Source organism: Folsomia candida, unplaced genomic scaffold, assembly GCF_002217175.1.
Source record: "Folsomia candida strain VU population unplaced genomic scaffold, ASM221717v1 Fcan01_Sc013, whole genome shotgun sequence".
Classification (NCBI taxonomy): domain Eukaryota; kingdom Metazoa; phylum Arthropoda; class Collembola; order Entomobryomorpha; family Isotomidae; genus Folsomia; species Folsomia candida.
In genome coordinates this window covers 2127742-2233053 of record NW_019091205.1, presented here as the reverse complement: position 1 = coordinate 2233053, position 105312 = coordinate 2127742, and the positions used below count along the sequence as shown (strand labels likewise).

The 105312-nt window shown below is 36.1% G+C and overlaps 5 protein-coding genes and 2 long non-coding RNA genes across 9 annotated transcripts; 5 read left to right on the top strand and 2 right to left on the bottom strand.

The window, feature by feature from the left end:
• Window positions 1–30931: 30931 nt before the first annotated feature.
• Window positions 30932–35382, top strand: LOC118437382. The gene is made up of 4 exons (XM_035856345.1): window positions 30932–31063; window positions 31161–31232; window positions 31749–32171; window positions 34038–35382. The coding sequence occupies exons 2-4, from the start codon at window positions 31173–31175 to the stop codon at window positions 35118–35120; spliced, it is 1566 nt and encodes a 521-aa protein (XP_035712238.1). The 5' UTR covers window positions 30932–31063; window positions 31161–31172; the 3' UTR covers window positions 35121–35382.
• A 657-nt stretch (window positions 35383–36039) lies between these two features.
• Window positions 36040–37645, top strand: LOC118437383. The gene is made up of 3 exons (XR_004836070.1): window positions 36040–36148; window positions 36246–36313; window positions 37332–37645. It is a non-coding gene; the product is annotated as an uncharacterized LOC118437383 (long non-coding RNA).
• A 2505-nt stretch (window positions 37646–40150) lies between these two features.
• On the top strand, window positions 40151–46102 carry LOC118437460. 3 transcript variants are annotated; one of them, XM_035856475.1, is made up of 4 exons: window positions 40151–40489; window positions 40576–40628; window positions 42229–42642; window positions 44622–46102. In XM_035856475.1, exons 2-4 carry the CDS (start codon window positions 40581–40583, stop codon window positions 45711–45713), a joined length of 1554 nt encoding a protein of 517 aa, XP_035712368.1. In that variant the 5' UTR covers window positions 40151–40489; window positions 40576–40580; the 3' UTR covers window positions 45714–46102. The 3 variants fall into 3 exon arrangements, with proteins under 3 accessions (XP_035712368.1, XP_035712367.1, XP_035712369.1); XM_035856474.1 differs by having other exon boundaries at window positions 40573–40628; XM_035856476.1 differs by lacking the exon at window positions 44622–46102 and adding an exon at window positions 42734–43251 and having other exon boundaries at window positions 40573–40628.
• Window positions 46103–54925: 8823 nt separating this feature from the next.
• On the bottom strand, window positions 54926–58014 carry LOC118437306. The gene is made up of 4 exons (XM_035856244.1): window positions 57903–58014; window positions 57520–57588; window positions 56837–57438; window positions 54926–56361 (listed from the first exon to the last, which is right to left on the bottom strand). The coding sequence occupies exons 2-4, from the start codon at window positions 57574–57576 to the stop codon at window positions 55725–55727; spliced, it is 1296 nt and encodes a 431-aa protein (XP_035712137.1). The 5' UTR covers window positions 57577–57588; window positions 57903–58014; the 3' UTR covers window positions 54926–55724.
• A 534-nt stretch (window positions 58015–58548) lies between these two features.
• LOC110855690 (cartilage matrix protein) lies at window positions 58549–60216 on the bottom strand. Its single transcript, XM_022104102.2, has 5 exons — window positions 60066–60216; window positions 59894–59985; window positions 59681–59813; window positions 59404–59612; window positions 58549–59235 (listed from the first exon to the last, which is right to left on the bottom strand). The coding sequence occupies exons 1-5, from the start codon at window positions 60157–60159 to the stop codon at window positions 58663–58665; spliced, it is 1101 nt and encodes a 366-aa protein (XP_021959794.1). The 5' UTR covers window positions 60160–60216; the 3' UTR covers window positions 58549–58662.
• A 21349-nt stretch (window positions 60217–81565) lies between these two features.
• On the top strand, window positions 81566–83223 carry LOC118437493. Its single transcript, XM_035856524.1, has 7 exons — window positions 81566–81616; window positions 81739–81832; window positions 81936–82027; window positions 82133–82498; window positions 82593–82671; window positions 82757–82863; window positions 82954–83223. The coding sequence occupies exons 1-7, from the start codon at window positions 81566–81568 to the stop codon at window positions 82984–82986; spliced, it is 822 nt and encodes a 273-aa protein (XP_035712417.1). The 3' UTR covers window positions 82987–83223.
• A 1442-nt stretch (window positions 83224–84665) lies between these two features.
• On the top strand, window positions 84666–87104 carry LOC118437365. Its single transcript, XR_004836051.1, has 2 exons — window positions 84666–84808; window positions 84893–87104. It is a non-coding gene; the product is annotated as an uncharacterized LOC118437365 (long non-coding RNA).
• Window positions 87105–105312: the final 18208 nt, after the last annotated feature.

Genomic DNA, 105312 nt, shown 5'->3' with positions numbered 1-105312 from the left:
TTATTTTCCACGTATGGACGGTAATTACCAGACTGACGTACAACCCCGGTGAGCAAAACGTTGAAATCTGCAAGAAAGAATGACGCAAATTTTTAGACAGTGCACTTAAATAATTCGAATTAAAAGATTTGCATTTTCTCACCGTAAATACGTACACTCTTCTCGACCTGTTCGAACACTAGGGAACCTCTTATCTTCTCTCCAGCCGAGAATATCAATGACGGTCGCTCGAAATCGATGGATTTTAAAGGGTTAAACATGGCTTATGTTACGAGTACCTATTGGCTAACTATTTTGATGTGAAATTAGCAAAAGTGTTAGTTTATGACTGCCAGCTGCTACTTACTTACATAGATTTCACCGTGAATGAGAATGTGTGGAAGTATTAGTATGATGCAGGTCGGGTCGTGTTAAAACGGGTAAGTTGCATGCGGGTCGATAAATATTCCGGGTAGGGGATTTACTTGTAAATAAGTACATGTACATGTACACTCTTAGGCAATTGGTATTGAATCATTTCAAATTATTATCGTACGGAGTCCATATATGACTCTACCGGCATCGGTAATATCGATCGTTACGGCGCAGTAATGTTGTGGTAATGAAATCGCTACCACTTAGAATTAAACTATAACCAATCCGGTAAGAAATTATTACCAAATCAATACCAGTACGCAGTACATATGTGACTCCACATGAGTCACATATCTAAAGAAACATGCATGAATATTCCAATAATTCCTACATACTTATGTGCATAAGTAAATATATCCGAACGAAAAGATGACAGAATTCTCAAGAATGAATGGGCATAGCACTTGGACAATTTTTTACGTTAGAAATTTAAATTTTTGTCTTTCCTGTGGTACGAGAATAAAATTTGAGCTTTATCCTATAACCTTCCTTGTTGATTAGTACATATGAAATAAACATGAAGTTGCTCTGCAAATTGAAATGTTTACACGTGTAAATGTTTAACTGAGAAATATTTATTGCTCGAGGAAACAAAATAGTCTAATGTCATGTACAATTTATATACGCAAATATTTAGCACAGTTGGGTAATTACAAATTTTTACTAGTTAGAGTGATAACACATAGTTCTAAATAACTTGTATAAAGTGTGAATACGTACTTAAATAGTATGAATCCATAGTTTTAGGTACACACGACGATATTAGCCTCTATTACAATGAATACTCTATACCAATATGTCTAGGAAATCAAATGATGATAGACTAAAGTACGCTTTTAATTTTCCCTACTGACAGGAATTTGCCAAGACAAGATTAAATTACCTGGAGTAGGTGACGCGAAATGAAAGAACTTTTCGTAAAATGACAGAAAACGGGTTTAATCCAATATACAAAAATCGATTCGAAAGATCTCTTCTTATATTCCACGAAATTAGAATTTCATAATACATTGATACACTTACTTATTTACATGCAAATGATGTAAATATTGTGTGATCATAAAAAAATAACACAGGGCTTAACCATAGAGACATTAATGTGCATCTTATGTATTATATATTCGTATGTACATAGTGGGGTCATAAGTTCTCGTGAATGCATTTCCGGTAATAAATCCCAAAGTATTAGAGCTGTCTGTTCGAAATTTTTATGGATTAACAAGGTATTAATATTGTTTAGAAATCATAACTTATTTGTCAAGATTTCGTCCACGGGCAATTAGACAAGACATAACTCGTGACGGCCACAGGTTGATCGTGGTACGCGCCAATTTTCGTGCAAAAAGTATTTCAGACTTTTCACCGTTGGCAAAAAATTTAATAGAAAAAAAGGCCAGATATTTGTTGTACAGAAGTCTGACATCCGTTTAAGTATGCGGAAGTCAATACGAAGTCATCACCGTGGTGTGAATGGGAGCAAGTTGGCTGGAGAAATGAAATCTCTGTTTTTTACCGCAAAGGGTACAAGTTGAAGCCAAGAATTATTTTCAGAGTGTCCTAAAGCCAAACGTTAATAACCTGAACCCTGGACCCTCCGAAAATCGACATTGGACCTTTCAACAAGACCCTGTTCCTGCGCAAGGTGCAAAATTGTCCAAAACTGGCTTCAGACGAATTTTCATGACTTTTTTTCATCCGTAGAACGGTGCTCAGTATCTGCAGACCTTAATCCCCTAAATTATGACTGGTGGTGAAAATTATAGGTACAAGTATGCTCTAAATTTCACCCAAGTGTGGAAGGGCTGAGGTCGCACTTACTGAAGATCTGGCGCTTTTCCCTGGAAATCCGTGCGTGCCGCGATCGAGCAGTTTTCGCCACGACTTATGTCTTGTGTACAAGCCCATGGAGGAAATTGTGAAAACGAAGTTATGATTTCTAAACAAGATTAATACCTTGTTCATCCACAAAAATTTCTATCAGATAGCTCTAATACTTTGGGCTTTATCACCGGAAATGCATTCACGGGAACTTATGGTCGGACTATGTATACTAAAGTATATGTAGGCATCCAATAAGAACAATCTCCATACTGTTACATATCGTATGGACTTTGATTATCATTTACTGATAAATGGGGCTTTTCTTTTACACCCCGCCTGCAATGCTTGCAGCTACGTCATGGTCCTATGCAGACATCACATGTTGTGTTTTCATCCGACCATTTTTGGGTCTTATAATGATTCCAAAATTATTTGCATATATTATCGTGAATTTTAGTGTGCAAATTCTTGGTCCTTGTTAAAAAGTGCGTTCTACCGTAATGGATGCTACATAATGATCTGTCTGCAGGGCCATCACGTGACTGCAAGCATTGCAGGCGGGGTGTAAAAGAAAAGCCCCATTTATCAGTAAATTAAGGTTGATTACGGAATTGACGGTTTAATCAAATTTCGAAAACAATTAGTAAAATTAAGGTTATTCAGATTTCGAGTTCGAATAGTTACATGGCTCGTAAGTGGATATACAGATGAACGTACATACAGTGTATACAGATGGACGTCGGAATTAATCCATTCAAGAGAAATCAACTCCATGTTAAATAATAATATGCAAACGTAGTACGACTGGAAATTAAAAAAACTCAGATTTTGTGAAATCACATATGTACAAGGGAAAACTTGTCGACGTATATTAAGCAGTATACCTGCAGTATCGATAACCAATTGCAAATAATGTATTACCTATATTGCATGGACATAAGGACGAAGGACTTTATTTCCACAATGGCAGATATTGGAGCAGAAGTCGTCATTATTTACGTAATTATACATATAGGTATACCATCTTTCTGGCTTAATAAATTAAATACAGTGCCAATATAAATATGAGACGTATCTTGTTGCCGGTTATTTTAGAAAATCCTAAAATTATCCGTACCTCAATAACGATAACGGACGATGCAGATATTCATACTTCGGCGTACGACTTGTCTTTACATAAATACCTAAACGACAAATTTGTCGTTTTACGTAAAGTGCGTTACCTTTCTCTTAAGTTACCATAACTCGACGTAAATTTGCCAATGAATTTCTCTGCATAGAAATATTATTTCCCTCTTCGAATAATTCGCGTGGCCAGGCCACGGTGGCCTATATGAAATTCTCAATGACCGGATCAATAAAAATCCACCAAAACCAAATTGTGTACTATCCTATCGAATGTAATATTATGTTTTGCTTATCAAAACGATTAAAATAAGTCTTGCTCCATCGGCTCGAAAACACAACACCACGTTCTGCCTGTCAATCAAGAAGGACATTCTGTAACTCAATTTCTACCATTGTTTTGCTAGATCCGGACGTGCTACCAGGTATGGGCCGTAGTAGGTTATGCCTTAAGGGCTGAGGAATTGACCACTGGTGTTATAAAATCCTTGAGTCTTATGGCCTATTAATATAACATGGAGCAGCATATTTATGGGGAATAGTGAATTGTATACAGTTCAATTCAATATACTAAAACCCTTACAACTTCAATCGTTTCAAGGGTATAGTTCATCGTGAAATGCATAAGTAATCTATGCAATGTTATAATTTTTTTATACTGATTGTTTTAGGAATCAGCGACAACATATACATATGGGTAGTTAAACGTTGTGATTCTTTAGTACCATAAAAATAACAACGGCTAGCTAAAGTCCACCAAATAAGGACTGCATTGTGGGAACAACGGTCCAGATCCGCCAATTACGTATGCACGCATAAATTTAAATTGTGACTCATTAATACCTTAAGGTATCGAACCTGCACTAATTGTAAATAAGTCGAGAGATATCATATGTACTATAGAGTAAAATATTTCAGACAGACGACTCGAAATGCTTTAATTGCGACAGTTCAGATCGGATTCGGCCTGAGTTTTCGGGCGATTTCATCCTCTCATACGCAAAGTACACCTCTCATAACAAATCAATCATCATGTTTTTTTATAGACGAGAAATTCAGCAATTCTTGACGACCTATATACTTTATTTCGACATTTTATACAAAAGCAGAAACCTCCTTGAACCTTTGTTTACGACAATTCCTTGTTTGCAATGCTATTCAGAAGAAAGGCCCAAACGTATAATGGACATGTAATTTTACTTTATCCATGCAGAGGAATTTTTTAATCTCGTAATGATTGTTGCAAGATTAATCGTGATGATAATTCTCTTCCTAAAATAATTCAGTTCAGTATTTACTTCACCACTTGATTACGAATTAATTGCACAAGTAATAGTAAGTCTAATTTCAAGAATAAATATCTGCAATCATGCCGCCAATGCAATGTATGTATGGAGATGCAGAAAGAGCGACATATTTACTGGACTATTTTTACCCTCCACTTTAAAAAACACCTGAACAACTAAAAAAAATTGCAGAAAAAACAGTCCACTTCCACAATAGAGTGCAGCATAAATACGTATAATTATAAATTTTAATTATAAGTTCTATAAATAAATGTGCTTCTCCATACCCTTGGTATTTTATTAATTTGATAATTTCAGCTCGTGATCCTTCTACATACATAAATACCTCTATGACTTTAATACTTTTACAATACTACCAAACTGTCACAGGGAATCCACTGGCTATTGGCATAGCTGTTATTCTCCTGCATTGGACTGATGTATTACAAGTTTATACCATAGATACTACATTCGGTTAAAATTTGTCACAAGTACAAATTGTGACAAAACTATAAGCGGCCTGCGTGAAACCTAAACGCAAATATCATCCATTGCCCTTAGCAGCAGTTATCCAGCAGAGGAATGGAAAAGGATTTCCACATTCACAAACACGCTACCTCTCTGCATCACACTATATCTTCTAAAAAATAGCTACCTATATGAATAACCTAGTACCCTATCTGTCGCATACTGCCCGGTCGGTCTCGTACTGCTCTACCTACGAGACCTACCTCTTTCAAAGGTCCCCGTCCGCCTCAAATCATACCGGATGTCTCAAATTATCTAATTCCTCCTAGATTCCAACTCACATTATCCCGTACTACCCGCTCGTTCTTGCTCCCTATTAATTGCAACCAATGGATTTCTTGCTTGCATAGTTTTTATCGTTATTCCGTCACGAAAGCGAATGGACACCGAATACCACCGGATACCACTGCACACTAGCATACAATCTATCTAAAATTACATTTCGAGTAATGGAAAAGGATGTAATCGAGTAATGCTAAAGTTTTTCATTACTCGAATTGAATTAGCACAATTTCTTGCAAATTGTACCACCAAAATGTCTGTGTTACTTGTACATTTTTGCCTACCATATCCTATTAGAAATACATCAAGCAGCATTCTATTTCAATAACATCAATTGTAAGATTAATAAGTCCCAATATAAGTAGGTATCATTATGAATACAAGAAAGTTGTTACGTCCAAACATTTATTTTCACTTTTACTAATGAATGGTAAATCCTTGACATTATTTAGGTTTAATTTCTGTTAATAATCTATAATTAATAATTTAATCTATAAGACTGACAAGGGAAGGTCCTCGACTGCTTATCGTGTCCAGGGTACCCACTATGTTTTTTGTCGGAATGTCAAGAATTTCCACCCCGGATGTCTTTCAAATTCTTCAACTGCCCGTTTTTTATATTCCATTGAAACTTCAGATGGTAGTATATAATTTCCTTCTTGGTCAGTATATGGTTGGAACGTATCGTCCTCACTTGGTCCGTCGCCTAAATATATTTTGACACACTATTAAAACACTTTATATATACAAAATAAAGCAAGACACCTTACCATTTTCATTTTCATCGATGAATATAAATTCGTGAGTTATGTCGTGTAATTTTTCAAGCAGTAATTGTGCCAATTCTTCCTCTTCAATATTAGGTGGTGTTTCGTCATATGAATATGTATTTTTAATAATTTTAACGAGAGCATTGGCAACTGATAAAAAATTAATGCTGTCCATTTTACAAGAAATAAAATTATAGTAGTGAACGAATGAGGAAGTAAAAAAAGTGAGTGAGAGAAAATATGGCGAGAGTGAGTGAGAGGTCATTTCTGGAGAAGCGGTGGGACGGGAGTCAGCGCGACTCGCATAGGAGGGGCCGTCACATTTTTCGTCACTTCGTGACGTAATAGCACGTCAACGCTTGAGTATTGGAAAAAGTTCCAAAAGAAACGTGTCTTGTGATTTGTAGACTGATTTTTTGGTATATGTCTCGTTCAAATCCCAGTTTTACATGAAAAAAACCTGCATTGTTAGTATAAATACGCAAATTTACATACAAGTAGAAAATGGAATATTCCCATGTAAGTAACATCCCTTATGAAAAGCCCTTTAAAAGATTCACATAAATGTATGTAGTGATGGTACATAAATACACCTATGCATGCATTTTACATCAGTTACGGTGGAACGTGTGGGGACATTTAGGGAAATAAATATATTTGGAGTGGGTTTGTACATATGGGTTTACTTTAATATAACCAACTGATGGGGATATTTTCTGTTTCCACACTTCCGCCGCTACTGTTTCGTACGTATGTATGTTTAGGTAGAGTCACACGTACACATAAATGCATTTTTAGTCTCCAAGAACAGGTGCAATGGTTGGAAAATAATGCAGATTCTTCACAGGGATTATGAAAATGAGCAAGTGGGGGAGGAAATCTGCTTTGTATATATTTATGTATGTACAAGGCTGGGCATTAGCACACGGATGTAAAAGGATGGGAGTGCAGGATGAGAAGAAATTGTTTCATCTGTATATTAATTATATACTGTATACACACATATTATTTATTTAATATGTGTGTATAAACAGGGTTTCGTTTTCCCGTCAAAAACGATTGTTTACCACGGCAGGTGGGAAAAAGTGGTCAAAACCGGAAGAAACGGATTTTACCGTCCAAAATGGGAAAATATGGCTGTCCATGTATTTAGTTATAGGGAAAGCTAACTTCTTTAATAATCAATATTTCCGGAATTGGACTTCATATTCGTGATCTCCACGAATTTCTGAAAATTTTGATATGTAATACGGGCACTTTTGATGAGTTTTAATTTGATTATTAATATTCTAATATTTTTCCAATTTTCCCATATGAATACATGTTAATTTTAGAGATTGTTCGAATTGAACCGTATTACCAACTAATTTTCTCAGAATTTGATGGAGAATGCGAATATGAAGTCAAATTTTGAAAATCTTAAGTTTTAAAGAAGTTGTTTCGGATTGCCCCAAAACCAGAGTTTTCCCCATTTCTTCCATTTTTCCCATTTCCCACCCATTTTGGGTGGGTGGTAAAAATGCCTTTTTCCCGCTGCCCTCATCAATTTGTTTTTTACCAATCGAAACCCTGTGTATAAATATATGTAAATGAGCCGTGCGGCAAGTACATACACATGTGCATACATATGTGTCCATACTAATTTGAACTCTGCGATACACAATTTTACTGGTATGATTTGTACGAATAAATTAAAATCTGAACATCGCATCGATTACGACTCAATTATTTGGCTCCTTGCTTGACCCCTTGTGAATACGAATTGATATACCCATGTGTACATAATTACTTTTAGTATAATTCTCAAATTTGATATGGAAAACAGGATGATATTATTAACGCATAGCTTCCCTTTGCACAGAAGTTAGACATAAATTATGTAATTCCAACATTTTAGATTTGCATGCAGTCACATATCATTGTTAAAATCTGGAAAGGAGTAATATTGACGTAAATTATTAAATACATTCATTAGAATCTAATTAACAATTAGGCATTCTTTTTTCGGTACATAAATTTGCTACATATATTTGCCAATTACTGTCGCATATGAATTGAGTTAAGGTGAGTTTTTTAACTGATCGCCTCACCTCAAATATGATTGAGGTAAGCTGAACCATAAATGATTTGGTTCATTTAAGAGAGTGTCGGAAAATTAAGTTTTTATACTCCGCCCCCCAAAAGCTTAAACATAAAAGTGTGTTGGATAAATAAATATCATAAATAAATTTCCTACCAAAGTTATGAAAATAATGCTGATTTTATTGTTATGAATATGCCGAATGAGTTCTTTTTTCTGTGACAATAACAACCTGGAGGACCGTGCGTAAAGCAAGTGTTCCATTTGAGCTAGGCTAAAGAATAAGGTGTGCATCTGTACAAGTACATATGTATGTATATACATATATTTGCATATATCTTTGTATATATGTTTTCATGCCAAGGTTAAGTAATACTTTGGATCATATGTAAATATTTATATGTAGCTCAAAATTTACAAAATTGGTAAAATACTGCATGCAAGGTCTCCCTTCTCATTTTTATGTTTTCCGCTTCCTTGTTATGGTTTTCATTGTTTATTAAACAACTTCCAAGCAAAATTGAATCCAGGTCAAATTAGTCACTCCACGACACCTTCGACATATTGTGAATAATTTATAATTCCTTCATTATTCGAAATTTGCTAGGAAGAAAATTTCATATTTTGAGTAATAAAGACAGATGGGATATTTATGTAACACCGTTTAACTATCGAAATAAGGGTTTGTAAGAAAAGAAGAGATGTAACTTGTTAATCTTCCCGTATTCTGTTCATATGTGTATATTGAGGGGGACGTGGCCATGGCAAAGTGTAACCGAAAAGAGGACAATGCAGTAACGTGGCAAAGGAAATGTGCGTAAGTTGATCATTTAAGAATACATATTACATGCACGTCTGATTTATTTGTTAGAAATCGGTAGTCAGGCAGGTACTGATTTATCGGTACATATTTAGAATGGGATAGATAAAATATTACGCTACAATAAAAATTACTGGAAAACGATAACAAAATAAACTATTCTTCCAAATTTTATTTTCCCAGTTTTAATGGTAAACATGTCATCGAAGTTTTAGTTATCCAGTTTTTAATTCCAACAAATGTCCCTCGAGATTTTTCTGTTTTTTTTCTAAAGAATTTCTAATTTTCTTTTGTCCTTACAAGTTTGTGTGAGCTATTCCGCGACAAAAATATATAGAAAAATATGACTTCACTAAAGACGAATTAAAATTAAATGTGTTTTCTAAAACCTGAAAAATCCTCATGTTTATCTAACGCTCCATATTTAACGGCTACGGATTAGTCAATCGTTTAAATAGCTAATTTTTGTTCCAGTTGCCGCTGGTGATTGATGGGAGACAAATGACACTTTCCAATTTCGAATTATTAATCTAATGATCTCCATAATGCGGGAATTTAATACATAATTGAGGTAAGAAAAACAAATGAATATATATTTCTAATCGCTACAACATGATCAAATTTTGATGTGGATTAAAGTAGATGCCACTTTGTGGGAAAATTTCCATGGGTACGATAAGTATGTACAACGGTTTATTCCTGCCGGAAATTTTGGATCTCCACATGCCTAAAAATAGAAGTACATAAGTATGCAAAATGGAATCGTATACTGCTTTGTTTTCGTTCTCGATCATTAATTGGCGGAAAATAAATTTAGGTAATTCAGGAAATTCAAAATCTTGGAATTTGACGCCCATCATGCAAGAGACAACATTTCCATCATTGCGTAGAGATGTTGATCGCAGTTGAGCTTCAGTTAAGATGCTAGAATTTAATTAAAAGTTTCAATTTTGCACATGTATGTATTTATACCACAAGTAGTTAGTCATATTTACTTATTTACGTCATACATATCTATGCTTCTAATTGAGTCAGATATTAAGAAGGGCAGCTTGCTACAGATACATAGAATGTCATTTTCAAAAATCTATTATTCTGTCAGTGACAAGTTTTCCTTCCAGCTTCAAGGAGTAATTGCTCTGATCATAATTTTGGTTACTTATATTATAATTACATAAACTAATTACATGATTTCTTACATTGAGCCACATATTAAATTATAATATAACATCCCACGCTAACACTGGGCAGTGTTGCCTCTGTCGATCAAAGTTTAGGAAACTTGGTAAACCACCGTGGTGAGGTAAAAAAGTAGTCGGTATATATTAATCATTTATATGTATAAGAAACAAATGTCAGCTATTGCTCTGGTAATGTGATGGTGCTGAACAGAATGTGAAACGAATTTCCGAATGACATGGGAATACTACCTAAAAAACATTTAAAAGACAATTTATACTGAAATGTTCACCATGGAAAGATATATTTGGTTGGTGCCGAGACCAGTGATACCGGCAGAGTGATTATGTAAAACGTATAAAGTTAGAGAAATTGTAATGTTTGAAGGCATTCTACGCATCCCGTTTATCACGACACAGTATGAGGTAGATATTTTTGCATCGGATAAGTCATGATAGATTTGTATTAATCAGGCATCTATATATGTGGATATTTGCAGAATTTGTACACATAAATTAAGGAATTTTGATTTATTGTACATCGATGTACACAAAGTTGGTCTGCCTCTGCGTCTCTAGATTTCCTGGAAATTTTAGTTTCTAATTTTTCACAAATTTACTTCCTATTCATTTTCTTATACAATGCGGAATTTGTATTTTTCCGCACTGATTCAAATAACATACAAAGATACTTGTTAAAAATTAAATAACATTGAACTTCTATCCATCAAGGATATGTGTTAATAAGCGAGAGAAATAGGCGTTATCGGCAGAGTTGCAAGATAAGCACTGCAATTGACCGTAGCCAGTGGCGGAATGGTATGTGGGGTATGTGAGCAACTTGTAGGCTAGCATGGATAAATACTTCACACAAGATGTTAACAATTCAATAAAATACTTTCCCTGGTAAAATTGTGACAATGTGCGATTTTTGCGAAGCTAGAATATTAAACACATTCCCGCACATTTGACGTGGAAAATGGACATTCGAAAGTAACTACATTTTTTCCTTTTGCAATCCTTCCACTTTGAAAACTATATAACGTTTTCTAAGCGTTTAATTATCTTTCTGACTGCTGAGATTCGTCCGGTCAACTTTAAAGTAATCATCTTTTAGCGATTGACCGCTTGCGTAGTTTTAATGCAGTTTTAAAGCTGGTTAATTGTTTCTTTTCAATATTTCTCGGTGTGGAAGTGCTGAAACAGTAGAAATTAGCTAGTCATTTAGAAAAAATGCGTAGTAAATATGTTCATAAACGTCGTGACATTTGCTTATCGGCCAGGTTTCTCAAAATGCTCTTGTTGGTAAGTATTTGTGCATGGATTAGTTGTAGATAAACACGAAAATAAAATTAAAATTAAGACCTTCAATAGATAAGTGTAAATTCGTAGCATAAATCCATCCCAAAAATATATGGTAAATATTTTTGTTTAAAAAACCTTAAAGTGCAAATACATTCACGGTTTCTGGAAAAATCTAGTATCGGAGATTGATGCGAACTTGTGAGAATTGCGTTGCTTCGTAGAAATTGACGCGGACGATGTCCAGCGGTCTTGTCAAGTCCTGGACACTACATAATTCGTCTTATTAATTCGTATGCAGGTTAAAAATATGTTACATCTTTTGTCGAGTCTGTCCTGTACATTTACCAACTAATGCAGCCAATGAGGTGAGTTTTGACACAAATCGTGTCACCTTAAATTTTACTGAGCTGGCTCGTATAAAGGAGTATCAGTGAAAAGAAGGTTTTTTCCAGATACATACGCTCCTTATCGGTAAAACAAAGATTTGTTGGCTAAATTAAAAAAAATTATCATGCTTTTGTTGCCAAAGTTCTGCATATCTGTAAATGTTGGAACAATTTTGCAAAATAATTAACGTGCGGAGTAAAATAGAAAAACATGTTTTTTTCCACTTTAGCAAAGCATGGAGTTGAGATTAAACTACGAATCGTAGCCTACGATGCCAGAAAAGTCAAACTTTCAATTTTATATTTACATATAGTTTTTCTTGGGTTTAGCCCTCTAATGGTTGGTAGTATTGTCTTGTGAAATTTGTGAATTTAGATTTACCGGTGCCAGGAATTTTGATCCCACAACTCACGTATGGCATATTTTTTTAATAGGGGCTATTATACACATCTAGATACATATAAAGGACTAAAAACAATTATCATTCATGTAATGTGATAATGTTGAATTAATCTAAAGTAAATTTTACATTGGAAGGTACAAAGTAATTTTCCCTTCTGAAATTTTAATTTTAATGAGTATGCCTCACGATATACGACAATGGGTAGTTTTGTTCCATTCACTTGAGCAGGAAAACCGAAGTGTGTTGTATGCTCTAACAACCGATTCAAAATCTTAACATGTGTCACTCGTAGTCCATTCTTGCAGTCTGGAGCATGGACATCTTCGACCTTCGTAAAACTTTTCGTTGAACGGGATCATGATTGATCATTGTTGATGGTTGCATAGACTAGTTCGATTATTGTGGAGCGAAATTCACTCAATGGTCGGGCGCAGGCTTTTAAATATATTTATCTAAAAACCGGGAAAAAATTGTTTGGACTTCCATGACGCAATCGCCTGTCAGGGTATCCACAAATCTCTAATCGTATCATAAGTACATCGGAGAAATCAGTAATCGTTCTGCCTTGATTGGAATTCTGTTAAACAGTCCAAACGCTGGTGCTAAATTTAACATCATCGTCTGCATCTGACGCATGTCTTTGGTTAGAAAAACTATTGTTTACATTGTCAAATGTAAAAGTAATGCATAAAATTTGTTTGGTCCAATAAATTGGGTGTTTTATCCTAATGGTACGATGGATACCCCAGTTTGTGTTTTTTGACATACGGTAACCACCGCCTATTTCAAATTGAGCTTGATACGCATTGTCCCTTCTAGCCATAGTAAATTTTTATCCATATTCGGAATTTCTGGTAGACTAAGTGGTGAACCTTGTCGTAACTAATAACTTGTAAAGTTATTAACTATTAAGTTATTATTAAAGTTAGTACACGAGGGGTTTGCAAGTACCGCGAATTTGTGATCTACAATTATGTGTCGAATAGTGGGGTTTAAAATGAGTCATTAATACATCCTTCACTTCTTTCAATTCCGGTTTCTATCTATACTTTACTTATGTCCATTTCGGATTATGTCTTTTGTAAACAGATAATCGTCCAAACTGGTGGATACCTGACACCTGATGCAAATTATTTTATTATCCCAGCAGTAAATCAAACTCAAATGCTTTCTCAGCTTAGAAAGCGACAATAAGTACAAATCTAGTAAGTTAGCCTGCAATTTCTTGTACGTATTTGCGGCTATTTATTAACATGGCAATTTGGCACTTGGGATTTATTCCTTCGGTGCAAGCTCATCGGTCGTGCTTTATTATTATGTAACAATGTAGACTTAAAATATCGGATTAAGCAAACCTGTAGGTTACAATTCTGAAATTATGTTCATAGCGGTGGCACCAGGTTTTTGATGATGAATTGGACAACAGCTAAGTATCTACATGCAAACAACTGAATGATGTGGTAATGAATTCTGCATTTTTTACCACAATTTTGCAACCGGGTGCACATTTTGGCGAAATGTTGGTTTCCCAAGAGTTTTAATAAGCACCACACGATTGAGGCTACGTAAAAAAAGAATTAGACGACATTAAATATATAGAATATTAAGAACGAAGGTCATTTATCACTTGTGTAATGTCATAATGCGGAACCAAGTGTAAACAAGTTTCGTACTGTAATATAAGTAGTATTTTTTACTAATAAAATCTTCCCATATGTATTGCAACGTTATGGTTGATATTGAACACAAATATTTATCATACTCACAATTTTACTTGTCACAGGAATTGTAATCTTAAGACCTGTTTGAAAGCCTCATAATCCTATTTAATCTAAAGGTTATAATGACTGTGCAAACAATCACTCCTAGCAGGATAGGCAAGTCGATAATTTGCAGACAAAATCCACACAATTCGTCTTTTACCATGAAAGACTATAAATTAAAGCCCGGAATCATTACCATCGGTTGTATGTACCTCACATCATTTTAAAAGGAATGTGGCATTAAATATGGATAAAGGACTTATTACGAAAAATTTCGCGCTGTAAAAAAGGTAGCACTCTTATCCAATAGGGTCTTCATCATCAGAGACGACAACAGGTAGTTTTCTTCCATCCGATATGTCTGGAGTGAAGCACACCATAACGTGATGCATGGTTAAATCTGAAAGAAATTGTTTAATGTATTCGTCGTTGTCCATTATCCAAGGTTAGGTACATTTATTGAAACGTCCCGCAATTTTTTCGTCGAACGGTATCACGCAGAGAGTGGTAATGGTGGATGGTTTTGCGGCCTCTTTCGCATATCTCGAAAATCGCGATCGGTTTTCGAATTTTTTTATTCGCAAAAATTACGGTTTTCAATTCTTGAGAAATTTTATGTATTTTCTTATATAGTGCGGAATTTGTATTTTTCCGCACTTATTCAAGTGACGTATTCAAAGATATTTGTTTAAGAGTAAACTAACAGAAAACTGTGATCCGCAAAGGATACGTGCAAATATATGTAGGGAGATTACGGATTTTGATCGCGGTTGAAGGATAAGCAATGCTAATCATCGTGGCCAGTAGTGAAACGATATGTGGGGTCACATCGTCAACTGGATAGCATAGATGATGATACTTGACACAAGATGTCAAAGATCCAAATAATACTTTCCCTGGTAGGGTCGTGACAATGTACCTACACTGTAAAACTGAAAGGTAAAATACTATTTAGCGAACTACCGATTTTTACGATACGATATTCGCTGGTACATTTGGAGTGAAAAATGACCGTTACATGGAAATAATTAATCCTTCGCCCTTTACAATCCGTCCAATTTCAAAATAATATAACACTTTATTTTCGTTTATTTACCTGGCTCTCTGACCGCTGAGACTTGCCCGGTCGACTTTCAAGAAATTTTAGTATTTAGTAGTTTTAAACCTGGTTCTGTGGTTTTTTTCTCAATAGTTCTTGGTGTGGTAATACTGAAACAATAGAAACTACTTAGCTGGTCATTTAAAAAAAAAATTTAATGTCAGTCTGGTTCAAGTGCCGGGGGATTGGAACTTAGTACCTGGGAAACGTCACCCAAAAGTTCCGATCCCCTGGACATTTTAGTTATGCAAGTTACAGGGAAACGGAACCCACTTGTCGCAGGATTTAGCGGGCTTCGATTCCCCGGTACCCTCTTACGCAAAAGTTACGATTCCCCGGAACCCAACATTTTTCTTAAATTTTTCATAAATTGGATATATTTCCAAGAAAAAATTTTATTGTCTCAAATTAACCTCCCACCAATGAAGAACATTGGATAAAAAAATTAGAGTTTTTTATAGTGGCGAAGTTTCCTAAAATCGCAAATATCTGACAAATTTGAGGAGCGGCAAGTCCAAAAAAGTACGGGGAATCGTCACCCAACACTATAAAAAATTCTAATTTTTTTATCCAATGTTCTTCATTGGTGGGAGGTTAATTTGAGACAATAAAATTTTTTCTTGGAAATATATCCAATTTATGAAAAATTTAAGAAAAATGTTGGGTTCCGGGGAATCGTAACTTTTGCGTAAGAGGGTACCGGGGAATCGAAGCCCGCTAAATCCTGCGACAAGTGGGTTCCGTTTCCCTGTAACTTGCATAACTAAAATGTCCAGGGGATCGGAACTTTTGGGTGACGTTTCCCAGGTACTAAGTTCCAATCCCCCGGCACTTGAACCAGACTGAATGTAAATATTTTTGTCTTAAACGAACACTAAATTGCAAACACATTCACGGTTTCTGTGAAAATCTAGTGTACACTAGTACCACAGATTGTCGCGAAATTGCGAGATTTGCGTTGCTTTGTGGAAATGGATGTGGTCGATGTATGTCCATACTTCAGTCTAGTCTGGTTCAGTGCACTGATTCGTCTTAATAATTCGTATTAAGGTTATACATGTGTTACATTTTTTTATGATTTTGTTCTTCCTATTTACCAATTAAGTAGTGTTGCCAATAAAGTTTGTTTTGACACCACTCGACTTGCCAGAAATTTTGTAGAGCTAGCAAAGTTCCAGTGAAAAGAAACTTTTTGTATATATTCTCCTTAATTGTAAAATGTAAAAACCTGTTGATATAGTTTTACAATTTATGGTGTTCTAACCAAAGGCCTGCAGAAATGTTGCACCAATTTTGCAGAAGAATTAACATGCGAGGTAAAGCACACCAGGATGTTTACATAGGTATGTGCATATACTTTAATACTTTATGTTCTTTTGCATATTATATTAAACTAAATTTATCTGTTAGTCATGCAAACGTAGCCAGTGGTTAGCAATATTGCCTTGTGAAACTTGTGGATATAACTTTACTGACCCCTGGAATTCTGATACACAACTCACGCATGGAGTGAGTTTTTTTAATAGGCGCTATTATGCATATGTATTAATACATATAAGCAGCTATCACTCATGTAATATGATAATGTTGCACTGAAGTTAAGGTCAATTTTGAATTGGAGGGTAATTTTCACTTGTGACATTTTAACGAGGGCACTACCAAAGACGACAATGGGTAGTTGTGTTCCATTCACTTGATCAAGAAAATCGAAATGTATTGCATGCACGCCTTAAGAACGGATCTTAGTATGCATTACTCGAAGTTAATTTTTGCAGAGCTGGGAGTATGATAACCTTCGTAAACCTTATCTTCGAACGGTATCATGATTGATCATTATTGATGGTTGCGAAGACTCGTTCAACGACGATATTCATCTAAGGTTATGGCGCAGGATTTTAAATATGTCTAAAAAACGGAACAACATTATTAGAAGTTGCGTTCCGAAGTTGCCTCTCATGGTATCCACGTCTCTACTGGTCATCAACCACATATCTTGGGTAAAGCTTTTATTGGACGAATCAGCAATTGTTCTACCTTGATCGGTATATTGCTAAAAAGTCCAAACGCTGGTGCCATATCTGCGTCGACTTGAGTAGTTGGCTCTTAACACTGTCTTGTACAGGTTGTCGAGTGTAAATTAGACCCCATAAAATTTGCTTGGTCCAATAGGTTCGGTGTTTTATCCGAATGGTTTGATAGGTTCCCGAGGTTTTTTAGTTCATGCAGTAACTAGCACATATCTAACATTGTACTTCTTACATACATTGTTCTCGTTGGCTATAATTAATTTTTTACTAATACAGCATCGGAATTTCTGATGGACTAAATGGCTGGCCTTCTAATATTTAATAACAGGTAAACTTATTACTCATGAGGGTTTTGCAAGCACAAAGAGTTCTTGGCTTCCAACTTGGCATAGAATTGTTGGGTTTACATGCGTCGGTAATGCAATTAAATCTACTTCACCTCTTTCAGATCCGCTTTCTAACTATTTTCTAACTGTACATTTCTGACTTGAAACTTCAAGCTCAAGCATCAAGCTCGATTGATAAATAGTATTTACATATATTTTAAATCTGTGCGTATTCAAGTAATTTGTAACTAAAGTTGGAAATAAAATAGTCCATTTGTCTCCCGATAGTGGTATAAAATATTAATCACTTGTTTAGATTTATAAATTAATGCATAAATGTTACACTTATTGCTAAAATTTTGTTATTACATATGGATTGCCTTATGTTCCATACAAATATCAATACTATTCATGTATGTACAGAATGAAGGATGGAAACAATAAAATGCAAATCTGCAATACGTTAACATGTATACATTGCAAAAAATTTATATTGACAAGTTGAGTAAGATTTTGATGCACAATTCAGTTGTCTGACAACAAATCCATGATTTTTCATGAAGAATTTTATGATAGAAAAATTATGATTGCAAATACAAAGACATTGCATTTGCATGCTAAATAAACCTTTGACGCAAAATATCATCTGTACGTACATACATATGTACTTAGTCCGACAACCAATCGATAATTTTTAACTAAACCATATTCAAAATTAACTGGATCCAGCCGGCTGTCCTTCATAACTGGTTGACTGCATAATATGTTCCAACTCATAAGATTTATTCGTTCGTTACCACACGCTTCCTAACTCAGGTCATGTCAAGTTAAACTACGCATAAATTTTATACGAAGACATACATATGTACATATTTCACCTGGAGGATATAAATATGTACATACATCTTTATGTAAATACAAGGACCATGTTTAGTTAGTAACGAGCGTTTCCCCAAAACAACTTACAACGGATGCCTCCCAACGTATGCTCACACATTTGGAGCAAATGGCAATGTCAATCGATTACAAATTTGATCAGTATGAAATTTGCAAATGACACTATCTGCCAATGCGCAGGTTTGCCGGAGATATGTAAATCCGCAGAGGAAAAACTCGCAGTAAATTTAGCGCAGTAAAGTGTAAATTATGTCAATGTTAGTGCGGGTTTTGCCCAACTGTTATGCAAATGTATAAGTTAAATTTGAGTGTTAGCAGATACTTAGTTTCATTTGCAAATTTCATACTCATTAAGTTTTTTGATCGATTCACACTAGTTTCGTCCCAATATAAGTTGGGGGACTTCCATTGTTGGTTAAATATCATAGTATTAACAACCACAACCATTGTGGTTATTATACTTCTACTCCCACAGTTTTAGGTCACTGCGAGACATAAAGAGGTCACGCGGATCACCCCCACCAACAACTCACTTTTCCTCACTAAATTTTCAGAACTTTGCCACTGAAACAAGCACTATTTGAGAGAAACAAAACCCTAAACATGGGATATATACATAAGTAAACACTACTGTGCGGAAATGATGTTTTCGAATTTTCGATAGCATCCTCTCCTTTGAATAAATAAATCTTATTACGCGTCATCTGCCTAGTCCACCTCAGGCTACCCTTGGTGACTCTTGAGCTACGTAATTATTTCTCAGAAATGTATACTACTCAATTTTTTCCTCTCTTTAAGCGCCACTTGTTCCTGTGTCGCTATATGAAAACATTCCCGTATGACTTCAATGCAAATACGGGGCGTCTGTTCAAAGTGACAGATCCAAAGCTCGGAAAGCGCCATAAGCGGTTGTGCATTATAATCTTTTTGTACATGACAACCATTCTTCTGAGCTTGACATTAGGAAACACTAGTGTGCCCATGAAGATGATTGGATTTGTCTTCATCCTGACGTATTGCGTACCTGCACCTAGCCAATGGAACTATAAACTGGAAATAACTTCGATTCAAGTGCTTAATTCATTCATGGACTTTGAAACAAAGGTTTTAAAAGGTATCATTTGCTTTGCCTCAATTATTATTTCGTGTAATGTACGTCGTTGTGCAAAATTAGCACTTGACTTTTGTTAAGATCATGTTAAAGATTCATAGTTGCTGTAAAATTTTTGGACGATTTATAAATAGCAATTATACATGCTTTCGATACACCAAGGCCGCATTTAATTACATGTCAAATTTCACGTAAGGCCAATTGATTAGTCATGCAGGAATAGAATTAACTATTTCTTTAGCCAAAAAACAGCCGGAAATCTTGAGCGCTCGAATTTTTCGATCGTCGGCTGAATAAATCGGTTAGTGAATCTTGATTGTTCTATCTATTTTGAACCTTTTATCAAGGGAAGGGAACTATTTAAATACATATTTAAACACTGCTGGGTCCACTTTTACGCATATTATGTTAATTCCACTACACATATCGCGTCCGCACGAATAGTCTACTTACAATTAGTGTAACGACTTCATAACTTGAAAAGAATTTTTCCTTATTTCTAGACCTTCGAAAGATGGGAATGTCCCTTACGGCAAGAGCAATGGTGTTTTTCATGCAAGTGGCTCAATTCAGTATGATTGCTGTTCCTGTGTCAGGTTTCGCCCTCACTGTTGTACAACCGTGCACTCCGCCCTTCCTCCTATCCATTTTTCAAAACTGTGAAAAAATAAGCTGGTTCGGACCTGCGGCCGTTCTTCCCCTGTTCGAACTGGGGATCGGCTTGCAATTATTTGTTACTGGAACTGTGTGGATTTATTTCGGTCTATTTGTCAGTGTCGTCACATTGCAAAACTACTTCCGAGCTCTTGACAGGTAGGACTTACAAGAGAAAATACTCACAATTTTCGGATTCCTTATATAGCGGGTATTTGACAAACGTAATGCTTAGCGTTGGGTTCCCGTTTTTATCCGACATTATCCTATGTATCCTAGGATAGGATGACGGATATCCGACACTTGCTATTACATGCATCCTATTCGAGGCTTGGATAGAATAAACATGTTATAACAATTGTCGGATGATGTCGGATTATCCGATCGGATCGGATAGGATAGGATCGGCAACTAGGGCGTCCGAAACCGGTTTTTCCGATTTTGTAAAACCGGTTTTCGATTTACCCGAAAACCGGTTTTATAATTTTCCCAAAAAACGATTTTGTAAAAACCGATTTTATCACACTCGAAAACCCTAAGCGTTCCCTTGGACGCAAAATTACAAAGCGGTAATCTTTAGTAAAAAAAAGTGATACTTTCCGGGTATTGCAAAAGTCTCGTTATCAATTCGTGTATGCAATTATCTAATCTTGTTTTGCCAAGCCCTGAAATTTTATGAACGAATTGGTTACATATTTCGAAGCGAATGTTCCCCAAAGAATTTGTTTTTCTCACTTCAGAGCACCGTAATGTTGTTTTAAAGTTCCCGTTTGGCTAATGGCTAACGGCACATATTTCAATAGGGTTACTCCATGAGTTATGGTAATGGACCTGATGTCAAAAATCGATTTTTTTGAAATCCTTCAAGTATGTGATAGAAGATCTTAAAATATGCAGAAAAATCATTTTCCCCGAATTTTTGAGGTTTCAATGTGGCTGCTAGGAGGGGGTGTGGCTTCCGTTGAGATACCACCTTTTCGCAGCCGCTATTGCACGCAGGGACTCCAAATTTCACATCAAGCTGCCATGGGCCAATACAATTGCGGGTCTTTTTCTCTTTTTTGGAAATTAGTGACGTTTTTAGGTCAAGATTCACAACACGTCAAATTTCTCTGAAAAGCCAAAGTCTCAAATCACCCCATAACTAGGGTATTGTTGGAAAGGTCTCGGCAAGAGGATTAAGAATATATATACTTTGTAGGGTGTACGACCACTCCCCAGTCTTCCTGAGGCTGACAAATATTTTTGAGTTTGTCCCATCTCTTTCTATGTTAGCGCGCCAATCTGCTGCTGTGTTAAAATCTGGAAGCAATGCAAATTCTCATTCTACTGCTTCTGGAAGGTCAGGGGGCAGCTATATGCCGGACAAAGTATATATATTCTGAATCCTCTTGCCTAGACCTATCTAACGATGCCCCATTTATGGGGTAATGTGAGACGATTTACGAAAAAATTCGACATAACGCACATTTTGACCTAAAAACGGTCACCATGACCAAATTTCCAAAAAAGAGAAACAGACCCGCAATTGTATTGGCCAATGGTAGCTTGGTGTGAAATTTGGAGTCCCTGCGTGCAATAGCGGCTGCGAAAAGGTGGTATCTCAACGGAAGCCACACCCCCTCCTAGCAGCCACATTGAAACCTCAAAAATTCGGGGGAAATGATTTTTCTGCATAGTTTAAGGTCCTCCATCACATACTTGAAGGATTTCGAAAAAATCGATTTTCAACATCAGGTCCATTACCATAACTCGTGGAGTAACCCAATACTGGTATTAATTCAAACGGTACATATATATTTCAATGCTATTAAAATTTCAGTCAAATCCTCGCCTCTGTAACTTCTGAGGAAATAAAGTCGGTTGTTCAAAAATACAGAGCAATACAGATCTTGGAGAAGTATCTAAACGAGTGGCTCAAACAAGCTATTGTACCTTCCGTGATCATATTAGTTCCCACACTCCAAATTGTGTCTCAGTACGTTTGCATTGAGATGCACAATGAGATCGCCATGCCAGGCTTTCTTATCGTGCCCCTGCTTGTCGGTGACGCCATAGTGGTCAACCTGGTCGTCTTCACCTTGGCATCATACGTATGGACTTCTTCTACAAGGGTAATCATAAACATCAAGAGAAGTCTGCGGGAGGAGTTGAGACGATCTGCAATCAAGAAAGATCTGAGAGCTTGTTCAATTCTGAAGATCAAATTTGGATCAAATTTCATCGACCGGGGTACTCCTTTGGTAATCCAAAACTTTTGTTTGAGCCAAACTATGCAACTTCTACTGATCAAGTCTGCCGCACGCTAAATACTACATACATACTTGCTCAGAGGAAACAGTCTAAAGAATAATAACGCAAAGTAGTAATTCCTAGTTAGGATGAGAAAGCCGACTTCCGATTTACTTTAATTTTGTAGCTGGTTGTTTTAAATTCAATGGAATGTAAGCCCACAAACTATTCAGGTGGTAAATTCAGAGGAATGACGACCTTGGTGATCCATCCAACCCATTTAATTTTTCCTAGTCAAGTCTGAAACCCGCCGAGCATTTCGTGAATTTATGAAGTGGATGCTTAACCTCTTTATGACTACTAATTTTTAAATAAAATTTCCCTTCGGTTCGATATTGATTTCATAATTATACCTGATAGCAACCAATTAAAATTTTCCACCAATTTCCAATATTCGAGTTTTTGACGAAAAACACGAAAAATCTACTTTTTAACATTGGTCGGTATAGGGAAAATTCCAAAATTTTGAGAGAAAAATGTCGAAAAAATCCACTTTTCACCATCGAGTTTTCCACAAAATACCGAAGAAATATTCGTTTTTTGAAAAAACTTTGGTGTCAAGGAAATTTTTGCAGTACACACATTTGTGTATTTCGTCGTCAACGGAAAAATAAATACTACACAAATGTGTGTACTTCGTTGTTAAGAGGTATGTAAACTACAATTTTCAACGGGAATGTGTTAATTAACGGATATATTTGGGAAGGTTTTATGTGCCCTCATTGTACACTCAAAACAAAAATTTGTCGAATCAACACCGCCGGTGTCAATATATGACTTAACCGCCTTGGTTACAATGTTGAATCCGAGTCATGATGATTTTGATACCGGCAGTTATAATGTTATGACTGGACGGAAAAATTCATTACCACTCGGAATCACAATTGTAACCAAGGCGGTTAAGTCATATATTGACACCGTTTTGTTTTGAGTGTATGTATGAATCGGTATATATGTTGGTATTTATATCTTTTTATTGTATTTCCTCAAGCCTCGTTTTTCACCTCAATTACATATAAATTTATTTGTGTGCACAGATGAAAAGATATTAGCTATATTTGGTATTGAAATAAATTAATTCCGCATGAGTTGGACATTGTTAATTTCAATTAATTTGGGCCTTGAAGAATGAAAAAGGAACTGATTCTAAGGCTTACAATTTTTTATTGGTACGCTTATTTCTTCGTGCAAATTCTAAGGAAATAAATTCTTAAACAACTCTTCAATAATATTTGCAGAGCTATACTGACAGGATGTTTTGGTATCAACTCGTCACGTCGTACATACATTGTAATAGGCTTAAGGTAAACACATAGATAATTAATAATTAATGACACTTTAGTTATTTATCTTCCAAGACATTACATTGTAGACATTCAATGTTAAGGAGAAATACGTACATATGTACGATCAGGATTTACACTCTAAATTTTGCCTACACTAGATATGTATTTTATGGGAGGATGGTCACAATGACATGTTGATGTAAGTTTGCACAAATACAATGTACTTACCTAATAATTAACCATGTTCTTGGGTATTATATTTCCTTATTTCAATTTCGATAAAACCATAACGGATTCCACAATATAATTTAAGAAGCCGCTAAAATTTTTAACAAACAGCTGTGTACTCATTTAAAGTATATGTGGTAATTAATAAAATTAAAAGAAACAATATTATTTTCTTGCATTGTTTTTATGAATCCAAGCCGACTTATGAGAGTGCTGAGCTTATACGCAGTCAGTAGCTTAAGATAGCACTCCTATGACGACAATGTGATCTCGAATCTTAAGATTAAGATCATATCGACGTAAAAGTTTTACCTTTAGCTTTGAACTGATCTCATTTACATAAAAACGCTGTCAGACATATTAGATACCTACCAAGCCTTCAAGTTCCGCTAATCAAAAGTACATATACAGTACTCAGGGTAGTCTACATCCGTGAAAACGTTTTTGACCTTTAATATCTTTGGCGCTAGTAGAAATTTTGAATTGAAATTTTTACAATTTGTTCACCTTATAGTCAGCATTATGGGTGCAAAATTTCAATTCTCTAGTGTAAAAAGCAGACCTTCAACTAACCCCACAGTAAAACAATGATGTTTTTTTTTTGTTTCAGACATAAATTACCCGGTTAGAAGACATGGAGCAGTTGCTGATAGGCTAGAAATGCCAGGAAATAGCAAATTGTGTGAGCCCAAGTCTGTAGTACACAATGCAGTTCAAATTTTGATAAAAAAATAGCTGGGTAGAGTTTCAGAGTAAAAGTTATAACAGCCCCCAATTTGTCAAAATTTCGCTAATTTTTCCCAAGTATCTCCATTGCACGAAATTAAACATTTGTAGTCCAAAATCTGTTTGCATTACCATCAGTAATGTCTCCTCTAATTGCTAAAATAATAAACATGAAAAAATTTCATCTATTGTGATTTATAAAATTCCATTTAACAAAAACAAACTTTATTCGCGCTTTTTTCGTACAAATCCACCTGGGATGAAATGAATTTTAAAAAAAATTGGGAAATTTTGAGTTAAAGCCACATAGATGCCAAAAATTTTCATACCACCCACATAAAATTCCATAAACAATTAACAATTCTAGAAGGTTTTAAAAATATTCTGAAACGTAAAATTTATGGAGTTTTGGGCAGTTTTAGAACAGCAATTTTTTTCGTATGCAAATATCTCTGGCGCCATTTGGACTAGCGAATTGAAATTTTGCACCCATAATGCTGACTATAAGGTGAACAAATTGTAAAAATTTCAATTCAAAAATTTCTACTAGCGCCAAAGATATTAAAGGTCAAAAACGTTTTCACGGATGTGGACTACCCTCAGTAATCTAACCAATATTCTATGACGTCAACAGTAAATTCATCGTGTAGCACACAATGTTCCAAACAATTGCACTCATCCAAGACTTGGTTGCCGTCCCAAAGGATCCAATCCTAATTCCCACCGGGGTCAATGGAACGACCATCCTTTTTCCCCATTTTGAGAAGCATTTACCCCTCAAAAATTTCAAAAATTCCTCATGTACTTCTGCGGCTTGTGGTAAAAGGGTCACCACAATTACAAACCCGACCAAACTGGTCAAAGGAAGTAATACATAGAGGGCGAAGGGTACTTTCCCTGGATCCCGGATTGTCAACTAATTCGCCAAAATGATAATACTCATACCAAAGAAAACTATCGGTGGTACGGCAAAGTAACAAAAATTTCGGTTACAGGTACTATTCCAAAGTTGCAATTCCTTATACACATTGATAACCCGGATTTTAGAAGTGTCCCATTTCTCGAGGACCTTCCTGCACCTCGCCATTATTTGAGTGGATGCTGACAAAAATAACAACGCAACGGTGCACAGGGCACACAGAGATTTTACAACTTCTCCAGCGACAAGGGTTAAAATACCGACTCGTAACGCGATTATTAAGGTGTGACTGAAATGTGATCTGGTGAAAGGGTTGACTTTGCTGAGGACGCGGAGGGTGTCGATGTCCAGCCAGACGACTATGGGAATTAGAAAGGGTGGGATGATTGGCGATATCTTTATGAAAGATAGAAGTCCGACCTCCAAGTATTTATTGGTTGGGGGTTGATGTCGGATTTTGCCCAGGTCTGTGGAATAAATGGAGATATTTCATTATTTAAGATAGTTTGAAATTGGTGCCTACGAAACCCAGGTTAAAAATAGTCATGATCCTAATCGGTATGTATATGAAAAGCTTCTAAAGCGGTACTCAGAAGTAATACATACCTATGTATTTACATATGTAACTTGTAGTAATAGCTCCATATTAAAATTTCGCCATATATGTATGTAGGAAGAAAATTTTTACGGACCGGCACAATTTTAATACCTGGTGGTAGCAAAATTAACACCGAGAAATAAATACCTACGAGACAATACCAGATTTCTAACTATACAAAGTAGCGTTTAAGAGATACTTGGAAAACGAAATCGAACTGAAAACATTCAAAACTCAAGCCATCAATATTACCTGCTATCCTTTGCTGAAATAAATTAATGGGATTGATCGTCGGACAGATTGGTTCTGCTCGAAAAGCGATCACGAAACTGATCGGGATAAAGATGGGAAAGAGACAGATGATGTAAAACATGCTGAACATCCGTCGAGCGTCCATACTACTTGATGAAAATAAGAGTTGGTGCGTGAGCAGGAGAAAAGTGACGAAGGCATACGCCATAAATAAAACACAGCAAAACTTCAGAATTCCACGTTTTAGGAAAGATTTCTGGACAAAATGTGCTTTTCTTACAGCCGGACAAAAACAAAAAGGGAGCACGGACACGCGACGAAATACGGAGACGAACTGGCCTAAAATTTCCCACAATGTGGGAGAAACTAGATCATGCCCGTTGGTAGATGGGAAGGATTTATGCAGACTGAAGAAGTTCTTAATTCCGGCAGAATAATGAAAATGGATGAAATGAAGTTTCATAATTTTGCTAAATATGTATGTAAGGATTTTATAGAATGTCGAAGCGAGACAAAAGAGGAAGGGTTATTTAAAGACTGGTGGTTTCCTGCCTACACATGTGGTAATTGAGTGTTTGTGGGTCTACAGCCTTGTAAGTCCTTACACGTGCATACATATCGTCGCACTAATTCTAAATAGACGCAAGTGCAGTCGATGTTTTATTTTAAAAAGACGTAAGTGCACTCGATGTTTAATTTTAAAACCACGTAAGTGCACTTTTGAAATTATTAAGAGTAATTACTTGTTCAAAATTGTCCTGTCAATTTAAATTTGACTTTATTGGCCTTGGTAGGTTAGTAATAAAAGAAAATTCAAAATTATCAAAATTCAAAATCTGGCAAATAACAGCTTTACATAATATGTAAAGCTGTTATTAACGGATGTGAAGAATTTTGCAAACCAGTTAAATGGACATACTAGTACTCCAACCTTGAAATAACTAAAACTCGCCAAATTTAGTGAACTATAGATTATGCATATGTGTGTCTGTGTGTATGTATTTATGCATACATTTGTAGCTAGATATACATATTCCGTTTGTGCAGTTTTTTGTGGAAAAATGGCAAAGAACTTTAAGGAACTTGCTTGCTATGAAACCAAAACATATAATTCGGCAAATTCACGCTATAAATAAATAAACATAGAGTGGGTCCTATAGGAACCCGGTCACTAGGGAGTTTAATGGCAGAGTCGTCAAAAACAGGTTTAGAAATCCGAAATTCGTTCAGAATATGCTAAATATATCTAACCACGCACCCCCAAAATTTCAGAAGTTTTCAATGAAACATAAATTTCCTACACCACTTTAAAGCGACGAACTCTCGAATCGAGTGACAATGACTCGAGAAGACTTAACTGCATTTCAACGGAGAAGGGCGTGGTCGTGCAAAAATTAAGACTTACAGAAAAAAGTATGGGGAATCCGAAAATGTCGACCTCAAATACACACCGTTAGTAAAAACCATCACAATGACCTCTTGAAAGTTAAAAACGATTAAATTTATTTTTGGAAAGTGTCGCTCCACGTCCGTGCCCGATGCTGCCAAGAAGTCAATGCTTAATACAAACTACGTGTATCATATTAAGGCCCATAAATTGTGGGTCAAAACGTATGCAAAAAAATCTGCACCAAAATATACGGAAGGTCAAGAAAAAATGGTAAACGCAAGACTTCCCAAGCTCTACAGCAAAATTTCGCCAAAAAGTTGGACATTGGCCACGATGCCTACGTCGTTAATAACGTGACAGAAATTCCAGGAAGGTAATTTTTCATGGCAAATACATATCTGAAGTGAAAACAGACGAGAAATTAAAATGTTTTTAAAAATTTCTCAAGAAATTCTCGATTTTTCGGGCATTAGGCCAAATTGGGCATGTTTGTGACCCTTAAGTTCACATGGACTGTGTGGAAACACATGTTTGTTTCTAGCAATGTATAATAGACCGTCTGATTCCTTTCATAATGAGGTATCATAAAATACAAAATGTAATTTTTTGGACCGACCGTGGACCATTCCACTATGCAAAAACTATCATGGAAGAAATCGAAAAAAAATCAGTTTGATGTTGAAAAATGATAACATCACATTCAACCCTTATCTTCGCGCAATAAAATAATAAAATAATGTGGGCCATATGTACGAAGACATACTCCCAGCTTTGTGAAACAGTCGATACTTTAAGAAAATTTTGATTCAAGTAGGAGATAATTAGCATTGAAGTTGCAAAGTCTTCCGAAAATGCAGTAATGGCGGGCGTAAAGAAGAACCTTCAATACGAGATTGACGATGGACTTAGGTCTTAATCGTTCCGGAAATTGGACGCTAGATATATTTATAATATTCTACAAAAATTTGAGATCTTAAAAATCATTTTTGACCATTTTCTGGGCATAATTCCTAGTGATCGGGTTCCCATCGGACCCGCTCTAATTATCTGGTTATTCGAAATGCTAGGCCATTTTTGAAATCAGCATCATCTCTTGACATGAATATGTTTATTTATTGATTACGATTTTGCATTTTCCAACATATTTTTCTACTCCATTAAATTTCTACTCTGATAAGTGCGAATAGTATGTAAATATTTACACACGTTATGTATGTACGTATGTGTATCAGAAACTCGAATTTTACGATTGGACTTTATTTAAATTGGCTCTAAATTAAACGAGTAAATCAGATATATGCATATGTAGATTGTCAGTAGGCAGTATTAGTATAAACTTTCTATTCATGTGTCTGTATCTGTGGCGGAAATTAATAATGCCCCCCGTACAATTTTGATTAAATTATCGAGATACCGAATTCGATTTAAGGTTTTGTGCAATATTAAAGAAATAATAATGAGTTTGTGATACGATCATGCAGCAAATGGAAATGGAGCCTGGGAGAAACCGTGCACGCTAAATTAACGTTGTAGAAAATGTGCCCAAAAATAAGTAAAAAAAAGAGGGTAATACAACAATTGAGTCAAATTTATCCAACCGTTGCGTAAAAAATGTATCAAAATTATGTTTCATCCTTTTCTTTGGTCAAGCTTGAGTAAATTTCTCACAACTTTTATTTAGTGTGTTTGTATAAATATGTAAAATGTGCAAATCTATATAGGCACATTATTCTCTAATTTTACTGAATGCCAAAGTCGATATTAAATAAAGAACTTGAGATAAGGAGGTAATTAAGCCGTCCGACGCATACATGTATGAATGCATTTATTTAAACGCTGCTTCAATACTTTATTAACCATTAATTAAATTAACCCATTTTGGTTATTTACATAGTTTGTCTTACTTAACATTCCCTGGTTTCCCACCATCGTATCATGTCCGTCTGATTCCAGCGAACCAAATCCGAATCAATTCCTTCATGATTATTCAATTCACCATACACAAATAAACGTTTTCTTGGTTTCACTCTGACTTATGAACATCTATGATGGTATTTAATAGGTACTTTATCCCGTATAAATACTTAAATATCTACATATCTCATTGAACTAGTCGCGTGAGATCATAGGCCTGGCGGATTTTTCAGTACTGGGTTGCAACAACTTTGTTAAAAATGAAATAATAGGAAGTCATTGGAGAATTCTGAGAAGTAGTTGCTAAACATTACCGTTCTTAAATTTACACGCACTTTTGAAAATAATTTTAACAATTTCAAAATTAAATGCATCCTTAAGTAAACTGTACTAAACTTTCTCTTAAACTATAACTTACATATCACACATTGCATAAATATAGCATAATTTTGATAAGTTTTTATTGTTTATATGTATGTACATACATACATATGCATCTTTCATACGAATATGTATGTGTCTGCCTAGCATGGATTTAAAAAATATATAGCTTCAAGGAATGAGTACTCAAGTTATGTATATCAAAGTGTCATCACGTTCATAATGCCTTAAACATCGTCCGTTATAATCGTGCACTTTTTTTAATATTGTCACCACTTGAAAAATAAAAGCACTCAAATTTCCATATTAGGTTAACTATACTAAATAAACCCATAGTCACGTTTGCTTGAGGAAGGGTAAAGTTTACTATGGGTTTAGGTTAGTTGACTTAATTCAGAATTCAGAGTGCATTTACTTCTCTAAAGGGTGACATTACATATTAATAGAATCAGAATATGAAGGGTTGAGTGACCCCTGCCTTCGTAAATCTACCGCAACCTTTTTGCATTGTCCTTCAAACAGCATTGTTCACGTGTAGTTTGACAAATAGTATGAATTCTTATTTACAAATTTACTCAAATGCAATCTACCTATTTAACCTTTTTTAAATATGTTAAAGGGCTCTTTTGTTTGAATCCTTAAAATTTTATCAACCCTTTCACACTTTCCTAAAAAACAGACAAGGAGATGCACATGTATTAACGGCGTCAGTGCCAGTTCATCGCAAAACGTTTGCAAGAAATTGCTTGTATCGACGATGGGAATCTGGCAGCAGTAAGAAATACACTACACAAAAAAAACGTATGGAAATAACCGAAAACTATTTAAAAATGCCTACATGCAATGCATATTTTAGGTGAAAATTGATTATTTTTCTACTATTTTTATATTTATGTAGCCAGCAGCAATTATGGAGCTGGGGAACATTCAACACACTAAAACTCCTCACCTGGCGATATCCCTACCCGAGGTTTGTTAAAAAAATTAAATCAATCAAATAACTTTGCTTGAATTGAATTCAAGCAAAGTTATTTGATTGATTTAATTTTTTAATTAAATTAAATTTAAATTTAATTGAATTCAATGAATTCATCCTTTGACTGGTATTAACCAAGTCATCTTCTGGTAGAAATCTTGTACATATGGCCGGGCAGGTATTGATTTCTCGGTATTAATGTTGCTACCACTTGGTATTAAAATTGTATACCGCTCCGTAAATTGACTATGTGTGTGGCAAAACTATGTATGTATATTACTTTTTTTATCCCACTTTGGTAGTGTCATATATCAACACGCCTTGGTATTATTTTAGTACTGAATGGAAACATTTTCCACTAAAAATGGCATTTATTTCCGCACATAACTTACTCGGTTGTAATAAAAGTTTTTAATCTCGAACACCCTGATTTATGCTGACAAATTTTCCCCTACATACAAATCAACCAGATATTCAAATTTATTACATGCTCTCAAATTATTTGTTTAGATTATCAGAAATATTACCGCCTTTCTGCCCATTTCTGACCTGCGCATATGCACTCTACTCAACGCGGGATGGGAGCGTGAAGCCAGACATCATATTCGGGTGCGTTGCAAATTTCGGGGAACTATCCGTTATACCAATTCGTATCAAAGGTATGAACGAGCAATGTCCATTCGATCTGATTTTCTGGAAACTACGCAATTGGATTGGGAATACGATCAAGTTTCGGACGAGTTTCTGCCCCGATTTCGAAGCCTTGCTGAAATAAGTACCGGCAAAGTGAGACACTTAATCGTCAGCTTTTTTCTGAATGGTGGAACACAACCCAAGCAATTTTTTGAAATTATCAAAATGTTTGGAAATCGTTTGACATCTCTGCAACTAAGGTTCTTCACCGCTTACATTCGTTTCTCTACCGAACCACAGGTAATATTTGGCACACACCAATTAAGTAAGTTTTACTAATTCTCGGATTTACTTATTAGTGCTGAGAAATATTTGCTGAAGGGACCGTTTAATGTTATGCTACAGATTTTTCCTTAAAAAATTAGGGTAGAAAATAACGTTTCATTTCAAATGTCAGTTTTACACGAAAAATTTTTTACACGAAATAATTTTCATTTCATTTTAATTTGTACACTAACAAGGGAACCTTAAGTACTGTCACCTCACGATTTCCTTCGGAATAGCCTTAATCGACAGATAATTTAGTGAAACTAAAACTTTGTCATAGAACATGCGGTGCAAAATCGAGTTTTCGCGAAATATTTCGCGAGAACTGCACCAAAACCTGCCATTTGCCCAATGCTTTTAACATAGCCACCAGCCTTTCGAATGATGAAATGAACTTTATAGAATCCCAATAAATTCTATTTGTACCCGTCCGCGTAATTTCAGCCGGATCACGAATATGCAAAAAATGATGCAAAGATTCGCAATTTTTTTGCAAATTGCGAAAATATAAAAATATCCGCAAATTTGAATTTCTTTGTTTTTTTAAATTCAAAAAATTGATCAGTTTAACTGATATAAAATATACTTTTATCATTGCAAAAAATTTGCACAAATTTTCAAAAAATCGAACTTCGCAATTTTTCATGAAGATAAGTTAAATAATCTATTTTTACTTGGTTTTCGTAATTATTTGTGGTATTTATTTTAGCAAGTTGCAAAAACTTAGTGTGTGCAATTTTTTAGTTCAATATGTAGAATTTTTTGCAATGTTAGCATGTTTTAATTGTTCAACAAATTAGCTTTTCCTTTATTCGATCATACCTGCATATATGACAATTCTTAAGTTTCTATAAAAAGCGAAATTTAAAAATTGTAAACTTCATTTTTTTTGCAAATTTTTGTAATTTTTTTTCAATAAGAAAAGTATATTTTATATCAGTTAAACTGATTAAACTGATTTGTTGAATTTAAAAAAGACGAAGAGATTCAAATTTGCGGATATTTTCATATTTTCGCAATTTGCAAAAGATTTGCGAATCTTTGCATCATTTTTTGCATATTCGTGATCCGGCTGAAATTACGCGGACGGGTACAAATATAATTTATTGAGGTTCTATAAAGTTCATTTCATCATTCGAAAGGCTGGTGGCTATGTTAAAAGCATTGGGCAAATGGCAGGTTTTGGTGCAGTTCTCGCGAAATATTTCGCGAAAACGCGATTTTGCACCGCATGTTCTATGACAAAGTTTTAGTTTCACTAAATTATCTGTCGATTAAGGCTATTCCGAAGGAAATCGAGAGGTGACAGTACTTAAGGCTCCCTTGTAAGATTACGTATGTATATATGTATTAGCTGTCACCGAGCGATCACATATTGAGGGTATTCATTTCGAGTTCGCATCGTTAGCAACGTTCGCAAAGAAATAAAGTTCGCAAGTTCGCAAAACAATTTGGCTTGAAAATTTATTTGCGAACTTGCGCATCTCCAAGGCTAGTATTTAGTTCGCAAAATATTTTTCACAAATTTCGCAATGGGAAAAGTCCATAAATCTCCATTAGTTACCAAAGTTTTGCAATTCAAATTTTTGAATTTTTTTGTTTGGTAAATTTCAGATGCAAAATTTCGGTAACTAATGGAAATTAACGTATTTTTCCCATTGCAAAATTCGAGACATTTGAATAAAATTTTACGAACTTTTTCATTTGCGAAGTGTCTTCACTTCGTTGCTTCGCAAAATTTCGAAAAAGTTATATTGCGATGCGAACATGCGAACTCGTAATGAATACCCTCATTGTAACCATCCCGTGATGATTTTTTTCTGTTTTTACCAATTCTAGAATGCAAATATGCTCCCCACTGGGAACCTATCCGCTTTCCTGGCAGACTTCAACCCCGGCGAAGATTTGATATTCCCCTCAATCACAAAACTCTGCTTGGACACGCAAAACATTGCAGACAGCTCTGACATGTATCATGCTCTTGTGGTTAAAATCTCAGGCCTATTCCCTAATGTGACCTGCCTCCAGTACATATCTCCTCGGCGGGAAGGATTTGAATTTGTGTTTCGTCCAGAGGCCCCACCATTTCCGAAACTGAAATCCCTATCCGTCAGAAATCCATGCAAACATCCCGAGGCCGGAAACTTTCTTACTATAATAAAACCTTTAAAGTCCTTCCTTCGTCAAATCAGCCGCCTTGGGTTTTGCATTGACAACTACGCGCCATCTTTTGGGACAAGCCTGCTCCAAATTTTGGCACCCTTTCTGCATCATTTAAACATCGAGATTATGGATAGGGGGGCAGATGAAGGAAACAGCACGGTTCTCCATATCCCAATCATGCCAAGGTTACAGGTGCTCAAAATCTGCCGGCACGCAAACGAATGCACCACTGCGCAGAATAGGTGCGAAGTGCGGGTAAAATTTGAAACGGAAGATCCCGCCGATAAGGTCAAGCTAAACTATGCGAAACAGTTCCCAGTTTTGGCAGTACTTTCAGTTAAATATCCGAATCGTGGGAAAAGAGAGGAGGAGCAGGCTACGTATTTTGAATCGACGGTAGCGTTTTTGTATGATTCTTTCACCCCGGGGGGAAATGGGGTAAGGTGCGAAACGCTGCGTGAATTAAATGTCCCGCTCCCACCGATGGAAATGTTCAGGTTGAGAGGGGTAAAAGCGGATAAAGTGTGTAGTTTCAAAAGCTGTAGATGTTATGGTTGGCAGAGTTCAACGAATTTTTTGGACCGGATTTCTGCAACTTTTCCAAACCTGCGGTACCATGTGTTTGATCAGCTGAGGAGTAAGGTGGTAAAGGGGTGGGTTCAGGTGGGGTTGAATTTGGGCGTGTTGCAGAAATCGGGTAATGGAGAGGGCGAAATTCGAATGGATTTAGGGCGGGGAATCGAAAAGATTGTGGAATGAATTTTGAGATTGGTTATTGACTAGTTTTTTATTGGTTGATTTAATTAATTTTGATTTTAACAGGCCTTTTGAGTTACATATGTATATTTATTTTATGGAGAAATTATGCATAAAGATGTGTCTAAGTAACGATTTTAACCATTTTGATGACTCATGGAAATTTTAGAAATACATATTCCCCAATATTAAAAAAGGTATTTCAAGGTAAACATGTACTTAAGTATGTATGTTATTTATGTATAATTTGGCAACAAAAGCAATAATGCGGGTGTAATGAGTGGAATAAAATAATTTTAACAAATAATGCAGAACTTGGTTCAGTCATATTTATTTATTTGAAAAATTACGCAAAGAAAATATGCAGTTCGGAAATTATCACATTTGAATATTAACTCGCAGCGAAAGAGTTTGTGCTTCACATAGCTCCACAGCATGTCCACACTATTTATCCGTAAATGCTGTGTGGCACTGTGAAGAATAAACTCTTTCGCTGTGAGTGAGAGTACATTCTTAAAAAACAATGTCATCCTTTTGCAAGGAAAACCCAGTCTTTCTATATTTATTTAGTAAATTATATAAAATCCAGAGAAACGCTGACTTGATAAAGGGTAAAGTTTGAATTTTACATAGTTTCCTTAATGCAGAATTCAGAGTGCATTTACTTTTCTAAAGGGTGACATTATTTATAGAATATGAAGGGTTGAATGACCCCTACCTTGGTAAATCTACCACAACCTTTTTGCCCTGTCCTTTAATTTAAAAGTCGTTTTTACATTGTCGTTTAACAAGTAGTACGAATTCTCATTAATAATGTACTCAATTGGAATCTATTGAACCTTTTTACGTAAAAAGGGTTCTTTTGTTGGAATCCTTAAAATTTTCTCAACCCTTTCACACTTTCGTAAAAACCAGTCGAGGAGATGCACATGTATTAACGGGCTTCAGTGCCAGTTAATCGCAAAACGTCTGAAAGAAATTGCGTGTATCGACGACGGGAACCTGGCAGCAGTAGGAAACATACAAAAAAAGTATGGAAATCGCCGACAACTATTTAATAACGTCGAATTCAATCCATATTTTAGGTGAAAATTGATTATTTTTTCTACTATTTTTGTGTTTATGCAGCGATTATGGAGCTGGGGATCATTCAACACCCTATTAAAACTCCTCACCTGGCGATATCCCTACCAAAGGTTTGTTAAGTAAAATCAACTCAATAACGATATTTCTATTCTCTTTTAGGCTGGTATTACATATATGTACAAGTCATCTAGTATGGTCAGTCAGGTATTGATTTCTCAATATCAAAGTTGCTACAGCTTCATATTAAAGTTATAAATTTGCTGCCTAGATAGGTATGTAAATATGTTGTAAAACTTTATTGCCAAGTTATCGCAACTCGGTATTATTTACTTACCAATACCACTTTGGTAGAGTGATACATACATACCATAAAACCTCTATTTATAGCTGGGGCTAAAATTCAAAACTGAGGGTCACGGACCCGGCTATAATTAGAGACCCGGCTAAATTTTGTTCCGTCCAAAATTTTAAATGTTACTAAATCACGCATAATTCATGTTCCCTCAATTTGAGTTTTCTAATTTAGCAAGATATGCCATCAGTAACCCAGTAACTTTAAATCTACATCTTTGAACGAGGTTTAGCAGTTTTTTTTTTAATTTTCTCTCATGATTACATCCATTAATAACTTGAAATTAATAGGTCAAAATTAGTAGGTCAAATTATTCGTTGATTAGCATAATGTGCAACATTTTTCTTGAATGAGCTATGAACGTGGAAACAGCGGACAAGAAGGCCATAATTAGAGACCCGGCTATAATTGGAGACCCGGCTAAAATTTTAAAATCTTGGTCTCTAGACCCGGCTATATTTGGAGACCGGCTATAATTAGAATAGGGCTATAAATAGAGGTTTTACGGTATATACGTGAATTCCATAGTTGTACTGGATTTCTCTTGTAGTGTAGCGATTTGTCGCAGAATTATCTAAGAAATTTGAATTCTCTACCACAGTGGAAACATTTCGCATAAAAAAGTATATTACATTATTACATACATATGTTCGCACATAGATAAATAAATATTTCGTGCCAGGTTGTTATGCTAAAAAGTTACATGTAGCGAATATGTACTAATCTGTCGCACGACTCGCTGATCACACATTTTCCTTACTAAATTAATTCTGCAGACTATCGCCAAAATTACCGCTTTTCTGCCAATTTCTGACCTGCGCACGTGCACTCAAATCAATGTGGAATGGGAACGTGAAGCAAGACAACATATCCGGGCACGTTGCATATTTCACTTATAGTTATCTGTGGAAGAAATTCTTATGAAAGGTATGAGCAAGTAATGTCCGTCCGATCAAGTTATTTGGAGTCCACACAATTGTATTGGGAATACGATAAAGTACTATCGAACGAGTTTCTACCCCGATTTAGACGTCTTGCTCAAACAAGTACCGGCAACGTGAGACATTTAAGCGTCAATTTTTTTCTAAATGATGGAACACAATCCAAGGAATTTTTGGAAATTATCAAAATATTTGGAACTCGTTTGACATCTCTGAAACTAAGGTTCTTACCAGGTTACAGTCGTCTCTTTCACCAATCGCAGGTAACATTTATCACACTACGATTAAGTTTTACTAATTTGTTCATTTATTACTGGATTTACATATTTGGTGGATTTATTTTTCAATTGTAGTCCAAGGGTGTAACATTGATTCCATGTACAAATGTTATTTGGTCACTTGAACAATTTGTTTGCCGGTAGAAGCAAGTTGTTTCATGTACAAAGTCATTTTTTAAAACCAATTATGGTATTATTAAGTAATTATATTGGTACCAATTAAGGTACCAATACCATTAAAACCAAACCAAATTTTTACAGTGACGAAAATTATTTCAACACGACATAATTTTCAGTTTTATTTCATTTTCATTTTCATTTTTACACGAAAATTAAAATTAATTATATATCTGTCAACAGACGATATATTGCACGTTGCAATTCTAGAGAACAAGATTGCTCCCCACAGGGAATCGATCCGATTTTCTGGCAGACTTCACCCCCGCCGAAGACTTGATATTCCCCTCAATCACAAACCTCTGCTTGGACACGGAAAAAATTACAGACAGCTCTGACACGTATTATGCCCTTGTGGTTAAAATCTCTGGCCTATTCCCTAACGTGACCAGCCTCCAGTACATATCTCCTTATCGGGAAGGATTTGAATTCTTGTTTTGTTCGGAGGCCCCACCATTTCCGAAGCTGACATCACTATCCGTCAGAAAGTCATACCTGCATCTGGACGCGGGTGGCGGTCTCACTTTAATGACGAAACAACCATTAGAGTCCTTCCTTCGCCAAATCAGCCGCCTTGAGTTTTGCATTTACAACTACGTGCCATCTTTTGGGACAAGCCTGCTCAACATTTTGGCCCCCTTTTTGCAACATTTGAACATCAAGATTACAGATTGGGGGTCATATGATCAAGCACCCCGCACGGTTCTCCATATCCCAATCATGCCAAGGTTACAGGTGCTCAAAATCTGCCGGCACGCAAACGAATGCACCACTGCTAAGAAAAGGTGTGAAGTGCGGGTAAAATTCGAAACTGAGGATCCCGCCAATAAAGTCATGCTAAACTATGCGAAACAGTTCCCAGTTTTGGCAGTACTTTCGGTTAAATACCCGAACCGTGAGGAGACAGAGGAAGAGCGGGCTATGCATTTTGAATCTACGGTAAAATTTTTGTATGATTCTTTTACCCCGGGGGGAGATGGGGTAAGGTGTGAAACGTTGCGTGACTTGGATGTCCCGCTGCCCCCGATGGAAATGTTTAGGTTGAGAGGGTTGCATTTGGAAAGTATTTGCAGTAAAAGTATCTGTAAATGTTATGGGTGGCAGAGTTCGACCAATTTTTTGGACCGGATTTCTGAAACGTTTCCAAATTTGCGGTATCATGTGTTTGATGAAATTAGGAGTAAGGTGGTAAAGGGGTGGATTCAGGTGGGGTTGGATTTGGGCTTGTTGCAGAAATCGGGTAATGTTGAAGGTGAAATTAGGCTAGATTTTGGGAGATAAATCGAAAAAATAGTGCTATAGAGTTTGCGATTGTTTGTTTATTGTTTTTTTTATTTATTCATATTAGTTGAAAATAGTTCTTAATTTGTTCATGCTATTGGCTGAAAATCCCAATGAGTTATGTACATATAAACAATAACTAGTAAAATACTGTACATACATCTCTGCGAATACAATCTATACTACAATGAATAAAGATGTATCTGATAATTAGTAGAATACAATACTGTTAATTAAAATTGTTTAATTTTTAATGGTGATCAATAGTTTTATAATTTGGCCGGCGACTTAATATACACAGCAAAGTATACTTGTATTTGAAAAATAGCAGAATTAAATTAGTTAACTTAATTAAATTAATTAATTTATCACGTTCGAAGTTAAATTGTTCAAAGTTAGTTTGTCAGTGTAAAGTTTGTAACTGTCTACAGATATTTAGCTAGGCATTAATATTTACTTTTGTGGGTTCGTAAATTTTAGTAGTAACTAAATTCTAAACTTCACACGTTACGAGTACATCAAGTTCTAATCTAAAGGTAATTTGTTCAGTAGCATTACACGTTAATCCAGCGAAATTGATAATTATATTAAATATATGGAAACCTTTAATTTATGAAGTTACACAAATCAACATTAAATGTAAAATTTATGTATCTGGCTGCACTCCTAAAAATTATGTTAGCCTTTCTGGCAGAAAATAAATATATTCTGCCATCAATACGTTCAATTTTGATGACTTACATATCTTCAATGTTTGCATACATTATGTATGCAAACTCTACATATGTATGTATGATACATATGTATAGTATGTATTAAGGATTAGTATATATATTTCACTTAATTTAGAATTCAGGTTGAACTTAAATAATTTTCAAAAGGGTAATTTTTAATAGTGGACATACATATTAACATGAAATGAGATGAATCGACCCCTGCCTTGCTAAATATACCTCAGCCTTTAAGGATTATCCGTTAAACGACAAGGGTTCAGTATCGCTCAATACATATTTACATACATTTAATAAGAAATCCAATTGCTATCCTGCACTCCAATAGAATGAATTCAACCTTTTTTGAAAAGGTCCTTTGTTTGAAGCCCGGAATTTCTTCAACCCTTTCACACTGTGAGTGAAAAGCAGGCCAATAAATACTTGTACTTCAGTAGTAGTACATCTACGTCCAACGTTCTAGCAACTAATTGCAAGTTTTGACGGAGGAAATCTAGCTTAGAAAGCATATTTACACGTACTGAAGGTATGGCAATTAACGACAAATATTTTAAAGCGTCGCCAAAATTGTGCTTTAAATTAAAATTGATTACTATTGTTTTAATGTAGCAGCAATTATGGCAGTGGACGACAATCCTCCTCAACTGGTTACATCTCTACCCGAGGTTTGTTAACTAAATAACCTGATTTTAATTAGCCTCAGATTTTTATAAATAGTATCACCATGCACTTGTACATCGCTGCAAATTTAATATAAACAGCTATACAGGTATTGATTTCTCGGTATTAAAGTTGACACAACTTGGAACTAAAATTATATGTACGGCTTAGTAAAAATTTGTTACTGGTATGATAAAACTTTCATGTGGCGTTATTTTAATACATACCAGATTTCTAAGAGTGTAGCGATTTGTCACTGTATGAAGAGATTAGCGTCGTATTAAATTCAAATTTGCAACATCGAGATGGAAACATAGGGCTCTCGCCATGGGAAGTTGATCACTAGGAATTTGAAGTACAAATAGTCAAAAAACGATTTCAAAAATCTCAAATTTGTGTAGAATATTATAAATATATCTGACTACCCAGATCCGCGAACAAAGAAAAGTTAAGTATATTATCCATGTCCTATTAACACTATCAGAATTTTCAAAAAACGATTCAATCGTTTTTAACTTTTGAGGTGTCGATACGATGGATTCTTCAAATAGTGGTTATTTAAAGTTCACATTTTCGGATTCTCCATACGTTTTTATGTATGTTTCAATTTTTTCACGGCCACAACCTTCTCCGATAAAATATGGTCAGGCCTTCTTCGAGTCTTTCTCGCTCAGATTTTGGTACTTACAAAAAGTTTGTTTCTCAACTTCTTGGATTTGAAATCGTGTACGAAATTTATTTTCCAATGAAAACTTATGAAATTTTTGTGGCATGGGGTTAGATATATTTGGCATATTCCAAGACAATTTCAGAATTCGAAACCTATTTTTCGACTGCTCCGCTACGAAACTACCAAGTGATCAACATCCCATGGCGAAAGCCCTAAGTATTCCCCGAAAAACTGGTATTTATTTTTGCACAGAACTGTTTTACTAGAAGGTTATAAATAGTGTCGCACACCCCGATTTATATACCTACTAGTGTAGAAGCCCGTCAATCGACGTGAAAAATAGGCCCCTCGATAAGCCCGTTACCCCAACATTAGTGAAGTTAGCCTCTCCTGTTGTCTCTGCAGGGTGGAGAGAGAAAAGGAGAGGCTAACTCCTCAACTAACAATGGAGGTCTCCCAACGTATGCGCACAGATTTGGACCAAACTGGCGTCAATCTATCACAAATATAATTAGGATGAAATTTGCAAATGGAACTATCTGCCAATGCGCAGGTTTGGCGGAGATATTTGCATAAAAGGGGGGAGAAAACGCAGCCCCAAGGCTGGCAAATTTTTAATTTTCCAAATTTGCTAGGCATTTTTCCTGCTTCGGATGCAAATATCTCCGCCAAACCTGCGCATTGGCAGATAGTTCCATTTGCAAATTTCATCCTAATTATATTTGTGATAGATTGACGCCAGTTTGGTCCAAATCTGTGCGCATACGTTGGGAGACCTCCATTGTAAGCCACCGACCCAGCCAGCCAGCCAGCAGCGATACGCTCGCCTGCTTTATATAAATAGCTTAGATATACGTATACTGACAAATCTGTCCTTTCCCACTGACTGGCCGTTCATATTTAAATACCTACATCCTCGCAAATTGTTTGCTCAGATTATCGGAAAAATTACCTCCTTTCTTCCCATCTCTGACTTGCTCACGTGCACTAAAGTCAATGCGGGATGGGAGCGGGAAGCAAGAAATCATATCCGGGCGCGTTCCGTGTTTAGTGGGCGTTTTTTAGGCTACTATGAAAGCTATGGAGAAGTAATGTCCGTCCGAACGAGCTACTACGAGACGATGCGAATAAATTGGGAATACAACCAGGAACTGGACGACTTTCTCCCCAGGTTCAAAAATCTTGCTGAGCAATGTACCGGCAAAGTGAGACATTTAACTCTGAGCGTTTTCCTGGATGGTGGAAAACGGCCGATGGAATTTTTTAGAATTATCAAGCTCTTCGGAAATCATTTGACGTCTCTACAGTTTACCTTCTTCACCAAGTTGGATGTGTTCTATGATCGGCAGGTACGGTTTCTCATACAGCAAATAAATTTTACTAATTTGAGGATTTATTAAAGTACTGAGGTAGCGGTTAATGTGGCACAATTTACTTCAGAAATGCTTAAAACAGCTGTGGAGTAAGAATTATTCGATTCAACAACGAGAACCACCACTAACTTTGGAACCAAGTATTTTAAAATGTTGTTATGGTCAGTGTGTGATGATGAAAGCAAATTTTTTGGCGGAGTAATTACCCTGGGGGGCCTTATGGACTTGTAACATTTGTACGGTATCCGGTTCTTGCGTGGACAATTCAAACGTGTACAGGAGTAAGACTGGACAGGCGAAAACATGGACGTAAATTTAGCGTACAATAAAAAGTGTACAACCTAAATGTGTACAAGGGCAAAACCTCGAACTTTTTGACACATATTATATTATTTATCATAAATAGGTACATAATTATTCATTTTTCAATCGCGAGATTTACATTGGGTATGCGTTTGAGTTACTAAAATCGAAATAAAAATGTACAGAATAGCGAAATTAATAATAATTTTAGAAATTTTTTTTCGAAGTTCAAATTTGATTTTTGATTTATTTATTTCAATGAGACACCCCAATGCTGGGTTATTACGCCTCAAGGTAAAAAATTTGTCATTACAATAGATTTAAGAAAATAAATAATACAATTTATCAAAGTGCATCATGATCGTCTAAAATATCAAATAATTCCACCATTCTCTCGGTACATTGTTCATGAACAAGCTCACATTTAACTAGTCGTTTAAATTCAATTATACTTAGATTTCTTAACTTTTCAGTGATTCGTACCGGTAAATTCAGTACCGTTTTTGACGCCCTATATTGAAATGACTTTCTCATTAATCCATTACATATAATGTTAGGCTCAGAATACGTTACAGTTCTTGTTGCCCTTACTATTCTTTTCTCTTGACAAATATAGTCCCGGAAAATTTTAGCTTTTGACATTATATTACCTTAATAAACTCATTTCATGGTATGAAACATTATGATAAACTTTTAGCTTATCATAAAGATCTATTAAGGGGAAATTTTCATAAGTCGGCAAAATTAACAAATACATTAATTATTGTACTTCATACAGTGTGCATTATATAATTGACACATTTTGTAGAAACCTTAAATAAATAAATGCAGATTTGATTTGATTTGTAAAACCTGAAATTTCTGGAAGACATCAAAAGGGTGGAGGTATTTGGGTAAGGAATGCAAAAAAAATATTTTGTATTTCTATCCATCCGTTCCTGAAAAATTCGCTTTCCTATGTACAAATGTTATAAGTCCATAAGGCCTCCTAGGTTAACTACTCCGCCAAAAAATTTGCTTTCATCATCACACACTGACCATAGAAACATTTTAAAATATGTATTTGATTCCAAATTCTAAAGTTAGTTGTGGATCTCGTTGTTGAATCGAATAATTCTTACTGTGTCGAAAATTTAGCTCTTTCAGTTTTTGCACAAGATACAGGATTATGTACGCGTTTAAAGTTAGGCAATATTTTACACGAGCACCAATAATCAAGCAGCACCGCTGCATGATTATTTGTGCTAAAAACTTATATTATGGAGTGTCCGCATATTGTAAGTGTCAAGCTAGTGTCGACCTTCAAAAAATGATTGGACGAATCAAATGTAATGAAACTTTTGTGCAATACTAAAAATGAGTATACCAAAGGTTTTTAGTCCTTCAATGATCCAAATATACATTCCCTACCTTTTGAGCAAACATTTTGTCGAGCTCCTCTCATGCTTTTTAAGTACATATCCAAAATTAATTTCTAACTGGTTGAACAAATAGGACGAAACTTGACACTTCCAATATGCGAACACTTTTTACTGCAAGCAGTAATATAAGTTTGTTTAATTTGCTGTCTGCAAATATGGTCAACAAGCAATCCAATAATGTTAGAACCATCCCGTGATAATATATCTCGTGTCTCTTTTTACCCACTTTAGAATACATACGATACTGAGGATGCATCCGCTTTTCTGGCAGACTTCAACCCCGGCAAAGATTTGATTTTCCCCTTCATCACAAAACTCTCCTTGTACACATTTAATATTGCAAACACTGCGATACATCCCATAATTTTGGCTAAAATTGCACCCCTATTCCCCGCCGTGACCCACATCGGGTTTTCATTCCCGCGGTTGGAAGTATTTGAATTTTTGTTTCGTACAAACCCCACGCTATTTCCTAAGTTGACATCTTTAGCCGACAAAAATCCATACAAATGTCCCGACGTGGTGGATGATCGAGCATTTATGACGAATCAGCTATCATGGTACTTTTCTCCGCAAATCAGCCGCCTTGAGTTTGACATGTCCAACCATGAGCCAACTTGTGGGACAAGTTTGATGAAAATTTTTGCACCTTTGTTGCAACGTTTGCACATCGAAATTTCCAATCAGCGGATTGGGCAGCAAGAAAACAGCACTGTTCTCTACGTGCCAATCATGCCAAGGCTGCAGGTTTTCAAAATCAGACGATACGCATTTGGGTGCTCTACTGAATTCAACAGGTGCGAGGTTGGGGTAAAATTCGAAACTGAGGATCCCGCCAATAACGTTATGCTAAACTATGCGAAACAGTTCCCAGTTTTGGCAGTACTTTCGGTTAAATACCTGAATCGTAAGGACGAGGACACAGAGGTAGAGCGGGCTATGCATTTTGAATCTACGGTAAAATTTTTGTATGATTCTTTTACCCCTGGGGGAGATGGGGTAAGGTGCGAAACGCTGCGTGACTTGGATGTCCCGCTGCCCCCGATGGAAATGTTCAGGTTGAGAGGTGTAAAAGCTGAGAATATTTGCCAAAATAGGATCTGTAAGTGTTATGGGTGGCAGAGTTCGACCAAATTTTTGGACCGGATTTCTGGAACTTTTCCAAATTTGCGGTATCATGTGTTTGATGAAATTAGGAGTAAGGTGGTAAAGGGGTGGATTCAGGTGGGGTTGGATTTGGGCGTGTTGAAGAAACCGGGTAATGGAGAGGGTGAAATTCGGCTAAATATTGGGGGAGTGAGAAAGTGGTTGAATGAGTTTTGAGATGGATTCTTTGTAACTGTTGCTTATTTCAATCAATCAATCAATTTATTAAATGACACATGGCCTGTGGCCCTCATCATACATAGAAACTGTTGCTTATTTAGTGGTTGATATCCTTAATTCGTATTTGAAATGGACGAAAATCTTTTGAATTATGTATGTATATAATATGTAAGTTTGTGCTAAAATCCTGCGTATTTTTATGCACATGTTAGTATGCATAAGTAACAATTTAACAAAAATTTTAAGAATATTAGAATTGGCCAATATTAAAAAAAACAGTTATTGAACTTAATTGCGAACACATGTTATCGATAAATGACCATGAGTACTAAAACAATTATTTGGGAGTAATGGGTACAATTAAATAATTTTAATAAATAATGAAGTTTGATCATACATAATTGTTTAAAAAATTGTGTAAATAAATTATCTATGTATATAAATACGTACATGTGTACATACTTTCAGAAATTATATTAAGTAAACTGAACTATGTTCAGAGTAACGATGACTTGATAAAATATAAAGTTTGCTGTGGATTTATAGCTTACTTAATGTACTTAGAGGGGACTTTCGTAAACTTCGTAACGACAATTTGTGGTCTTTCGGGTACTCAGCCACCCCCATTAGTGTGTCACATAGGCACGATATCACTTACCTCGCCTTATATTACGAAGTTTACGAACGTCCCAAGAATTGAAAATCCATTTGGTTTTCATAAGTGTACATATCATTATTTTTAAGAGTGTACATTTACTAAAATGAGAGTTTTAAGGATTATGTAGATAACTCGTAGGTACTTTTCCTAAGTCACCGCAACCTTAATACATTGTCGTTGCCTCACAAATACTTAACCATCCAACCCCATTTTTACCAATCCTGCATTCCATGGAATTTAACCTTTTTGAAAAGGATCGCATGTATGTTTGAACCTTGGAAGTTTTCAAACCCTTTCAACCCTTTCACACTTTGGGAAAAGACGGACGATGACACTGTGTTAGCCTCATTTTCATTTCATTTTCAAACGTGGAATTAAATGCACACGGTGGAAATTTGACATACGAACAAGGTAGGTATGGAGAAATATTTTATAATGTAGCAACAATTTAAGGTAGAGATTGAATATTCTAACGATGTATTTATTGACGTCTTTAGAAACAATGATGGACAGCATTCCTCCTCACCTGGTCACATCACTTCCTGAGGTTTGATATGTCAAATTTAGTCAAATTATCTCTACACTCTTAGAAATTCATTGTTCAAATAATACTAAGTCGTATTAATATCTGACTCTACCAAAGTGGTACTAATAAGTAATATCGTGTAGTAATACATATCTTGAAATTAGAGTTTCGTCATATCGGAAACAAATTCTTACGGACCGGTATAATTTTAATATTTAATGAGCGGGAGCAAGGTTGAAACGGAGAAATAAATACCTGTCTGATTATACCAGATTTCTAAGAGTGTGCTCGCCAATAGAGTTGAGTCGTGTTAGACACTTGAAAATTTGATCCGAAAGACGTAAAATTTATTTCTAAACCCGTTCCGCCCGAAACCGATAGTGTTACGGGCGAGTCGGGTTTTTGTCGGGTTGACCCGTCACCCGACTCACATCTAAATACCCGCTGATCATATTAATTTACGCAAATTATTTCTGCAGATTATCCGAAATGTTACCGCCTTCCTACCAATTTCTGACCTGCTCACGTACACTCAAGTCAACTCGGGATGGGAGCAGGAAGCGAGAAATCATATCCGGGCCAGATCCGTATTTCACGGACTATTTAACACTTCTTACGAAAAATATGAACAAGCAATGTCCATCCGCTCAAACTATCACGAAAGCGCAATATTAAAATGGAACTACTATCAAGGACTGGCCGACTTTCTCCCCAGATTTAAAAATCTAGCTGAAAAGAGTAGGTGCAAAGTGAGACATTTAACTGTCAGCTTTTTCGTGGGTGGAGGAACACAATCGGTGGAATTGTTGGGACTCATTAAACTATTCGGAAATCGATTGACATCTTTGGAACTTACCTTCTTCACGGATTATAAGCCTTGTCCCTACGAAGTTCAGGTAACTATGTATAATTCTTGTATTTATACATATATTTTTTACCGTGGGCACGCAAACCCTATTCACCCAAGATTATTAAGTAGCTTCAGCTACTTTATGTGAAGACTTTGTCTGTCTGTCTGTCTGTTTGTCTGTCTGTCACCAGGATATCAGGAGAACGGATCGAGATAATCGAAATCGGTTTTCGCCATCATACATAGGACCCCAGGGGGAGGATCCTATCAACTTTTGGGGGCAACCGGACCACACCCCCTTTGGCGACAGGGGGTGTGGTCGGGGCAAAATGAGATTTTTAGTGCAATTTAATCTATAGGTGAAATATCGAGATTGCCGCTGGATTAGGGGTGGGGCAAAGCAATAATTTTATATATATACCAATCATGTCAAGGTTACAAGTTTTCAAAATTAGCCGGTCGGTACAGCTGACTGAGTGCGTGCTGGGGCTAAAATTTGAAACCGAGGATCCCGCCAATAAGGTCAAGCTAAACTATGCCAAACAGTTCCCAGTCTTGGTGGCACTTTCGGTTAAATATACAAATCGCGGGGAAGGTAAGGAAGAGCGGGTGGGGTATTTCAAATCTACGGTACAGTTTTTGTATGATTCTTTTACCCCTGGAGGAAATATGGGGATATGTGAAACGCTGCGTGACTTAGATGTCCCGCTCCCACCGATGGAAATGTTCCGGTTGGTATGGTCACATTGGGACGTTTTAAGTTGGGAGTCGTATTCAGGTCAGTATAAATGCTACGGGTGGCAGTATTCCATGAAATATTTGGACCGGATTACCGCAACATTTCCGAATTTGCGGTACCATGTCTTTTATCAGATTAGGAGTTGGGTAGCAAAGCGGTGGGTTCAGGTAGGGTTGGATTTGGGCTTTTTGCCCAAGCAGAGTAATGAAGAAAATGAGATAAATAAAGCTTGATTTAGGGTGGGGAATTTAGGAAATTATTTAGATTTCAAATATTTATGAAGTTGAAATTTTGTAGTATACTACAAAATTTATATATAAATTTCTAATTTTTAGATTATTTTTTTATCAGTTTTTTTTTTACATATTTATTCACGCGTTTATTAGCCAACATTTTTGAATTTGAATTAATTGATCGACAAATTGCATTGTGTATTTATGCAGATATAATTTATTCACAACGATTTTACCCGTTTTTTAAAGAATTAGGAAAATTAAAAAACAACCATATTTTGATCGAGTTTCCAAGAAACTGTGTTAATGGTTAATTTATGACTAGTTTAACAAAGCAGGTATTTGGATAATAATTCGTAGAATAAAATAATTTTGGGTGTGTAATTATTTTAGTGCAAAAACATTGTTATAATAAATTAGAAATTCGTTAGAAATTCTGTAAGCAGTAATTAGTTAGTCAAAAAATTTTCAGGTTTGACTTGTATCTAATATGTAATTGTACTATCATATGTACATACAAATAACTTCACATTTAAACAAATAAAATTTATAAGAAAATGTATGTATTATTGAATTTATATTGAAACAGATTGCTAATCTGTTTACATGTGTATGGTTATTTTCGTAGAAGCATTTGAGCTCACATATTACAGCTAGAATATGAAACCAGTTTACGAAGCGATTGATCCTTTGAAGCTTAATATTTTATCAAGTCCAGCATAAACTTGTTCTCCGCTTTAGGAAAATAAGCACATTTCGAATTCTATACGTTTATACTTTGTGACTCATCCTTTCCTAAAAGCATATCGAAATCCTTCTTCAAAACCAGGAAATCATATTTTTACTAAACTCGAACTGACTTCCTTTACAGAAGAGGTTATAAAAAAATTCAAATTTCAGATTTGTCAAGTGAATAAAAACGTGATGGTTTTTAAGACTTGTGACGTTACCAGCGATGAGTCGTCGAGTCCTACATACATACATACACACATAGATTTAATAAACATCAAAGGCTAAATCCAGAGTCACTTGAGGTTTACAAAAGTTAAGTTTACACTGGATTTAGTATAATCTACTTAATATAGAATTCTGAGGTCATTTATTTTCTTGTCCGAAGGTTTAAATTATTTTTACTTAGGACTTTATGATGAAATGAGAATATGATGGATTAGACGATCCCAGCCTTGTTTACTCTAAAGCAACATTGATGCCTTGTCCCTTACATCACATGGTTTCATTATAAGTTAATAATAAGTAAGGTCGTTGGCTCCGTATTTATCAATCTTGGACTCAAACAAAATCTAATCTGTTTAACAAGGTTATTCTACTTGAACCCTGGAAATTTTCCAAGCCTTTCTCACTTGTGTAAAGATAAGGCGATGAAATACTTTTAACTTCAGTAGCAGTTCATTACCCAAAGTCCAAACAACTAATTATTTTACGCCTGAAATCTGACTGAGGAAAGATAAGCAGACTTACATAAGGTAAGTATATGCATAAATATGTAAGAAATTATCTAGGGTGCCTAAAATCAGAAGATTTTTAAAACTGGTTTTCGATTAGTCTGATTTTGGAAAAAATTGAGATACATACGTATCGGTTTTAGATTCTGTGCAAAACCGGTTTTTGTGAAAATTAGAAGTTTCCAAATTCGTAGTAAGAATAAATTTAATACGAAATTAAGATTGAGTATACACTTGGTAAAAACTGATTATTTTTGTTACAACGTATTATTTACGTAATATTTATGTAACGTAATATCTATGTACTTTTTTGTAGCAACCATGGAACTTGGGAGCATTCAACACCCCAAAACCCCTCACCTGGCCACATCTCTTCCAGAGGTTTGCTAATCTTAAGTTCCTAAGTAAAGTTGTGAAGGGGTGGATTCAAGTGGGGTTGAATTTGAGCGTTTTGCTGAAATCGGGAATAGGAGAGGGTGAAATTCGGGTAGATTTAGGGCGGAGAATAGAGAAAGTGGTTGAATGAGTTTTGAGATGGTTTCTTATGCAACTGTTGCTTATTTATTAGTTGATATCCTCAATTCGTATTTGAAACGAATGAAAATATTTTGAATTATGTACATACATATAATTATTTTGTGCTAAAATTATACATATTTTTATGTATAAGTAACATGCATAATTATGCATAATTAACGATTTTAACATCTTTTTTAATCTATCCAAATTTTAAAAATATTACAATCTGCCAATATTAAAAAAACAATTATTGTATTTCATTTGCGAACATATTTGATAACTTAGTAACAAAGATACTGATTTCGGAACAATGAGTACAATAAAATAATTTTAATAAATAATGAAGTAATTTGATCATCCATGTTTATTTGAAAAATTGCATAAATTAATAAACTATACGAGTAGTTTCTGAAATTATCGCATTTGAATTTTAATTCTGTACACTTTTAAAAACTGTCTCAAGCTGACACTGCGTCAACCTTTTGGAATATAAACGCACTCTGAATTCTATATTAAGCACACTAAAATCAGAGTAACATTGACTTAATAAAATGTAACGTTTGCTCTGGATTTTGTTTACTTAATGTAGTGAGGACTTTCGTAAACATCGTAACCAATTTTTGGCCTTTTGGCCAAACCCATCCTCCCCTTTAACAAGTGCGCGGTGTCATTCAGCCTTGACCACTCACCCACCTCTCTTTGCATTACGAAGTTTACGAACGTCCCTAGAATTGAGAATCCATTTACTTTTCATCAGTGTATCATTATTTGTAAGGGTGTATATACATACATATACTAAATTGAAAGTTTGAAGGATTTTGCAGACAACTCGTACCTACTCTTAATAAACGTAACCCTAACGTACCCCACGTAGTGGTTCTGTAAGATTTCGACTCACAGTAGCACTTTTTTCAAGCTACACCGGGATTATCTAAGGAAATTTTTATATCAAAAAATCAAGCCACAAATTAGGAATTGTTTTAGCGCTTATCATTGGGTTTCGGTTAGTGGAAGAAAAAGGGAGGGAAAATTTGCTAAACAATTGAACTTTCTGCCAATATTTTTTTCAGAGGGGCCATTCAACAGAATGCTAAGCACCATTTTATTCCTAATTTTTGGCTCGATTTTTTTTATAGAACTCGTTAAACAATCCCGGTATTGCTTGAAAAAAGGTTCCATTGTGAGTCGAAATCGTACAGCACCACTATGTCGCTGTCACACAAGAATGCTAAAGAAGGCCTATTTTTACCAATCCTTCATTCCCATAAAGTTAAACTTCGTTGGATATGTAGGTTCATTTGTATATTTGAACCCAGGAATTTTCCAAACCCTTTCAACCCTTTCACACTTAAGAAAAAGACGTACGAGGAAATAGTGCTAGCCTCAGTTACAGTTCTTCTTCAGATGTCTAATCAAATGCACACAGAGGAAATTTGGCATACGCAAACTGAAGGTAGGGAAATCAGTGATGAATATTTTACATATAAACCACAATTATGTAAATTACCACAATTTAAGGTGAATAAAGATTATTCTATTGATGTATTTTTTTTACGTCTGTAGCAACAATTATGGACAGCATTCCTGCTCACCTGGCCACATCGCTTCCTGAGGTTTGATAAGTAAAATTTAATCGAATTACCGCTACACTCTTAGAAATTCCTTATTATAATATTACCAACCCGTATTAAAATCTGACTCTACCAAAGTGGTATTAATAAGTAATACCGTGTATTAATATCTGTATCTCGAGGAGAGAGTCTCGACTTTAGAGTTTAGCCATATCGGTAGCATAATCTTACGGGTCAGTATAATTCTAGTACTGGGCGGGAGCAACGTTAAAAAAGAAATAAATTCCTGCCCAACACTCTTAGCAAAGTGGTGAAGTCATATATACACTCCGTGATGGTATTGATTTGGTGATAATTTCTCCCCGGGTTGGTAATAGTTTGATTCCAAGTGGTTAGTTTTCATCACCACAACGGTGTTTTATTCTTCACTATGCGGGGTTGCCCGTTATCACAGCTCCGGTTAAGTCATATATGCACTCCGTTTGGTGATGATTCAATACCATTTTTGCTAAGAGTTAACTCATACCAGAGATTTCTATGAGTGTACTCGCTAAGAGTTGAGTCGAGTCAGAAATTTAAAATGAAAGTGACATTGAATGCGGGACCGTGCCGGCCAGGTTAATTTCTGAATCCTCCCCGCCAGAACCTGGTCGGGTCACGGGCGGGTAGGGTTGTTTATCCTTGACCCGTGACCCGACTCGCATTTATTCACGCAATTTATTTGTTCAGATTATCGGAAAAATTACATCCTTTCTTCCTATTTCCGACCTGCGCACGTGCACTCAACTCAACTCGGGATGGGAGCACGAAGCAAGAATTCACATCCGGGCCCGATCCGTATTTCATGGAACTTTTAACACCTATTATGAACAATATGAACAAGTAATGTCCGTCAGATCAAACTATCACGAAAGCACAATATTAGGTTGGAACTACTACCAAGGACTGGCCGAATTTCTCCCCAGATTTAAAAATCTAGCCGAAAAGAGTCGCGGCAAAGTGAGACATGTAGCTGTCAGCTTTTTCCTGGATGGTGGAACACTGCCGATGGAATTGTTGCAAGTTATCAAACTCTTCGGACATCGATTGACCTCTCTGGAACTTTGCTTCTTCACGGATTATGAACTTTTTTCCTACGAATTACGGGTACGTTATTCTTGTATTTAATAGTCTCCATTCGCGCAGAGGTAAACTTTTACAGAAATTTACAATTTTGAGAAACTACGCCACTGCCAATCTCAAAGTCTCCGTTAGCATTACTTGAGTGAATTTAAGACTGATAGTGGCGTAGTTTCTCGGAAATTTCTGTAAAAGTTCAACTCTAAGGGTATCTCTTTCCTGAAATTCTGAGATGACGGGATGGATAAAATTTACAGGATTTCAATCACTGTTAAAAAATTTAGTTGGCAGCTTACGATCCATTTCATTGCCTGAAAGGTGAAATCCACTTGGAAATCCAGTATTATGCACTGTAATAAACCAAGTGATATTCATATCCGACTTTACCAAAGTGGTATTAAATCCTTGTAATAATAACTAGGTATTACAATTTTAGCACCTCGCTAGCAAATTTTTTAACGGGCCGAACTAATTTTAATATGTACCAAACGGTGGCAACCATAATACAGGAAAATCGATATTTGAGTGACATAGTCATCCAAATATACTAATCGAAATTTTTCAAAATTCTTAAAATAACACCCTCCCGCAGATATTGTAGCCTACAATTTGTAGGGGAGTAGCAATGTATCATATCTTTAACTACTTTATGTACAGGAAGGCACAAGGGTGCCCACTGGGAATCCATCCGCTTTTTTGGCAGACTTCAATCCCGGCCATGATTTGATTTTCCCCTCCGTCACGAAACTCTCGTTGCACATGCACAACATTAGACACTACTCAGAAACGATGCATACCGCAATCCTGGCTAAATTTGTGCCCCTATTCCCTGCCATCACCTGCCTGGAGACCTACTGCCCACCGCGGCAAGGATTAAAATTTCTGTTTCGTACCAGGGTCACTCCGTTTCTGAAGTTGACATCGCTATCGGTTCAAGATCCATGTCGTCATTTCGATGACTTGTGTTTAATGACGCCACAACCCTTTCTCCCGCCACTCCGCCGCCTCGAATTTAACGTGTCCAGCCAGGTCCCAACATTTGGGACAAGGTTGCTCCACATTTTCGCGCCTTTTTTGGAACACGTGAACATCCAGATTGCTAGTGGACGGCATGTAGATCCAAGTAAACCTTTCTGTGCATACCAATCATGTCTAGATTACAGGTTTTCAAGATTAGCCGGTCGATACAACCGACTGATGGCGTCCTGGGGATAAAATTCGCAACTGAAGATCCCACCAACAAGGTCAAGCTAAACTATGCGAAACAGTTCCCAGTCTTGGCTGCAGTCTCGGTTAAGCACGCCAACCGTGGAGAAAGTGAGAAAGAGAGGGGCTTGTATTTTAACTCTACGGTAAAATTTTTGTATAATTCTTTCACCCCGGGAAATAATGTGAAGTGGGAAACGCTACGTGATTTGGATGTCCCGCTCCCGCCGATGGAAATGTTCCGGTTGAGAGGGGATCAATCCCGGGAATTTGTGTGATGATAGGATCTGGAACTGTTATGGGTGGCAGAGTTCGGCCAATTTTTTTAACCGAATTTCCGCAACGTTTCCAAATTTGAGGTACCATGTCTTTGATCAACTTAGGAGGTGGATTGTGGGAATGGATCTGCAGTAGTTGAATAAGGGAGAAATTTAAACACGGCTAGATTTTGAAGGGCATGGAATTGGCGAAATTAGTTACATAAATACATGTTTATGAACTAAAAATGTAATGTTATGAATTTTACGATTCTTGGTTTGAAAATTGGTTGGCAGTAATTTTGGAGTAATGCATAGAATAAAGCAATTTTAATAGTTCCGCGATATGATTTTTTTTAATTGGATAAAGAAATTAGCATTAGCTCGCAAATTGTTTCATTGTAGTTTTAACTGCCGTCAGATACATACACGTGTTATGTATGTATCATTAACATATTAATATCTTAATAATAACAATAATAATATAAGATAATATTAATAAGAAGAAAAAGAAAAATAATATAGTATAATAATCAATGATATCATATTGTAATATTAAATAATATATGTATAATCCTTAACCATTATATACATTAGTGTACATATGTATATAGCTACATAATTTGTAGTACTTAATCTAATTACAAAAAAATTTTAGCAGTAGGATCGGAAATGGATTGAAAATCGTCTTAATAATTATTTATATTAAATGCCCGTGTAAACATTTATAAAAGTATATAACATCACACAATCAACAATATTTTTTTACTGTTAATGCATATGTAGTAAAAACGTGAGCTAACATTTCAATTTAACTTGAAAATTAAAGCTACGTACATACACAATAATTTATCCTTTGAAACCGTACTATTTTCTCAAATCCAGCATAAACTTATTCTCCGCTTTAGGAAACATTTCTAAAGGCCTGGCAAACTTTGCATCAATTTCACTTCCTTTCACATCAAAAATTCTACTCGCTGTGGAAACTCTCTCGTTATAAATTTGATCCTCGGATTGATCTCGGATCTCAAAATGTGTCACACTCCGACAAACGACTTCATTCCGGGTGGGTGGGAACAGCGAATCAAAACACCGGATCCACCCACCCTTCCATTGTTCCACAAAAACTAAATTAATTTCCCTCAATTGCGGAAAATTTGTAGAAACGTTTAACACGGCGGTGTCAAAACGAATGTCAAAATCGTTGTCACTATTTGATATTAAGAGCTTAAGACGTTTCAAGATAGGAAACGTGGGGAGTTTCCAGACACTGCCGGCCGGCAATATGCAGAATGAGCCTAATTCTAAGGTGAGGTATTCTAAAGTGTTACGATGTTTGCAGAGGAGCTCGTGTAAATCGAGGTGAATTCGTAGGTATGGATTATTTTTATTCTCTGTACTTAATTCGTAAATCGAGAGCGTTCTCAGTGGTCGGTTCAACTGGAGGACGGATCGAAGTTCCAGTTCTCCATTTAAGCTTAAAAGGTGCAATTTCGATAGGCGTCTGTAAGGAAGGAAAGGAATTAGGGGTTAATGTCAATGAGGGTTACTACACTCTAAATAAAAGTTATGTGAAAATTACTTAGGGTTGAGCAAAAAAGAGGATGACTATAATTGGGTAAAGTTTATCCAGTTTTGTGTAAAATTTATCCAACAGCTGGATAAATTTTACACGATTGTTGTGTAATTTTTTTCGTACTCAACCCTGAGTAAATTTCTGGGAAGTTTTTTTTAGAGTGTATTCATCACAAGTTTGTACGGTTAGTAACAAGCCAATTGTCTTAAAAACTAGTTTGCACTTTTCTTAGCGTCTCACCTAACAATAATTTTTAAGACTGAGTAATTATCTGATTAAAACGCTTCGTTTGACGGATACATATTTTGTGTTTCCTCATTTTTTTCTACTCACAATTTATACATTGCAGAAATTTTAAAACTTACTCTAGGGTTCTTAGATAAAATAGCAAAGACATACTTACGGTAAACCTTGTTTCTCCAAATGCTTTAATGAACTCGAATTAACAACGGAAAGCTCCTTCACTCCTGGAAGCCCTGTAATCATCCCGATCGTATAATCATCTAAAATATCCAGTCTTTTTACGTGGACGAATTTCTTCCCCCCACAAAATTCCTGACCAGGTACGAACTCGCCCGCGACGTTTCCCATGGAATATTCCACGTCAAATTCTAAATGGGACACACTTTCGGAAACATTGAGGAAAACAGTTTCCATCACTTCATTCTGCCAAGGGAGGTAAACAGCCCCGGAAAATTTTAATCTTCGCACGCACGTGAATTCTTTTAGGAGAGCGATAACTCTCGAAAAGTTGACCTCATCGTATTCCTCGACCTCCCAAGAAACTCCAACGTCGATATGTAAATTGGCCGGATTCCCAAATTTTACCAGGTCTTTGACACATCGTTCATTTCGTTTTACTTCGTTTGGAACGAGGTTGCAGTTTAGGCGAATTATGCTCTCGTTTTTTAGGACGGTGGAGGCCCCATCGTCCCACATTTTGGAGAGGAGGCGACAGTTTTTAATGTCCTTTAGCGGCAGCCATGAACAAATGACGGATACGGCCTGAAATTAAGGGAGTGATAATGATTTTAAAATTATGTGAATGTCTTGCTTGAGTAACAGAGTTTAAGGAGATAAATTTACGTCAACGTTGAGGGTGATTGGGTCAGATAAAGTGATGTCTTCTATATTGAGTGACATGTTGCAGCAAACCTGTGGAATTTTTTGCAAGTTTTGTTTACATGATTTAAGTGGAATTAAGTTAGTATAAAAAATAATTACGCGTATGTATGTATAAAAATTATTCATTTGTGTACATAATGAATATGAATTAAGAAGATACAAAATCCAATTTTGTCTCAAAGGTATTATTTTGACTGTGAAATTTGACAATTTTATACAGAAATCAGTACCCTGCGAATGCTGACACCAAGGGAAGATAATCATTATCCTTAGTTGTGTAAATACATGCAAACAAGTAGATACACATTTTTATTGGAAACAGTACTTTAATAATGCAATCTTACCTAATTTAGTTTATCTTGATAACCGAATAACTGGAAATATGTACATATCGACAAAGGCATTATTATAGGGTATCTTTTGTATTGCAGCAGCGGCGGGAGAAACGGATGGGTCTGCAGAAGTTCAGTTTATTGAAAGCCATTTACTGTTATACACTATTTTGTATGTACGTATGCCGTATAATACGTTATACATATACACAAAATACATACTTATGTATTTAGGTATATATGGAGACCCTTCCTTCCTTTTCCATCCTTTTACTCTGACACATAAATCAGGCAGAAACGTGACATATTTACAATGCAAAGAACAGCAATAAACATACCAGGATGTATATACATATGAGCAAGGTATATAAATATAAATTGAGGTACAACTTCTTCCAACTCTATCCAACCATGGTTTGAATATGTATATATGTATGCGACCAAAAAAAATGAAGGAGCGAAGGATTTGAAGCCAACCCAATCCTATCCATAAAATGGAGGTCGTCTATATGTATGTAAAACTCACCAGGGAAACTTTCTTGATGCCCAGAGATCTTACCACTACAATTACATATGCAAATTATGCATTGATTCGTTCAGAGAGATATCTGTTGGGTGAGAATTGTTGTATGAAAAAGCACAGATTACCCTCTCAGTGTGTCCCATGTTTAAGTAATAAGCTTTATTAAATTCAACGGGGTGTGATGCAATTTATTTTACTTGCAATAAAATTTTAAATTTTTCAATGAAATCGTACATTATAACATGCACCTTATGGACAAATTCCACTACTCACTGGTGCTAAAAGCTGCACCAATTCGGCCCAGTTTGCCGCCGTGAAAACCTTACTGGCATCTCCGCCAGCAATTGCGAGGAGTTCAGCCATATCAATGCTGCTCGTTATTCCCACGGCAAAACTACGAATTCCCGCGGCCTTCGCGCGCTCAGCGGCCAACCTCGTTAACGCAGCGTTGTCAGATAGCCCATCCGTGAGAACGACCAAATTTCGTGGGACGGCACGACCTAGACTAGCAAATTGAGCCACGGCCGCATCAATAGCTCGGTCGGTTGGTGTTCCGGACGCGTGATAAGGTGCCGCCATAATTCGCGCCGCAATTTCGGCGGGACTGAGGATGTTATCGAGACGGAAGATGTCTTGAACATTGTTCGAGTAAACGGCGAAGGCGATGTGGGATTCGTTATGGGTAGTGAATCCGGCCGCTAATTCTGCAACGAATTGTTTCGCGATTAAGTAGTTGGCCGACCCGACGCTGCCGGAAGAATCGAGGACGATGATTAGGTCGTTAGTTGAGTAACATGGGACGACCATATCGGGTGGGGAAACCTGAGATTAAAGTTACATATTTTAAATTAGCTCCTAGAAAAGGCGGAAGATGCAAAATTGATTTGGGGGTCAAAGACAATCAGGCTTGAAAACGTTCGAAGTATTTTTTCCGAAATTTGAAATTTACTTATTCATAAAAGTGTGTAAAATTGATATCTATGTATGTACCTCGCAAATAAATTTATTTCTGAACGTGGGTATCCGCCAAGTAGCAACTTTCCTGCTTTCGAACCTTAACCCAACCGGATTATCCACGCTGATGGGAAAAGGTTCGCTAGGACCCCATGGGGCCCATTGAGGGAATGGGGTCCGGTTTGAGGTCCACCGATATGTGGACGAAGCCAGATCGTACTTCCCAGACGTCCAGTAATCGACACCTACATATTAATTAAAAAATTATTAACACCAGTGACCAAGACATATATAAAATGTAAACATTAGTTACCATATTTTGAGGACGAGTTATACACAAAATTTTCTAGAAGGTTGTCCAGCCCATCCTTTTCAAATTCAGTTTCAATCGATACCAAACTACCGTTAATTGTTAGACAAGCTGTGACCGCTTCGTCCCAACGTAGCTAAAAATATAAATGCAAATTTAATACAAGACTCATCTTAAGAATCGTAACTTTCCACCAATTTAAAATTAGATACTTACTCCAAGGAAGAAGGTGCCCAAGGTGATGTAGTACTTGGTTTCAAGGGCGCCTGAAGAGTTGCTCAATTTGAGGGACCCCAACTCGAAAAACTCTATGAAGTAGATATTTTTGATTAAAAGTAATTCTGAGTAATTTAATTATAATTGAATAATGTTACGTATTATTATTTACCATAGTCCTCCGTAATCTGTGCAGCTTCTGATGAACATTGAGTGACAAGATAAATTAGAAATAATTTAGTGAAGCAATTCCCGAAATTTCTCATCTTATATCTGGGAAAGGTTTACGACGAGGGGCGTATGTGGAACAGGTGTGTTACAGATTTGCGGAACCAAGTGAGCCTTGCATGATCGAATTAGTTGCTTAAATATTTAATTGAAACACTTGATGATGACAGGTTACAAGGCGACTAATTGTAGATAGTGGTTCAAATCATGCCAAAATTAAGATAATAAAGCTTTTAGAAACGTGCCGGGATGTACACATGCTGAAGGTGAACCGAGTAATTTGTACGATTTGATTTTGCATGTGCGAGGCCAACACTGCTGCATATGTTTTGTTCATAATTAACAAACGATGCGGCAAGAGAAACCAAAAATATACTTCTACGGCAACGACGGGAACTACTTGACAATCGAGTGGCATCAACTGTAAAGGTGTATGCGAAATCTCTGCTGGTAGATGGTAAGGATTGGTACGATTACAACAAAGCGACGGGAATTGTTGAAAAACGCAAAAGTGTCAACAACAAAACCCAACCCACCCAACACCAATGAGAACACAGCCCGCCTTTCGCACAACTACGCCAACAAAATCCTTGACAATGAACATTACTGCGTGGAATATCGACGGACTAATTAATAAGGATCATGATTTTTTTGAATATATGACGAAGGAAGCCCCGGATATTTTTATTTTTCTCGAGACTTGGTGCACCGAAAAGGAAGCATGTGCTAAGCTCTCGAACTTTAAAACTACGCACACACTAGTGTGTCAAGACGCGGAAAATTCGAAGAGAGGAAGAAAAAAAGGAGGAATCATTATTGGAATTCAGAATAATCTACAATATGCTGTTATAACTAAACTGGCTGGATTGAAATTACTGTAAATAACGTGATACATGGTGAGGCACTTACACTCATCGGATCTTACCTCGCGCCTAACCTTCATGGAGAAACCGAATTTAGCGACCTTCTTGAAACAATTGTGAATATTACCAAGAATACACTAATTATTGGCGACCTTAATGCGCGGATCGGTCAACTTCCCAATCTCATTGAAGGTGAATACTATCCCAGACAATCACAAGACCTACAAATGAAAGACCGTGGGAAACAACTAATGACAGCCACCAGATCTGCGAATCTTGTAGTACTTAACGGATATGGGAAAGGGGACCTGAGGGGGGGTATCACTTTTCAAAATACGAACGGCCGTAGCACGATTGATCTCTGCATTTCATCGGACTCAATACTCGAACACATTAATCACTTCCGTATTAATCAATCAATTGTCTCAACACACCAACCAATTAACATCAACCTTTTCACCCAAATCCAGTCATCAAAGTCAACCAGTAACGAAGGGATTGAAACTACTGTCATGAATAAGACCAAATGGAATCCCGAAAAGCGCGCAGAATTTAGGAAGACGCTAAATGAAAAGTGTAATGTTAGCAATGATATCTTGTCTAATGTGAAAAATACTCTTGACTTCGTCGGAATGACTCAGAGCATTCAACTACCCTCAATATACCGCCCAAAACCGAAATGGTTTGATGACGAATGTAAACAAACCAAATCCTCAGGGAGCAGAATGCTAAGAGTGGCAAGGAAATCAAACAAGCAGGAAAATCAAGAACAATACCAATCTCTACGCGCAGCATACACCAAGTTAAAGCGGGAGAAAAAGCAGACAATTAAGCAACAACATATCCAAAATTTACTCAATCACAAAAACTCAACATTTTGGGCATCTGTTCGTGAATTTAAACAATATTCTCCGGTCATTCATCCAATTGAAGCAGAAAAATGGCATTCGTTCTACTCAAAATTATTTCAGAATAACAGCTGTCGCCTTGAAAGGAAGTTCAAGAACTCGACCACGAAATATCTACATTTGAGGTCTCTCTCATTGTTAAAAAACTGAAGTTAAAAAAGGCAGCAGGAACAGACGGCATCCCAAACGAAGTATGGAAAGCATTGACACCTGTGGCAATAAACCAACTTGCAACAAAATTCAACGATATATATAGGACTGGAGTTGTCCCTGATGACTGGACGCTTATAATGCTTCGTCCAATATTCAAGAAAGGTGACCCACAACTTCCGTCCAACTATCGTCCCATTGCACTGGCTACTACAATCCTAAAAATCTTTACCACAATCCTCTCAAACCGCCTTCAGAGTTGGGCAGAAAAATATGGACACTTCTCGCCATTCCAAGCTGGGTTCAGGAAAAAGATGGAAACTCTAGAACAAATATTCTGGCTCTTAACCCTTATCCAATCTAAACTTCGGCATCCAAGTGGGAAGTTATTCGCCATTTTCATCGACGCAAAAATGGCATTTGATTCCTGCCTTCATGATAGAATGTGGAAAGTTCTGAGCAAGCGAGGAGTAAGTTCTAAATACTTGAAAGTTCTGACATCACTCTACAGTAAAGCCAGGGGACAAATTCTTACCCCAAATGGGCTCACATCATCTTTTCGATTTCAAAAAGGAGTATTACAAGGAGAACCGCAATCATCATGCCTCTTCAACTTCTTCATAGATGGCCTGGCACGCCGACTGCAAAGAAGTGGCATCTCGTCAGTCAAAATTGGATCAACCGACTTCCACATACTAATGTTTGCTGATGATGTTGTTATCGTTGCTAACTCTGCTGATTCTGTTCAGGGAAAAATCAATGTTGCTGTAAAATTCTTTAAAGACCGTGGTTTACAGTGCAACATCTCGAAAACGAAAGTTGTTATCTTCGCCAAGAGAAGATCCAGTGACCTCCTACGTTTCAAATGGAACGATGATACTGTTGAGATTGTGGACTCTTACACCTACCTAGGAGTGACAATGCACAGAAATGGGACTTTCAATCGAGCTCAGAAGGAATTTAAAGAGAAAGCGACTGCTGCAGTGATGAAAGTCCTCAATATTACAAGAAGATCTGGTGTTCCACCCTTATCTACGCAATTCAAACTATTTAACTTCATTGCACGGGCTACTCTTCTCTATGGCTCATCCATATGGGCAGTGAAATTCGTGGACGATATCGATAAACTACAAATCCGTTTCCTGAAGAAACTACTCAGAATTCCTCCATCTACTCCTGATTACTTTGTGCGATTGGAAACCGGTGCACGGGACACAAGAATATAACATCTCGCTGACACATTGGGTCTCTGGGAACGTATATTTAGAAAAAAAGAAAATTCCCCCGCAAGGCAATGTATGATTACACAAATGAAGTGGACCCGACTCAATTCGACAACAATGCAAAAGAACCATTGCTGGGGCGAAGATTTCCTTAATCTGCTTAAAAGCGCAAAATGTGAAAACCTCCCATCAACTTTGACTTCTCTTGTGACCATGCGTAAAACCCTTCTGATCAACTATGAGCTCCACCTTAAGAATCAGGATGTCTCGAGGATGCAAAACTCCAGCTTCATTCCGCACTACAAGTTTATCAAACCGAAAACTACATCAGAAGAATATTTTAACATGAACCACTCCATCCAAAAATGCAGTTTGATGACCCAATTGCGTCTAAATAAATTTAGCATTAAAATTGGGCAGTCCTACATTCCTTTAAGTTCCAATTGTCCCTTTTGTAGTGACACTTGCTCTGTTGAACACCTTATGTTTACCTGTACTTCTTTAAAATCTGAACGACAATCTCTAATTTATCCATTAATTCCTCAATTTAATCCAATTGAATCTACTAATATGCAACTGTATATTGCTATTTTTTCTGCGACATGTAGTGATAAAATACTGAATAACTTATTTCTTTTTTGGCATAAAGTCGCCAAATATTTTGACCTATGCTCTGACCAATAATTAATTTTATTTTTACAATTTTACGATTATCAATATTATGTAACCATTTATGATGTGCAAAGGCTGTTGGCTATAATGCAATAAATCAATTATTATAACAAACGATGCGGCAAATGTTACTGACATTTTTATAAAATGAGTTTTATTACTTAATTATAATTTATAACCTAATAGGCATATGGTTGAAACGTTGCAAATAAATTAATTAGAGTTACAATACATACTCGAAGGGTATATGTAAGACAACTTACTGAGATTCTATAGGTTGAACAAAGTTTTGAGTGGAGATTCTCCAGAATTTAACACAACAATAAATTTGGAACTAACGTTGCATAGTCTTGGCAAAAACTTAAGTATTTTGACCAGTCGTCAATTAATACTTAACAAACCAAAGTGTTCATGCTCTTTTGAGTGAGTATAAAAAATCATCCTTTTTCTACAGGATTTTTCTACATGCATATTTCTTTATACAAATGTTTATTCATTATGAGAAGCATATATTTATTTATAAGTTAGAAGTATCGTCGCGCTTTACCACGGATAACAAAATGTGGTACAAAATCGTTCACATGCACTCCGCTCACCCTCAGCACTCACGTTCATGGCTCATTTCAACATACGTTTTTTATCTTGCTTTGACATGATTTACAGCATCCTGTACATAATTAATCTTTTTATAAAATACCTGTCACCATTTCTTTCATTAAGTGGTTCAATTATAATAATATATTCACGGATTTATGAATGTAAATATGTTCATAAATACTTACGTCATCTGCATATTTAATTACTATATGTAACGGAAAACCCCGGACGACTTAACTAGCCAACCATAAAATTTTCTAGGAATCATACGTCCAGTATGGATTAGAAACTAATAAATTCCAGGTACAATTTTGCACTGATTGATGCAGATAATTCATTATAAGTCAACGAGACGTTTTTTGACAGGTTTCTACAAGATTTTTTAATCGATTTGTAATATAAGGCTGGTAAATCTGTCGGGCAACACACTCTTCTATTTATTTATCTACATGCGTATATACGTATGTACATACGTACGGCATGATTAAAATCCAAAGTTCACCGTTGATGGAAGGATGACGAAATATGCAGAGAAACTTATGCAAATGATTTGTCAGTATGTCTCACCTGAACTTTGATTAGTTAGTAACTCAATGTGCACATACTTATGTGACAACATGGGTATCGCAATGTACATACGTGTCTATATGTTACTAAATACTTAATTATTATACACAATTGTACGCTACTTGGCATACGAACGACGTTTATGTATGATATGCATAAAACAATACTTATAAGTATGCTTTATTTGTCTAGAATACGTATATGTGTACATACATGTTGTTTGAATTGGTATGGTAACGATTTGCATACAAATTATTTACTGTATGTATGTACGTCCACAAAGATTAACAGAATTGTGTCCATTGTATTCCGGGGCATAAAGTTTAATTTTCTTAATCATATTAAAAACTGATAATGCGGTTACATTCTACCATTTATAATTTACCGAAGTAATTCCAAAAATCACGAGAACTCAAATAATTCCAGTAATCATGAAATATCAAATAGTTCCAACAATCTCGAAACCTCTCCCCTATTTTAGAACATGCTACCGTGACATTGTTAACACCATTTCTAATCTTTGCCACAATTAGTTGATATCGTTGGCGAAGCATTTTCGACAATTTACGTAAAATGGCGACACACGTCAATTCAATAAAAAATATTACAGAAGCCGTTTTCAGGGAAAACAATAAGTACACAAATAAAATTCCAAAATTTGAATATAGTCCTAAACTAGGCACTTTTTCTTCCTCGTCTTTCCCACCACGTTTTAATTTGAGCATACTTATTCTATCTTTAGCCAATTGTCTAGCAAAATTGGAGAAATATCTGTTCTGAAACATCGTATATAGACCCGTCGGACCGTGCCAGAGGTCAACATTTTGCAAAAACGAGGACGCCGTCATGCTAGAGAAGCAGTTCGTCATGACGGTAAGAGGGCCAAGTGGCTTCGGAATCACGAAACACAACACACGAGCACCTGTTCAAAAAAGAGTTCTTCATTCAAAATTCATTCATTGAAAAATTAAAAAAAAACAATATTCATTCATATATACGTCGTTTATTCAAAATCTAAAAATGAGATTTTATTAGTCATTTGTTTTTTGTTCATTTTATCCTAAACTCGTACTCCAAGCAGCCTTTAACAAATTTCTCAACATACCATTAAAAGAGAACGAGTAATGAACAATGAATACAATTGTTCATTTATTCTTCAAGCATATAAAATTAATAAATATTCATTCATTCGATAAATATTCATTCGATATTCATTTATGAAAAACTTTTGACAAAATTATTCCCTCATTATGCATAAATTTATTAAATAATAAATGAATTTATATTTGAATTTTATTCCTTCTTAGCTAGATAAGTGAAGCGTGCACTAGTGAAAAGCTATGTATAAAAAAACAGGTACCTTGACTAACGATCTTTTCCTTCTTCAGTTTACCCGCGAGGACGTCAAAGATGTAAATTGCCCCCTTAATCGAAGCCATTTTATCGCGCCAAGTGATGTTGAACGGTTTATCGATTTGTTCGATGTCAGAATCAATAATAATGTCCTTCGTGGATACATTTCTTCCAAGTTGTTGTCTGATTTCCGCTCCCAGATGATACTGTAATCCGATCAGGAGATCGGACTTGGGTAAAATCAAACGAAATCCCTTGTCCAGGGCTACTTTTATATCAGCGAATACGTTAAGTTCCAACGGTGCGGTTATACTTGTCGTCATGAATGCTTCATAGTGATAGCTTAGAAACGAGGTTACTGCGAGACTAAAAAATAAGGTGGGATGTTTCCAATCATAAAAATTCCGGGGAGCAATATAAATAAAAAAGTTGAAGGCGTCGAGCATCATGGAGATTCGGCGGCTAATTATGGCAAAAATTGAGAACGTTGTTAGTAAAGCGAGCCAGATGGTGAGGTCGAACGGTGACGCAATCCAGGACCAGGTTGGCGGGTTGTAGTCGGCCTTTGCGATGCAGTAGATTAAGTACATCTCCCGCTGAATGAAGGACGATACAATTGGATCTATGTAATCGACAAATTTTTTAGGTTGGGAGTCCTTCCAAGTCCGTTGGCACATGATGAGCGGCCCCCACTCATAGTCGTCCATATCGTCCAGCAATGGACATGAATATAAAGCTGGTCAAAAGTAAATACAAGAACATGAATATTGTACAAGAATTAACTATGGTATGGTAAACAGCAACAAATGTACGGAAATAGTTGTGATGCTTCTACATTGAGCTAATTAAGTAAAATGTAGCCAACCTAAGAAAATGTGTATTTATTATTTAGGATAAATTTAGCAAAATTTTGAAATTTCTGACCCCTAGCCGTTCTAATAAACCTCTGAAACTGGTAGAAATCGACATGCTTGAGCCTTAGTCTCGTCAATAGGGCCACTGGAGCTTATTAACCTCATATTCTGGTACGATGATCATCTCAAGCGTATGGAACGAGCGTAAACAGATATCGATGTTGTTGAACTATTTAAAAATATTCTGCTTATATGTATAAAGACTTCACACAAAGTAGTTGTGATATTTAATAATGAAACAGATTTCGCATAAACTTAAAAGAATATAATTTGATTCTCAAACTGTGCAACATTTTGCTCCCAATAAGAATTATTCATTTGCGCATTCCTTCAGCAAAAAATGAAGTAAATGCAAAGTGCCAGTCCTCACCTTCCATCGATGCATTCAGCCTCGCCTTTACAATTTCGTAAAGTGGATAACTGACTAAGCAGCCAGGTTCTGAGTCAAAGTATTTTTGACAGTTTGCCAATCTCGAATTTCCCCGAATTTTTTCTTCTGTCGCGAAATAATCTCTACCTTGATGGAAAAGAATTTTAGCCCGGAACGCGTTCGATGACAATTTCCCGTGAAGCCAAACCATTAACGGAAGTTCCTGAACGACTTTCAACTTTTTAAATTTGATTAAGCGGTCATTTTCTGGGCAAAGATAACAGAGTTGATGTGCGAATAAAATAATCCCCATGTCAAGAGATGTCAAAGTTATGAATGTTAAGGGACAGGTGAACCCTAATTTCGGAACATCAAGTCCTTTCTGAAATATTTCTTGTGACAAGGAACTCCTTAAGTGGGCCACATTATAAAAGAGAATATTAAAATTATTCCCATAGGAATGTCCAGATTTAAAAATTACATTTGTTAGATCATTCATGTGTTGGGTAAACGCTAGAAAAATTGTGATCATTTGTAAAGCAAGCCGTTTTGGCGGGGCATGGAAAAAATCTTCCGTTTGAACACCACGATCCTGGTCCTGCTGAATAACGTTGTTTTGGAAATTATGATAGGATATCGTGATGGGGGATATTATTACGGTGGGTTGAAAATTTGAAGTGAAATTCGAAGCTCTAGTTTGCGCCGAAATTCTAAAATTAATGTCGTAAAACGTTGATATTTGTGAAATAAGGGAATTCAGTGAGAGTGCATTGACACGGTAGAAATTCAAAAGAAAGATCAATCTTAGTAAATAATAAATTTTAAGTTGAGGACGTATCATTTTTTGCGACAAATTTGATATTTTCTAAGCTGAGTATATGTTAGTCGCAACGTCAATTTACTGACTGGTCTGGCTTTTTATTCCTCTTTATGTCCATGAGAAGAAACAGCCAGACATACGCGAATGACTAATTCTGAAGCAAGGTTGCTGTGTCTGAATTTCATAGGCAACATGTCGAATTCTGGACTTATGCATAGGTATTACTTACTCCCCGAGCAACAGTACAACACACGAGACAAACGACTGGCCAAATGACTCATAATATTTTATACTTATGTAAATTAAACAGAAGAACACAGGCTTCACCCGCGAACAGTGAAGTTGAAACGCGAACAGTGAAGTTGAAACGCGAACAGTGAAGTTGAAACGCGAACAATATTAAATATATATACTAAGTATTTGTTCAATTTAATTCCAATTTCCTTCATAAAGTGCTTATTATTATGGGTGGTGAGTCAGCCAGGTCATACTTTGTCCTGGGAAACATCTGTTCGTCCATATGCACCCAGTATTTCTGGCACATCAATTTTTTTCCGAAATTTCCTTCACCTATCTTCATTATATGAACCAATAATAAAAATTTTCATCATGCATAGCTAACGCTTCCAGAGATATTGTCTTAGGTTCGAGCTCAAAACCAGATATGAACATCATATATTTCTTTTCTGCATAGCCTTCACCGTGACAGATTCATGTAAGTCGGGTCTTTTGTAGCAGACATATTTTTGGCAACATAGTCATGCAAAATTCTGTGCGCGTGTGACACGAAGTATGGTAAGCACAGACAATACTAAATAAATTTAAAATAATTTTGTTCTGGAGTATATTTATTAATAATTCAATGGTTATAAGTATGCATTTATGTACAAATTAATTTAAAAATAGTTGAGAACTCACGAAGGATGAATAAATACAGATTTGAGTGTATGCATATGTGTACATATGCAGATATATGTAGATCATGCAAATTGTAGATGTTTGTTGTACTTGTATATGTAGTTGTGCCCGAGGGTGGTAAATATGTTGATAATTTAGGAAAACCGTGTATGTTGCAAGAAATTTCTAATCTTACTTATTCATTACTTTACAATTCATAGCTTAATCTTCTACAGAAATACCACAAAGTGTGTCGGAAATTTAACTTAAAAAATTGTTGTCTTCCTACATATATATACATCTGACATATCTATATTCGAAATTAGACTAGTGCATTTGATGAGAGTTGAAATGGAGGGACATTGGGATAACGTAGGATATATGGTGGGTGCTACTTTAAAAAAGAAATCGAATCAGAATTCAATTAATTTTTCTAGGCTACTTTCGTTAATATGTAATTATGTAATTGTGTAATTATGTAATTGTGTAATTATGTAATTGTACTTATGTAATGTATTACATATTATTAATGATTATTATATACTTAACCACAAACGAGAAACCCCTACAATTTTAGAAAGTTAGCAGCAAATTAATCGTATAAGTCGCAATGTTCCAAACGATAGTGAGCACTAATTCTTTTGACATCTTGCAGAAAGGTCCGCTCTGAACTTTTACTGTTCTTATCGAACGGACCAACTTTTGTTCATATTTTGAGAAACAGTTCCCCCTCAAGAAGTCCAGAAGAAGGGCCGACCTCTCAAAAACCTCCGTCGCCTGAGGTACAATCGACGCCACTATAGCAATCCCCCCAAAAGTGTGGAACGGTGCTAACCAAAACACGGGTAGGGGTACCTTTCCAAACCATCGAATTATTAGATAATTGGCCAAAATGATAAGACCCATTCCAAAGAAAATGATAGGAGGAATAGCAAAATAACAAAAATTGTCATTGACGTAACTGATCCAAATTTGCAATTCTTTATAAACCGCTATAAGTTTAATTGGAGACGTTCCCCGCTGACTGACTAGTTTCTTGCATCGCGCCATTATGTCAGTCGATGCATCCAAAAACATTAGTACTACGATCCCTAAAGCGCAGACAGATCTAAGTATTTCCACTATACCTATAATATAAAATCCTACTACTCGCATCGTTGTTACGGCAAAACTAAGACTTGGCGCGTGCAAAATAGCGAATTTACTGAAAGTGTCGAAGGGGTCTATGTCCAGCCAGGTAACGCAAAGAAATATGAAGGGCGGGACGAGTGGAACAGCGGTAATAAAGGTGTGTATAGCAGGCTCCCAGAGTTTATGAACGTGGGTACGATGGTTCAGCTCTCCAAGGGCTGAAATTAAAGAATAGAAGACACTTCTTTAAGGGCCCTCCATTAAGAGCGAATGATCATTAATTGTAAAGGGCTAATTGTAAGATTGAGGTATTTCCGTCTATAGTTTTATTATGTAGGTTTAAGGTTTAATGAATTCTAAGTGATTAAAACACATTAGACTTCCCCATTTTAACCGGGTTTTATTAATGTCTTACATACATAGTTTTAACCTGATTAGCTATAGATCTTAAACCTACTTTATAAAAGTTAAGAACACCTTGAACATTAGTGGAGGCTCAAATAGGTAATCTCAATTGCATAGGAAATATATGATTTATTTAATAAACCAAAGGTCCAATCAGCTTCAATTGATGCAAAAAACTTGTGAACCGACAAACAGACAAACAAGCAGACGGACCAGAGGAATTCGATACCTCTCACGCTTTGCCAGCTGAGCTAATAAATATAGTTGCGCAAAACATCAAGGTATTACTATGAATACCGCTTCAAATTGTTTCAATACTGGTTTTCTAACAGTGTGTACGTTCATGCATATGCAACTGGCTTAAACTAAGCAGTTTTAATTCCTTCGAAATTTCCAGACTGGACATTACCTTGAATTATCGACTGAAATTTGACAATCGAATTGATAATTTGAGCGATTTCTTCAGGTCGAAAACCTATCATGTATACCCCTGGGCTAAAAAGGAGACCTATGAAGATCACATAAAACTTCACACAGATCCTCATCCTGTGTTGAGCGGTGTCATTATCCATCTCAACGCTTGGTGACAGTAGTTGAGTAACAAGGTACAGAATCAGCATAGTTGTTGCGACCATCCAGATAATTGCGGGAAACTTGAGAATCGCACGTTTCAAGAAGGATTTTTGGACGAAATATGCTTTTCGCTCGGTTACAGAGAACGTTAAAGGGAGTACGGACAAATGCTTAAAAACGGAGGCAAATCTTGCCAAGTTTTCCCATAATCCGGGGGAAACTAGATCGTATTCCGTGGGCGGAATGGAATTGCTGATTTTGAATATTTTTTGAATAGTTAACGAATAATGAAAACGTGACAAACGCCGAATTACCATTTTGCAAAGATTTATGATTAGTTAAAATACGAGCTCATAAGGAAACACGTAAGTACGCGGCTGTATATATTGTTTAACAAAAAATGTGTCGAAATAGTTAGGGGCTTCTTTGTTGGGAAATAATTTATATCGATAACTAAATAAAGAAGGGTTTCTAAAGGTATATATCAACAAACTTGTGCGAGGTAGTTGGAAAATATTAGCCAGCTCATAAATAATGATGGATAATTTCATGGAAATGTCAAACTATACGTAACTGCTGGTATATGTATAAAATGCCCAAATGCCAAGAGAGTGAAAGTTTTGGTTGCACATAATATTCCAACGCTGTAATTCCTTATACAGTTTAATCACATTGATTGGTGCGGTCCACGCATTTCTTAAGACTTTTCTACATCGTGCCATTATTTGAATTGATGCAGCCAATAATATTGACGCCAAGGTCGCTAGACAGCAGATGGATTTGAGTAGTTCAGATCCTGCCTGGGTGAAAATAGCAAGTCGAACCGCTATTAAGAGAACTCTGAAAGTGGGCATTTTAGAATTATGAAGCTGATTTAGAACAGAAAGCGGATCTACGTCAGACCAGATCATCACAAAAACTATTACAAGTGGGATGAACGGAGACATCTTTATAAAGCTGAGAAGGCCAAATTCCATGATTTTGTGGACCGGAGCAAAGTGTCGGATTCTTCGAATAGCTGAAAATTAATAAAAACTATTCAAATATGCTAAATTTGATAGCCACCACCCCGCATTTCGTCACCAATATTAGTCGCACATTTTGCCATGATTGGTGAAGACTATTGATAAACCACGTAGCAATATGTCCCAACGGGTCTGGTTGTATTTATAAGATGGTAAGTACTGTACGCATTACAGAAATCTTAAATACTTTTTTGATGACACGACTAGGATTGATGAAGAGAAGCCGGATGGCTGTAAAGATTTGCACGGCTGAATGTAGTGCATTTGATTAGCAACGGTGACGGAATTTCCGCCATGAAATGCATACATCCACTTTCCTAGCGCGGCTAATTTGAACGTGGGCCAATAATGTAATCGAGCCTTAAGTTTTTAAACTCCAAAATTATTGAAGGAAAGTTATTCATTTAACGTAAGACTAGATGGCTCACCACCAAAATCGTTGACATCAACATATTTGTAATCATGTGCATCTCGGCTCCGGGAATATAATTTTAAATTCTGGACAACGAATTTGCAGTTAATAGCTAGGTTAATAAGTGGAATTACGATGAGTTTTTAAGCAAGTATTCCAATTTTTTTGAAGGCTTCCTAAAATCCAAATCTCCTCCTATTAAAACTATCAAAATCTGAGGTGGAAACATCTTAAAAATTGGCAAAGATCTTCTCTGAACATTTTTAGCTAGATTTCCAGAGCCGAATAATGGTCAAAAATGAGTTTTTTTATGATTTAGGCTACGAGACACCACCTTTTGCATAAATTAGTAAATTGTCAAAGTAATTTACTTTTAAACAATTTTCTGAAATTTAAGCCTACTTCAAGACCATGTAGACACAATGAATTTTAATTACATATTACCTGATATTACTGGTTCAAATTGTGTAATCGGATTAATTATTGGGCATATTTGTTCCCCACGAAAAGCGATTATAAAACTCATTGGTACGAAGGCTGGGAACAGACAGATAACGTAAAACATCATGAATGTCCTAACAGTTTCCTTAGTGTCTTGATTATCTGTTTTGTTCAATAGTAGCTTATGGATCAAGAGATTTAATGTAGTAAAAGTATATGCCATCATCAGTAGTGATGAAAATTTCAGAATTCCACGTTTCCAGAAGGACATTTTAGCCAGACACAATTTCCTCTCGGTCACCGAAAAATGCCATGGAAGATTAGAGACTCGCCCGAACACGGATAAATATTCTCCGAAAATTCCCCACAATCCGGGTGAAATTAGGTCAGTTTCAGGGTGGGGGGTGGATTTAAAAAAATTCTTAGCTGCTTCAGAATAATGGGAATAAAATGCTTGCAATTGTTTCATTTTGGTCTGGATTGTGAGTCTTTTGGATACTTCGACCAATACAAGACTAATTGGAGGTAACATCGATGACAAATAGGGTACAACCAGCCGTTCGAGCTCGAATTACGTAATTAAAATTACGGCGTGTATTTAGATTTAGAATTGGAATACTATAGGTCATAACTATGACTGGGGGTAACTCAAAAAGACAATTCGGTAGCATGACAAATCCTTGCAAGGTAAAAAGGTTCCCCAGTCGAATAAATATAATTTGTTGTGTATATTTGCTCCCGTTAAAACTTGTGGAAATTTGAATCGCATTTAAATTATTGCGAAACAGAATAAATGCCTCTATTATATAGAATTATTGTAATATTTTGTATTTCTCAATTTTCACTAATTTGACGTGAACATTTATTTAATCCCAGAGTTGGACGTTTATTATACAAAGAAATTTAGAGGGTTTGTCAGGATATTTTTAAAGATAAGTGAAGCTTTAGAACTCGAATTTCGACATGTGGATTTCGCCGACGTGTTTCTAACTTTTGAAGTACGGATGAGTTCGAACTTCGAAGATGGGCGTTATAGGTCAAAAGGTCACGGCGCCACGCGGACGAGACCAACGGCCACACGAGTTTTTTGTTTTGAATATTTGGACGTAGTTCGGGGCCTTCAGAAATGGACATAATTTTGACGCACGATGATCGTATGACCGTGTAGTAGACGACGCCAAAGTTGAAAATGTCGAATTTATTGTATTGATCTTTTTGGATAGTTTTGGGCGGGGATATCAAAAATTGACATAGTTTTGATGTGCCATGAACCACGACCGTGTAGACGACGCCAAAATCGAAAATGTCGCATCTTTTGTACATATTTATCTTTCTGGGCGGTACTGGGCATAGTTTTAGGCGGGGATTTCCAAAATCGACATAGTTTTGGCGTGTCATGACCGTCTGACCGTATCGCTTCGCATCTTTCCTACATTTCGTTTGCTGCATTTGATTATTTATTTAGCAATAAAAAACTTAAATTTTCAGGGTATTTCTGAATTTTTTTGACACTTGCAAATTGCAAATTTTAGGCCAATGAGGTCGACTATACTGTCTATTAATCCTCAAAATTGCATCCGGAGATTGCGGACATATATTTAAGCTCATCAATCATTCGTTTCTTTAGCAACTCATGATTAGTATTATTTATTTATTTCATATTTAAACAGTAACTTCAAATTGAAGTCGTCAATAGCCCATCTCATATGCCGATTTTTTTAGGACACTTGACAAATTTCAGTTCCAATTTAATGTTTAAATATGATTCATGAATTGCTGAAAAGAATACATACATACACTACCCGGCCGAATACCCTGCCTGTACTGATTTTGATGGCAGGGCAGGGTGCCCGGTATCACAGTTACCCGGAAAATGAATATATTTATTAAATTTGATAATTGTTTAAAATTTTCGGATCGGATTATAATCCGATCCGAAATCCGACGGATCAATCCTGTCACATCGGATTAAGTGTTTGATCCGAATCGGATTGATCCGAGGACCTCCTTAATCCTTCGGATCAATCCCAAGGTCTCATAATCGGATTATGATAATCCGATCAGATCCGACGGATTGCCACTCCTATGAATTCCCTACGCGCGCTCTCTTTATTACTTAAATCATTTGGCATGGATTTTCAGCCGTCATATGCCCACTAAAACGCTAGAACAAGACTTTAAAATAAGATGGCAGCACTAAAAGGCTATCAATAAGTTAATCGTGTAATACACAATATTCCATACAATTCCCAACATCCAAGAATTATTCGCAGTTCCGAATTGTCCAATTCTAATTCCTACCTTGTTCATCGAATAGAACAATCTTCTTTCATATTTTGTAAAACACTTTCCATTCAAACCCTGAAGAAATATTTCGGATTTTTCGAAAACCTGCGTCCCCTGTGGCAGTATCGTCAACACAAGCACAAACCCAAACAATGTAGTAAATGGAAATAGGACATACAGCATTAAGGGGACCTTTCCTGGTAGTCGGATGGTCAAATAGCTAGCCAAAATGATGATACTCATGCCAAACATAATTAGTGGCGGGACAACAAAATAACAAAAGTTTTGGTTGTAGATAGCATTCCAACGTTGCAGTTCCTTATATACGTTAATCACTTTGATTGATGCGGTCGCACCAATTTCGTGGGCTTTATTACACCGCGCTATTATCTGAATTGATGCAGCCAAAAAGATGGACGTCAAGGTTGCCAGACATCCAACGGCTTTGAGGACTTCGCCGGCTGCCTGCGTAAAAGTACCAAGTCGAAACACTATTAAGAGAAATCTGAACGTGGATGCTTTAGAAGTGCAAAATTGACCGAGGGCATAAAGCGGGTCTATATCAGACCAGACCATCAATGGAACTATAACGAGTGGGATGAACGGAGATATCCTTATAAACTTGAGAAAACTAAATTCCAAGACTTTGTTGACAGGGGCATAGGGTCGGATTGTTTCTAACGCTGCAAAATTATATAATCGGAATAAATTTCTAAATATGAAAAATCCACCAAAAATAAGCTTTCAAGTACGTACCTGCTATACCTGGTTGAAATTGTTTAATTGAATTAATTATTGGACAAATTTTTCCCCCTTGAAAAGCGATTATATAACTTATCTGTATATATGTTGGGAAGAGACAGACCACGTAAAACATCATAAGTATATCCTTAGAGTTTCCTGAGTGTCTCGGTTATCGGTTTTATTGAATTGTAGCTTGTCGATCAAGAGGCAGAATGTAGTCAAGGTATAGGCAATTAGGAGAAGTGATGAAAATTTCAGAATTCTACGTTTCTTGAAGGAAAGATTTGCTGGAGATGATTTCCTCTCAGTTACAGAGAACTGCCAAGGAAGGGTTGAGACTCGACCGAAAAGGGATACATATTCTCCTAAAATTTCCCACAATCCGGATGAAATTAGATCAGTGTTAGGGTCGGGGCAGATTTAAAAATATTCTTAGATGTTTCAGAATAATGGGGATATAATGCTTGAATTTTTTTCATTTCGGTCTTTTAGATACTTCGACCAATGCATGACTATTTAATTGCAGGTAATATCGATCACAAATAAGGTATGATTAATCGTTCGAATTCGAATTACGTAATTCGAATTACGAATGGTATTTAAGTAGATATAGAATTCGTATGTACATATTTAAGTATGTAAGTACTCACTCGGCGTAACTCAAATAGGAACTTTCGGTGGCATGATAAGTTTTTGCAGGGTAGAATGGTTTCCCTGTCAAATGGGTTCTTATAAATATAATTTGTTGCGTATATTTTCTACCGTTTAAAATTGTGGAAATTTGAATCGCATTTGAATTTTTGCGGAAGCGAATAAATGCCTCCTATTATATAGAATTATTGTAATATTTTGTATTTAGTTCTCAATTACAACTAATTCAGCGTGAACATTTATGCAATCGCAGATTTTAGAGTATACATATTTAACAAAAACATGTACAGGGTTTACCTGGATATTGGGTTTAAAGATACGTGACACTACTTAGATATTTTCCACTTAAATTTCGGATGGGTAAGCTAACTATGTATTTGCAAATTACTAAGAAGGTAAGAATTTGAAATAATTTGTTGAAGATAAATATTTAGTAAATACTTTTTTCTGGAAATTTTAAAATACACAATCCTCATAAAAATCATCTCATAATGTTACATTCTGGTAAAATCAGATGTGATAATTATTTCATAAATTTGCCATATCTCATACCAAATTAAATTTTTTGTTTGAGTATTTTTAAACATTTGGTATTTAAAAAATCAAAATTTTACAAAAAGTTGTGTTGAATGGGAATCATTAGCTTTAGTCAACCCTTCGAATGGATGATTTGTTACGAACTTTTTCGTATGCATGCGAATAACTACATTTGTAATAATGCGAATAAAATAAATCGCGTATACAACAAAGAGACGATTTACCAAATTGCTTACCAAATTTGATTCGTCATTCAAATAGGCAAACCTTTCCGAAAGGGTATACAGATTTAATAATTTTAAAAGCGAAAAATTTATTATTTCTTTATGCTAAATCAGAATTTTTTATTTTGGAGAGGGCTATCTTGAGGCGTTCTATAGATACCCACTGACCCACGGATGAGCAAGCAAAACGATTCGCAACTTATTTAAACCGATTAGGAATTATAGTCGGAATAAAAAGAGAATCTATGTATGTAACTATCGATTTTTTTACAGTTTTGAAAATAATACTAAAGCTCGATTTATAAATTGATAATCAAAAGTAACAGTACGTTCATAGGTTATGCAATGCAAAAATCACTATATTCTAAATAGAATGCCCCTCCCCCCCTTAGCAAGTGTCACATAGGTACGACATCATTGGACCCTGGGTCCCCCCCCTTGTCGCGTCAAAAAATGTGTTAGTGGACCCGAGATTGTGATTCTTTCCTCGTTTAAAAGAGTTCGCCGCACTTCACAATAAATTGTACTCATGTACAAACCGACTAAAATGCTAGCAACAAGTTCATCGTGTAATACAAAATATTCCACACAATGGCTAACATCAACGATTTACTCGCGGTCCCAAAAGGCCCAACTCTAATCCCAACCTTATTCAACGCGTTACACAGCCGTATTTCATATTTCGAAAAACATCTCCCTTTCAAACAACCTAGAAATTGGTTAGATTTTTCGAAAACCTGCGTCGCCTGTGGCAAAATCGTCACCACAATTACAAACCCAACCAAGCTAGTAACCGGAAATAGCATATACAGGGCTAAGGGAATTTTTCCTGGCAGCCTGATGGTTAAATAACTGACTAAGATTATGATACTCATGCCAAACAAGATTAGTGGCGGGACAGTAAAGTAACAAAAGTTTTGGTTGTATGTAACATTCCAAAGCTGCAATTCCTTATATACTTTGATTACTTTGAGTGGACTGGTCGTCCAATTTTCAAGGGTGTTTCTACACCGCGCCAATATTTGCATTGTTGCACCCAATACGATTGCTAGACAACCTACGGATTTTATTAGTTCTAACGATACGTGAGTTAAACTACCAAGCCTTACCGCTGTTAAGAGACATTTGAAATTGGACATTTTGGAATCATGAAGCTGACTGAGGATATAAAGCGGATCCACGTCGCACCAGACGACCGCAGGAATGAGTACGAATGGGATGAATGGAGAGATCTTTGTAAAGTGAAGAAGACCAAATTCCATCATTTTGTTGACTGGAGCGTAGTGTTGGACTCTTCCTAGAGCTACAGATTAATGAAAAATGCTACTTTACTTTTTTTGTTTTTTAAACTAAATGTCTTTAGCGATATCATGCCCAAATTTATTTTTGAAGGATATTCTATGATTCTATGATTATTATTGAAATATTCTTTCCAACCATCGTCTTTGGATGGAAGTGTTGGCTTTTTAAAAGTCGAACGAAAGTCGAGTCGAAATAAGTATTTACTTATGAAAAGCCTTCGACATAAACAGGTACATACCACATTAATTACCTGATATTGCTGGATAAAATTGTGTAATCTGATTAATTATCGGAAATAGTTGCTCCCCATGAAAAGCAGCCAAAAAACTCATCGGAATAAAACCAGGGAAGAGACAGACGACGTAAAACATCATGCATGTCCGTACAGTGTCCAGAGTGTCCTGACGATTTGTAGTGTTAATCAGCATCTTATGGATTAAGAGATTGAATGTAGTCAAGGTATAAGCGATCATGAGAAGTGATGAACATTTCAGAATTCCTCGTTTCCACATGGAAAGTTTTACTACAGATAACTTCCTCTCGGTTAACGAGAAATCACAAGGAACAATTGAAACTCGTCCGAAAATGGACACATACTCGCCCAAAATTTCCCACAATTTGGGTGAAAGTAGATCAGTTTCAGAGGGTGGAAAGGATTTAAATATATTTTTAGTTGCTACAGAATAAATGAAAATGTAACACTTGCATAGGTTTCATTTTGGTCAGGATATTGAAATTATTAGACACTTTTTAGAGGAATGGTGAGCAAGTGAAAGGAGGCATCGAGAACAAGTTTGACGATCAGTAGGTTCAGAAGGTAAGGTTCGAATATACAATTTTTGATTGATATCAACCCAGGATTCGATTTTAAACCGTGTTATTCACAATGGGAACTAATTATGTACACGTCGCGGTAGGAAACCTTCCGTAATCGCTTGCTTCCATCTAATATAAATACCACTTTGGGAAATCCGTTATCCTAATATTTTTTATTGTGAAATGGGTTTTTACGTAAATATGTATGTATGAATGTATGAATGTATTTGAACGGGTCAAATATGTAATATTACCATGTTAAGCATGAATCGTCAAGATAGTTACAGCATAATTATAATCTGTACGTAGCCTAATATTGGTCAACATGTGCTTATTTGAATTAAAAAAAAATAGAACTAAATGTCTGCAATTATATAGAATTATGATAATACGTATATGTACATACCTGTAGTTATAAATTTCTACTAAATCGATGTGAACATTTAGCTTCATATTTAACAAAAAAATGGTCGGAGCCGGCCAAGATATGTGAAATTCATTTGGAGTTAAAGTATACAGGATTGAATACTAGGTTATGTAGATTAAGGTAAGTGCGCAAAAATATTGAGAAAAGCCACCCTAGGAATCGAACCTAAGATCTCCCGATATCCGATAACTATCTTGCCGATAGACAACATACGTCCTATATCTTCAAATATGCCACTACCTTTACTCAACCCAATAAGTCCTATTCACGTAATATCTTATTTCCAACTCCGTAAAATGTAACATTTTAGCTTGGATTATAAATATATCAAGAGGAACAAAACAAGGCTTCGCTTACGTAAATACATATTTGAATTTGAGCTCCCATTTTCCCAATTTTGACAAAAATATTTTGGCACATTCCAACCATCGCTCAAATTGCTTCAAGAAACCCTGCTTTTATTGAGTTGGACCACATAATCCCAAATTCCAACGAATTCGGAGGGCTACACTTCACACCATCGCATTGTTAGATGGGTTCATTTCATTTTTCAACGTTATCGAACCTGTAGACATACATATGTACATATTAGACATAAAATCAAGTTTAATTTGATAACATACAGACGTGCAGAATGTATGTGTACATATGTCAGCGGCTGCATGAGTATTAATATCACACCAGCACCGGAAGTGAATTCGGTTGAATGTGTGGCAATGACATTGACATCCAAAAACCATACCCAAACCACCAACTCAGAGATGGGAGTAGAATATGTAAATACATAAATTTCACCGCAGTCGAAGACAACCAAATTGGAAAAAAATTAAAAAAACAAGCAATCGTTAATAAAACCACAATATTGTATTTAAGAAAGGTATGTATCTTGTTTGTATGTATGCATTCGGCTTACGCCGGAAAAACCTAGTTATGGAATGACGGGATTACTTTGAGGAATAATTTTACATTCTTATATTATGAATTTCACGACACGACAATAGATTTTCTTGCATTGTATGTTTACGCAAATTAATTCGCCAGTTTTGGGAAGTTACATATATATTTAGGATCTATAAGATTGTGTACCTACCTATACGTACCCAGATACGTAGATTGGAATATTCATCTGCTAGAAAATGACATCGCAACACCCTTTATTTATTTTAAGATTTGGGCTCAGTTACATGGTTAGTTGTACCAATAAACCATTATATAATCAGATGTGGAATTAATTTTATTTATTTCATTTATTTTATTTTAATTTAATTTAAGTTGTAATTTATTTATTTATTTTTGTAAATTAATGCAGGTATTTTCCTTATCTTTTCTTCTCCTAACCATTCAGGATTATCTCTCTCTGCGGCAATCATCCGGAAGGAATTGCCAGTTTGTGGATAAAGCAGGTGGGTACATATATAATAACAGTTTTAGTTCTTCCTCAAAGTTGCCGGTGTGATTTTTTCGTTATTTTAATTTATTTCCGGTTAATCTCATAAACCAAAGCAGTTACCGAATTGCTCGCTCAACTGAAAATAGATGCCGCTCTATTCTCTGGAAACTTCCTTGGAAGCATTATTATTCTTGTGTCTGCGAAATTGGTTAGTTTATTTTATTTTTCACTTTTAATTCCTAGCTTAGAAAATTAATTACGACTATTTGCATTTGTAATATATGCAACATTTGTATTAATTTTTGTATTCAAGAAAAGGGAAAAGGCAACATTCTACTCGGTCTGCGTTTGCCTCCTGTTGGCGACAGGGACCAAGGCGAGCTTCCAATTCCACACGATTCCGAAACGAATCGTAATCTCCAATTCCACCAGCGACACGGCTTTCGATACGAATAGTTGGCTACTCCAAATTATATCCAACCCTCCCGCCCTCCTGGGCACAAATTTGGTGATCTGGGTAATGTGGATGGCCAATTTCTTCTCGTTTGTCTGCTTTTGTGGGGAGAAAAACATTTTGTGCATTGGCACCACCAAAACGAACACCAACGCCAAGGGGACAGTCTGCCTTGTTGCTAAAGTTCATAAAGGGCTGCTCGCCCAAGGCATCATTTACGCTGGGGTGGGTACTTATTTTTGCTGTGTATTAGCTGAATTTGAAATTTGTACGGAACCATGTGCTTTTCAAGTAATTGGGGGCCATTTATCGTACACAGATGCTCTTATTTTTTGCGGGAGAAAGCATGAACCAACTCATCGATAGGAGTGATCTGTGGAGTAATTTGTGGGAAAAATGTACGTACAGTTTTTTACCCTCCTTAAATATTAATTTTGACATTAATTTTTCGCAAAATTGTTCTCACTATCTATGAATCTTCAGATCCAATTTACTTCACGTGTTTAGTATCCCTGCCAACTCTGCTGGCAATACTGGCCTGTAATAGGATTGCCACTTGCATTCAATTGTTGAAAAAGTCATCAAAAAAAGTAGGTTCCTTCGGCCTTATATGAAAAAATACTTATTAAAAAAGTTGATTTTTGACCTTATAAACATGTATTAATTTGGGGTAAATTTAGGGCAACGATGAAAAACACCTCCACCGACTTTGAAACATTAATGTGTGGGCGTTCACAGCTCAAGGAGTGGTTCAAACCCAGCTGAGGATAGAAAGTCCCCAAATAATGGAGTCGAGTAGGTTTGAATCCACCGCCAAAACCTTGTTTCTCCGCCATATGCTCCTCATGTTCATCATACAGTCCACAATTTCTCACGTGTATATCCTGTACTTGAAAAATAATTCTTACGTGGATGGGTTGGAGGTCTTTCCACCTTCGGTGGCTATACGGAGAATATCTAGTGAATGTTTAAAAAGTGGGTGATCTGGACGATAAATAATTATGAGTTTTAAAATTCGCAAAAATTATGAAAAAGTCATAATTTTTTTGCACCAATTTTAATTTTAATCATTTCGTTTCAGTCGACAGTTCGAAACCAGTTGGGACTGGCTATTCTGCCACCGTCTTTAAGGGATTGCTCACAACAAAGCGCTTCCTTAAAACCGTTCAAGTTGTCCCCGTTGGTGTGAAAGTGTTTAACGACACTTCCCCCGATATGGCACGCCACCTAGTGGATGAGTTTAGCAACATGTCTAGACTCATGGGGAACGGAATGAGACATAAACATCTTATCCATTTCTACGGAGTTTATCTCTCGCCAAGTTACGAGGATAGGGGTATGTCGGTTATAAATAACGATATGGAGACGGGTAATTTAAATTTAGTGTAAGTTTTTTGAAACTCAATTTTAGAAAGAACTACACCGTTATCAGAATTGGAAAACGGAAAAGGGTTAATGAAGAGAAGGAGCTTCAGCATCGTTATGGAGTTCTGCCCAAGAGGAAGTTTGGAATCGCATTTAGAGTTGTTAAAGTCGAAGTTGTATCCGCCGCTGCAGATTCAATCGCTGTCCAGCAGGGAATCGAAATCGAATATCTCTGACCTTTCGGTAGAGGAATGTGTTCAACAGTTCTACACGTGGGCAAAACAGATTTCGGCTGGGATGGTCTTTTTAGCAAGCGACGGGGTGGGGATTATTAATAAATCGACTTTTAAATTGAATTTTCAAATTTTATGGCGGGATTCCGTGATTTAATCCTAAATTTTATTTCGTATCTCGAGCAGATCGTACATGGCGATCTAGCGTCAAGAAATATCCTCCTAGACTACCAGCTGACTGCAAAAATCTCCGACTTTGGAATGTCAAAACTTCTCCAACAAGGAAGTTACAAAGCGTATGCGAGTGATACTAACCAGGTTTTTGTTCACAAACCATCAAAATGGGGAACATTTATTCGATCAACTCATTTCTTGGCTTAACAAAGGCATCTCCATGGAGGTCCATGGCTCCAGAAAGTTTGGATCGGTATAAATTCACGGTGAAAACAGACGTGTGGTCGTATGGGGTGCTTCTCTGGGAGATTTGGTCGTTTGGGCAGCGACCCTGGGCAGAACTGAGTTGGACATCGGATTTCATTGTTGAACTTCGAGACGGTGGGATGAGGTTGGGCAAACCTCCCCTACCAGCACAACCTGTGCGGTTCCGGTACATGTTGCCAGTGCCGATTTTGTGCCGATGTGCCCCATTTCTCGGTACCGATTGTGTAACGATTTCGTGCTGGCACAGGGAAATCGGTACCTTACCGGCACAGTTTTGGTACAGGTGGAACCGTACATATGTACCGATACCATTTTTGTACAGTTTTGCCGGAACAGTCCCGGTACCCAAAATTTGTAGCTAAACTGTGCCGGCAAGGTACCGATTTCCCTGTACCAGCACGAAATCGTTACACAATCGGTACCGAGAAATGGGGCACATCGGTACAAAATCTGCACTGGCAATGTGCTAGTAGGGTCCGCTGGCGACAGAACAGTTGTAAGGAAACCATTTATCTATTTATTTATTTCTAGAATATCTACGTCATTAAATATGGATTGGCGGGCGGGTGTGGTTATATAGTTATCAACAGGTCCTACTAAAATGCTGGGAGCTGGATCCTGGAGACAGGCCAGAATTTCGCGAAATCCATTCTTTGCTTAATCAGACGGAGTAACGAATTGACGACAGGATCCTTCCTGTGAAGTCTGGAACACATTGTTAGATACGTTGATACTGACATAAATATGTATAATTACTTGAGTTTGTCATTCACAATTACTAATTACTTAATTTTGGATGTCTGACGAGAGAAAGCAATTACTTCCGTCAAAAGTAATTAATTACTTACATAATTACAAATTAATTACATTTTTATATAGCCATGAAGTTATAATGTTTGAAGTATGGTATCGTCAGGCAGGTATCAAGTTCCCGATATGAATGTTGCTACCACATGGTCGTCATGGTCTTAAAATTATATCGGTCGGCCGGTAAATTTTTACCGATCAGTATAAAGTTGCTACCGATATGGTAAAACTTTAATTTCGAGCTATTCCTACACTGCATTACATACTTACCAGTACCACTTCACAGTCATAGTCACATACATATGAATGCAGTTTGATATTCTTTTAATACTCTATTTCTCAGAGCAAAATTTACGCTGCGTAAATGTATGTACTAAAGAACTGCCTAATCCAAAGTATTAACAGAAAATGAATAATTGACACCGGGATAATAATTGGCTATAATCTTCACGATCGTAAGAAAATTAGTATTAAATGCCTGCTATTATCTAAAATTATACTAATGGCCTGTATTTGTAAGTTTTTAGTGATTCGATATGAACATTTAACCACCTAGTTAGACAAACATAAATATGTCATACCAAACAAATAAGCGAACTTTGCAAGTTTATCACTAAGAAAATTAATCCGATGATATTTATAAGACTAAACTAAATAAGACACTGCAAATATTATGCAGTACTCCAGGTTTGAACATTTTTGATGTCTATAACAGTTCCGTACACTTCATAGGAATTTTTTTTCGTTTTCAGTTTACATTTATGTACCCACTAAAATGCTATCAATAGGTTAATCGTGTAATACACAATATTCCATGCAATGGCTAACATCAACGACTTACTCGCAGTCCCGAAAGGACCAATTCTAATTCCAACCTTATTCAATGAGTAAAGCAATCTTCTTTCATATTTCAAGAAACATTTCCCTGTCAAACACCCGAGAAATATTTCGGATTTTTCAAAGACCTGCGTCGCCTGGGGTACAATCGTCATCACAAATACTAACCCAGTCAGGCTAGTAGCCGGAAATATTACATACAGCATTAAGGGGACCTTTCTTGGGAGTCTGATTGTTAAATAGTTCGCTAAAGTTATGATACTCATGCCAAACAAAATTAGGTGCGGGACAACTGAATAACACAAATTTTGGTTGTAGATAATATTCCAAAGCTGCAATTCTTTAAACACTTTGATCACTTTGACTTGTCCGGTCCAAACATTATCGAGGGCTTTTCTACACCGCGCCATTATTTGAATTGATGCAGCTAACAAGATTGCCGCCAAGGTTGCCAGAAGACCAAAGGATTTCAGTAGTTCGCACGACACAGCAGTTAAAGTACTAACTCTGAACGCTATTAGGAGAAATCTGAAAGGGGACAGCTTCGAAGTTTGAAGCAGGCTTGGGACATAGAGTGGATCTACGTCGGACCAGACGACGAAAGGAATGAGTGCGAATGGGATAAATGGAGATATCTTTATGAAGTTGAGAAGACCAAATTCCATGATTTTGTTCACCGGGGCGTAGTGTCGAATTCTTCCCAATGCTGCATAATTAAAGAAACAGACTAAATCGTATTTGATAGATATCGATGAAGGAATTTCTACCCACAAAAAAAAACTCTACAAAATATAAGCTTTCAAGCTAGGTGGGAATTCAGCTTGATAGGATCAATCAATCTACGGTTTTTAAATTCCAAAGTAACGAAATAAAGCACTAATTTAAGAATCGATGATTCATTTCATCAAAACAGTTTGGCAAAATCAACAAATTAAGGTTTTATGAGGCTAGAAATGAGTAGATATTTGCTTAATTTCATGATTTTGGCCGCGAAACATCAGGTCCAAAGTTAATTCTTCTCAACATATAAACTATACTTATAACCTCATAACTCTCTACATATATTTAGAAAAAACATTTCACCTCAATTTCAGAGTCACTAAAATGTAAATATTGGTAGAAAACTTTAATAAAAATAATTTTAATCACTTGCCTGACATTGCTGGTTGAAACTGTGTAATCGGGTTGATTATTGAACAAATTTGTCCGCCACGAAAAGAGATTATAAAACTAATCGGTATGAGGGCCGGAAAAAGACAGATGACGTATAACATCATGAATGTCCTTATAGTGTCCTTAGTGTCCTGATTATTTGTTACGCAGAATAGTACTTTATGCATCAAGATGATGAAGGTGGTAAAGGTGTAACCGATCATTAGAAATGATGAGAATTTGAGAATTCCACGTTTCCTGAAGGACGTTTTTGCTATGCACAATTTCCTCTCTGTCACCGAGAAATCCCAAGGAAGGGTTGCGACTCGTCCGAAAAGTGATACATATTCTCCGAAAATTTCCCACAATCCGGGTGAAATTAGATCAGTTTCCGAGTGTGAGTAAGAATTAAATAAATTCTTAGTTGCTACCGAATAATGGAAATATAATACTTGCCAGTGTTTCATGTTAGTCTGAAGTTGAAGTTTTGTAGATATGTACGAGGAGCAATGTAGGGTTGATTGTAGTTAACATCAGTGATTGGCAGTCCGTTAGAAATGTTACGAATCGTAGTAAGATTTACAATTTTAGGTTGTAATAAATATATAACTTGATGTTTGCAATTTCTAAATGATGCAGACCTAGGATTCTATTTAAAATTTACAAATTACCCATTGTCAATCGTTGGAAAAATTCAATTCTCATGACATTCTTCTAAAACTCAAAACATGGAAAATTCAGTAGTATAATCAAGTGCCAGCTTCGGGAAAGCCTTTGGTGAGACCTTTGACTACAGGGTCATTAATGAGCCGTTCTCCAACATTTTATAAAAATACATATCAGAAATGTTCAATGATTATGTGTACCAAATTTGGAAACTCGATCGAACTCGGAAATAATTCCAGTTAAGGTAGCCTCAAACTGGTTTTTATAAGCCTGATGACCCCTGTACCAAACTTGACAAGGAATGATTTTTAGTAACTGGTTCGTATGCAAGTAGCTTTGAAAAATGTAAATAATTAAAAGAAATTATTGTACATGACGAAGAGACGATTTGGCAAATTACTTACAAAATTTGACTCATTATTCAAGCATGAAATTTTGCAGAAAAGTGGATAAATAAGAGTGTAAATTTGATGTGCTTATTTACATATATATATATGCTAAATAACATTTTGTCCAATTGCTCCAAATTAGCTGTGCACGACATTCATAAGCATCATACATACGCAGTTATATTTACTGTAATTTGTCCATAAGGACAGCTATAAATACATTTCGAACCTGTCCTGATGGACCTTCTGTAATTAGTACAAAATATCCACGGGTTTAAAATAGACCACCTACTTCTTATATTTGGAAACAAGTAGGAGTTTAGCACTAATCCGAAGAGACAGGTAAAATACCTAAGTGTACATTGAAATTAACACCTGTAGAAGAACAAGGAATTGCTCCGCATACCCGATAACAAAATATTTAATTTTCGAATCAAACCATGTATTGAAAAATGATAATTTTGTAATTATTTGGTTCGTATTTAATATGGGAAATGTGGCACACGTTTTTTTTAGAATACCACTGTATTTCAAAAAATGCCTTAAAATAGCAAATACACAATTGAATAAATTCGGAATAAAATTAAAAACTCGATTTCTACAACACATTCATTTCTTTCTTAGGAGGAGAGACCCTCTACATGCCCCTCTCAGATCTCGATGCCCTTTGGATATTTTATACCCCTAGACGAGTGTAGGATAACCTTAGAGTGGTTTGATGCCATGGCCACAGTTACGCCCGCCACACCCACTCTAAGGTGCCAAAAACACGAAAAAAGCATTGTTTTCATGTGCTTTAAATGTCACCAAAAATCCAATTTTGCTCGGATTTTGACGAAAGTTACATTTTTGTGATCCCAGATACCTGTGTGATCATATCCAGTAGATATCTCAACTTTTTTGAAATTTTGAATTTTTTCGAATAATTCATCAGCAGTGGAATGCCCAAAAATTTCGAAAATTTCAAAAAAGTTAAGATTGCTACTGGATATGATCACACAAGTATCTGGGATCACAAAAATGTAACTTTCATCAAAATCCGAGCAAAATTGGAGTTTTGGCGGATTTTTTAAGTTGGCAATTTTTGTCGTTTTTATCCCTTTGAGTGGGTGTGGCGGGCGCAAATGTGGCCATGGCATCAAACCACTTTAGGGTTATCATACATTCGCCTAGGGCTACTACATATGCAAAGGACATCAAGATCTGAGAGGGGCATGTAGAGGGGCTCTCCTCCTTAGTCTTCAGATGTAAATAGGTAACTACCATTTATTTAAATATGTATGCAAATATAACGACTTAACCTTATCATCTAAAACGTCAACAACAAATTCATATGTTTCACAAAGATATTTGCATCTGAATAGAAAAACAGACCTAAATTTTACACTTTCCGAATTTACTCAGCATTTTCTCCTTCTTCGTATACAAACATCTCTGCAAGACATCCCAAAATCATCCTCTTCCATTGAATGCGACTATGGTTTGATCATTTAAATATCTAACAGACTTCCCGCCATGAGCTTTGCATCTAAGAAAAAGTCTCCTACATATTTAAATGATCAGACCATACTTTTAATCCATTGTCATTCACAATTTTCTTTTGGTTATTTACCCAACGTCTAAAACGGTTTCATCCTGAAAAATTGTTGTTGCAAACATACTAAAACGCTATCAATAAGTTAATCGTATAATACACAATATTCCATACAATCCCTAGCATCCAAGAATCACTCGCAGTTCCGAATTGTCCAATTTTAATTCCAACCTTATTCAACGAACAGAACAATTTTCTCTCATACTTTTATTAACATTTACCTTTTAAACACCCTAGAAATATTTTAGATTTTTCGAAAACCTGCGTCGCCTGTGGTAGGATTGTCCCCACAATTACAAACCCAATCAAACTAGTTCCTGGAAATAGGAGATACAGCGCCAACGGGACCCTTCGTGGCAGCCTGATGGTCAAATAGTTGGCCAAAATAATGATACTCATACCAAAAAAAATTAGTGGTGGTACAACAAAATAACAACAGTTTTGGTTGCACATGACATTCCAACGCTGCAATTCTTTATAAACTTTCATTACTTGGATTGGACTGGTGGACAAATTTTCAACAACTTTTCTACACCGCGCCATTATTTGCATTGTTGAACCCAGTAGGATTGGCGCCAGGATTGCTAGACCACAAAGGGACTTGAGTAGTTCGCACGATACTAGAGTTATAATACCAAGTCTGAGCACCATTAAGAGGAATCTTAAGGTGGACATCTTCGAATTGTGGGACAGACTAAGAAAGTAAAGCGGTCCTACGTCGGACCAGGCGATGACTGGAAGAAGTAAGATTGGGAGGAATGAACAGATCTTTATGAAGTTGAGAAGACCAGTTTCCAGGATTTTGTTGACTGGAGCATAGTGTTGTGTTCTTCCTAAAGCTGCAAATTAATGAAAAGGTTTACTGTATTTGATTAGTATTTTTAAGGTCTCAAATTTGTACCAAAATTAACGAATAAAAATTTATAATTATTTCATTATTTAACCTCAAAAATATTTAACTTGCATTACCCATAGCGATCTTATATTCGAATTTATTATTTACTTTAGAATATTTTTCCGCAATTGAAATTTACTTTCGAAATCTTGTACATACACATACATAACTGTAGTTACCTGATATTGCTGGTTGCAATTGTGTAATCTGATTGATTATTGGGCATATATGTTCCCCATGAAACGCGATTATGAAACTCATCGGTATAAAGGTTGGAAACAGACAGACGACATAAAACATCATGAATGTCCGTAAAGTGTCCCGAGGGTCCTGACGATTTGTTATGTTCAATAGCAACTTATAAACCAAGAGGTTGAATGTAGCCAACGTATAAGCGATCAAGAGAAGTGATGACAATTTCAAAATTCCACGCTTGCACAAGGTAAGCTTTACCAAGGATAATTTCCTCTCGGCTACCGAGAAATTCCAAGGCAGGATTGCAACCCGTCCGAAACTGGAAACATACTCGCCCAAGATTTCCCATAATCTGGGTGAAAGTAGATCAGCTTCAGAGTGTGGAAAAGATTGGAATGTATTCTTAGTTGACACAAAAAAATCTAACAACCTCGAGGGTTTCATATTGAATTTATTACAAGCTTTTTAGTTCAATGCAGCACTAGCTGTAGGTAGCGTCGAGAATATTTACAGTATCCCGGGAGTTTGACGAGGCATAGATTTATAAGTTTATGCACGTTGGAACCTGCCATTTTTGAAAAATTTAAAACCCATGAATAGATTTTAAACTGAGGTATTCCCCAATAGCACTAGGAAATAATTATGTACCCGTGGCAGTGGGAAATGTTCTACATACTCTAATCGCTTCCTACTAAATATATATATCACTTTGGGAAACGAAAATACCATATCATGACGTCTTTGTACAGTAAAATGAGTCCCCTCAAATGAGTGCTTACATATGTACGTATATATGTACATATGCATGGTAACAGGGTCAAATATGTATGTATCTAATGTTACCATGTTAAGCATGAATTTAAAAAATGGTAAAATACTTAAATTCTAAGCAGAATTGTAATAAATGTATAAGTTGGTAGTCCAATATTGGTCAAAATGTGCATATTCGAAGTAAAAATAGTTAGCATTAAAAAGTTGGAATTAAACGACTGCTATTATGTAGAATTATGCTAATGCGTACCAGTATTTATTTGTAAATTTTCAGTAATGTACATATACTGCTGTAGTTTAGAATTGAACGTGTTATTCTGCCCTAAAGGTAATAAGGGAAATTTTGTAATCGTAGTATGTATGTATTGTATGTATTCAGTTTATTCAGAATTATTCCATTACCTTTAAATACTTACACTTTAAATACTTTAAATACTTAGTACATGAAAGCAATATTTGTCATAAATGTATAGCCTACATAAATCAGCAGGGGCTTTCCACGTTTGGTTATTGTAAATTCCATGCCGCAACTTTCAAATTATAACTTACTAGCCTATAAGCCCGTCTTAAAGACGGTCCACATCAAGTTTTAAAACAACGCAACAAAATAATTCTATGAAATCACGACATAACTGCGGCGATGTACCAATTACAACCAAATTCGAATTTGAGAGTAAAACAGCATCTACATATAATAAAACATCGAAAAGCCTGTTCAGTTAAACTTTCCAGGACCTTCCTTCATTCAGATTGATTTAAGCTTCCTTAGGAATTTTTTAACGTTGCTGAGGAATTTTTTTAACGTTGCTAAGGAATTTTTTCAACGTTGCTAAGGCATTTTTTTAACTTTGCCAAAGAAATTTTTTAACGTTCCTAAGGAATTTTTTTGAGGTTACCAAGCCAATTTTTTGACGTTGCTGAAGAAATTTTTTTATATTGCTCAGGGAATTTTTTAACGTTCCTTAGGAATTTCTTAACGTTTCTAAGGATTTTGTTAAATTTGTTAAGAATTTTTTTCTGGGTGACCATAATCGAAATCATAACCGACATCATAACCGAAATCATAACCGTAATCATAACCGAAATCATAACCAAAATCATAACCGAAACCATAACCAAAATCATAACCGAAATCATAACCGAAATCATAACCGTAATCATAACCGAAATCATAACCAAAATCATAACCAAAATCATAACCGAAATCATAACCGAAACCATAACCGAAATCATAACCGAAATCATAACCGAAATCATAACCGTAATCATAACCGAAATCATAACCGAAATCATAACCGAAATCATAACAGTAATCATAACCGTAATCATATCCGTGCTGTGATTGGTGTAGCCAGGATGCCGGCAACCAATCAGAATGCAGGAATGTCACGGAAAATTTCACGGGACGGACTTTTCGAAATTATAATATAGATTGGACTTTAAAAAAAAAGACGGTAAAAGCAATTTCTTTTATATTCGTGTATGACCCTTTACGCCGAGATGACAGATACGAGTAGACAATGTATATAGCCAGCACTTATCCTTAGTATTCGTATCATCTTGTAATTTGTTCAAATTGCTTTACTATTTACCTGAAGTACTACGAAAAGCAATGGCTATGAAACTCATGTATTGGTAAAGCTATAATGCCTTGTGTTTCACTACATAGATATGCAAAAGTGAAAGTATGAAGTTTAAACTTTGAAAAGATCTACTATGCAAAACAAGATGACACTGCTAAAACGCTATCAATAAGTTAATCGTATAATACACAATATTCCATACAATTCCTAACATCCAAGAATTACTCGCAGTTCCGAATTGTCCAATTCTAATTCCAACCTTATTCAACGAATTGAGCAATCTTCTCTCATACTTCGAAAAACATTTCCCTTTCAAGCACCCGAGAAATTTTTTAGATTTTTCGAAAACCTGCGTCGCCTGTGGTAGGATTGTCCCCACAGTTACAAACCCAACCAAGCTAGTAACCGGAAATAGCATATACAGGGCTAAGGGAATCTTTCCAGGCAGCCTGATGGTTAAATAGCTGGCTAAGATTATGATAGTCATACCAAACAGAATTAGTGACGGGGCAGCAAAATAACAAAAATTTTGGTTGTACATGACATTCCAACGCTGCATTTCTTATACACTTTCATTACTTGGATTGGACTGGTCGACAAATTTTCAATAACTTTGCTACATCGTGCCATTATTTGCATTGTTGCACCCAAACCGATTGGTGCCAGGACTGCTAGAAAACAAAGGGACTTGAGTAGTTCGCACGACACTTGAGTTAAAATACTAAGTCTGACCGCCTTTAAGAGAAATTTGATAGTTGGAGCTTTGAAATTGTGATGTCGGCTGAGGACATAAAATGGACCTACGTCGGACCAGGCGACCACAGGAAGGAGTAAGAGTGGGATGAATGGAGAAACCTTTATAAAGTTGAGACGACCAAATTCCAGGATTTTGTTGACTGGCGCATAGTGTCGGATTCTTCCTAAAGCTGCAATTTAATGAAGAATTCTACTGTATTATTTCGTTAATATTTTTATGGGCTTAAATTTCTAAAAACATCACCAAGATTAACGAGTTAAAATTTTGTATCTAATTATTAAACCTCAAAATGTTTTAAGTTAAATAGGGAATCACTCTGTAAAAGTTCTCAAATCCATCGCTCAGCTTCTCTCTCCTTCACTCACTCCCGTGAAGGATGCCTCATTTGCCAAAAATGAGTGGAGCGGCACGGGTTCCGCAACGAAACTTTGCTTTGGAACTTTCGAGAAAGATGCTTACTTTTTAAAAGTAATGACTTAATAATACTTAAGAACCCGAACTAGAAATTGGCTTTGTACATGCATAGGTTTAATTATTAACTACCTGATATTGTTGGTTGAAATTGTGTAATCTGATTAATTATTGGACATATCTGTTCTCCACGAAAAGCCATTATAAAACTCATCGGTACGAAGGCTGGACAGAGACAGACAACGTAGAGCATCATAAATGTGCGTACAGTGTCCCGAGGGTCCTGATTATTTGTTTCGCTGAATAATACTTTATGGATCAAGATGATGGAGGTAGTGAAGGTATAAGCGACCATTAGAAGGGATGCAAATTTCAAAATTCCACGCTTCCACAAGGTAAGCTTTGCCATTGATAATTTCCTCTCGTCTAGCGAGAAATCCCAAGGAAGGATTGAGACTCGTCCAAGATTTCCCATAATCTGGGTGAGATTAGATCAGTTTCAGAGTGTAGGAAAGATTTGAATAAATTCGTAGTTGACAAAAAATAATGAAAATATAATAACCTCCAGGGTTTCATTTTAGTCAGGATATTGAATTTGTTAGAAGCTTTGCTGAGCAATGTAGGGCTAACTGTTGGTAGCATCTAGAATAAAGTATCCCGGAAGTTTGACGAGGCGTAAGTTTACATTGAAGTTGAGGTTGGAACATGTAATTTTTAACCTGCAAACCCAGGATTACATTATAAAGGGAGTTTTTCACCAATGACATTAGGAAATAATTATGTACCCGTGGCAGTGGGAAATGTTCTACATATTCTAATCGCTTTGTATCATCTAATATAAATATCATTTTGGGAGAGGATAATTCCATATCATGTTTTTGTACGAAAAAATGCGCCCAGTTAAATAGGGTCTTACGTATGTGCATATGCATGTTAACCGGGTAAAATATGTACATATGTAACATTGCCATGTTAAGCATGAATTTAAAAAATGGTTAAGTAAATGCAAAGCATAATTGTAGGTATGTTGGTAAGCTAACATGAGTATATCTGAGATAAATAGAATTGGCCTTAAATGCTTGCTATTATAAAGAATTAGAATAAACCGTTGTAGCGGTAGAAGTAGCTCGCCCTATTATACTTAAGTGGGTGGAATCGGTACACAATTTTGACATAATCATGACTCAAACGTACACTCGTGTATAAAAATGGATATTAGGAAATAGATTCTAGAAATGCATCATTTAATTTAAGTTTTTGTAGCTATTGTCCGGCTAATCAGACATAGAAACAATAGAAAACCCTGTGAATTAAAAAACATCCGTATTTTTAAATTAAAAACTTCGGTATTTTTAATAATCCAAAATTATTAAAAATTCTTGGTCGCTGTTTTTTGAATTGCATACCCAATTATTAGCTCGTCCTGCGTAGCATGAGAGCTATTGAATTCCTCCTGTCCGTCTGTCTGTCCGTCTGTCTGCTAATGAGTTTTTTGCATCAATTGATGCTAATTAAATAGGCCCATGGCCAATTTTTAGGAAATTTATAGCACCATTCGTATCGAACAAGCGATAACACAAAATGATGCCAAGCAATTGGGAGAAGTGATTAAATACGCACCAAGAGTGCAGCATAACCCACAGAAATACATCCCCACGAAAGGGGTCTAATAAAGTCGAAATCATGTCAAATTTCTGGGTATATTTTCCCCGATTATTCTCCACCATTGGTGCAAAACTCCATGAAAATTATGCATCTATTTTATCCGTTTATTTTCTACCACCGGTGTAAAATTCCATCAAAATCATGCATTTTTGTCGATTTATTTTGCACCATTGGTGCAGAAGTTTATGTACCAACTAATGTTGTCACCGAAGTATTACAGGACGAGCTACTTCTAACGTTACTACGGTTTATTTACTCGAGAAGGAGAGCAACTTATCAAGAGGGAGAGCAACTTATCAAGAGGAGAGCAACTTATCAAGAGGCCGAGCAACTTACCAAGAGGAGAGCTTATCAAGTCGCAGAGTGCATATCACCACGTGACATATCAGGCGGTTTGACGTATCGAGGGCTGTGACTTATCGAACGGCGTGAGAGGTACGTAACTGTTAGTATTAGTGTTAGCTCACCCTGTAATAATAATTTTATATATAAATTTGCACCAAGGGTGCAGATTAAGCAACAAAATGGATACATATTTACATAATTTTAAATAATTTTGCACCAATAGTACAGAATAAACGGGGAATAACAGAAATTTCATATAATTTTGCACCAACGGTGCAGACCAAATGGGGAAAATTGGGGCACAATTTTGACATGATTTCGAGGTTAAGGTCTGCCAAGGCTAACGAGAACTTTCAATTAATTTTAACCATTGGTGCAGAACACATCCATCCCCCCAATTATTTCACACCATTTGCGTTAACGATTGTTTGATCCCAATTGTGCTACTAATTAGGGTTAAAATAGTCATGGGACTTATTAATTAGCATCAATTGACGCAAAAAACTCGTGAACACACAGACAGACAGACGGACGGACGGACAAGAGCTCTCATGCTACGCAGGGTGAGCTAATAATGATTTGGTTAGAACTTGCCCAAAGGTGCAGAAAAATCCAACAAAATAGGTGCATAATTTTTATGCAATTATGCACCAATGGTGCAGAACAATCCAACAAAGTAGATCAATAATTTTTATGCAATATTGCACCATTGGTACAAATTAAACAAAATAGATCAATAATTATTATGCATCGAGGAAAGTCCAAAAATTGTGCATTTTTCGTGGGGATGTATTTCTGTGGGTTATTCTGCACTTTTGGTGCATATTGAATCAATTCTCCCAATTGTTTGGCACCATTTTGTGTTATCGCATGTTCGATACGAATGGTGCTATTAATTTACTAAAAATTCGACATGGTCCTATTCAATTAGCATCAATTGATGCAAAAAACTCATTAACAGACAGACGGACAGGAGGGACAAACCGTAGTAACGTTAGAAGTAGCTCACCCTGTAATAATGATTTGGTTATAACTTGCGCCAAAGGTGCAGAAAAATGCAACAAAATAGTTACATAATTTTTTGCAATTATGCACCAATGGTGCAGAAAAATTAAACAAAATAGATCAATAATTATTATCCATCGAGAAGAGTCCAAAAATTGTGCATCACTGGTGCAGAATTACCTACCAACGATCAACGATAATTTTGAAAAATTTATGTCAAAATTGTATGATCATTTCTCCCGGATATTCTGCATTATTGGTGCGTTTTGCGTCCCTGCGTCCAATTATTTCGCATCATTTTGTGTTCCCGATTGTTAGATATCAATGGTCCTATTAACTTGTTAAAAAATTTGATTCGGTTTGTTTAGTACCAATGGTGCGCCTAACGTATCCAATAATGGTCAAGGGGCTGTTTAATTAGCATCAATTGACGCAAAAAATTCGTTAACAACCAGACGGACAGACGGACGGACGGACAAGAGGAGTTCAATAGCTCCCGTGCTACGCAGGGCGAGCTAATAAAGAGATACAGCGGGACGAGCCGAGCGCAGAAAGGATACCATCTACCGTGAAGCGGAAAAAGAGCGGGACAGGATTGACCACTCTACCCGTCGAGCGGACGACTACTACGGGATAATATGCCCCACTGATGCGGGTTGCACCTATTCCCCCAATTATTTCGCATCATTTTTCGGGACTTTGCAATGGTTTGACGATTTCATCACACCGATGGTACAGAATAAGCGGAGAAAAGAGAAACACGATTTTGATTAGATTTTGCATTAATGGCATAGAAAAAATGGGGAAATATTGAATAAAAAATTGACATGATTGCAAGGGTAAGGGAAGACAGAAAGAACATGTCGTGTGTGACGGTTAATCTGCAACAATGGTGCGGTTTTCAGCTAGTCTCCCAATTGTTCCGCATCATTTTGGATAACCGAATGTTCGATACTAACGGTGCAGCCTATTCCAAAATTGTAGTCTTTTCTCGATCCATTTGCACAATTAATTGGCACCATTTTCGCCACGGATTGTTCGATACCAATGGTGAGCCTAATGTATTCACTAATGATCAAGGGGATTATTAATTCGCATCAATTGATGCAAAAAACTCGTTAACACACAGACAGACAGACAGACGGACAAGAGGAATTCAATAGCTCTCATGCTACGCAGGGCGAGCTAATAAACCGTAGTAACGTTAGAAGTAGCTCACCCTGCAATATAAATAAGGATGTATATAATTTTGCACCAATGGTGCCGAATAAGTGCACAAAAAAAGTATAAAACTCTATAATTTGGTTCCAATGGTGCATTATAACCGAAATATGTAGGTGTAGAATTTTGAGATTTTTTGATATTTTAATTTTAATTTTTTAATATTAATATTTTTTAATATTTTAATTTTTCAGGAAACAGAAAATTTTCGAAAATAATCAAAAAATAAAATATATATAACTTAACCTCGGATATTATAGAACAATTGCCTGGGAATATAATGGTGCAAAATTTTGAAATTGCGGCTAAATTTGAATATTAAAATTAGCGTTTAAATATGGCGATTTTCGTGTATCTATGTATATGGCGCATTTAAGTGGGTTTGGCGGGCACAAATGTGGCCATGGCATCAAACCACTTGGTTGGTTCTTCTTTACTCATGGGATGCTACAACATATCCAAAGGCCATCGAGATCGTGTGTGGCAATTAGTGAGGTTCCCTTCCTTAATTGGATATTGTATAAGAATTACCTAAGAAATTTAATTAGTTCGACAGGAGAAGAAAATTATCTTCGCATGGATATGTATGTATGTACATACTTATTTAATAATAGATATAAATGCATTTTAAGGTCAATTTATGAACCTCGTTTTCCCAACAAGTCGCAGTTTAGCAAAGTCTTAGACAAAACAAGACCTGGTTTCCTCTTAAAAAAATTCAAAACCAACTTAGAAAATGTCTAAAAATTTGCCTCTCTCTAAAAAAAGCGGAAAACTCGTCATACTCCACAAATCATTCCTGTCCTCAAAAACTGATCTACTTTCACCCGTATTGTGGGAAATTTTGGGAAAATATTTCTCCGTTTATGGACGTGTCTCCGTTTTCCCGTGGGAATTCTCGGTGGCCGAGAGGAAACGGAATTTAGTTGGAAATTCCGCCTGGAAACATGGAACTCTGAAATTGTTATCACTTCTCGTGATTGCGTATATGATGAGTATATTAATCCTCTTGATTCATAGGCTACTTTTCGAAACAAATTGTTCCGGAAGTTACGACATGATACATGATATATATTGTATCATGTTTTACACCGTCTGTCTCTTGCCCGCTTTCATCCCGACGAGCTTATTAATCGCTTTTCGAGGCGGACAAATTTGTCCGATGGTCAATCCAATCACGGAATGTCAGCCAAGGATATTATGTAGGTACTAAATTTATACGTATATGTAATTGCGAAAAATAAGAAAACACATTAAATTGGAGACTTAATAAGTATGTTGTGGTCATGACGTGGGAGGAGAAATTCAGGAGTTTTAATAAAACTCGAAAAACTGGAAAATCAAAAATTTAACAATGCGTTGTATAGGGGAATATCCAAATTTTCGGAAGAAAATCTGATTAATGATGGGTAATGATTTTGATGCTCGTCGGTGGCGAAGTTGTAAAAGCGATGAACGGCCTATCCATCGTGGCTCTCATCGTGCTAACAGCCTCAACTCAAATTCTCACCAGGTGCATAAAAGTAACCGAAAACCAGACCAAAGTTGAGAAACTTAAGGTGATGAAACTGTATAAAGAATTACAACTTTGGAATGAGATTTGCAACCAAAATTTTAGCTATTTCGCCGTCGCGCCGCTAATTTTCTGTGGGGTGAGCTTAATAATTTTGGCGAATTATTTAACCATTAGGTTACCCGGGAGGGTGTCTCTCGCGTTGTATGGCTTATTTCCGGCGACCAGCTTTGTCGGGTTTGTCATGGTGGTGACGATTCTTCCCAAGGCGACGCAGGTTTTTGAGAAATCGGTTAATTGTTTGAGGGGCTTGGAGAGAAAATGTTTTACAAAGTATGAAAAGCGCATGCTCAATTCGCTGAATACTGTGGGAATTAAGATTGGACCTTTTGGGACTTTAAGTACGTCTTGGATGGTAGCAGTTATTTGGAACATTGTGTAGTACACTTTGAATTTATTGTTAACGTTTTAAATACTTCTGCATAGATAGATATTTATAAATTTATGCTCGCTTGAATGGTTTAACTATTTGATCAGAGTTCGGTCACATATCTATTTAGTTAATCGACTTGATGCAAAATAGAAACAAATGCTGCATTTGTTGTTTCGAAATTCGTGAAAAAATCGAATTTCTCGGAATCGTTATTTATTTATGTACATGTTTGTATATTTATTTATGATTAACCTATTTATGTAGATATCTACATATCTAGTTGCATTGTCCTATAAATATACGTAGGTATCGTGGCTTGATATACATATGTATAATATGACATTGACATTTATCCTGATTCATGTTTGACGATCCTTTGCAAAATTTTTATTTTTTGAATTACCTACATACATACCTAACATTACTAAATAATAAAACAAAAAATCTTTAATCTGCAAGACAAGTAAGTATAAAGTATCTTGGCCAAACCTGTGCATACATGTGTTTGTTAAATACAAGTACTTTTAATTCGGGGATTAAATGCTAATGCTGAATAATTTGAAATTTATAAATACAGGTATGTATTACTTTGATTCTATATAATAGGAGGCATTTAATTTTTAAATTATTTGGACATGAACAATTGAACAATGTTAAAACTATTTTCAAAATGCATACTTAATACGAAATATTATTTGACCCGGTTGACATACATATTCCAGAACCTGGTTAGATCAATTTTTACCGAACACGTCATGCTACCAAATTTTTCCTCTTTTTACGTATGTAAATTGGCAAAGTGTCTATGGGTGCATGTGCATAGTTAATAAATATATAGTTCGTGGGTTTATAATTTGATTCAAAATCGAATCCTGCCTTCAAAAATTCCAAAATCAAATTAACATTCCAACTATCAAATTCCAAATTTAACACTCGTAAGCCTTCTTCCGTCATATTCTAGATAAATATTTTCGATGCTACCTACAATCAGCCCCGCATTGCTATACAAAGTGTCTAAAAAATTCCAAATCCCGATCAAAATGAAACCTTGGCACGTGCTATATTTCCACTATTCTTTAGTAGCTAACAATATATTCAAATCCTTCCAACACTCTGAAACTGATCTACTTTCACCCAGATTGTGGGAAATTTTGGGCGAGTATGTGTCTATTTTCCGACGCGTTTCAATCCTTCCTTGGGATTTCTCAGCGACTGAAAGGAAGTTATCCTTAGTAAAACTTTCCTTCTGGAAACGCGGAATTATGAAATTGTCATCACTTCTCTTGATCGCTTATACTTTGACTACATTCAGCCTCCTAATCTATAAGTTACTCTTTAACCCGTTAGGGACCAACTACACATATTTGTGTAGTTTTTTGCTTTCCCTTGGGGACCAAGTACACAAATATGTGTACTTTTTTGCTTTCCGTTAAGGACCAAGTACACACATTTGTGTACTATTTTGTAGTTACGTTGGGGACCAACTACACATATTTGTGTAGTTTTTTTCTTTCCGTAGAGGACCAAGTACACATATTTGTGTACTATTTCCCCGTTACGTTGGGGACCAACTACACACATTTGTGTACTGCGGACAAATTTTCAAGACCAAATACACACATGCATATAAGTCAAAATTTTATTTTACAAAATTTTAACACGAACCATTTATTTATGCACATTACCAAAAACTATATATCTGCAAAAACTACAACTGTAGTTCGCTGCAATGCATTGTAAGACTAATTTTAAATTGTTCACGCTCAGAAATAAGCGTATTTTGGAGTTTTCTAGAATAGACATGTTTTCGCCCGTGGCGGAATTTAAAATAAACTTAATTTTTAAAGAAGCAAAAAACGATAATTTTTTGAAAATTAAAAGTTTTTTTAAATTGATTTTTTATCCCGAGTCAGGGCTTATGTACCCGTCATGTCCGACTGTCTGTCCGTCTGTCTGTCTGTCTGGTTTGCGATAACTGCCGTAAAACTAATCCTATCGACTTGAAATTTTGCACACATATAGTATGGGTCAAATGAGGAGTTGAGTTCGAAGATGGGTGAAATAGGTCAAGTGGTTGACCGGTGGGGGTCATCGGAGTGGGTGGGGTATTACGCACCAAAATTTCAAAATTGTGTTAGAAAGCTGAAATTTGGCATAGAGGTTGCTAATGGTTTATAATGAAGGAATACAAAGTAAAATTTCAAAAATTTTCGTCTGGAGGGACCCGAGGGGGTGACCCATACCGATTTTTAAAATTGATCAAATCGAGCTGAAGTTTGGTAGAAAAGTTGGTAATAGAAGAATATTAATTAAAAAGGTACAATTTTCCCATAGAGAGACACCCTATTGGGTAACCCATACTTTTTTTTGTAATCTTCGGATCTAAGCTGAAACTTGTTACACAGGATGGTAATTGTTACTAATAGAAGAATATGAATTTAATTTGGAAAAATCAAATTTAATTTTTTAATTTATTGATATGCATTTGCGATAAAATTTCATGCAAAAAGTCGGATTGAGTGATAAGCACAACTTGGCCTGACTCGGGCTATATCAAGTCTGCACTGTAGGTTTTATATTTTCAGGGTAGTAATTCTGAGCAAAAATTGTGTTTAATTTTTGAAATCGGATTAAAATTCGAAAGGTTACAGCGTTTTAAAAATCCTGACTTTGGCGGATTTTTTAAATTCCACCACGGGCGAAAACATGTCCATTTTAGAAAACGAAAAAATACGGGTCCGCTTATTTCTGAGCATGAACTAACTAACTCCGGTCAAGATCAGTGAAAACCACTTGGACCTTGCTAAACTATAAAAATGTATGAATCAATAACTTAATATTATTGTAATGAACTGCAGATAATTTTTACTAATATGCATAAATAAATGCTTAATGTTAAATAAAATCATCAAAAGTTGCCGAAATAAATTCGGTCCTTTATGGTTTGCACACCCACTGTGAAATCGGTGACGTAACTACGCTTACTTTAAAATCATTTTGGTGACGTAGCTACACTATTGGTAAAATTAAATTGGTTATGTAGCAACAACTAACTGATAAAATTCTGGTCCCCAAAGGAAAGCAAATTTCAATTATTTCGGTCACAAAGGGGTTAACATAACAAATCGACAAGACACTCACGACACTGTACGGACATTCACGATGTTTTACGTCGTGTGTCTCTTCCCAGCTTTCATATCGATGAGTTTCATAATCGCTTTTCGTGGAGAGCAAATAAATCCAATAATCAATCTGATTACACAGTTTCAACCAGCAATATCAGGTAATTGGTAATTAATGTTGCATTTATATACAAGGTTTTGAAAGAACATTTCAACTTCGTAACATTATTCTTCATTAAGTCGGTAGTTCGAAAACAACGGTTCGTTGCGAAATAGAAATTCACAGAATTGTCTCGAAAAACAAATTCGAATATATCGCTTGGGATGGCACGTTTGTCAATATAGCCCAGTGGTCATAGCTACCTTGATGAAAACAGAATACCGTGGGTTCGCATCCCACGGATGAAACCACTTTTTTCCTGCTAGCGAATCCCTACACTCTTAGCAACTTGGTAACAAAACCAAGAATTTCGTTGAAACCAACCGTCGGTATCAACCTCAATTCCACTAAATAGTGTCAAACCGATGTGTAAAAATGACACTGAGCAAAAATAACCCGTTGACACGCTACTGGTATCAGGGATATTCCTGCAATGGTGTCGATTTGATACGATGCGATGTTACCGCAGTAAGCAAGACTTCGACTCAACACACAATTGTGTCAGTCTCTTCCTCGTGTTATCAGGGTTCTGCTTCGCGGCCGTTTTTCTTCCTCCACAAAAACGTCAACAAAATGGTTAAAATAATTATTGTGTTCAATTGATTTCGAGGGAAAAAATTGTTTTTTAGTATATTTAAAGACTACTTCCAATATCTTGACTCAGGTGAGTTAAAATCTGTAACATATTAATTTTCCCTTATTTAACTAAAATTATTTTACTGTGTATATTTATTTTGAAAACTTATTGTTTCCAATACAGCTAAAATTCGACGCTGGACCCAACGAGGGAGCCAAAAGTGACGAATAAAGATTTGTCCAACCGGCAACCTATTTAATTATTATGAAATACCTTGTTTCAAAGTAAATTTAACTGAAAAATTTACTCATATTTTAGACCATCACCGTGTTAAAGACATAAGCTTTTTCTGTAAAACTGCATAAGGTATGAAGCAAAACTTACTATTTAATTTGTGCGACTGTAATAATTTGTTACTTGTGAATATGTTTGATTAATTTTTTAAGTGCTAATATTATTGAATGTAAAATAAAATATTTGTTACAAAAACTTGCACTTCAGTTGTCACAATCGGGGGACGATATGTCACCGAGTGGTGACATGCATATATTAAAATACACATATTTCGTTACCTAGCAGTGTCGAGTCAACATAACTGAGCACAACCTCTTTTCCATTCGCGGTGTTGGTATTGTCACAACGGGATGTTGGGTTGACACCGCAGCGGTGTGCAACAGAATTGACACCGCGCCGTGTCAATTTGACACCAAACCGGTAGAGTCATATATAGACACCGGTATGGTGTCAACTCGGTGTCGATTTTTCTGTGAGTGTATTTAACTCAGAAGTGGGAATTTAAATAATTAAGCACATGTTCGATACTTTCAGAGATTTCGGTGCAAAGTTTAAAAACCTAGGAAATGCTTATCAAATGCAATATAATTTTTTCACTAATTTGCAGC

Excerpts from the sequence above, each read along its gene's own strand:
- LOC118437382 (XM_035856345.1), top strand. The coding sequence starts at position 31,173 with ATGGAGCTGGGGAACATTCAACACACTAAAACTCCTCACCTGGCGATA. Across the intron at positions 31,233-31,748 it reads TGGCGATATCCCTACCCGAG|ATTATCAGAAATATTACCGC; the intron begins GTTTGTTAAAAA and ends TTATTTGTTTAG. Across the intron at positions 32,172-34,037 it reads GTTTCTCTACCGAACCACAG|AATGCAAATATGCTCCCCAC; the intron begins GTAATATTTGGC and ends TACCAATTCTAG.
- LOC118437493 (XM_035856524.1), top strand. The coding sequence starts at position 81,566 with ATGACATCGCAACACCCTTTATTTATTTTAAGATTTGGGCTCAGTTAC. Across the intron at positions 82,499-82,592 it reads AAGGCATCATTTACGCTGGG|ATGCTCTTATTTTTTGCGGG; the intron begins GTGGGTACTTAT and ends TATCGTACACAG. Across the intron at positions 82,672-82,756 it reads GAGTAATTTGTGGGAAAAAT|ATCCAATTTACTTCACGTGT; the intron begins GTACGTACAGTT and ends ATGAATCTTCAG.
- LOC118437306 (XM_035856244.1), bottom strand. The coding sequence starts at position 57,576 with ATGTCACTCAATATAGAAGACATCACTTTATCTGACCCAATCACCCTC. Across the intron at positions 57,439-57,519 it reads CAATCACCCTCAACGTTGAC|GCCGTATCCGTCATTTGTTC; the intron begins GTAAATTTATCT and ends CCTTAATTTCAG. Across the intron at positions 56,362-56,836 it reads TTGGAGAAACAAGGTTTACC|ACGCCTATCGAAATTGCACC; the intron begins GTAAGTATGTCT and ends CCTTCCTTACAG.
- LOC118437460 (XM_035856475.1), top strand. The coding sequence starts at position 40,581 with ATGGCAGTGGACGACAATCCTCCTCAACTGGTTACATCTCTACCCGAG. Across the intron at positions 40,629-42,228 it reads TGGTTACATCTCTACCCGAG|ATTATCGGAAAAATTACCTC; the intron begins GTTTGTTAACTA and ends TTGTTTGCTCAG. Across the intron at positions 42,643-44,621 it reads ATGTGTTCTATGATCGGCAG|AATACATACGATACTGAGGA; the intron begins GTACGGTTTCTC and ends TACCCACTTTAG.
- LOC110855690 (XM_022104102.2), bottom strand. The coding sequence starts at position 60,159 with ATGAGAAATTTCGGGAATTGCTTCACTAAATTATTTCTAATTTATCTT. Across the intron at positions 59,986-60,065 it reads ACAGATTACGGAGGACTATG|AGTTTTTCGAGTTGGGGTCC; the intron begins GTAAATAATAAT and ends TCTACTTCATAG. Across the intron at positions 59,236-59,403 it reads GAAATAAATTTATTTGCGAG|GTTTCCCCACCCGATATGGT; the intron begins GTACATACATAG and ends CTTTAATCTCAG.